At 34.5% G+C, this 115,183-nt stretch overlaps 10 protein-coding genes and 2 long non-coding RNA genes across 17 annotated transcripts; 6 read left to right on the forward strand and 6 right to left on the reverse strand.

The window, feature by feature from the left end:
- Positions 1-1,233: 1,233 nt before the first annotated feature.
- Positions 1,234-3,864, forward strand: LOC148927458 (uncharacterized). Its single transcript, XM_089056603.1, has one exon. The coding sequence runs from the start codon at positions 1,234-1,236 to the stop codon at positions 3,862-3,864; it is 2,631 nt and encodes an 876-aa protein (XP_088912729.1).
- Positions 3,865-20,902: 17,038 nt separating this feature from the next.
- RPB5E (RNA polymerase II fifth largest subunit, E) lies at positions 20,903-22,802 on the reverse strand. The gene is made up of 4 exons (XM_089069537.1): positions 22,505-22,802; positions 21,775-21,951; positions 21,551-21,664; positions 20,903-21,236 (listed from the first exon to the last, which is right to left on the reverse strand). Exons 1-4 carry the CDS (start codon positions 22,736-22,738, stop codon positions 21,111-21,113), a joined length of 651 nt encoding a protein of 216 aa, XP_088925663.1. The 5' UTR covers positions 22,739-22,802; the 3' UTR covers positions 20,903-21,110.
- A 1,599-nt stretch (positions 22,803-24,401) lies between these two features.
- Positions 24,402-30,664, reverse strand: LOC148927460 (uncharacterized). 2 transcript variants are annotated; one of them, XM_089069549.1, is made up of 10 exons: positions 30,472-30,664; positions 30,237-30,391; positions 28,826-29,113; positions 28,470-28,593; positions 27,220-27,327; positions 27,001-27,103; positions 26,798-26,923; positions 26,052-26,245; positions 25,690-25,817; positions 24,402-24,895 (listed from the first exon to the last, which is right to left on the reverse strand). In XM_089069549.1, the coding sequence occupies exons 1-9, from the start codon at positions 30,522-30,524 to the stop codon at positions 25,727-25,729; spliced, it is 1,242 nt and encodes a 413-aa protein (XP_088925675.1). In that variant the 5' UTR covers positions 30,525-30,664; the 3' UTR covers positions 24,402-24,895; positions 25,690-25,726. The 2 variants fall into 2 exon arrangements, with proteins under 2 accessions (XP_088925675.1, XP_088925674.1); XM_089069548.1 differs by lacking the exon at positions 24,402-24,895 and adding an exon at positions 25,097-25,561 and having other exon boundaries at positions 30,472-30,662.
- Positions 30,665-31,960: 1,296 nt separating this feature from the next.
- LOC148927461 (uncharacterized) lies at positions 31,961-36,181 on the forward strand. Its single transcript, XM_089056604.1, has 3 exons — positions 31,961-32,260; positions 33,750-34,202; positions 36,167-36,181. Exons 1-3 carry the CDS (start codon positions 31,961-31,963, stop codon positions 36,179-36,181), a joined length of 768 nt encoding a protein of 255 aa, XP_088912730.1.
- Positions 36,182-43,412: 7,231 nt separating this feature from the next.
- On the forward strand, positions 43,413-47,312 carry LOC148927462 (protein FAR1-RELATED SEQUENCE 5-like). The gene is made up of 4 exons (XM_089056606.1): positions 43,413-44,996; positions 45,651-46,458; positions 46,555-46,666; positions 46,763-47,312. Exons 1-4 carry the CDS (start codon positions 44,236-44,238, stop codon positions 47,149-47,151), a joined length of 2,070 nt encoding a protein of 689 aa, XP_088912732.1. The 5' UTR covers positions 43,413-44,235; the 3' UTR covers positions 47,152-47,312.
- A 13,258-nt stretch (positions 47,313-60,570) lies between these two features.
- LOC148927463 (uncharacterized) lies at positions 60,571-62,499 on the reverse strand. Its single transcript, XR_016137690.1, has 2 exons — positions 61,753-62,499; positions 60,571-60,846 (listed from the first exon to the last, which is right to left on the reverse strand). It is a non-coding gene; the product is annotated as an uncharacterized LOC148927463 (long non-coding RNA).
- A 509-nt stretch (positions 62,500-63,008) lies between these two features.
- On the forward strand, positions 63,009-63,854 carry LOC148927464 (uncharacterized). Its single transcript, XR_016137541.1, has 2 exons — positions 63,009-63,072; positions 63,596-63,854. It is a non-coding gene; the product is annotated as an uncharacterized LOC148927464 (long non-coding RNA).
- Positions 63,855-70,983: 7,129 nt separating this feature from the next.
- On the forward strand, positions 70,984-74,399 carry LOC125194329 (Calcium-dependent ARF-type GTPase activating protein family). 4 transcript variants are annotated; one of them, XM_048092495.2, is made up of 10 exons: positions 70,984-71,237; positions 71,306-71,415; positions 71,781-71,861; positions 72,483-72,567; positions 72,745-72,820; positions 72,914-73,077; positions 73,165-73,393; positions 73,513-73,629; positions 73,724-73,819; positions 73,904-74,399. In XM_048092495.2, the coding sequence occupies exons 2-10, from the start codon at positions 71,367-71,369 to the stop codon at positions 74,186-74,188; spliced, it is 1,182 nt and encodes a 393-aa protein (XP_047948452.1). In that variant the 5' UTR covers positions 70,984-71,237; positions 71,306-71,366; the 3' UTR covers positions 74,189-74,399. The 4 variants fall into 4 exon arrangements, with proteins under 4 accessions (XP_047948452.1, XP_047948454.1, XP_047948453.1 ...); XM_048092497.2 differs by having other exon boundaries at positions 71,787-71,861; XM_048092496.2 differs by having other exon boundaries at positions 70,984-71,194.
- A 91-nt stretch (positions 74,400-74,490) lies between these two features.
- On the reverse strand, positions 74,491-75,590 carry LOC125194330 (uncharacterized protein At5g39865-like). The gene has a single exon (XM_048092498.2). The coding sequence runs from the start codon at positions 75,458-75,460 to the stop codon at positions 74,651-74,653; it is 810 nt and encodes a 269-aa protein (XP_047948455.2). The 5' UTR covers positions 75,461-75,590; the 3' UTR covers positions 74,491-74,650.
- A 9,166-nt stretch (positions 75,591-84,756) lies between these two features.
- On the forward strand, positions 84,757-95,293 carry FY (Transducin/WD40 repeat-like superfamily protein). 2 transcript variants are annotated; one of them, XM_048093985.2, is made up of 18 exons: positions 84,757-85,219; positions 86,091-86,164; positions 86,637-86,705; positions 86,873-86,977; positions 87,885-87,980; positions 88,057-88,139; positions 88,223-88,294; positions 88,610-88,707; positions 90,390-90,449; positions 90,537-90,597; positions 90,690-90,777; positions 90,955-91,018; positions 91,858-91,936; positions 92,561-92,650; positions 93,698-93,786; positions 94,107-94,582; positions 94,664-94,861; positions 95,022-95,293. In XM_048093985.2, the coding sequence occupies exons 1-18, from the start codon at positions 84,886-84,888 to the stop codon at positions 95,127-95,129; spliced, it is 2,244 nt and encodes a 747-aa protein (XP_047949942.1). In that variant the 5' UTR covers positions 84,757-84,885; the 3' UTR covers positions 95,130-95,293. The 2 variants fall into 2 exon arrangements, with proteins under 2 accessions (XP_047949942.1, XP_047949941.1); XM_048093984.2 differs by having other exon boundaries at positions 84,758-85,219; positions 86,073-86,164.
- Positions 95,294-96,569: 1,276 nt separating this feature from the next.
- LOC125196295 (two-component response regulator ORR9-like) lies at positions 96,570-97,534 on the reverse strand. Its single transcript, XM_048094750.2, has 2 exons — positions 97,225-97,534; positions 96,570-97,134 (listed from the first exon to the last, which is right to left on the reverse strand). Exons 1-2 carry the CDS (start codon positions 97,328-97,330, stop codon positions 96,704-96,706), a joined length of 537 nt encoding a protein of 178 aa, XP_047950707.1. The 5' UTR covers positions 97,331-97,534; the 3' UTR covers positions 96,570-96,703.
- Positions 97,535-103,064: 5,530 nt separating this feature from the next.
- On the reverse strand, positions 103,065-110,216 carry LOC125195693 (SNF2 domain-containing protein / helicase domain-containing protein / F-box family protein). Its single transcript, XM_048093853.2, has 8 exons — positions 109,673-110,216; positions 105,728-108,337; positions 105,426-105,639; positions 104,593-104,877; positions 104,457-104,516; positions 104,239-104,369; positions 103,887-104,001; positions 103,065-103,379 (listed from the first exon to the last, which is right to left on the reverse strand). Exons 1-8 carry the CDS (start codon positions 110,122-110,124, stop codon positions 103,215-103,217), a joined length of 4,032 nt encoding a protein of 1,343 aa, XP_047949810.1. The 5' UTR covers positions 110,125-110,216; the 3' UTR covers positions 103,065-103,214.
- Between the last annotated feature and the right edge of the window lie 4,967 nt (positions 110,217-115,183).

Raw genomic sequence — 115,183 nt, forward strand, 5'->3', positions numbered from 1 at the left:
AACCGGGCATATCCACTGTGGCCGGGAATTTTCCTATGGAAAAACGCCCGGGTCGGGCATTTTGTGCAAAGCCGTTGTTAAGAAGAACGCCCGGTCGGGCGTTTCTTTACTTAAAAAACGCCCGGCCGGGCGTATTGCTCGTAATTGCTGGTTTCCTTCTATTTTCGCCCCGGATATAAATAGGACCTAGGGTTCGACTCCAGGACACTTTCCACACGCCCTAGAAGCAGTTTCCACGTTTGTGAGCAGATTGAAGCGACAAAGAGTCCGATTCGTCAACAAGTTTGAAGACGAAGACAATTTGCCCATTCAATTCACCTTTGGGAGTATCTCTATTAGTTTTCCTATGTTCAATTCACTTTCTATGGATTTCTCTTGTGAATTTGCTTTGAATATGAGTAGCTAAATCATTTGTAGAGTTTTGGTGAAGACTACAATGAATACTTTTGATTAATTCAAGGACTTTTGATTACCTTTGCTCTTGTGATTTCTTTGTTTCGTTCTTGTGCCTTTTCAATTAAATTGCTTAGCTACCAATTGGGTTTGTTGACCTAGTTTTGAGTAATCGAGAGATACCTAATTAGGATTGATAAAAGAATGAACAACACCTAGATAATTTTCATTCGAGAGAAGGAATTCTAGAGTGAGGGCTTGAGCCTTTTGTTTTAAGGAGTTAATTGTGACGTATTAGAAGGAGACTTCAATATTAATGATTAATCAACTGTTTAAGTGCACTCGAGAGAGGACTTAGTCTAGACTAGCGGCTTTCCTAGTAATCCTAGAGACTTCAAATGGGTAATCGAAGTTGTTGAGTTGTTCACATCGTGTTCGTTGTAGTTGGATCCAAGACTCTACCTCGTTCTCTTACTTGAAACTCGTCTTTTGTTGCGTGCTTTTGTCTTGTTTATGTTTAATTGTTTTTCAAAATCAAAACCAACTTTTCCGGATTTTCTAGATAGTAGTCAAAATCGGTTCGTGGTACTTGAGTTGAACAATTTGTCTTCGTGGATACGATACTCGTACTTTTTTATTGCTACACTAGCCCCGTACACTTGCGGGTAATTCTCCTGTTTAAAATAATTCGAGTCAAGTTTTTGGTGCCGTTGTCGGGGACAATTTGTGTTTTTAGCTTAATATCGTGGTAAAGATAGAGATTACTACTCTAGATTTTATTGCTTTAATTTTTATTTTTATTTTTGAGCTCTCAGATTTGTGTTGTCTTTTTCAGGTTGTATGCAAACACGCTCTAAGGGTTTACCTTTAGAGCCTATTGATCTTGAGATCGAAGCATCCAACAGAAGGAGAAACGCTTTGAAGAGGCTAAACCAGCGGATCCGAGTTTCTTCTCCGGTCCAGAGACGGTCACCTTCACCAGTTCAAGAACCACCGTCACCTACTCTAACACCAGTTCACTCTCCTGTTCAGTTTGAGCCACATCCTCCTTTTCTGATGGACGGAGGGAACGGGGGGAACAACAGGAATAACAATCCACCACCTCCCCTAACGAATGCTCAACTTCAAGAGCAACTCGCAGCATTGCAGAGGCGGTTAGATCAAGGGCAGAATGGGATACCAGTGCAGAATATGTTTGCCTATAATGGGGTGTCCAATCCAGCAATCGTTAGCAACAACGTGGATGCTAACAACTTTGAGCTCAGGAGGGGGCTCCTTCAGATGGTAGAGAACAATGTTTTTAGAGGCCGATCCACGGAGGATCCTAACAAACACATCACCAAGTTCATCCAGATCTGCAACACGACGAAAATCAATGGAGTACCGGATGAACAGATCAGATTAAGAGCATTTCCTTTCTCTCTAGAGGATGATGCCCGAGATTGGCTAGACAATTTGGAGCCCAACTCCATCCGTACGTGGGATGCATTGGTGGCCAAATTCTTAGCAAAATACTACCCTCCGAGTGAAGCTTTGAATAGGCAATCAGCGATTCTAGCATTTGAGATGACTCCTCAAGAGAGTATCCGAGGAGCTTGGGAAATGTTCAAGAGCCTTTTGAAGCGGTGTCCTAATCATGGTTTGAATCCAACCCATCAAGTCCTCGCATTCTACAAGGGGTGTTTGCCTGATGCAAAGAGCGAGCTAAACTGGAGCGCAGGAGGATCACTGATAAAGATTGGTGAGGCGGCAGCAATGGAGGTGATCGAGAGAGTTGCCTTGAATGATGGAACTTGGACTAATGAGAGGATCAAGGTGCACAGAATAGCTTCTGCCTCAGAAGTCAGTCCCGACAGCAGCTTGGCGAATCAATTGGATCTCATCCACAGGAAGCTGGATCTCATGGGAGTGGGATCATCGGTGCAAGAGAATCTAGAGTGTGTAGAAGATGTCAACTACATGCACCAAGGGGGCAACAGATACTATAACAACTCCCGCCCCAATCAAGGGAGTGGAGGTTTCAACCACTTCGGGAATAAGCCACACCCCAACCTCTCCTATGGGAACCCCAACAACGCCTTGCAGCCACCTCCGGGGTTTACAGTGTCTCAAGGAATGATCACTGAGCCGCAGAAGAGGAGCTTAGTACTGAATGCCTTCATGACACAGTCGCAGAAGAATATGGAGCATTCAAACAAGAGGCTCGAGAAGGTAGAGAATGATGTGCACAGCATGACGACACATATGAAGAACTTAGAGGTGCAGATGAGTCAGATCGCTCAGTCTGTGAGCGGCCAGCATAAGCCGGGGCAATTCCTAGGGCAGCCTACCATAAATCCCAAGGATTGCAAGGCGATTCACTTGAGGAGTGGGACAAGTTATGAGGGCCCATCTATGCCAGAGACACCGCCCAAGCCTGTAGCTGAGCCAGAGAAAGAAGCAGATGTTGAGGTAGAAAAGGAGGAACTTGAGACATCATCTCCTCCAGTCAAGCCAACAGAGGTCAGAGTGTCATTTCCCCAAATGCTGCAAAGGAAGAAGAAGAATGATCAGTTCGCTAAATTTTGGGAGATCTTCAAGAAGGTGCAGATTAACATTCCGCTGATTGAGGCACTGCAGCAGATGCACGGATATGTCAAGTTTCTCAAGGAAGCTGTCGCCAAAAAGAAGAAGTGGGGGCATCATGAGACCGTCAACTTGACGGAAAACTGTAGTGCAATTTTGCAAAGGAAGCTTCCGGCCAAGATGCAAGATCCGGGAAGCTTTACTATTGAATGCACTATTGGAGATCATTTTGTGAAGAATGCCTTATGTGACCTTGGAGCTAGCATTAACCTCATGCCATTGTCCTTGTATAAAAAGATGAAGATTGGTCCGTTGAAGCCCACCTCTATCACGTTACAGATGGCTGATAGATCAGTATCCTATCCAGTGGGGATTGTGGAGGATATTTTAGTGACGGTAAATGAGTTCGTCTTCCCAGGTGACTTTGTGATATTAGATATGGAGGAAGACAGAAAAGTACCTCTGATTCTAGGAAGACCTTTCCTAGCCACAGGGAAGGCCTTAATCGATGTTGATAATGGAGAGCTCACATTTCGCTTCAATGGTGAAAGTACAACCTTTTCCATCTATGAGGCCTTGAAGAGGCATGACGTGGAACCCGGAGGAAGCTTGCAGCATTGCAATGTGGTGACCACGGTGGATGAGTATGTATTCCTTGGGGAAGAAGGTGACACTCTATCAGATGTGGTGAGGAAGGAGGTAATAAAGTGGTTAGATGCCAACATCAGATATGCCATTTCAGATAGTGAGTTTGTGAATCTCACTCAAGTGGTGGCCAAAAAATCGCGGGGAATCGGCGTCAGGCCGGGCCATCCTCGTGTATTTAAAGGTCAGCGCACCGCCAAAAAGGAGCAGGATTTCATTGCTAGCTTGGTGCGGCCGCCTAATCACCTGCCAGATCAGTAGAGGTCAGCCCCCAATTCCACGCTCTTTCAAACTTATCCTTGTTTTGGCTTGGAATAAGTTTTGGGGGATGTCTAGTGGAATTGGGTCTCTTTCCCCTCCCTTCTCCCTATTTTTATTTTTTATTTTTTATTTTTTGTTTTCCTTTTGTGTGTTCTTGTTGTTTGCGTGCTCCCTTGGGTGATATTGAATGGGAATTATATGGAAAGATGAACTAAGTTTGTTTGTTGGATGAGTTGCCTATGATGAAATGTGGTTAAAAATGTTTGCGAAAACTTGTTGATTTAGCTAAGTAACTTGTGTTTCCTATTTGTTTTTGTCTAAAGTGAATTGCTCGTTGCCTTGTCTATTGCCAAAAATTACCTTGTGAGGTTTGAGACCATCTCCTTTTCTAAAAAAATATGTGTGATTTTTCATCAACTATGTTATATGTTTCTAGAACTTGCTCGCGGCCTGTTTGAATCTGCAAAGTGGTTATAGTGATAGGAGAGGACGTTAGGCCATCCTTTGGAGCCTTATCTTAACCTTGAACCAAATTGCAAATCATAATTCTTTGCTAGCCAATTTTGAGCTTAAGCATTTTTCTTTGATAGCCAAAAATATGGGTTGAATCTTTGTTGGGTCATAGGAAAAGCAATTTTTTTTTTGGGAAAGGATATTGTTGTAGCAAGAAGGTTTCAAAATAGAAAAGAAAAAAAATAAATGACATGCAAAGCATGCAAAAATTCGAAATAAAAAAGGGAAAGAAAGAAAGAAAATAAGGGAAAGTCTGGGTTCGATTAGATAAGAGAGTTGAGTTGAGATTGAATAAGAGTTGTTAAAGAAAAAATTTGAGGATTGGGAAGTTGAGAAGAGTTTAAGCAAGGCCTAAGTCTACTGAGATTTGTAATACACATGGGCGGAGTAGTTGTAGTTTAATTTTGGGATTACAAGTCACTTTGGCCAAATGTTCCTCACCTAACCAAAAAGCCTTACATTACAAACTTAAGAAAAGACCTTTCGGATCCTAAATCTATAGTCACAACGTAGCAGAGGAGAGTCTAGACTTCGAGCAAGCCTATGGTAAACTATACATTTTTTATTGACTTGAGAGTTACAATGCTTTTATGTTGTGTGTAGTAGGGGGATAAATATTTTTAATTATGTAAATTAGATTTGTACCTTGGTTCCATTATCTCTATGAAATCTCACATTGGATCTATGCTGATCAACACATGGTGTATTCAAATTCTGGTAGTGGTTCAGAAAATGATCCATTTCAGGGACAAGATACTTCATTATTTAAGATGTATACTTCTCAAATTGTTATTTTACCTTCTCCGTTAGATTAACTCTTAAGTTTTCCATAAGTCCAGCATCAACACTGAACTTTGATGGTTGTGTAACATCTACCATTTGTATACTAAGATCCTGAAAGTAGAATTACATAACAAAATACTTCATTAAATAAGATAGTTAATTCATAATGAACTGGATCTTCTACATAATGAACCAAATTATAAATATAATGAAGTAAAAAGTATTCAGTGCTTGTTAGGTTTGACATTTGTTGTGTGTAGTAGGGTGATAAAGATTTTTAATCATGTAATTTAGATTTATACCTTGGTTCCATCATCCTTTGGCTCATCATCTATATGCAATCTCACATTTGATCCATGTTGAACAACACATAATGTATTTAAATCCTGGTATTGATTTAGAAAATTATTCATTCCAAGGACAAGTTATTTCATTGTTTTAGGTGTATACTTCTGAAAATTCAGATTTTACCTTTTCCATTATATTAGCTTTTAAGTTATCCATAAGGCATGCGTCAACACTGAAGTTTGATGGCGATGTAACACCTTTCATTTGTACATTAATACCCTGTCAGTAGTATTATATAAAAAATAGTTCATACAGTATGACAGTTACTTCATCATACTGAAATATTACTTCAAATAGAGTTAATAAAATGCAAGGTAAAAAATAGTTCATTCAGCACGACAGTTACTTCATTATATTGAAAAATTACTTCAAACAGAGTTAATAAAAGGTAAGGTAAAAAAATAGTTCATTCAGTACGACAATTACTTCATAATACTGAAATATTACTTCAAATAGAGTTAATAAAAGGCAAGGTAACACTGAACTTTGATGGCTGTGTAACATATGCCATTTGTGTACTAAGATCCTGGAAGTAGAATAACATAACAAAATACTTCATTAAATAAGATAGTTAATTCATAATGAACTGGATCTTCTACATAATGAACCAAATTATTAATATAATGAAGTAAAAAGTATTCAGTGCTTGTTAGGTTTGACATTTGTAAACATGGATCAAACAAGTAAAGGGATCATGTCACATGGTTGTATGTTGTGTGTAGTAGGGTGATAAAGATTTTTAATCATGTAATTTAGATTTATACCTTGGTTCCATCATCCTTTGGCTCATCATCTATATGCAATCTCACATTTGATCCATGTTGAACAACACATAATGTATTCAAATCCTAGTATTGATTTAGAAAATTATTTACTCCAAAGACAAACTATTTCATTGTTTGAGATGTATACTTCTGAAAATTCAGATTTTACCTTCTCCATTATATTAGCTTTTAAGTTATCCATAAGGCCTGCGTCAACACTGAAGTTTGATGGCGATGTAACATCTGCCATTTGTACATTAAGACCCTGCCAGTAGTATTATATAAAAAATAGTTCATTCAGTATGACAGTTACTTCATCATACTGAAATATTACTTCAAACAGAGTTAATAAAGGGCAAGGTAAAAAATAGTTCATTCAGTACGATAGTTACTTCATTATACTGAAATATTACTTCAAACAGATTTAATAAAAAGCAAGGTAATATTTTACCTTATTCACATCATCTACGGGCATGAATTGTGCAGCCTCGAAGATATAGTTCCCGGGATATATGTCCCTTGACGGTGTATTATCAACCTGTCAATTATAAACAGCAATACAAGTAAAACCCAATGAACAACTGTTCTCCATTGCCTAAATAGAACATGTTAGTTACAAAAACCATTTCATATTTTACAACAAAATAAGTTTAGTTCATCCCCAAATACAAAACAAAATAAGTTTAGTTCATCCCCAAATACAAAATAAAATAAGTCAGTTAGTTACATCTCATTGTTTATATGAATTACAACACAACAAAGTTCTCATACTACAACATCCAAGTTTTCAACCAAGAAGCCATTCATCCACTTACGTGTTAGAGTTTGTATACTAGAAATCACGTTTCGAGTGATTGAATACTATAAAACTCTTATTTTATTTTCCAATGAATAAAACAGATTATTTTTGTCATAATGTTGTTATGTTTTACATTTAATGGATGTTAATGCATGTTTAAATGTATAAGTTAACTTAACAAAGTCTAAGTCTTTGTTTTAGTAGACCGGTTGTGGGCGTCGTCCACTTTAAGGTAACACGGTCAGTTCTAAACAAAGAAAAAGATGAATTTCACAACCTATATGGAATTTGACTATCCATCGAGAAAGGTTGCAATGTCAATCCGCATTATTCTAAGCCTTACTGAAATAAGATGACATTGATGTGGTATAGCACTGAACGGATCTAACGACAAGACTTGTCCTTGGGCTATCTACTGAAAGGCGAGGTCTTGATAATATTTGTTTCTTAATCAATGTAGGTTAGCATTGAGCATACGGTATTGATTATGCATTACTTTGACTTATCAAATGGTGCGGATTTCGTAACCCAATTATCCTGATATATTGGGTAGTGGTGATCAATATCTAGCGGTGCTAGGATTGCTATTATATTGAATCATGCGCAAGGTGAGTCTCGTTTGATAATGTCCACAAGAGGAGCGCGAAACAAGGTTTTATTATTCGGAACCTAGCTAGTTGGAGTTTGATTACTCTATGAATAATAAATAAGCGTTTCATGCTAAGTCCACTCTTGGAATTAATAAGAAGTTAATTAATTAAGTCCATAGCAGACATTAATTAATTAACGGACATTTTTATCTTAAGCGCGGAAATGAAAGTTAAACGGAAACCCGGATTACTTATAATTTCGGATTTGGATGGGGAGAGTTCAATATTACTTCTGTAGTGGTTGCTCGTAATATTCCAATTATAACTTATATTAAATTGTGGGTTCAATTTAATTAGTAAAAAGTAAATTGGATGAGACCATATCCAAAACCTTCCATAGATCCCTGTCTGGGCCCAAAAGGAACTTAATATAAATAGGAGAATAAAGGAGACAGAATTATCACAATTTCAGCATTGAAATTTTTGAAAATTTCGTTCCCTTCCCCAGCTGAGGAGATTTTCGAATTCCTCTCCTTTTCACAAAAGGATTTCTTCTGTCTTCTTTATTTAAGTCCTAGTATTCTGGTGAGATCAGCCCACACTGATATCGGAGTACAGTTCGGGAACCAGAGAGAAGATTTGTGGTCTAGTATTCAAAGCGTCACGTGGAGAAGCTGCTAGCCACCTTCAATTCTTTGGAAAATTAATTAGGTATTTTTCTGCTCCGTAGAAAAGCATGTTTTAGGTTTCAATATTCTTAAAGCATTATTAATTCAAGTTATGAGCATGATACATGTAAGAATTACGCGAATAGATTTTGTCTAAATAATCTTCCAAATAGATCTGATTATTATGTGATTTATTGGTGTGATTAATGATTGCTAAATTATGTTAATTCATGCAAATTAATTAAGCCACCAGCGCTTCCGCTGCCAGTTCCTTCAATTGGTATCAGAGCCAGTCTTTGGCTCTGATTATTTGGATTTAAATTTCGCGAAATTCATGTATGCATGTCTTATTTGATTACGAAGCATGTTCTTGTGTTTTTGTTATTTATGTTTATGCATGATGAACTCAAGAACATTCCAATCACAGAACTTGAATTCTAGTATGACATGAATAAGAATTAAATTCTAGAATAAATAAATTCCTAAACTAAAATACTAAAGATAATAAAGTATTTAATTATCCAGTCAATTAAATACCACCAGAATTTAATTAGTCTTAATCTGCCTTGAGGCTAAAGGATAATTAATGAAAATCCATAACTCAAATATCTAAGCGATAATTATGAACTAAAAGTTTATATATGGTCTCCATCGATTGGACTGCCAAATTTTGTGAAGCTGATTTTCTAATATTATCGCCACCCACAAGTAGGGACAATAATCCTACGAAAACAGTAAGTTCATAAGGGCGGACTTCTCACATAATAAATAGAATGAACTAGAAAGTGGTTCCCAATATTATTGCCACCTGTAAAGTTGGGACAATAATCCTAAGGAACTGCGAGTTTCAGGGTTCAATCAGAATTTATGAGATAGCTTGGTTTTGTTATCAGCACATGAACATTGTTATGGGAGTGTGTTGTAGAAATAAAATTCTGTAATGCTAAATCTGATGGTCGTGCTTAGGCAACATTAGGCGTGTTGACCTCCAAAGGAGGAAGATATTGATGCGTCGGTGTTGTGACCAGTAAAATTGTCAAAGTTTTAATGCGTATTAACCTCCAAAGGAGGATACAATTTATTAATTTTGTTGTTGTAAGATACATAATTGTAATGTGGTTATTTGTGATTATGTATTGAGCATGAGTATGTGATAATAAGTTTCTTTGCCAAATCTTCATTGGCAAAACACATTCTTAGGTCCTTATACTTTATTCAAAATGTTCATTAGGTCCTCGTACAATTTTTTCGTTTTAATAGGTCCTTATAACTTTCTCATAAATTTCATCACATCCTCGTACAATTTTTTCGTTTTAATAGGTGCTTATACTTTGATTATAAATTTTATTATGTCCTTATACAATTTTTTATTTTAAGATATTTTTTTACTTTTATATTAGATAATAGTTTATATTTAATTAATTAATTTTAATGAACCTTTTAATTTTATTATTTAACTTATCTTATGATTATAAATATTCAGGGAAACGTATCTTTCAATATAAATATAAATAATCAATTGAAAATTCGGATAGTTATTCAAAAAAAAACTTCGGTTTTAATCTTCAATCATCACGGTTAATCTTTTTATTATTCTCTACAACTTACTGAGATTATTGGATAACAAGATGATATTATCTTCTAGACTATGCTAAGTTAAATAATGGAATATTAAAAAGTTCATTAAGTTTAATTAAATTTAGATTATTATCCAAGATAAATGAAAAAAAGTCCCTAAAATAAAATATTGTACAAGGACCTAATGAAAGTTATGATAAAAGTATAAGGACCTACTAAAATGAAAAATCGTACGAGGACCTGATAAAAATATTGTGAAAAGTATAAAGACCTATTAAAACGAAAAAATTGTACAAGGACCTAATTAACATTTTGACTAAAGTATAAGGACCTAAGAATGTGTTTTGCCAATCTTCATTATGTCATTTAATATTTGTCTGCGATCCTTAAAGAAAGAAAACTCGAATGCCTAAATTATGTAGACAGGAAACGAAAATGGATAAAATTCTCATCGCTGAAAGCTTGGAGTTTATACTCAATGATTCATGTCTTCCATTTCCTCGACATAATTCCAGGAAGAAAGTTCGAGAATGCATTATGCATGTACTTGACAAGCTCTTTGAGGAATAAGGTCAAGCTATTTTCCTCTAAGTAGCTCGACAAGTCTTGGTTAATGACGATGAAAGATGGATATCAATAGAATCTGTCAAGATGATTCGATTGGAATATCCTAGAGTGACAGAATGTTTTGAGGATCTTTTGATCACTCAAATAGTTTCTGACACAAGTCATCGCCTAAAGTAACAAGAAATGACTATAAGAAGGTTTAACTGAAAAGTAGAAAATCTTCAGAATAATAGGCGTTGTGTTACTATTAGAGGAAAGTAACATGATAGATGACGAATTCATAAAGGCTGCATTTTTCTTAAGTCCTAGTTCATTTGAACAAAAGACTAGATATGGAAATGGGAGAGCCTGGATTGTCATCGAAGTTTGTTTAAAGCGAGAAAAGATGCTTTGTGAGTTGGATTGACCTATTTTATAGAAGGACAATGACTTGCATGACAATGCAACTTCGAAGTAAGAGATCTTGATCCAGTTAGGTTTTTGTTGCAGTGGGAGCTATTAATGCTCAACTATTGTTTTATGGTTGATACTTAAGGCATCATAGTTTTAAAATAATATAAGTGCGACAAGGTTGAGTATCCAACAACACGTCAACTTCTTAATCCTTGGATGATAAAGTATTTATGGCTCTTAGCCTTAAGGCCAAGAAAATACTTAGAGATTGTTCGAACTGATCTAGACTATCAAGATTTTAACATATCGTTAAATAGAAGTGCACTATGAGTTAGAATCATTTGATTTTTCAAGAGATTCAGAATACTTATAGAAGTGCAACATAGAAAGACTAGCAAGTCTCAATGGTTTATACCATAAGGAGAAGAGCAAAGGGTTATGATCAGTAGTGGGAGTCTAATCTCCATTAATGAATCCAAGCATTCATCTAATGAATGGGATAGTTATGTAAGAAGGAATCGAAGTCTTTCTAAGATAAGTTTGATTATGTGATGAGTTGTACTCATTAAAATCTTAACATTGATGGGATAAACATTAAAGAAACTACCAACATCAGTACCTTCTACAAAACACGAGTTGTGGACTAGAGCGTCTCTAGTCTAGCACATCTCAAGGTGTAATGTTGTTCCAACACGTGTTGGAAAAGTGTCCAAGAAATTGGAAATGAGTACTGATGCATGTTTTAAGGTTTGTCCCAAATGATGTAAGGTTATAAGTTCTGTAATCTTCAAAGATAAAATTCTTGTATGAAGATTAAGAGATGAACTACAAGCCTAACAGTGTGATAACTCTCAAAATAAAGAGAGAGATATCGGATTTTCCACATTACCAAGAAGTCATACCATTAGAAACTATTGCACTAATAAAATCAATTTCAGTACCTAAGATTGTAAGAACCATATCGTAGTGGGAGCGTTCCACTGGAACACAACAAGTTCATGGGTCTAAGAGTGTCGCAAGACTCAATCTTAGATCAACTTGAACATAATCCCTTTAACTACAATGTAGTATTGGTTCGATTGGATATTCATCCTTGAAAAAGTGATAGATTCCAAACTACAATCTAAGATAGACAACATGTTTTACAAGACTTGCAAAACTACCTATAGGCTGTGTCAGTCAGTGGGAGCTAGTATATTTGCAAGTGTAAATATGGATCTCAAAAGGCTAGACAATGACAATGGGTTATCCCCAAAGAGAATTATCTTCTCATTATCGTTGTGCCAGGATTTATTCGATCCTATTGTCTATTAGAACTTACATAAATTAGAATATATGTATTATGATTGTCAAAACAGCCTTCTAAGCCTTACTGAAATAAGATGACATTGGTGTGGTATAGCACTGAACGGATCTAACAGCAAGACTTGTCCTTGGGCTATCTACTGAAAGGCGAGGTCTTGATAATATTTGTTTCTTAATCAATGTAGGTTAGAATTGATCATACGGTATTGATTATGCATTACTTTGACTTATCAAATGGTGCGGATTTCGTAACCCAATTATCCTGATATATTGGGTAGTGGTGATCAATATCTAGCGGTGCTAGGATTGCTATTATATTGAATCATGCGCAAGGTGAGTCTCGTTTGATAATGTCCTCAAGAGGAGCGCGAAACAAGGTTTTATTATTCGGAACCTAGCTAGTTGGAGTTTGATTACTCTATGAATAATAAATAAGCGTTTCATGCTAAGTCCACTCTTGGAATTAATAAGAAGTTAATTAATTAAGTCCATAGCAGACATTAATTAATTAACGGATATTTTTATCTTAAGCGCGGAAATGAAAGTTAAACGGAAACCCGGATTACTTATAATTTCGGATTTGGATGGGGAGAGTTCAATATTACTTCTGTAGTGGTTGCTCGTAATATTCCAATTATAACTTATATTAAATTGTGGGTTCAATTTAATTAGTAAAAAGTAAATTGGATGAGACCATATCCAAAACCTTCCATAGATCCCTGTCTGGGCCCAAAAGGAACTTAATATAAATAGGAGAATAAAGGAGACAGAACTATCACAATTTCAGCATTGAAATTTTTGAAAATTTCGTTCCCTTCCCCAGCTGAGGAGATTTTCGAATTCCTCTCCTTTTCACAAAAGGATTTCTTCTGTCTTCTTTATTTAAGTCCTAGTATTCTGGTGAGATCAGCCCACACTAATATCGGAGTACAGTTCGGGAACCAGAGAGAAGATTTGTGGTCTAGTATTCAAAGCGTCACGTGGAGAAGCTGCTAGCCACCTTCAATTCTTTGGAGAATTAATTAGGTATTTTTCTGCTCCGTAGAAAAGCATGTTTTAGGTTTCAATATTCTTAAAGCATGATTAATTCAAGTTATGAGCATGATACATGTAAGAATTACGCGAATAGATTTTGTCTAAATAATCTTCTAAATAGATCTGATTATTATGTGATTTATTAGTGTGATTAATGATTGCTAAATTATGTTAATTCATGCAAATTAATTAAGCCACCAGCGCTTCCGCTGCCAGTTCCTTCATTACGTTCCTTCCACCAACCTCAAATCCTAAATCAAACGAAGGACCTTCAGTTTCCCATCTTTTTCTTAGCTCTGCCACCTTCATTACTTTCTCAACTGCAGCGATAAATTCTGGATAATCAACGTGGTCATCTTGCATTGCTTGAGACATTGCTTGAGACATGTTTTGGATTTCAATGCCATCTTCTTCTTGTCCCATCTGTTGCACACCCATCATTTTCAATGAGCATTTGGCTGCAAGTTTAGAGCAGGCATCTTTCCTGACATCTTCTGCATCTTCTTCTATATTCTTCATAAGTTCACTTAGTGCTTCAGCTGCAATTCCCATAACTTTGAAAAAGTGCTTTCTACGTTTTGTAGCAGCAGAGATATCACTTCCTTTTATGCAAAATAAGCTGGCAATGTCATGCTTTCCACCCAATTCAAACAGATTTCTTCTTTGGGGATTGAAAATACCCTCCTTAATGCCTCTTCCAAATGGCCCAGGCTCAAGCTCCATTTTCTATCTTTTGTTTAGCAGTTTGCTTGTCCAGCCCTTGATTGTTGGGAATGTTCTTGTGACAAGCCGTGATTGAAGAACAATCCTATCAACATAACATGGCTACAAAATGAAAGTTAGCATTAGTTCATCATTTCTAAATAATACTTAATATTTAAAACAGATTAATTCAAGGTTATATATTTTAGTTACTTACCACCAGAAATGAAACTGGCCCAGTGAATGGTTTGCTCTTGTCTTTAGCCCAAATCTTGTGGGCATGAAGGAGAGAATCAATCACATAACCGCACCAATTATAATCCTTGACATTAACAATGTCATCGATTACCTCTTCAATCTGTGTTGTCAAGTATCCGTCTCCAGAGCGGTTAATCAAGATTGTGTCGAATAAAATCAAGAATATCTTCCTGAACATTTCCCCACCTTCAACATCACTTAACATTTTTTCCATAAACATATCAGGACCCATATTTTTTCTAGCTCGGTTACAAGATTCAGCAATCTCGTTGATGAATTTGTCCAACTTTTGATGTCCATTCCTTTCAAATTTCAAATGACCACTTGGTAAACCAAGCGTGGCATGTACATCATCATCGCCGATATGTAGTATTCCTCGTTTGAACTTTACTCTGCATGTATCTTGATCAAAATGATCTAGTATCTCATATGCAAGCTTTGCTGGAATAAAGGTCAAATTGAAATGAAAAAGACTCCCAAAACCCATATCTTTACTGCCTTTCGTTGTTCCTCATTAAGTGATTTTATTGCTTCAACAAATTTTGTGGGACCTCTTTTAAGACACAGAACTCTCTCAGAAACTCCAGTGGCCTTATTTGCAGCACTTCAGCAACATTCTTACACGCTTTCTTAGCATTTGCAGATCTACAAATATTCTTTACCATTTTTCTGTTTTCATCTTCCCCAGTAGGTGAAGTATGTTCTGGTTCAGTTCCCCTTCCTCTCTTCATACCTAACATATGTTTATAATTAATAATGATAATGATATAAAATGTATTAAAGTTAACATCATATTTGAAAACACTTGTATAGTACCTCTGTTTTGAGGCCCTTCTGCTGGTTGTTTGTCATGTTTTTTCTTTGTTCTCATTTCATCAATAACTTCATTAAAACATGTCAGTTTATCTATGTTAGTCATCTATATTATTATTTTTTATTGAATAATTAAAACTTGTTTATATATGCTGGAAACCTGATGCTTGTAGTGTTTTATCTGCATTTTCAGTAGCAGGCTGTTTTGAAGCGCTATTACCACCAGATAATTGCTTCATATTCAACATTTCTGGAAAAAAAAAAGAGGACTATTTTAGTCAATAGATTAAATGACATGTTGTATTAAATCAAAATATAATGAGAGTTTAAGAATTAAACCTTGTAGTTTTTCCGTTGGTATAATACTCTTCTCTAGTGCCTTCAATTTATTGTCAGCTGCATATAGCAGTTCGTATGTTCATTGATGTGTGCATTAACATGAATGTAGTAATAAAGTGTATAAATGAAGTAACAGACAACATGAATGAAGTAATAAAGTGTATGAATGAGGTACTTGCATAAGTATTTAGAGAGGATTTGTAAAGAAATACTTGCGTACTTCTTCTTTTTTGAGGAACTTTCACCTATACACAAGATTACAGAATAAATTTACATATAATCCACAATTAAAGATAGTTCACAGTGAACACTATGTTACTTCATTAAATACACAATTAACTTCATTATATAGCTTAGATTTCACTTTTTACCTTCTGGCACAGAATTATTTCTAAGCCTTTTACATAGATAACTTCATTTAGTAGATAGATTACTTCATTATATCACTTTATTACTTCATCTTACCAATTTACTACTTCAACTAATAGAACATATAGGTCATTTAAATGTGCAAACAACACAGTAGTTGAGTTTAATCCTAAAACCCTAAACCTATGCAACACAGTAAATGGATAGTTCATATTTAATGTCTATTACTTCATTACAAGCAAGTTTGACCTCCTATATAATGAATACATAATCAATGTATAACATATATTCCCAATTACAGATAGTTCACAAAAAATACTATGTTACTTCATCAAATATACGATTAACTTCATTAAATAGCTTAGATTTCACTTTTTACCTACTGGCGCAGAATTATTTCTAATTACATACATCGAGTCAGTGTATATTACTTCATTTAGTAGATAGATAACTTCATTATATTAATTTATTACTTCATCTTACTAATTTATTAAATGACATGTTGTATTAAATCAAAATATAATGTGAGTTTATGAATTAAACCTTCTAGTTTCTCTGTGGTTATAATACTCGGCTCTAGAGGCTTCAATTTATTGCCGGCTGCATATAGCACAGTTTCTATGTTCATTAATGTGTGCATTAACATGAATTAAGTAATTAAGTGTATGAATGAAGTACTTGCATATGAACATTGAGAGGATGTCTAAAGAAATTCTTGCATTCTTCTTCTTTTGAGAGGAATTTTCACCTTTACATAAGAATACATAATAAATTTACAACATATAGTTCACTTAGAATACTATATTACTTCATTTAATGTGATTTTCACTTTATATTACTTCATTAAAGACACAACTAACTCCATTATATCAATTTACTACTTCATCAAAAAGAATATGTAGTTTATTTTAATGTTCAAATAACACATCAGTTAAAGATGTTACTTTTGTTACTTCATTTTTAGTGTCATTTACTTCATTATAATGTTTTATTACTTCATTTTAGTAATAGATCATTTTAGCAAGAGATGGGACATGCTACAGTTGGATGTTGGAGAAACTAGATGCATCTCAACATACCCAGCCACACATTCTAAACCAGAATAAATCATTATGTCCAATATTACATGAATTCATAAATTTGTGTGATAAGCTGGACATGAATCTATAACTACGTGTGACAACCTGATTGATCTCTAATCTCTGCTTGTGATGTAGTAGTTGTAGTAAACTTTACAGATCAATGTATGTAATTTTACTATAGTAGCCAACAATGTAACCAGCAAGTGTTTGTGTCATTGCATAGAAAGGCTAAGCATTACCGTCATTAGCCCTTGACCTCTAGCAAGTTTCATACAAGAGCATTATAAAATCGAGTAAACTAAACCAAATTAAGCATCTGACATGATGAAGAAACCAAACAAACAGATAGTTTTTATATTAGGGCTTTAACTTCATAGAAATTTAAAATTAAAAAAAAAACATTAAAAAAGTCGGCCCATTAAAATTGAAGAAATACTTAAATGGAGTACATAAAATTGAAATAAAGCTCAGTCCATTAAATATATTAAAAAATTTCTCCTTTCTCCTTTCTCTCTTCCCCATGCATCATCTTCTTCATTTCTCTTTTTCATTTTCATTCTCTACCTCCATTTCCATCATCTACTCCCCTCCTCAACTCCAAAATACAACAAATATGAAGGTATGTATGTGCAATAATTCAAAAAAATTCTTTTTTTTTCCAAAAAAAATATTTTGAATTGTGGTCCGACCCGGGAGTGTGCAACATCAGGGCGGACCGCACCCAGGCGCGGCCTCAGGCCTTTCCGGCGGCCCCAACCCCGTCCTAGCCCCGTCCCCATCGCCCTACAACGCGCCAGGCCAGAGCCGGATCCCAGTTGCAGCCTAGCCTGGCGGCATTAATCATGCTCTTAGAGCATTCCCAATGGAGGTGGCGAATTCTCGGCGATAAATCGCCGGTTATCGCCGAATTATCGCCGGCCATTGTGGCGAAGTCGGCGATAATTCGGCGATAATGTTGCCGTTGCTTCGCCGAGTGGCGTTCTAACGCCGGATTATCGCCGAGCGATCGCCGGCCACTGTGGCGACGCTCGGCGATAATCGGCGATAATTAAAATTTTTTTTTTTTTTTTTTGAACCCAACGGCTATTTTACATTCCACCCCTATAAATATTTCCTCCACTTCCTCCATTCATCACCCACAATCTTCATTCTCTCCATTTTCAATCTCTTCTCCCAATCTTCAATTTTCATCAAAATTATGAGCTTTTGGAAGAAAAGTTCCCGATCGGGTAAGGATAAGGGTAAGGGGAAAGAGTCGAGTTCACAAATTCCCAACACGGATGAAGCAAACGAGCAGTGGATGCAGTCGTTGTTGGCGATGGGTTCTCCTCCCGGCCAACTTCCATACGGGGGTCCGTCTCCTTTGCAGACTCCTCCGGCGCGGAGACTTTCTCCGTACTTCAACTCTGCCGGCAGAATGCCCTTTCCAGCCGACGATGTGTATCGGCCCCAGTTCGACACCCCCGGATCAACCCCAGGCGACCAAGAATCTCAGGCCGCGACACTGAGCGCGGAGGACTTCGAGGTGGAAGAAACGCCCACCGAGCCGCCTTCTAGGAGCGGGAGGGGGAAGGCGCCGGCGTCGTCGGCTGCGACTGATACGGGTTCCGATGAGAGGCCGAAGCGGGTAAGGACTACTTACACTCTGCAAGAGTCCGAGCTGATAGCCGACTGCTGGGCGGACACGTCACAGGACGCGGAGCGCAGCAACTACCAGACTGAGATCATATTCTGGGAGCGGATTGCCGCGAAGTACAGGAGCCACAAGACTGCCTCAATGAAGGACCATGGCAGCGAGGCGATCCGTCGGCATTGGGAGCGCCTCATGAGGGACTGCGGGCACTTCAACGGTATTTATTCTAACTTGATGACTCACATGACGAGTGGCCAGAACGAGCACATGGTCCGAGATGAGGCCATCCGGATGTATAGTAGCCAGTACTTGTCGACGAAGGGCTTCAAGTATTGGAACATCTACGATAAGCTGAAGGATCTCCCCAAATTCCGGACGGGAATGCACGACGCGCTGCACGGGAAATCGGTGCGCTCGCGACTTAGCGTTTCGGAGAGCGAGGGGAGCGCGGCCCACATCGACTTGAGTGGGGATGGTCCGCACGAGCGCCCGGAGGGAGTGAAGAAGGCGAAGGGGAGGCGGAAGGGGAAGGGCGCAACGTCGGAAGTCGCGTCGGAATCCGTCATCGACTTAGAAAAAGCCACTTATTCGAGCAATGTCGCCAATCTGACCCAGATGTACACGCTGTACTTCACCGGCGGCGGGACCCCTGAAGAAAAGGCGGCCCTCTGGAAATGCATCCAACACCTGCAGAGTACGCTGGGGCTCGATCCCGACGCCCCTCCGGCCCCTCCGTCTTAGATTTTTTTTTTTTAAATCTTTGTTTATTTGCGTTTTTTATTTGTAGTTTTTTTTTTCTCGTTGTATTATATTTTCCAATGATTAATACAACGATGAATTGTTCATTATTAGTCTATTTATTAAATACATTTGTAGGGAAAATTAAATAATATAAAAAATAATGATGTAAAAATGAAATGTTGAGTTAGGGAGAAATAAGGGAGAAATAAGGGAGAAACCAATGTAGCACTTGGCTAAAAACTGGGGATAAATTTTGGTGCTGATGTGGCGCTGATGTGGCAGGAGTTAGGGAGAAATAAGGGAGTTTTTAGGGAACTCCATTGGGAGTGCTCTTAGATAGGGATGAGCAATATTGGGTCTAAGTAATGTTTTTAGCATTATAAATTATACTTATAATCTATTATACATAGAATATTAATTCAATCCCTCGATTTTAGAAATTGATTTATGCTATCTTTTATTTTCTAAATTTCCCATCAGTGAGATCTATGATACTCAACTAAAAAATGACATCTCTAAAACTTCACTTCTTGAGTTGACTACTTTAGTCAAAATATTTAAGAGTTGATCCTTAGAATGAACATAATGAAACTCGATTATAGTGTCTCTTTCAATCTTTATCTTTATTTAATGAAGTGTCTATCTTCCTCTACATATTTGATTCTGTCATGTTAGACTAGATTTTTCAAGATGCTTATAGCAGCTTTACTTCGTTATCACAAATAACTGACATTTTTTAAAGGAAAAATCAATTTCAACCATTAGCCATAAGATTTCAATCAGACCACTTTTTATACCTTGAATTCGGTATTAGCATTAAATAAAGCGACTTCTTTGTGTTTCTTGCTCCTCCGTATAACAAAATTATCTCTAACAAAAGTCAAGTAGTAGTTGTGGATTTTCTATTAACTGGGTTATTTGTCCAATCTGCATTTGTGTACATATGTACTCCTAGGTGCCAATTTTTAAAAACAATACCTCATATCCAAATGTTTATATTAGATACTTCCTTCGTTCCTTGTTAATTGAGGCATTTTTTTTTCAGCACAGAGTTTAAGAATAGCATATTAAGTGGATGATGAATAAAGTAAAAGAAATAATAAGAGAATAAAGTAAGAAAGATGATCACTTTTTGCCAAAAATAGAAATGACTCAATTAACTAGGAACTTTTCAAAATAATAGAATGACTCTATTTATATAGAACGGAGAGAATATCAAACAATCCTTAGCGCGATTTCTAGATGGTCAACTCGTGGCTTATGCATGAATTGACTCAAGAAACCATTTGCTAGGTGATGTTGATAATTTTGATTTACCAATTCAGCTCCATGGTTAAGCATATAATAGGTGTATTTGCCGGTTTAAACTCTAGTTGGCCTATCGCTGCTTGGATATTCATGATGTATCTTTTATGTTTTAGAAAAATTCCTCTTAGTGGCCCAACCACTTCAATTAAATATAAGCCATTGAGATCACCTTTATATTTCACCTAGATTTTTATGAGAAGGTAGTTTAACTTTTTCTTGTATAAAGTTACACGGTCTCAATAATAAATTAGGATATCAACGTTACAGCTTATTAAAATATTAAATACTTTTCAAAGCTGTTATTTTAATGAGCTTATAAGCTTAGTCAACTGTCAAAAGCACTCACAGTCATTCGCGCCTTCGTATGCATGCACAATGCAGCATAAATGTGTTAATGTACATGGATATATAGTGACTACACAGCAACTACGAAATCATCAAGACCATAAATACTCCATAATTATCCAGGCTTAGTAATAACATAAATAAGAGCAGCGTGAACGTGTGGTGGAAGCCCAAAACAGAAAGTTGTCGATAATTACATATCAAAAGAGCCACAGCATCATCAAAAAACACCTACGTATAGACTTATACTATTTGTTTGCAGCTAGAATGTCTTAAGCAACTGCAGAATGCAATATTTTCTTCAAGGTTGAGATTAGACAACGCAACGATAAGACACGAGAGAATGAGGAATGCCACCAGAGTAGCACACCTTCACCACCTGCCCTTTCTCGAATCCATAGTACCTTGCAATTGCATCGCTTTCAAGCATCATAGGAAGCTGCCAATTTCAACTACATATTCAGTATCACATTCATCAAAACATTTATTCTTGTCAACTCATTATATAAACTCGCTATCGCTATGCAAATAAATATTGTAGCCATTTCTTTGTGTGCAAACTTGATGCATATGGAGATAATCCGAAACTCGCTTCAGCCAGCAGCGTAGATTTGTCACTATACTTTCAAAGCATGCCTCATCGCTCATAAATTTCAATGATAATCCAGCGCAAGAAAACAATTTGAACTCTATTGTCTTGTTTTGTTTTATATGTATGAAATAACCATAGAATTACCAAAATCCAAGATGTACCTTCTTGTCTTCAATCGCATGTTTCTTGAGAAGCGCATCCTTCTCCCCAGGAGACAGAATCTCATATTTCGGCTCCAGAAAATGCTTTGAAATGTTAACCAACAAATCAGCAATCTGCAAAAAAAGGCAAGGAAATGAATCACATGGCATCTGATGTTACCAGCCTTCCTATTTGTGCCTTAAATCATGCTCAAAACCACAGTATGTAGTTCCAGCTAACTAACCAGAAACGTCTCCACTTTCACCGAATACTCATCCAAAACCTTTTGAGCATGGGAATTCATCTTGCTTTGCACGACTAGTATCACCTTGTCCAGCATTTCTTTGTTCGCGATCTGACTCAGTATGCCAACGGCATTTTGTTTTCTCGTCTGAAAACCTTCACAGAATATGACCAGAATCTAGAGCAGGAAATAAAACCACAAGCAAAAAAGTTAATAACCAAAGCAATCTGCTACTCAAAGACCTTACTAATTAATTACTGGCAATTTGGTAAAGATCACTTGATTATGAAACCTAGTGTGAACGTATTAACTGCATTCATTCTGCAAATATTTCATTTCCTAAATGTGCTTTCACTGAGTGCTAAGAGATTATAACCATCCTAAACAATTTGTGATAGAAACTAACAATCTTGTGAAGCTTCAACTCCAGGCCCTGCTATCTTCTATTTCAGAGCAATACTACAATAGAGTTTAGATCACCTATTTCCTTCATTTTACCCTTTACTCTGTAAAAATCAAGTTATAAACGTGAAATACTATGGAAACCTTTTCCATTGGTAACTGAAAACAACTTCTCTTTCACGATTAAGCATTCGCATCACAATCGATTTCAACCAAAACATAAAGCATCGACTCTAGCTTCGTAAATGAAGGATTTCCCGCAGATAAATCTCAAACAAAAACACATTCATAACTCTTTTTCGTAAAATACAGTTAAAAATGAAAATACCTTCCGTGAAGGATTGGAGGCACGGTGAGCGATGATGCGAAGGCGGTCGGCCTCCGGATGGTCGCCGAACTCGGAGCGGAATTCGGCGAGAGAGCGGCGGAGCTGTGAGTCCATGTCGGGGACTAGGCAGCCTCTGTCGCTAAGCATTTCGATGACGGTCCGCCGCGCGAGGTAGTAGCGGCGGCTGTCGAGGCTGCCGTTTTCCACCAAGCTTTTGATGCACACTTTCTGCATTGTGGTTGATTTTTTGTTCTCTCACTTCTGAAACAAGTAAAAAGAGGAGGTACCGTACACTGATCACCATGCCCTTTCAGTTTTCCAAATTTAAATATGCTGCGTGTTTTTCTTTTTTTCTTTCTTGTTTTTTATAATACTTCTAAACATTTTCTGTGTGATTTTGTGCTTGCGGTGCAAATTAAGCGTATACTATATTCATTACATGATTTTATTCAGTTTTGTTTTATAAGTTGATAAAATAAAACACCTAGGATAGATAATAAAGTAGAGACAGTGGAGTAATATTTTCATTTTAGAAATTGTGTCAATTAGAACGTGAAATTCAAAAAAAGATGCGACACTTCAAATGAGAAGAGAGTATATATTTTGTAATCTAATTAAATACCTCTCAAATAATCGATAATACAATTTTATTAAAATTTAACAAAATTCTCATTCCGTCCTCGAACAAGAGTACATTGTTGATTTGATGCATGTGTTTAATAAATGTGAAGAGAAATGGTAAAAATAATTATTAAAATATGAGTTCCGCTTTTATATGCGTGTTGTTATGCAACTAAAATGAGTTAGTAAAATGTGAGACTTACTTCAATTTATCGTAGAATAAAAAGGAGCTCATTGTGTGACGAGTCAAAATAGTACTATTGTGAATGAAGAGAGACGGAGTACATAATTACGAAGAAATAAATCACATAATTGAAATAATATAACCAGTACTCCTTTAATGCATAGCGAGAAAACAAATACTCCCTTCATCCCAAAAGAATATGCATTTTGTGTTCGGCACGAATTTTAATGCAAAATTGGTAAAGTAAGATAAAGGTAGAGAGAGAAAGTATTTAATGTATTGTTAGTGAAGAATGGATCTCACCTCACTAAAAAAAGAGTTTTCAAAATTAGAAAGTGCATATTCTTGTGGAACGAACTAAAAAGGAAAGAATGCATATTCTTGTGGGACTGAGAGTGTATTAATTACTCTCTTCGTCCTAACCAGTCTCAACTATATTGAGTCATATTCCTTTTTTGGATATCCCAACTAAATTGAGTCACCTACATGGTTGGATGGGGGGCCACTGGAACTTCCACCATTGCATATAATCACTCTTACTTTATTCCATCACATATTTTACTTTATCTTTATCTTTTCTACTTTATTTCTCCCCTACTACTTTTCATCATAATTTCTCAATCTCCGTGCCCAAAAATTTTGACTCGACTTAGTTGAGACGGATGAAGTACTAGACTAAAAAAATGAGATTGAGTTTTAAAATATTCAAATTTTGTAAACACATGTCATGTTATAGGCTTTTAGTTCATTTTAGAATATTTATATTTAAAAGTTAAAACACAAGTCATTTAGAAATTACTGTACTACAAATATTATTTTTACACTGTTTTTAGATAGGGAGGAGATCCTCTATTTTCTCACAATTGAATAAAATAATACTCCCTCCGTTTCTTTATAGTTGAGTCATTTTTCCATTTCGAGAAATTTCTTCATAGTTGAATCATTTCTATATATGGTAATTTTTTCTCTTTCTTTCTTTTCTCTCTTACTTTATTCTCTCTACTTTTTTCTCTCTCTTACTTTTTTATCTATTTATTTAACACACTCAATATTCCTTTCTAAAACTCCGTACCGAAAGTTTCACTTCAACTATGGCGAAACGAAGGGAGTATATATTTATTTAATTATTTTAATTATTTGTGTGGAACGGCTGCTGTGCATTTGTGTACAGCAGAAGATCCCCATCCTTTCGTATAACATAGTTGTCTGTTGTCACTGCCAACTTCTCTTCTATCCATCATTCTATCACACATCCACCACTCTATCATAACACTATCTCTCTCTCTCTTTCGTCTTACACAACAACAACAACAACAACACGTCACCCACACAGACCTATAACTTTGATAGTCGCTTCCTACAACGTACTATTCTCCATTTGCAGCATGTGATGGTGAAACTCCCAAAATCGGCCTCTCTTCTTTTACTTGGATCCGCTCATCCGTTGCGTTGCCAACTCACATCACACACCAATGTGTCGCCAACTCTTCTTCTTTGCTCTAAGTCTGATGTGTCCCTAACTTCTTCGCATGTCGACTTCGTCGCCTACAGCCCAACACACACCCATTTTGCCTCCTTTGTGAATACTAGAAAAAAAAAATTTAGAGTTGTTTGAATATCTTAGTGCAATTTTAAATTTTATGGTGTATGAGATTTCATAATTAGACTTTTGAATTTTCGATTCGAATGCAACTAGAAATACGACAAATCTTAAAACAATGCAATCTAACCAACGACATGCCTCTAAGAAATCTCTAAACTAACCAATTTATATAAAAATCCGATACTTCTCAACCGCAATATCTGCATATTCCAAGTTTGAATTCTAATAATATCCGTAATATACAATTTTCCAAAAACATCATATCATGGATGTCACCAATATAAGTTTCAAAATGGAGGTAGTGATGAGTAAATATAAAACAAATCAGCTTCAACTCTAAAAACAAGTGGCCAAATGATATCTCAAAAGGCAAATAAACTCTCACTCGGTTACACAGTTAATTAGAAGTAAGAAGGCATGTTTTGCTCATCAAGGAATGAGCATACACATGCAAAACTTAGACGTGCCACTCAACCTTTGGCGATGCACTTCATCATGATCATTCATTTTCGACGTATTAATTCTAACCAGTATTTACTCCTCTCCCTATAAAATCAGTTGTTTCCATAAAAGAATCTACTACAGCAACCCTTTTCCCATCCCTGCTTGACTTCCATACTTTCCCCAATCTGCTAAGTTTTCGATTCCACTGACAAATAGAATACGATTGGTGAAAATGATGTAGAATGTACAGAACCAAATTTATGAAAATAACATTCTCTTTTTTTTATCACCATTTTAGCTACTAAATTAGTTGCTGTAGGATCTAAGACTTACCAACATGTTTAAGAGCATAGTTAGTAAAAGGCGATCTTCAAGAAGCTGATTTCTGTCGCACTACTAAGTCGTCAGGGGAGTAAAAATCAGCAATGAGCCGGTATATGTAGGAAGGATTGTGACCACCACTGTATATAAAAGAAGTTGTTAGTGAGAATGCCAAGCACAGTGTTACAATCTGACGAGAGCATATAGCTCATAAACACAAAACTTTTGTCAGTACAATACATGAATCCTAAGTAAAACCAGTTTGAATTGAAGCTTTGGCATTCATTTATATATTTTTCAAATTGACAAGTCAAATATTCCAGATCTGCAACCGTGTTATATTGAACTTTATCCAAATTCCAAGATGAACTTACGTGTCTGTAATAAACAGGCTAACAAGGTCCGGCGGCACGTAATCAAAAGCAGGATTCACGACATGAATAAGAGGTGACCCACTGCCACTCCCAAAATCCAAACAATCTGAGAATTCTCCAAAGTCCAACAGCTCAGATGGAGACTTCAGTTCATTCAGTAGGACCTCTGGGTTGTGAGGGTATAGAGGGCACAACTGTATAATGAGGCAAAACAATTAGCAAGGAAGTAAATGCAATTTAAACTGTTTCACTATGTAAAAAGCCAGGAAATAATAGTTAAGCAACATTACATGTTGACAACATTAAGTTGTTATAGAGCAGAAATGTCAATCATCAACCAGAATTTTATTATATTATTGACATTCAATTAGTCGATGTTGATTAAGGAACCATTGATCTAAACAAAAAACAAAATGAGGAAGCAAACAGGTATCTACTAAACAGTCCTTATGAGGATTTAAGCTTTAAGGAAGTAAATGGAGTGTGTAAATTTCCTCCCAGTGCTCACTTGATTTATCACAATTTAGGCCTCGCCCAAAATCCTATCCATCTACCAGAAAATTATCTTTTGCTGGCTACAGCAAAAGAGACTGGTAAGAAATTCTTATAAATCATTATGCAAGAGCCTTGCACAGCCTTGCACAGTCTGTTATCTCCTCTCGTTTTCTATTAATCATGTAATCTGACATTAAACCTTGCCTTATGGTCAAATACCACTCATAAGAAAGGGCCCTACAACAGAATACCTTATGAACTCCAGAGAGGACAACGAAAGGAACGGCATGCCTTTTAGCTGCTAAGGCAACCATATTCAACCCCACAGGAGCTATAACACCACCATTAGCCATGACGGCATGTGCTCCCACTATAACCTTTAAAAGGAAGATTTTTCCAATCAAATGCAAAATAATAACAACACATAAAAGTTCAATGTAACCATCATATGTACCATATTGACATGGGAAATCATGGCAAAAACTGCAGAATCAGTAATAACCGTAGTTTGAAGGCCCCTGGAAGCCAGTTCTTTTGCAAAAGCATGTCCCTGGTATCTGATTAGATAACAAACATCAATGAACATAAAAAATTATACTTCCAGAGACAATCTTCCTTTAATTGCCTAAGGTGAAAACTATTGCAAGGGCGCTCAATTATCCAATCATCCAACCTTGGAGCACCTTCAGCGACAAATACACGGAATGACCTATTTTTTTCCTTTGCAGCGAGTAGAAACTCTTTTACTGTCTGTGAGCTGCCAAGTGTCAAGATCACCTCACTGGAACATGGAAGGGGAAAAGAGATACTTGAGCAAAATAGTAGTTCAAGTTATCAAATGCAACAACAAAAATGTTGGAGAAAACAGGGTGCCTAGTATCTCCACACACAAACACCATTACAAGGTTAAAAGACTAGACATTCAGCACACACAGACCCCAATTTAGTATCGGGATTGCAATGTAAAACCATGTAGCACAAAACAGATAAGAGGTTATGACCTACAGCATTAGTTGCTTTACATAAAGAACAAGTGATCAACAATTACTATTTCAGTTATAACTTATAAGTGCAAACCAATTCATGCATAACCACTCATTATTACTCCATCTGTCCACCAAAAATAGTCATGGGTGGACGACATGGGTTTTAATGAGAAATTGGTAGGGAGAGAGTGGGTAAAGTATTTGAGAAAAAATTTCCATTTTTGGATATACTTGTGCGGACGGACCGAAATGGAAAGATGGGATTTTTCACGGACGGAGGGAGTATGATATTACAAGAGTTGTTGGGGTCATTGGTTTCTCTCTTAAAAAATTAGCTATCATTGTCAATATTAGCTTACTCTGATTCATAGCTTTCAATATTTTCACTTTTCCCTTTTGCTTAATAACTTCATACAGCAAATTATACGTAGTATCATATATTTGAGACTGCACTTGTTTGCATAAAGAGATGGCACTTGAACTGCCATAAGCAAGACTAAAGAAACACTGATCTAATGACTTCTCTAGTCCAGGATTTATTTCAGGACTTCAGATTCATAACCATGATTAGTTACAAAAGACTCTGTCTCTATGTGTAGAATCAAGTACTTGATCTTTACCCAGTATTAGTAATGATGCCAAAGCATTTTTTTCAAAACCAGTGAATGAAGAAGAAGCAATTTCATCTACATGAAATGGGCAACAAGACGAGATGACTAGTTAATGAAAGATAAGCTGAGTCCAATTCTTGTTCATGATAGCACACAGAAAATACTTCCTTGGAAATTTCAAGTTCATACCAGATCTAATTTTTTATCACGAACAAGCTGAAGCATTAAATGCAAATAACTACTCCCAAGTCCCCAACTAATATAATGGAATATAGTGACGTGCAAATATATGCGGGTAGTGGTTGTATAGGGATATGAATGCATACTTATGATGTATATGTTCCACTGCTTGTTCAGCAATCTGTTCGTGGCAAGTGGAAATTTCTTGAATTAGTTCGTTAACCGCCTCAATGACATCGTGTTTCAGTTTCCGCCTCAATGAATCAGCAGCTGAAGGAAGAAACAATAAAAAAGAACTTAGAAGACAATACACTTTAAACATATTCAGATTATTCACTGATTCGAAACTTGCGACATAACTGAAACTGCCTATTTTACCTATATACTAGATATACTAGATATGCATATAAAGAATATAACATATATAGTATAGCTTTAGAAAGAAGCGTGTTTCTTGCATATTAATTTTAGATTCTTGTGCGATCAGAGTGGAAGAATATACATTTGCTTTTGCTTTCAGAATCACCCCCAGAAGAAGAGGTATGAGGAGCGGCTGCTGCATGAGGTATATCATCAAGTAGAGTCTGTAATGAAGGTGGCCTTAAAGCATTTCTTGCAGCGGCAGCTACAGCAGAAGCTGAAAGGACTGGATGATCATATTCGTCGTTGCCGTCGTCATCATCGCTTTCAGATGCTAAATTCAGCCCACCAACAGCAGCATTAGTAATAGAAAGATCTTCTTCGCGTATTATATGTAGAACACGGCGTACAACATTTCCAACAGCCAATTCTGCAACCAAAATTGCTCATCACCATCAAGCTAGAAAAACTGGAAGTATTCAACAGAGATAAGAATTGCTTGATGTTCGAATAACCAAATATAGGTTTTCATGTTATCCACAGGGAACAAGCTGCTTGGAGCTCAAAATGGCCAAATAGAGATTATTATCTAGGGAAACAATAAGAACTGATTGATGTTTGTTATGCAATCCACAAGAAGTGCTTGAATAGCCCAACAGTGCTCTCTGCCTCTCCATTCTCCACGAAAGTTGCAAGCACCAGCAAACATTTGTGTCAACGAAAGAGAAGCTCCTACAACAGGATTTTTCTCTGAATGATACTATGTTACTACCTTAATACCTTATAGATCAATCAATGCAGCATACTACTTATCAACTCCTACAATCTTCAAAGATTTAAACTAACATAACAAACGTTTATCGGACAAGAGTAATTATGAAGTTCTAAAGGGGACCAATTCTGGTATTATTGTTGACAGACGGTAGGTTAGGAAGATAACAAAAGAATATTCAACCACCATGAATATGCATTAGGCAGCTAACTCAAAGAAACCAACAACAATCGAATCAACTAGGGTCACCTTGTACCTCCATATCCCAGTTGATCCTATCATCCAAATAGGATTTTATTTACACCACTGGAAACACTGGAAATATACAATATTAATATATCACAGCCCTAATCTGATGGAAAACAACACTTCCTGTAGTTGACTGAATTTATCGATCAGAAACCTAAATTTTTCCCATAGTACTAAAATCTAACAAAATTGAGGAGCCAAGAAATCCTACTAAATGTGCCTAGCTATTGCTAGCAATTAATCAACATACTTACAACCATTGTTATTTGATATCATGCTCATTCAGAAGTTAACAAACACTTAGAGAATCTCTATACAACTCCTTTTATTCCTCAAATCATCCGAACTTATTCCTTTTCGTTCAAGTTTACAATTGATAGAACAAAGCTGTATTACAAGGAGACAGGCACAATTAACGGAAATAACAAAATTAAGAAGTCCAAAGAAAATACAAAATTACAATAAATTGGGGGTGGGGGCGCAACTAGGAAAATCAATTAGACTATATAAATCGAACAGAGAGTTAACATACCAACAGGTTTAGCTGTGATGAGCTTCTCGCCAACTTCCTTCACGGCGTCAATGAGAGCCCCAGCTTGGTTACTGTGCGGCAGCCTCAATTGAGATATGAACGAACGGAGCAATTCCGCAGTGAGCTTTGCCGTCGTCTTGGACCCCTCAATTTGGCTGCAATTATCAAATTGAACAACAAATTAAACATAAAAGCGGCGTGAAATCGTTCCAATTTTATTTATTTTTATAAATACCGTTTTTTGAGCTTGATTACGAACTCATTCACGAGGGAATGCACGTCCGGCATGATTCCGTCGGGTAAGATAACGCCAGTAAAAAAGAAAAAATATGATGTAGTTGCTGAATCAAGGGATAATTTGGGTTTAAGGAATTGAATCAAAAACTTGCGTCGGATGTGAGGGCTTAGCTCCGCGGAGGAGGTGGAATTGGGATTGTTAAAGGCGTTGCAAAAGGTTTATCGGTTGGGTCGGGTCGGGTCGGGTCAGGTCACCGTGGTTCGAACCCGATAATATCCGTCCGCGAACCCTAATCGGATCAAATTTATTTGATTCTATCGTTTGAATTTAAATTCACATATTTAGATGTTTTTTTATAAAAAATAAAATAAAAATTAATGCCATTTTCCAATATTCATATTTTTAGTTTTATGTTATTTTGTTTTAATTTCAAAATTCTTTTTTTTTTTTTTCCAAAATTCTTACTTGGCTACATATGTGATGCCGTTTTTATAAATATTCAAACTAAATTGGTTATGCAATTTTTGTTATTTTGGACTCTATTGAGATCAGGGCGGATCCATTCAAAGAGAGGGTAAGGCTTAAGCCCTTATCCAAAATGATATTTTTATTTTTTTTTTACTTTATTCTTTTTTAAATAAATAAAAAATTGTGTTAAGCCCTTACTATGTGAGTTCTTTTGAAGGTTAAATTACTAAAAATTAAACGAATAGAGGGGCTGAACTTAATTTGAAATTAAAAGTTGCAGAGCAAAATAAAAAGCCATGGTTGTCGAGCTGCTTAGGAAGAAGAAGACTAACATTAAAAACGTACTATTATAATATTATTATATTATAAATACTCATGTTAAAAAGTTCTGAGTACTTAAACTTTAAAAAGTGTGCCGAGTATTTTAAGAACATCCACAATGGTGGCGAGCGGGCCGGCTAGCCGATTCCCGGCGCTTGCCGGTCCGCTCGCCGAACCATTGCGGCCGGCTAGCGCCAAATCGGCGAGATTTTCGGCGAGCGCAGGCTGATTTTTGAGCGCTCGCCGATCGGCTGGCCGCCATTGCAGGCGGGCAATCGGCGAGCGATCGACCAACACTTTTTTATTATTATTAAATTTTCGAAACACTATATATACGCGATTTTCACGTCATTTTCATTCGCACCACTTGTTTTAACAAGTTTTCTCTCTCTCTTTTATTTCTGTACAATAGCAACAAAGCGAAATGAGTAACGCGGGTGGTAGTAGTGGTGGTAGTGGTAGGGATGCTGAGGAGTACGAGCGGCAAATGAACGAAGCATTGGAGGCCTATACGTCCGGTGAGATAAACCGAATGATACAAAGGGCCTTGCATCCGGCGGTACCTCAACCTCGACCCGTTGTCCACCGTCGAGCAGTGATTGATCGGGATCACGTAGCTGCACATCAGTGGCTATATGATGACTACTTCGCAGAGCAACCGCGGTTTGGGGCCAACCTGTTCAGGCGGCGTTTTAGGATGCGCGTACCTCAACCTCGACCCGTTGTCCACCGTCGAGCAGTGATTGATCGGGATCACGTAACTGCACATCAGCGGCTATATGATGACTACTTCGCAGAGCAACCGCGGTTTGGGGCCAACCTGTTCAGGCGGCGTTTTAGGATGCGCAGGGAGCTGTTTATGCGTATCGTTGACGCTTTGGAGCGTCGATATATGTGTTCCCGCTTCAGGCACGATGCGGCTGGCAGACCTGGCCACACCCCTATTCAAAAGTGCACTGCGGCAATCAGGCAGTTGGCTTACGGAGGCGCGGCAGACATGTGAAGGAGCTGGCAGCGGAAGCGTGCGATTTATGAATTTTCATAATTAACGAACAAATAAATCACATAACAATCAGATCTATTTAGCAGATTATTTAGAAAAAATCTATTCGCGTAATTCTCACATGTATCATGCTCATAACTTGAATTAATCATGCTTTAAGTATATTGAAACCTAAAACATGTTTTTCTACGGAGCAGAAATAATACCTAATTAATTCTCCAAAGAATTGACGATGGCTAGCGACTTCTCCACGTGACGCTTTGAATACTAGACCACAGATCTTCTCTCTGGTTCCCGAATTGTACTCCAATATCAGTGTGGGCTGATCTCACCGAAATACTAAAACTTAAATAAAGAAGACAGAAATTCTACTCCACGGATGAGAGGAAAAATTCGACCAACACTATATGGGGGGGCGAAAATTTTGAGAAAAAAATTGTTATTTTTTGTCTCCATTATTCTCCTATTTATATTAAGTTCCTTTTGGGCCCAGACAGGGATCTATGGAAGGTTTTGGATATGGGCTCATCCAATTTACTTTTTACTAATTAAATTGAACCAACAATTTAATATAAGCTTTAATTGGAATATTACGAGCAACCACTACAGAAGTAACATTGAACTCTCCCCATCCAAATCCGAAATTATAAGTAATCTAGGTTTCCGTTTTAACTTTCATTTCCCACGCTTAAGATAAAAATGTCCATTAATTAATTAATGTCTGCTATGGACTTAATTAATTAATTTTTTATTAATTCCAAGAGTGGACTTAGCATGAAACGCTTATTTATTATTCATAGAGTGATCAAACTCCAACTAGCTAGGTTCCGATTAATAAAACCTTATTTCGCGCTCCTCTTGGGGTCATTATCAAACGAGACTCACCTCGCGCACGATTCAATATAATAGCAATCCTAGCACCGCTAGATATTAATCACCACTACCAAATATATCAGGATTATTGGGTTACCAAAAACCCGCACCATTTGATAAGTAAAGTAATGCATAATCAATACCGTATGCTCAATGCTAACCTACATTGATTAAGAAACAAATATTTATCAAGACCTCGCCTTTCAGTAGATAGCATAAAGACAAGTCTTGTTGTTAGATCCGTTCAGTGCTTTACCACACCAATGTGATCTTATTTCAGTAAGGCTTAGAAATATGCCTTGACTGACATTGCAACCTTCCATGATGGATAGTCTAATTCCATCTAGATCGTGAAATTCTTCTTTTTCTTTGTTTAGGACTGGCCGTGTTACCTTAAAGTGGACGCCGCCCACAACCGGTCTACTAAAACAAAGACTTGGACTTTGTTAAGTTAACTTATACATTTAAACGTGCAATTAACATCCATTAAATGTAAAACATAACAACATTATGAAAAAATTAATCTGTATTATTCCTTGGAAAATAAAATAAGAGTTTTACAGTTTTCAATCACTCGAAACGTGATTTCTAGTATACAAACTCTAACAACATGTGGGACGAGTACCTCCACATCGGTGAGACGACTGCCCTGAAGTGTCTGAAGTATTTCTGTGAGTGCGTCATTGAAATATTCCAAGACCAGTATCTTAGAAGCCCTACCCCCGAAGACTGTCAGGATCTAATGCAGATGCACGGGGAGAAGCATGGGTTCCCGGGGATGTTAGGCAGCATAGATTGTATGCATTGGGAGTGGAAGAACTGTCCCGCTGCCTGGAAGGGGTTCTTCACCACCGGCTACAAAGGAAAGAATCCCACGATGATCCTCGAGGCCGTAGCTGATTACCGGCTGTGGATTTGGCATGTGTATTTTGGGGTAGCCGGGTCGAACAATGACCTAAACGTCCTCAACTCATCGCCCCTTTTCAACGAGCAGTGCCAGGACATCGGTCCGGCCATCAGTTTTGTCGCCAATGGCAACCGACATGATATGGGCTACTACTTGGCAGATGGGATATACCCTAGGTGGTCCGTCTTTGTGAAGATGATCATATGCGCAAATGAGGACAGGAAGGCCTACTTTGCGGAACGACAGGAGTCGGCGCGCAAGGACATGAAGCGCGCATTTGGTGTGCTCCAGGCTCGATGGGCGGCAGTTAAGGGTCCAACGCGTTTGTGGTATGTCGACTGCATTGCTTCTATAATGTACGCATGTATTATCATGCACAACATGATAGTCGAAGATGAAGGTGTAAAACTGACTAGTTGGGCCAATGATGATGAAGCCGGTCCAAGCCACGACATGGCCACCCCCAACGTACGAAGGGGGGTACCTCACGATGAAATCGGCCGCATCCAGGCACATGCCGACATGCGCCAAGTGGATGCCCATCAACTCCAAAAGGATTTAATTGAAGAGTTGTGGGCGCGTAGAACTGCAAGGCGATAGTTTTTTTGTTTTATGTATTTTTTTTAATTATGTACTCCCTCCGTCTGCCATTAGGAGTCCCAGTCACTTTTGCACACTCGTTTTGTAAAAATGATAATAAATAGTTAAAGCGTAGAAATGGTAAAGTAAGAGAAAGAATAATGTTAAGAAGAGTCTTATCTAAGTTATTCTCTCTCTTACTTTACCATTTCTCCACTGTAACTATTTATTATCATTTTTACAAAATGAGTGCGCAAAAGTGACCGGGACTCCTAATGGCGGACGGAGGGAGTAATTTTTTTTAGGACGCACTTTTTTTAATTTAAATGAAATTATTGTATTTTCCCGTATATGTGTCGTAAATTTAATTCTGTATTTTGTCTTTAATTCCATATATTTAGTTATTTTTTTTAATTTTGTTTGTTGTGGCTAGGCTATGGCTAGCCTATTGTTTGTCCTGATGATGTGACAGGAGGAATTTTAGTGCTGATGATATAACAGGAGGAATTTTAGTGCTGATGATATAGCAGGAGGAGTTTGTGGCTAGCCTATAGCCATCTTAAAGCCATTGCGAATGCTCTAAACGGCCAAATTGATATCATGTATAAATGTTAAAATGCCTTGATTAAATTAAAAGTGCTGAGTTAAAACTTAAAAGACCCTGTAATTTGCGTAAGCAAATTTAAATTCATAACTTACCTAAACAAATTCTATGGGTTTATTTGCAAAGCAACTTTCTTAGCATAAAATACTATTTAAAAAATATTTCCCATTAAATTTCACACAAACTCAATTAATAGCTTGGACTATTTGGTAATATTAATGGCGTAAGATGGGTTTTTCTCTCTTTATTATTCACTAGTATCTCCCCCGTGCTATGCACGGCCCAACTAATTTTCTATTTGCACTTATTCAAAATTGTGAATTCATATTTAAGATGTGAGAAACAAAATCGTTACATCAAGTTCTAAGCCCAAAAATAAATACAATAACAATTCATTATAGCAATAAAAACTATATAATCAAATAATGCGTGGGTGGCTAAGATCTACTCTACTTCAGCAACATATAACAGAAAAATGTATCAAATGCTTTCTCTGCATATCAAACAAAATCGATATAAAGATTTGGTCTTATATATCACCCTAATGGATGCATATAAATCACTATACGTCATAACATTACATTATCTTCTACTCCTTTTTTCAGAGCATACTTAAAATGCATATCCACTTAGAGTAAGATCTGAAGCATGTGTAATACTGCATCTTCAATTTAATTACCAAAATATAAATTAGATTACATATATTGATACTAAAAAGTCAATTGATTGTAGGAAAAGTTATTGTATTTAATTGGGTTTCTATTTTTGTTTACAGTAAAAACAGTTCTGGGAATATTAGTGTACTACTTAATAAGGTCTTTCACTTTTTGCATACAGAATTAATTTCACATAATTTCGAAATTATGTACTCCATGACTCTTAACATTCTCATGAATTACAGTACACTTCTTATACTAATACATATTTACATTTTCAGATTCCTTCTGCATAGGAAAGAGAAGACTACAAATGTCAGCTTTTGAAAAAAGGCAAAATACTTACATATTTTGAAGACAGCCCTATTTATAGTTAACCAAACAATCTAGTGAACAACAAATGAATACTTGCCAATTAGGACTATTTGTCAATTTGGAGCTAGTTTATCATCATGAGATCAAAATTTCAGCAATCATATAAAGAGTATTCCGAACCATTTTTCTTTGGTTGTGACATTGGCAAAAAATTCACGTATGTTTATACAAAACATGAAAACTCTCCTACAAATGCCTTCAAATTGTGCTTCAAATTTTGTCTTCTTTTTTAGCTATTCATTATCCAAGTCTAGCCCACCTCGTCGCCAGTTTCCATGACGGAGGATTTCTTCATGTAGCCGACCTTGAACTCGTACTCATCGTGTTTCATTGTACTCGTCTGGTTTTCCTTTTCCTACCTTTTCTTATCTGCTTTTCTCATCTTTGTATTTAGCATCCCTTCCTCCATAGAGCTTTTCATTCTCCTCTACAGATACATTAGTAGTGTCTTCTCCTGATTCCATGGACTGATCACCACCATCATTGCCTCGATTATCCTGGGTATCATCATCGATTATGGTAAGCAAATCGAATGTTATTTACATAAATGAAAAATCATAACGAACTTGAGAGAAAACCAACCTCAGGCATCATCATATCGAAATTCAGAGGGCATGTTGGAGCAACTTCAACAGGAATGAACTCATTCACGGATTTCAAACTGTCATTGACATTACAAAACTAATTAAAACAATCATAAATTTAAAAACATTAATTACACTCTCAATCTACTATATAAATTTTGGATTTGAAAGATCACATAGAAATTGTAAGGTTGGCCAATTTTAAGAATATTTTTCTTATATATTTATTTAATTATATATACCGTATATTATTTGATCATATTTTGAATATGTATTTTAAATTTGTGAATAATTTATTGTATATGTCTAGACATGTTTATGGTTTTGCAACAAACACCAAGAAGTTAATGGTTTCCGACCATCATAGACTTAATTCAACTAAGGCCACATCCCAAACTTGTATGAGTAGGTTGGGATCAGCATGGTATCAAACTTAATATCCAATATACTACTCCGTATCGCTTATTAAAGTTGTGTACCTATTAAAGTACATATATTATTCGTAGTCTTCCTATTTCCTAAATAATATTATTACAATGGCTAGTAATAGGAATATATTAGCAGCATTAAGATTGAATATCACAAAAGAAACCATCAAGCTAGATAAAAAGGAACTCGATTAATTTGTAATCTCTAAAACGGAAGAACCATGAAGAAATTCGACATGAATCCCAGATTAATTATGTATGAATTGGTTACATTCATTACTACACTGAATCATAGAATATTCATAATCAACTGAAGAAAGCGGCATGTTTCTCCAAAAGTTGGTCATGTCGTTGAGGCACATGCAATTGAACTCATTTGATTTAAAATCATTCGAGCTTAACATTTGCTAACCTCCCACTCACTCTTTTAATCAAATATTTAAATGGCCTTTCATATTTATATTTAAATAATAATATCTATTTTAAAAAAGCATTTTCTTAAATACCCTCAAAATTCCCCTTATTTTCTTAAATACCTCCAAAACTAACCTTTTATATATTGTATAGATTTCTTTTTAGTTCGAAAATGCAAATACAGTATTTATTGTGTTTACTATTCATTGTATTGAGAAATTGAAACTATGCGAACAAAATATACAGTTTGTATTGTTAAATATATATGGGATTTTGTGATAAAATGATTGAGTTTTATCCGTTCTATTTGAGTTTAAGATATTTGGAGTGGTGAATATTTTTTTGCTAAACTATGAGTTTGAATTTTGAGTATAATAGTTCGAATTTGTTTTCAATTCTATATTTATCTACATCTATACCTATCGCATGATAATATTTTAATTTATGCATTGATTTAGTTTTACATATAAAATATGTATGCTTTTTATAGTCGTTATGTTTTGAATTTTTTGCATAATTACTGTTTTGCATATATAATATAATATAATATAATATACTGAAAAAATTTATTACAGTAGAGCCTTTACTGAAAAAAATTTATGCATCCATCCTTGATTGAGACTATATGATATTTATATTAAATTTGATTCATGAATCATATAATTTAATTTTATATATTTAAGTTTATATGAATAATGAGCGCTAGACACATTGATATATAAATCATAAATGTATTGATTAACATATGATATGATAAATTTCGTTTGGATCTCAGCTTCCTTCCCCCATGATCAATAGGCAGAGGTAGATTAGTCATTAGACAATAATATTTTATATTACTACATTCATTGCCCTAAATATATAGTTGTTTTACAATTTTGATTAAAAATATTTATTTATTTTTTATTTTCAAATCTCAGCCAAATAAATATGGTCCTGTTTTGTCTTTTTTCCATATGAGTGTCTAAAATAATAAGTAGGTCTCACATTCTACTAATAATAAGTAGGTCTCACATTCTACTAACTCAATTCACTAACATTTTATTATAAAACCAATATAAAAAAAATGGGTATCACATTTCACTAACTTTTTCAACCACATTTTCTTTACATTTCTTTAAAACTCGTGTCCGGTCAAAATGTGACTCTTAATCGGGGACGGAGAGAGTAAAAAGAGTAATTCAAAACAGATTTTAAATTTAATAAATAACTAAAATAAAAAAATTTAAAAATACAAAACTCATCTAACTCTCTCTCCGCGGCCCCCAAATCCTTCCACATAAAAACTCTCAAATTGTTCCATCCCGCCGCCCTTCATCGCTACCATCACATCCGCTGCTTGATTTCAAAAACTGCCCCAAAACCGATGATGGCCTAATCTCCGCCGCTGAGGATTATAGGAACCTTGACATTTACTTTATTTCGGAAGTGAGCTGATAATCACTCTGTGTAATCAATCTGTCACCGTCATTCGCAGATCCATCGGCGGCAATATCCAGAGTTTCGAGACACACGCTGTCAAGAGGCTTGCCACAAAGAGAAGTACCGAGAAATGAATCCTTCGATTTCTCACAATGTCTTTCGGAATGGAGCCGTTTAAATTGTTGAAAGATATATTGAATTGGTCAAGATTTGGGAGTTGAATCTTCGGGATATTGCCACTGAAGTGATTATTGTAAAAAAAACAAAATAGAAATCGAAACCACACATTCAATCTAATTTTGACTGAATTTGAACAAATTGAAAAATCGTCCATTCAATCGAAATCTATCTATACTAATATAAAGTGGCAGTTGTGTGAAATTCACAGCACTGCCACTATGACACAATTTGGGCGGGAAAATACAGTGTTGACTGCGTAATTATATTTTTTATTTTATTTTAAATGATATAGCAATTCCTGTTCTAAACATTGAGGCACTGTTTGGTATGTATGTTACAACTAGACAACGACGGATGTAGGTGGGGTCGGGTGGGGTCGACCGACCCCACCGCTGTCCATTGAGGCTGCCAAGAAACTTCAGTTTTTTGACCTCTGGCCCTATGCAGCAGCATCTCCGACCCTACACGGCAGAGCTCCATCCCATGGTTTGGCCTTCGTCGGAGTAACAGAGAGGACGAATCAGTTGGAGTAATAAGGAAGATTGGGGATTTGAGGAGAGAGACTGTAAAAAAGAATAGATATAATCTGTAATAAAGGAAACAATTCCACTTCTTTTATTTCCAATTATTTTAATAATTAAATTAAATGAAAGGGCATCACGCACGGCCTATTTTTAAAATACTAAAATTAGTCGATCCCTTTTAACATCAACATATAGATGGCTTATGTAGTTAAAATTATTTGGGTTATAGATTAAGTCACCATTATCATTACAGAAGAATATATATGATATTAACCATAATTTCAATCTATTTTTATTTCATTTATTGGATTTTTGAAGTTAATAATAAATTATCAAGCGATTATTACTTTTATAATATTGAAATATAGTAACTTTTAAGGGAGTTTATAATATTCGACCGAAAATGTATTTTCTGAATTCTTTTGAATAAGCTGCAAAAATATGTTGGGAGGTTGTCTTAATACATATCGAGCGAGAAACATTCAATTAATACTATTACAAAAGGATCAAAGAAATTTTTAAGTAGATTTTGTTAAATATAGATATTCCTAGGAAACATATATATCATTCATAACAAAAGATATGACTACACAATATGAAATATTTTTTTAAAACAATTATTTACTATATTTATTATTAATTAAATTAATTTTAAAATAATCATTTAAATATTATTATTATTATTAATTATGTATATTATCCGACCCCACGAGCTTTATTTTCTGCGCCCGTCATTGCAACTAGATAATGGGAGTTATCTGAGTTTAGTTGTGTGTTTGGTAGCCAAGTTACAAATCTGCATGATCGTGTTTTGTATCCGGCCCAGACAAAGCCCACCTAAAAACCTACTCCCTCCGTCCCACAAAAGATGTCACACTTTTCTTAAAAGTTACATATCTAGTCTACCTAGTTAGTTTTAGGAAAATACAATTTTACCCATCAATTTTATCTACAGCCATATATATATATATATGTATACACACTATATTTTATACACATACATACTTTAATTATATGTTAATATAATAAATAATAATTAATGTAATTAATAATGTGCAATAATATAATAAAATAAAGAATTAAACTATATAATTATTCATATAATTAATGTATGATGAGAAATGCTAAGTTATGATATGCTTGAGTATTTTTAATATACATAAAATATATAAGAAAAATAAAAGTAACAAATATAGTTATGATCATATTTATTTAATTTCTCATTTTTATCATTTTTCTTATAATATGAAATGGCATGCTTGGATATTTTTCATATAAATAAAATTACTCCCTCCATTCTCTTATAGTTAAAGTGAAACTTTTCGGCACGCAGTTTAAAAAATGGATGTTGAGTGTTTTAAATAAATAGATAAAAAAAAGCAGGAGAGAGAATAAAGTAGAAAGTGAATAAAGTTAGAAAGTGAATAAAGTAAGTAAAGTAAGAAAGAAAAAAAATATTACTATATATGGAAAATGACTCAACTATGAGGGAACGGGGAGTATATAATAAAAAATAAAATTAACAAATTTAAGTTATGATCATATTTATTATGTACTCCATTTTTAGTATTTTATATAATAAGAAATGGTATGTTTTGATATTTTTCAACGTCAATAAATTGTCAAAATGATCTAAAATTAAGACAACATGAGGATAGTTTAATCATTAAGTAAAATTATTGAGGATAATTTTGACAATTCCAATTTTTATCTTTAGTTGTAACAAACATCTAAATAAGATAACTCACATTTATCCTTTAGCTATCAAACACCCAATCAAGATAAATTAATAATCAAAATTATGATAACTAGTACTATTTGTATTATGTCTAGTCGAAACATAACATAGCTATGAAACGATACATGTGAGAATAGATACAATGCCTCTTAAATGTAGAATGGAGTGTGCGTGTGACGTGTGTATACACAACAAACAAGAAGATTTCAATGTTTCCAATGCTGCATCTCTTATTACTCAATCCGTCCCTGAAAGTTTGTCATATTTTTATTTTCGTTCGTCCTATAAAATTTGTCAAATTTCACTTTTCAACATTTTTTGTAGTAATCACATATTCCACTAACTCATTCTCCCTCACATTTTATTATCAAGCTAATATATAAAAAGTAGAACCCAACTTTTTTAACTCACTTTCTATTACATTTTTGAAAACTCGTGCCCGATCAAAATGTGACAATATTTATGGGACGGGGGGAGTATTTTATTTGTACCTGAACATAAAATTAACTTTGGTTAGTGCTATCATTCTATAAACAAAGAAACTAACTATAATCAAACCATGTAACTTTTTTATTAGTTCGAATAATAAAGGCTATTCCAAAAAGTGTAATATCAAAGTTTAAATGTTATACTCCCTTTGTCCCGCTTTTAACAGTCCCAGTTACTTTTATGCACTCGTTTTATAAAAATGATAATAAATAGTTAAGGTGAAAAAATAGTAACAATGTAGAAAAGTCAACGAGACTGCTAAAGGGGACGGAGGGAGTATCAAAGTTTATTAACTCTAATCTTCATCATTTCTTATATCTTGTAAGTAAAAAAAAAAAATTAGTAAGACCAAATTATGCCCTATTTAATCATATTCATATGTAATTACTGATTTTAGTATAGATTTGAAAACCCATCAAATATCCTTTTGCTTAGCTATTACCTGCCCGACTAAGAAGCAGTTAATATAAATGTTATTGAGTTGATTACCTTTGTTTGTTTAGATAAATCACATCTTTGACATAACGTTTTTTCTTACCATAGGTTCATTAATGAACTAATGGTTATCTTTGTTACCTTAATATATAATCTGAGTAAGCCAATTACTAACTCTACCATTAAAGTCCGGTGTATTTGTGTCTATGAAGGTAGTCCTGAAATTAAAAATGATAACAGATTAACAGTTTAGGGTGTGTTTTGCATGATTCTAGGTAAGTTGTGTGAACTGCCAAAATTTTAAGCTAATATTGCACACACAAGTTTTGTAATATATCAAAATAAACAATGAAAAATACACTTGAGCATGAATATGGAATTGGTGACTAATATATGGTCTGTCTTTGCTTTATAGGAGACAAATAACTTAATTTAGAATATATGATCTCTCAACTTAGGAGGGGGTCTTGTAAGTATTATGTGTAACATATGTGACATGTGATAGAATACTAAATAGAATTGGATTTTTGATGTAATACATTAACTTGGTATAAGACACATTTTTCCCTAATTAATTAGCTATCAATTAGCTATTAATATATATTTGAATGGGACGTTTCTTATTACGTGATTAATTAGCCATTTAATTGGCAAAATCAATTAGTTGTGGATCACCATAAATAGAATATTTGATTTCTATTAATAAGGAAAATATACGTGTATATATATATATATAGAGATGCGATCATATCATAACTCTCAAATCACATGATAACTCTATAACTAAATCTGGACCACACATATTTTATAATCTTGTGGTTGAGATTCAAACTTAGATTTACTTAATAAAAATAGGCGCAGAGGGTAAATATGTCATTTCGCTAATTTAATTTTTGAATTTCGCTCCAGATTCACTCCAGATTTCACGCTCTTCTCATCGGTTTCTTCTCAGCGATTTTCGATTCTCTCATCTTCTCTGTGATTTTGTTTCCATTTTGATCCAGATCACTCAATTTGATTCTCTCCTCTTCTCTGCGATTTTGTTTCCATACTTTTCGCTTATTTTGTTTCCATAGGCTCCAGATTTGATTCATTTTCCATAGTCTTCAGATTTTGTTTCCATAATTGTGATCGGGAAGATGTTTTCAATTTTGCGTTCTTATTTTCATTGATTACCTCTTCAATTGCTGTGAAAATTTGCTTCGATGGAATCTGTAGCAAATAACGAAGGTAACAATCATTATCTATTATTTAGCTTATTGATTGTGTTCATATTCATGTATTGAATTTGATTTTAGATTAATATTAGTTGTTGATTGGTTTATGTTTCTGATGTACTGAAATTCTTATTTGATTATATTATGTATTGTCGATTATGTGTTAAAATGATACTTTTGGCTTATAAATGTTAGGTTTACTGCATAACATGATAGTTTTGTCGGATAAAATGATATTATGATAAAATGATACTATGATAAAATGATACTATTACTGATTTGTAGGTATGTACATTCCTGTTTGTGATGATAGGTTTACTGCATAACATGATAGTTTTGTCGGATAAAATGATACTATGATAAAATGATACTATGATAAAATGATTCTATTACTGATTTGTAGGTATTTACATTCCTGTTTGTGATGATAGGTTTATTGCATAACATGATATTTTTACTGCATAAAATGATACTTTTAGTGCATAAAATGATATTATGATAAAATGATACTATGATAAAATGACACTTTTACTGATTTGTAGGTATGTACATTCCTGTTTGTGATGATGCTTTGAAGCCAATGATTGGTATGAAATTCAATACATTAGTAGAAGCAGTTGGTTTCTATGAACATTATGCTCGTTCAGTTGGTTTTGGCATTCGTAAAATGGGTAACAAATCAGTTCAAGGTATTACTAAGTGGCAGTATTTGGCTTGCAACAGACAAGGCTCTAAGAATTTTATACCTGGTCATGCATCCCAATCAACTGAAGTGTCTTTTAAGAAGCGTAGGTGTCGGTCATTTAGGTGTGAATGTCTTGCTAAGCTCAATTTGAGATATTATTCAGATGGCAAGAGCAGAGGATATGAGGTTTATCAGTTTGTTGAGTATCATAATCACTTAATGGTTGCGGATGAGCATAGGCATTTTATGATGGCCAATCGCAATCTGGATCCTATTCATCGGAGGTTTATGGAGGATTGTGGCAGGTGTAATATTGGTCCCACTCTCACATTCAAACTTTTGAAGGAGATAATGGGTGGACCTGAAAATGTTGGATGTGATATTATTGATATTAGAAATGGTTATCGTGATATTATGTCCAATATTGATGGTTCAGATGCTCAAATGATTTTTGATTATATGCGTTCTCAAAAGGAATCATCTGATGCCTTCTATTATGAAATTGAGATAGGATCTCATGGAAAGTTAACTAGACTCTTTTGGGCTGATGCTATTTCAAGACGAAATTATCATATGTTTGGAGATGTAATTTCATTTGATTCAACATACAACACTAACAGGTATATTACTTTTGTTGCTAATAGACATAAAATGATACTTTTTGCTGATAAAATGATACTCATATCTGATAAAATGATACTCATATCTGATAATATGATACTCATTGCTGATAAAATGATACTTGCAGTAGATAAAATGATAGTTCTTACTAATAAAATGATACTTTTGCATGATAAAATGATAGAAATTGTGCTTTTGCATAATAAAATGATAAAATGATACTTTTGCATCATAAAATAGTATCCCTTCTGTCAATAGCTGATAAAATGATACTCATTGCTGATAAAATGATACTTTTGGCTGATAAAATGATACTCATTGCAGATAAAATGATACTTTTGGCTGATAAAATGATACTCATTGCTGATAAAATGATACTTCTTACTAATAAAATGATACTTTTGGCTGATAAAATGATACTCATTGCAGATAAAATGATACTTTTGGCTGATAAAATGATACTCATTGCTGATAAAATGATACTTCTTACTAATAAAATGATACTTTTGGCTGATAAAATGATACTCATTGCTGATAAAATGATACTTTTGGCTGATAAAATGATACTCATTGCTGATAAAATGATACTTCTGGCTGATAAAATGATACTCATAGCTGATAAATATAATTCATTTTTATGTTATATTCTGAAGGTATTGCATGATTTTTGCTCCATTCACTGGAAAAGATAACCATTCTAGACCAGTTACATTTGGAGCTGGCTTGTTATCAAGTGAAGGTAGAGAATCCTATTCTTGGTTGTTTGGCTGTTTTGTTCGATGCATGGGGGTAGCACCCAAATTGATTATCACTGATCAAGATTGGGGGATCAAACTTGCTGTTCAACAAGTACTTTTACAAACAAGGCACCGATGGTGTATGTGGCATATCATGGTTAAGGTGTCAGATAAGTTGCCCAAATCTTTACTTGGTAATGAAGATTTCAAAAAAGAGTTGAATGCATGTGTTTGGTCTGATTTGTTAGAGCCTGATGAGTTTGATATAATATGGAATGATATAATGGAACGGTATGGATTAGAAGACGTGCACTGGTTTGGATCAATGTTTGAAGATAGAGAATTCTGGGTTCCTGCTTATTTTCGAGATTTTCCCATGGGGTCGCTTCTTAGGACTACATCGATGTCTGAATCGGAGAATAGCTTTTTTAAAAACTACACAAAGCCACGTGCAAATCTTGTACAGTTCATCAATTTCTTTAATTATGTTGTGGGAGATCAAAGGAATGCCAATTCACGATTGAACTACTTGGATTACTCAACTATTCCTGATTTGTCAACCCAATTGCCTATTGAGAAGCATGCATCTACAATCTACACTGATTCTATTTTCAAACATGTACAACAGGAAATAAGTATTGTGTGTGAGATTGTTTCTATAACTATTGTTGAGGATAACATCAAGAAGCATCAGGTCAAGGACCAATATGGTAGAACATTGGATGTTATGTATGATTGTAAGCAAGACACATTCGACTGTAGTTGCAAGAAGTTTTCCAGAATTGGTTTGTTATGTTGTCATATATTTTGTTTGTTGAAGAATAAGTCTGCTAATCTCATTCCTGAGAAATATTTTGGTCGAAGGTGGTTGAAGAGTTCTTTACTAAAGGCAGCACATGGTCTACCATCTGAGGAACAACAACCATTTGAACGTGTGTTCCATTTTTAACCTTTATTTGTAAAAATTCTATTTTTCAGTCAGAGAAATGATAGTACTTATTGTAATAATGTTATCTTTTATCTTGCAGATTTGGATGAAAAGCAGGAAGTTAAGAAAAAGTTGTTCTCCAACTTTTATCGATTAGTCCAAAAGTCTGAAGGAAGTATGGATCATTTGTCTTTGTTAAGTGCTGGTCTTGATGATTTGGAACAGCATATGTTTGGAAATTGTGCAGCACCTTCAGTCATTGAAAAGAAGAAGATGGTTGAGGATTTTTATGGAATGGCAGTACCTGATGTAATTGATGTACATCCTCCAGACGTTGTTAGTACTAAAGGATCAGCTAGTGGCAAAGTAGCAAAGAGGCAGAGTGCAATAAGGAAAGCAAATAAGCCTCTACGACGGTGTGGTAAATGTCATGAGATGGGTCGTCATGATTCAAGAAATTGTGGTAGAGTCAATGAGAAGTCAGATTGAAGCCATTTGATATAGTTTAGGTATTTTAGGTGTATAAAATGACATTTTGGCTGATAAACTCATTCTTTTGTTTATAAACTGATAAAATGATACTTTAACCTGAAAAAATGACATCAAAAATGATATATAAGCTGATAAAATGATACTCGCAGTTGATAAAATGATACTCGCAGTTGATAAAATGATACTTCTGACTGATAAAATGATACTTTAGCTGATAACATCATTCTTTTGTTTATAAACTGATAAAATGATACTTTAACCTGAAAAAATGACATAAAAAATGATATATAAGCTGATAAAATGATACTTTTGGCTTATAAAATTATAAAATGATACTCGCAGTTGATAAAATGATACTTTCAGCAGATAAAATGATAAAATGATACTTCTGACTGATAAAATGATACTTTGGCTGATAACATCATTCTTTTGTTTATAAACTGATAAAATGATACTTTAACCTGAAAAAATGATACTCGCAGCAAATAAAATGACAATAACCTTATAAAATGATGTATAAGCTGGAAAAAATGACATATAAGCTGATAAAATGATACTATCAACGGATAAAATGATGTTTTAATCTCACAAAATGATATATAAGCTGATAAAATGATACTTCTGACTTATAAAATTATAAAATGATACTCGCAGTTGATAAAATGATACTTTCAGCAGATAAAATGATAAAATGATACTTCTGACTGATAAAACGATATAATGACAAAATCATAGTTGTAGCAGATAAAATGATAATTTGGGTGATTATATTCGAAACCACTATTACAAAACGCTATTATCAAGTCATAGAAGTTAGTATACAGGGGGTTTAAATTCTCTAATCATCTTTTCAACATCAATATCTTCTTTTTTGCTGTCATTCTCAAACTTCTTCTTTATCATTGTAAGTGTCTCAAAAGCCTTCTTGTTAGTATCTCCAATAAGCAATGCTTCAGTATATCTGGCACGGAGTTTTATGAAAGACCCTGTTCCCTTCTTCGTTAAACCCGAATTCCAGTTACGAACAGGACCACCCATGTAAGTCTCCAAATGGCGCATCACATAAATTCCACAGTCAACTTTATTTGTATCGTTCTGCCATGGCATATTCATGTATCTGGTTTTTGACAGTTTGACAGTTCTTCCCATTGATGGATTGAGTCCATTTCCAAGATAAGTTCGGAAGAAATTTCTCTATTCAAATAACACAAAACATACATGAGGTTGATTAAAAATTATATTATGTTCCCTGCTGAATTATAGTCAATGCATTTTAACTAATAAATACTGAATGCATTTAACTAAACATACCAGAGTACTTGGTGCATCTTCATATTTCTTCTCAAGTAAAAATCTTGACTAACCAGAGAATTGTCAATCACATCCATCATTTGCATTTTGAGATTGAAGCAGATGATATAATAATGTTCGTACGCCCAGATTGGAAAGAATATCTAATTTTCAAAACTTTATATATAAATGTCATTTTCAAAAATATAGGTATGTTGTTCTGTAAGGGATGTGATCATATCATAACCCATATTTATTGTGATAACCTAATAACCCTCATTTTATGGATGAAAAGTATCATTTTGTAGAACAGAATATCATTTTATGGACGAAAAATATCATTTTTAGTAAAAATGATACTTTTGACCCATAAAATGATAGGGTTATTAGCTTATCACATAAATATGGGTTACCATTATAACGCACCCTTGTTCTGTAATGTATATCTAATTATGACTTACCAGGTCATAATTTTCCCATTTGAAATTTTCAATCTGTGACACAAATTCGTTCAAGTTTGAGCAAAATCTTTCTCGACTCTCTGCTTCAGTCCAACCAGATCTCCTTGCAGTAATGTTGTAAATCTGTCATGTTTACATTTTTGTAAAAAATATATTTTAATTTTTAATGTAATACTATTATTTATTTACTCGTTTACTGTACCGTAGGTGTTGTGTTGATGAAAAGACGACTCGGTGATGCCTTTGATTTGAATTTTTCATTGTAGTTGAGGAACACAGCCCATGCATCTATGATGTTGATCCTGACGTATGAACGTGGAGCAAGGCTGTGGAAGTCAATCTTGAACAATGTGATCTTGTCGTTCTCATAAACTACCTCATAACTGATTTCAAATTCATATTTAATGTTAGTTAAAAGAACTGAATAAGAATATAATTATGTAATTCAAAACTTACTGTTCACTTTCTTCATCTTTCATCAACCAGTACATTATTTCTCTCTCTTCTTTATTCAGCTTTCCTTTCAGATTTACTGCTCTGACATTGTAGGGAGAGCACATTGCTTCAACAATTTTGTTTGTTGTTCTGACCACTTTCTCCTTCTCCTTTTCGACTGGAGGATCTTGATCTTGAGAAACCATCTTCTTCCCTTTGTCCTTATTCAAATTTTCTTCTCTCTATTTTAAAACTTCATCATCTCCTTTTTCAACATTTATATCCTTGATGACAGTGGATATTATGTTATCAACTCTGTCATGCTTTCATTTAAAAAAAATATAAATTGTTATTGACAGAAGGGATACTATTTTATGATGCAAAAGTATCATTTTATGATGCAAAAGTATCATTTTATCATTTTATTATGCAAAAGCACAATTTCTATTATTTTTTTCAGGCAAAAGTATCATTTTATCATTTTATCATGCAAAAGCACAATTTCTATCATTTTATCAGGCAAAAGTATCATTTTATCATTTTATCAGGCAAAAGTATCATTTTATCCGCTTAAACTATCATTTTATGATTCAAAAGTATCAGTTTTCAAATAAAACAGAACTACCAAAAAGCATCATCAAACATATATCATTTTAAACATATAAACAATCATTTTATGTACTTAAACTATCATTTTTAAAAGTTACCTCATATTCTTCATTCTGAACTTCTTTCTCTGAAACTTTTTCCTTTTCTTTTACAGCTGCTTTATTAGCCTTTTCCTTTTCGCTTTCATTCTGTTTCTCTTGCTCGTTTTCCACCTCATCATCTTTTTCCTTCTCCACATCCTTTTCCCGATTAAATTCTTGATTCTCATTAGGACTGTCATCACATTCAGGTATCAGAGTGAGTAGGGAACTCATTCTTATTTTTCAATATATATGTCCTCTCAGCAGCTTTAGTTAACTCAATCATGATATCAATCCATTCAGGATCATCAGTTTCATCATTGTTTATAGCCTGTGTCATTGTATCCTGACTTTCTATAACATGCTTCACACCTTCCTCTCTCAATCCCATTGCATTTCTCGTTGTATCACAGATTATCTTAAAGCTATTGAGATTCCTGAGTTTATCCGGCGCTGCTTCAAGGACATCAACCATCTTCAACATTGAGGCTTTAACATCCTTTGCAGCTCCCTTCCATTCATTTATGAAATTCTCCCATTCATTGGTTGTCCCCACTTCATCATGATCATGATGATCATTTGTCTTCAAAACTTCTACATCTTGAGATTCATCTTCTTCGTCATCTTTATCATTTTCTTCATGTGGCTGCTTTTTATATCGGTCATACATATGACCCAGACCAAATGTTGAATTCTCCATTTCTGCTCTTTGTCTATCTTTCAACAGTTCTGCAGTCCATCCTTTCACTGTTGGGTAACATCTTGGCACCATTTTTTTTTCAAAGAGAATCCTGTCCACGTAACAAGCCTACATTAAACAAAAACTAAATATTAGTTTTTCTGTAAATAGATTCATAGACAATGGAAAACAAATATATTCTTACCACTACAAAGATAACTGGCCCGGTAAATATCTTTGCTGTGTCTTTTTTCCACCTCTTTTGTGTTTCATGCAATCTGGATATGACATAGCCACACCAATTGTATTCTTTGATCTTCTCAACATCAGCTATGTAATCTAAAATTTTTGGCCTCAAATTTCCATCAGCAGGAGTGTTAATCAAGGCATACTCCATGAGAACCATAAAAGTCCATTTAAAGAACTCACCACCTTCTTTGTCTCTCTCCATCTGCTCTACAACATACTTTGGCACCATTTTTTTCTCTCCACCTTTACAGAATTTAGCAATTTCAGTTTTGATGTGGGTATTTTTCTGAAATTTGCTTTTATTGATAGGTAAAGATCCAATCGGGAACCCAAGAGTTATGTGAACATCTTCATCATCTAAAAACAGTGATTCCCCACTGTTCAACTCAATTGATAAAGTTTTACTGTTAAAGTTGTTGATTAGATAATACGCTAATGCTCTTGGGAAACTTCTTATATTGAAGTTTAGGAGTGCGCCAAACCCAATCTCTCTAACAGCTCTTCTTTGATTCTCATTTAGAGATTCAAGCATGTCAACGAAGAAGTCAGTATTCCTTCTTCCTGCCAAAGTTGCTATCCTAATGACTGCAATATCTTGAACAACTTTTTTCTTGCTCTTCTTTGATGCTGTCTTACCATCAGTTGTATCGTCATTCTTTCTTTTCTTCTTATTTCTTATATGTTCTACTTCTTCTGCTAATGTTCTACGTTGATCATCATCATCATCACGAATGTTCTTTCCTAATAAACAAAAGATTTCAGTGTGTTAAACAGTTTATGTCATTATATAAAGTCAAAGTATCATTTTATAATCTGAAACTATCATTTTTTCTTCTGAAACTATCATTTTCTATATTTCAATGAGTTTAAAAAAGCAGAGAGGGAATAACTTGTCACTTAAGTAGAACAAAACACTACTTACAAAGTATCATTTTATCATTTTCAGAAACTATCATTTTATGCACCCAAAGTATCATTTTATCAAGCAAAGGCACAATTTCTACATACAAAAACACAGAGATACACACAACAACACACACAAAAACACAGCAGCAGTAGCATCAGGACACACACACAAACAAACATAAAGTATCATTTTATCACATGAAACTATCATTTTTTCATTCAGAAACTATCATTTTATCCCATGAAACTATCATTTTATTCCATATCCCATGAAACTATCATTTTATAATCTGAAACTATCATTTTATCAAGGGCAATTATCATTTTTTCTTCTGAAACTATCATTTTCTATATTTCAATGAGTTTAAAAAAGCAGAGAGGGAATAACTTGTCACTTAAGTAGAACAAAACACTATTTACAAAGTATCATTTTATCATTTTCAGAAACTATCATTTTATGCACCCAAAGTATCATTTTATCAAGCAAAGGCACAATTTCTACATACAAAAACACAGAGATACACACAACAACACACACAAAAACACAGCAGCAGTAGCATCAGGACACACACACAAACAAACATAAAGTATCATTTTATCACATGAAACTATCATTTTTTCATTCAGAAACTATCATTTTATCCCATGAAACTATCATTTTATTCCATATCCCATGAAACTATCATTTTATAATCTGAAACTATCATTTTATCAAGGGCAATTATCATTTTTTCTTCTGAAACTATCATTTTCTATATTTCAATGAGTTTAAAAAAGCAGAGAGGGAATAACTTGTCACTTAAGTAGAACAAAACACTATTTACAAAGTATCATTTTATCATTTTCAGAAACTATCATTTTATGCACCCAAAGTATCATTTTATCAAGCAAAGGCACAATTTCTACATACAAAAACACAGAGACACACACAACAACACACACAAAAACACAGCAGCAGTAGCATCAGGACACACACACAAACAAACATAAAGTATCATTTTATCCCATGAAACTATCATTTTTTCATTCAGAAACTATCATTTTATCTCATGAAACTATCATTTTATTCCATATCCCATGAAACTATCATTTTATAATCTGAAACTATCATTTTATCAAGGGCAATTATCATTTTTTCTTCTGAAACTATCATTTTCTATATTTCAATGAGTTTAAAAAAGCAGAGAGGGAATAACTTGTCACTTAAGTAGAACAAAACACTATTTACAAAGTATCATTTTATCATTTTCAGAAACTATCATTTTATGCACCCAAAGTATCATTTTATCAAGCAAAGGCACAATTTCTACATACAAAAACACAGAGACACACACAACAACACACACAAAAACACAGCAGCAGTAGCATCAGGACACACACACAAACAAACATAAAGTATCATTTTATCCCATGAAACTATCATTTTTTCATTCAGAAACTATCATTTTATTCCATATATCCCATGAAACTATCATTTTATAATCTGAAACTATCATTTTATCAGAAAGTATCATTTTATCTACATTTAAACAGATCATGCAAACACATAGCAACACACAAAGCAAAACACACATAAACAAAGCAAAACACACACCAGCAGCATATATTGTTATGCATGAACGATATTGTATAAATATAAGAAATATCTACACTAAAAAACTACAGAATCTAAAAATAATCGAGAAAATCATCAGCAAAATGATAAATCGATCAAAATCAAAAGTGAAATAAGTAATAAACTTCATCCAACCTTTCTTCGATGAAAAAACTATGATTTCCTTCGACATATTCCAGAATTGTGATGATTTTTCCTTCGATTCGTAGGGTTTCAAATGCGATTCAGAGTGTTTGAGTGTTTCCTTCGATTCGTAGGGTTTGAAATTCGATTCAGAGTGTTTGAGTCTGAGATGAATTCAGATCGTTTTCTTTTTTCCCACCAATTTTAAAATTGAAATGACAATTTTGCCCTTAATATATTCGAAAATGATAGTTTTATTTGATAAAATGATAGTTTTGTTAGATTAAATCTAGACCACATATTTTAAAAATGTGTGGTGGAGATTTAGTTATAGGGTTATCACACAAATTGGGGTTATCATTATAATGCACCCCTATATATATATATATAACTATTTGATTAGCATTATGTAGGCAATCAAATGAGAATATATATATGGGTGTGACTACAAAGATTGATTCATATTATTGAGCAATTAGTCATTACAGATTTGACTATATATTTCATATGATTTGGATCAAATTATTAAGTTAAATTAATGCAAAAGAATCGTTCATATAATTATATAGCCACTTTGATGGAAAGGGCTTTAATATTTTAGAATTAGGGTTTGTCCTCTCTCTGCCTATAAATACAAGTGTGAGATCCCATCAAATCACACACATTAAGAGAACACATAAACGAGGGAAAGAGAGAGAAACAAATCCTTGGAGTTGGAGTTGCACCACTACGCCAAAGAAAGTCCGAGGAAGTTCGTCTCCTCCTTCCTCAATCGCTTCCGCTATGGATCGCCAAGGTATGTCTCGATCCTATTATGATTATGGTTTACGTGAAATACATAATGTTCGAAGATCTTGCTTTATTTATATTCAATTATGCAATCTTGAATATATGATGATAAATAATGTCTTACATGTGGTATCAGAGCCATGGTTGAGAACTCATGTATTTTCGTATAATTGAAAACCATATTTTTTGAATTTAATTTGATAAATTATTGTGAATTGAATCGATTGTTTTAATATGGTCAGCATGTTGCAAATTCAAATTAGTAAATTGAATTGGGTACTGTATTACGTATTTTGTACCTATTTGTGAATTCAACATATGCATTTGACTAATTGAACAATTATGTTTTGATTGACTATCTTTATGGAAAATTGTTTTTCATGAATCGAGACAGTGGGATTGAATTAGTAATTTAGTTTGCTTAAATTTTGTTCGCATTATTTCATTGTGAATTGCATTTGTTTAATTGCTTTATAAATTAAAGGCTGTTCATTTTATGCGATTATACTTGAAATATATTGTTTCCATATTGATTCTATTTATGTATATGGAATTGATTTGGTATTTTGACTGTGTATATATTGTATGTAAATTGCGTTTGAATATATGCATCAGTGAATTGAGATTTCAATTAAATGTTTTATGATTATGAATCTACCGAGACGGTGGAATGAATGATTACATAATTCAATTCTCGTTTTAACATGTATTTTTATTATATTATGTTTATTTTGCAATCACTAAAGTGGGGCAAAATAAGAAGAGTCTATAATCAAACTCATATTAAAATTTGTTTAAGAAATTAATCTCTATACATTCTTGATTATATTATGTTTATTTTACAATCACCAAAGTGAGGTAAAATAATAGTTTATAATCAAATTAAGTGGAAATCTACTTAAGCAATTAATCGCTATACATTCTTGATTATATTATGTTTATTTTGCAATCACCAAAGTGAGGTAAAATGAGAAGAGTTTATAATCAAGTTAATATGAAAATCTATGTATGCAATTAATCATCATGCTTGTTGTGGCTATTCATTATCTAAATAGTTTGTTTGTTATAAGGTCTAGATTCCCAAAGGAAATAGTCTTTGTGACATAATAAACACTAATGGAGTTAATAATTTAAATTGGTGTCGATTACCCAAAGGTAACGCCAATTTATTATTACTCAATTATTGAACTAAGATGTGGATATTAAAAGCATGATTTTTGTTATTGTATGAAGACTACCCAAAGGAGTTTTCATAATTGTCTCATGATATTGGTTTTCAAATTAATGTTCGTGTTATTATTCAAAGCTTTTATATGTGAGCATTCATTTCTTAATTGCTCTTATAATGTAAAAACATATATTTTTTGCTACTAGTATGTTTATCTCAAATTTTCCCGCACTTAATGGAACTAACTTCTCTGAATGGAAAGAGAAACTTAAGTTCACTCTTGAAGTAATGGACTAGGACCTAACACTGTTGAATGATAGACCAATTATTTTATGATCAAAGTAGTTGGTTGATTACCCATAATACTAGGGAAAAATCTAATAGGACTAAGTTTACAGTTCATTAGAATATTCGTTGCAGATAAAGTCTCTCAACGACTGACATTGCAAAAGAATGTTTGCAGAATGTTGAGGATCGCTTCACAACTGCATATAAAGTCTATTGCAGGAAAACTTATGAAGGATCTCATGAGCATGCAATATAATGGTTCTCGGACTATGTACGAGCATGTGATGGACATAAATAACATCTCTTCTAAGCTGAAATTAGGATTATAGGTGAATGAGGATTTCATTGTCCAATTGACCCTAATTTCCTTACCTCCTCAATCTGGACCATACCAAATTGATTCACTATAAAAGATTAGTGGACTCTTAGAATTGGGAAACGTATTGGTCTAGGAGGAGCATAAGATGAAGAAGTATGGAATGGGTGCATCTCATGCTCACACTGCAACCGAAGGAGCATCTAAAGGATAATATTCATTCGAATTTATCATTCTTATGGCATAAAGGAACTGGATCATATTTCTAGTGAAAAAACTTAAGAGGCTTATAAAGGATAATATTCATTCGAATCTATACTTTACAAGCATTACAGTTTGTGTGGATTGTATTAAATGTAAATAAACCAAACACAATACTAAAAATGCCATAAGAAGCAATGAGCTCCTTAAATTATATATACAAATATTTGTGGACCATTGATGTCTCGGCTTTTGGTGGATAAAAATATTTTATCACCTTTATTGATGATTTTTTTTTCACGTTATGGATTTATTTATTGCAAGAAAAATCTCAGGCACAGTTATTTTATGACTGAGGTTGAAAGACAATTAAATAGAAAGGTGAAAATTATTCGATCTGATAGAGGTGGTGAATGTTATGGTCGTACCACTAAAATAAGTCAATTACTTGGACTTTTTGCCAAATTCTTAGAAAAGCGTGGCATTTATGCTTAATATACTATGCCAAGTACGCCTCAGCAGAATGATGTTGCTAAGAGACGAAACTGAATTCTCATTGAAATGATTACAAGTATGATAATTCTACCTTACCCATATTGTTGTGTGAATTTATGCTCTTAGAACCGCTATTTATGTATTAAACCGAGTTTCTAGTAAGGTTGTACCAAAGACTCTCTTATGAACTTTGGACAGGTAGAAAACCCAGTTTGCAGCACCTTCATATTTGGGGCTGTTCAGCAGAAACTAGAGTATACTCTTCGCAAGAAAAGAAATTAAATTTTAGACAGTTAGTGGTTACTTTATAGGTTACCAGATAAATCCAAAGGGTAAAGGTTTTATTATCCTAATGATAACATGAGAATTATGGAAACTGGAAATATATGATTCTTTGAGAATGGTGAGATCAGTGGGAGTTTTAACACTCATAATGCGGTCATTAGTGAAATAAGGGTAGATTTCCTCTTCCCTCATTTCCTTAAGAATTAAGTGTGCCAAATATTGTTGAATAGCCTAACAATATTGAACATTTGAATGACTAATGATGATGCCAAGTTCATCGAACATAGGTGTGGAAGAAGCATCTCTAGAAGTGTCATTAATGTTTTCTTAATGAGAACGAATGTGGTCATTTCTGATGACTATGTGGCATATCTCCAAGAATCCGAATGTGATATATGAATACGTAATGATCCAGTTTCATATTCACTAGCCATTAAGTGTAATAATTCTAATAAATGGATTGATGCATGATGAAAGAGTTAAAATCTATGGATTGTAATAGAGTCTGGGACCTTGTCGAATTACTTGATAGACAAAAGTATATTGAGTGTAAATGGGTCTTCAAGACCAAATTCGACATAAATGGTTTAATCAAACGATTTAAAGCCAGACTTGTTGCCAAAGGTTATACTCATAAAAGATAGCATTGATTATAAAGAGACTTTCTCTCAAGTATTAAAGAAGGACTCACTTAGAATCATTTTGGCACTTGTAGCCCATTTCGACTTGGAACTACATCAAATGGATGTGAAAAACTGCTTTTCTAAATGGCGATTTGTAAGAAGACGTCTACATGAAACAACCTGAAGACTTCATTAAGAAATGGAATGAAAATTTTTAGTCTGCAAACTTAAGACATCAATTTATGGACTGAAACAAGCTTCTCGACAATGGTATTTTAAATTCCATGACACTATTACTGCTTTTGGTTTTAAAGAAAACACTGTTGATCGGTGTATGTACCTCAAGGTTAGTGGGAGCAAGTTCATATTTTTGGTTTTGTATGTTGATGATATATTGCTTGCTAATAGTGACATTGGATTACTACATGCACTAAAATTATCTCTCTAAAAATTTCAACTTAAAATATATGTGTGAGACATCCTATGTCATATGATAGAAATATCTTATGATCAATCACGTGGACTCTTGGATTGTCTCATAAAAGCTACATAGATCGAATCTTTTAGAGAGATATGGCATGAGTGCTTGTTCCCCAAGTGTTGTTCAAATTCATAAAGGTGACAAATTCAGTTTGGATCAATGTCCAAAAACTGAATTGGAACGTAAGGATATGGAAATTATTCCTTATGCATCTATTGTGGGAAGTTTGATGTATGCTCAAGTCTGTACTAGACCAGACATCAGCTCAAGTCTGTACTAGGCCGTTACCAAAGTAACCCTGGTGTTGAACATTGGAGAACTGCAAAAATAATAATGAGATACTTAAAGTGAACAAAAGATTTTATGCTCACATTATGGAAATCTGATCAACTAGGAATTATTGGATTTCCATTAAAGCTAAATTTATGGTTTGCTTTGAAGCATTAATGATTGCAAAATTTTATTTCAGGCCTTGGTATTGTCTCCTCAATATCCAAGCCGTTGAAATTATATTGTGATGATAGTGCAATCGTATCTTTCTATAAGTATGACAAGTATTCAAGGAGCTAAACACATGGAATTAAAGTTTCTTGTCGTGAAAGATGAAGTTTGGGAACAAAGAATATCTATGAAATATATAAGCACACAGCTTATAGTAGCTGAACCATTGACTAAGGCGTTACCGCCTAAGACGTTTATGGAATAAGTTAACATAATGGGTCTTAGGTATGGAAACGTCTAATCTTTATGTTTCCATGTTGGTTCAGACACTAAAGTTATAGATATTTTGAATTCAATAAAGTTGTTTCTACATTTCCTGCATATACTTATTACAGTATTTCATATGCATATGTAAGTTTTTAGTATTAATGCAGGAGGTCTTGAAATAAGACGATTACGGACGCGGTGTCACTTATAGATTATATTAAAGTGGATATTGGTGATGTGGTACATGGAAGGAACTATATCGATTGAATGATATACGCCCGCCATGACCCGCATTAGTAGTCTCTCTAATATAATACTTATGTTTGCCAATGATGAAAGTATTTATAAAGTCCAATATTATGCGCGCCTTATGTTTATTATGTCTATTTTATTGTGGCTCGGTCAAGTGTGACAAGTGGGAGAATCGAAAACTTTGTGTCCCACATGTTCGCCAAGTGGGAGAATGTAAGTTTTATGTGTCACATATGTGACATGTGATAGAATACTAAATAGAATTGGATTTTTGATGTAATACATTAACTTGGTATAAGACACACTTTTCCCTAATTAATTAGCTATCAATTAGCTATTAATATATATTTGAATGAGACGTTTCTTATTACGTGATTAATTAGCCATTTAATTGGCAAAATCAATTAGTTGTGGATCACCATAAATAGAATATTTGATTTCTATTAATAAGGAAAATATACGTGTATATATATATATAACTATTTGATTAGCATTATGTAGGCAATCAAATGAGAATATATATATGGGTGTGACTACAAAGATTGATTCATATTATTGAGCAATTAGTCATTACAGATTTGACTATATATTTCATATGATTTGGATCAAATTATTAAGTTAAATTAATGCAAAAGAATCGTTCATATAATTATATAGCCACTTTGATGGAAAGGGCTTTAATATTTTAGAATTAGGGTTTGTCCTCTCTCTGCCTATAAATACAAGTGTGAGTTCCCATCAAATCACACACATTAAGAGAACACATAAACGAGGGAAAGAGAGAGAAAAAAATCCTTGGAGTTGGAGTTGCACCACTACGCCAAAGAAAGTCCAAGGAAGTTCGTCTCCTCCTTCCTCAATCGCTTCCGCTATGGATCGCCAAGGTATGTCTCGATCCTATTATGATTATGGTTTACGTGAAATACATGATGTTCGAAGATCTTGCTTTATTTATATTCAATTATGCAATCTTGAATATATGATGATAAATAATGTCTTACAGGTCTCTTTATAAATAAAATTCTTTTATAAAAATATGTTCCCAAAAAAAATTAACAGCATAATTTTCAGATCTACACGAATTATATGTTAATAGCAAAATATTTTGTGTAAAGTCTGTAAAAAAAACTGTAACAAAAATTGAATGGATATAATTATCACTTCCCCAAGCAATTTCTGTAAAATGAAGATGTGACGCCCCGGAATTTCGTTCCCTTTTTCGAGATAAATCGGATTTAGTAGCTTGATTAATTTCCTTTAAGAAGCTATGTAATCGTAGTGGTCGTTGTAATTCTCGACTTTGGAGTAATTTAAGTATTTTCGTTGGAAGAAATAAAGTGCAAGGAAATTATGTGTTCAAGGATAAAGGTAAAGCTATGCTTTTATTAGATAAATATTTGAGGAATAAGATACACAAGAATGTTGGAGATACATCTAGCACATGTTTACATATGTGAGAGTGACAACACACACATCTATTCTACACCATTTATCCTACTACACTAGTCAACAAGTTTGGAAGCTAGCTATTTTGGTGATGGAGCCAAATGATCTCTAGAGGAGCATCTTCTTTCTTTCTCCCTCACTCTCTTTCTCAATTAGGGAGCAGCCACAAGACTCCAAAGCTCCAGCCATGTACCTGCAAATTAACACAAGAATAGGGGTTAGAAGATGACTCACAAATAAAAAGGAAGGGAGGCACAAGCTCATTTAAGAAAGGGAAATAGCAGAGCTTGAGATCAGCCCCTTTTTGGCACATTCTCAACTAGCATCAATGAGGAATCAAGACAAATGAGCATGGTAGAATGAGCCTCTACACAAGCCCAATATAGACATGAGTCAAATCCTCTTCTTCCCATCGTTCAAGGCTGAGGAAACAGCCAAGAGAGACAGCCACACATACACCAAAGTAGTAAGAATAACATGAACATGAAGCTCAAAAGAGGTAGAGCTGGCAGCCCCAAAATAAGAGCCTTTGCCTCCAAGTCTCAAGCACAAATAGCCAAGAGTAGAGCTCTATATAAGCTGCCTCATCTCTCTTCTCCTCCCCACAAAATGACACCCCAAACTCACATAAAGTCAAGGAATATAGCAAGGAAGGGAGGAGGAGCAAGGAGGAGATTTTGAGGCTGGACATCAGTCCCATCCGAGAGGATTCATCAAAGTGAGGTAACAACCTCAACACCCAATAACCTTTGCATCATGAAGAACAAGAAATAGATAGCACAAGAACTTAGAAATTTCCATAGGATTCTCACAACCAAGTATGAAACAATAGCAGAACCCTCAAGTTCTCCCACAGTAAGCATGTGTAAGAATAGAGACTCAATGCAGTAAGCTAAATGCCCCATTTGAAAAATCAGAACTTTAATACCATAGCCAAAGACCAATTCCAGTAGCTACATTCCTTCTCATATCACAAACCCCTCTCAATGCAATTAAGACCACCTCACATCAAGTGATAAAGCAGTAATAACAATCTGCCAAGAACATAAAGCTTTAAAGAACCATGCTTTGAAAGGGGAAGGGGAAAGGAGGACTTAGCTTTAGTTGGGCGGAGCTGCCCGGCGACGGACGGGCAGCGACGAGCTCCGGGAGGCCCGGCTGAACGGAGACGCTGCCGGGGCAGCAGAGTAAGGCGTCGGCTGGTGTCAGCGCCGTCGAGGGAAGGTCGAGAGAGGGCTGGAGTCGCTGCCTCTTGGAGGGCTCGACGGCGAGAACCGATGCAGAGCACTAGCAGCAGCGACGGAGAGCCGGCGACGCAGAGGAGCGGCGGACGGCGAGTGACGTCGGCGGCGGCGGTGCTGTGAGCTCGCCGAGTGAGAGAGAGAGAGAGCTCGACGGAGATACTGCTGCCTCAATAAGGATTCTTCGTTTTTTTTTTCAGATAGGGGAGAGAGGAGAGACACCTGCGGTGATAGCCGGTGGAGGACGAGACGTCGACGGCGATTTCGCCGAAGGAGGCGTGAGAGAGAAGGAGAGATGCGCAGCTCCTCAGTTCTAATTAGGGATTTCTTTTGGAAAGAGAATTGGGGGAAATTCACAATGGAGAAGGGAGTAGTATAAGTGGGTACTTCCTTTTCTTTATTGGGCCTCAATGCTTGGAGAAATTAAAACAATGGGCTGATGTGTTAATAAAGGAAGTTGGGTTGGAAATTGTTTGTTGGGCTAAGTCCAACTTAATTGGAGTAGTAGAATATCTCATTTAATTAAAGCTTGGGCCTACATGAATTATATGGAGTATTGCTACTTAGTTATTGGGACTAGTCTCATTTAATTGAGTGCAGTGGGCTTTGGGCCAAGATTTAAATTATGAGAAGTTGGAATTATTGAAGAATTGAGATGGAGCTCAATTAATTAATTTTCGAATAATTTACTAAGTTTTCGAAGATGCAAAATTTTGAGTTGAAGCCCGAAAAGTCGATGAATAAATTCCGAATAATTTATTTTCGGGAAAATAAAGTAGTAAAGTGGGAGACGCGAAAGCCGGTCGGCGTCGCCCCGCGACACCATAAGTGGCCTTAAGAAAAATCCGAAGAAAAGGATTTTAGAAGAGACTTTCCAAGAATTCCTATTCTTGTAAATAAGGGCCGAGTATTTGTTTAGAGAAAATAGATTTTCTCCAAAGTTAATAAAGAGAATAAATAAACTCTGCAGAGTAGTGAAGTCGAGGTAGGATTAAGAAAAAAATCCTATAAGACGAGACTGAGATATAGGTGCTATCCAATAGGATGCATGCATTCTTTCTAAAGAAAAATAGTTCAAGTATTAATTAGCGTGCTACGCTATTTATTTTCAAGGGATAAGTTGCTCAAGGGCGAGTGAGGCCAAAGCGAGTAATTGAGTTGAGACATAAGCATATCAGGTGGGTTTTCTTTCAATAGTCAGCACTATAGTGTCGATATAAAGCAAATACTTTTGAAGTTATGAAAAATCATCTTTTCTCAAAATGAAGCAGTGATTATTTCAAAGTGTTGTCATGCCATAAAATGTTTGTTTTGAGGCCTATCTGTTGGGGTTGTAGCTTGCGGGGTTTTGGCAATGCCAAACCTAGTTTAACGAATTCGGTTCCCAATAGGACCGCAAATCCTTTTCGGAATAATGTGCACGAGAGCCGTGAGCCATCAGCGGTTGGCCGGCGATGTGTCCGCTGAAGGTGGCCACCTTCACGGTACACGATTCACAGATATGGTAGAAATTTTGAAAGAACTTAGTCTGATCAGACGAACTTTTAGCTCACAAAAGAATTTAGTATGCTCGGGCCTTTTAAGAAAAACTCTCGTGCGATACTGTAGATGGGTGACAACTATATATTGTATGTTTTGTTTTCGGCATGTGTCCACTGAGTACTCCTGTACTCAGCCCTGCATGTATTTATAAATGTGCAGGTTGAACGTCAAGAGGATGGAGAAACGATCGGAGTCGATGCTACTAAATAATCCAGTGGATCTTTTCACTATTCGTGTCTTCATACACGAAGTCGTCTAGTATGGACTTATTCCGCTGCTCTTTTGTGGAGTGAGACATCTTAGAATCTCACCTTCGAACTATGATTTATTGATGTAATATTTATTCTAGTTCTAAGACCATGAAATGGTACATTTGGTTTCTATTCTATAATATGAATCGACTTGGCCTTTGGGCATATTCTCAAGTTCTTTCCCCTTTTCTTTCCCCTTTTCTTTCCCCGTTTCTTTAATCCCTCTCATTAGTCGCGGTTTACCCGCTTTCGCTATCCTTAGCAAAGTGCGGTCGTGACAGAAGAATTGTACCTAAATAAAGAAGATCAACAACAGAATCAAAACGTCTTGCTTCGCCAAATCACAACAAAACTTACCATGGCAGTCAAAGCCAAGCCCCACTCGGCGATGGCAAGGCAGAACTGAGACGACAATCTATTCCGGCAGCAGCTGAAATTTTGAACGAGGACGACCGAGCTGGAGTAGGAGAGGGAACAAGATACTGCATGCACAGAAAAAAATACTTTGTTCCATAAAAATATGTGCACTTTACATTTTCGTCCGTCCCATAAAAATATAGGCATTCCATTAATGAAAATTTTCTCAATTTATTAACCTTATACATCAAATTATTTACAACTTATAATACCACTAAAACAATAATAATACTAATAATAATAATAATAATAATAATAATAATAATTAAAAATAAAAAAAAATAACAACAACAACGGGATCTCGCCATCGGCGGACCCAGGTGGGGTCGAGCGGGGTCGGCCGACCCCACCGTTGGTCCATGATTGCTGCCGGAAAATACCACTACTCGGCCCGCCGATCCTCAAAAGCCCTGCCTCCGACTCCATGGCAGCCTTCTCCAAGGAAGAGAAGCAGAGAAACAGTGAAACTAAAAATTGGAGAAATAAAGAAGAGAATAAATATACTCTCAATTTGGTAATTTGATGAAGAAGATAAGCGGATAAGATTTCGATAGAAGAGAAGTTTGGGAAGAAGATGCATATTTTAACTTCTGGGATTCTATTCGCCCTTCATTCTATTTGAGATTTGGGCTAAAAAATTGGGATTTGGCATATGAATAATGATTTTTTTTTTTTTTGTTAATACTTCTAAACGAATTTTTTCTTTTATTTGAAAATCATCACAGATTCATTACTTTTAGGAAAACTATTTAATGTTGCAAATTTTAAAATTTGGTGTCACAGAAATCCAGTCTATCCTACTATTACATATTGACTCATCAAAAAATGTATATAGAATGTTTTATTAGGATTAGTCTTTTCGATATGGATACTACTTATTACTACTAATTTGACACAAATTAGACTTAGTATCACAAATTAAAAACAAAATACTTTAAAATTCAAACATTACGAACTCACTATCAAACAATTAAATTCTACTATAAATTTGTGAGATGAATATTAATAAGAATGCACAAAAGATAATATATCCTCTTTCAAAAAATTACTCTATTTAAATATTATATTTTTAAATAATAATTATTTAAATATTTTATATATAATTTATTTTTATTATATCCGACCCCACGAGTTTTAAATCATGGATCCGCCATTGGATCTCGCTATCCCACTGACATTACTTTAACTATCTATCTCTTCATATCTCTTACTTTATTAATTTTGTCTTAATTCTCCTAACACAAAAGTATTACGGACCCAAAGCTAGCTATTAAACACAATGTTCTTATCATAATCACAAAGTCACTAAAATGTTCATATTTTATTAATTATTGCTATGAATTTGTAATCCGTCTTGACATTAGGTGAGGAGGATTTCCATCCTAAGACGGCTACTGATTAATTGGTTCAAGGTCGTCGAAGAATTGCACAAAGTCGATAATGATGAAGAGTTTTTTAAAACATTGAAGAATTTATACCTGTAGCCTCAATACCGTAGTTTTTAATATTTTGGTTTAATTTAGAACCAATGCATTGTATTGATTCAATTTTGAAACAACGTGATTGAGTTTTATAGGTAGAAATAATTTTTTAACATGTCATGTTCTTGTTTATTTTCAAATAAAAATTAACTAAGCTAATTGTTAGAATACAAAAATTGATAATTAGAAAATAAAGTCGAAATAGTCTTTCATTATTTGCTTACTAGTCTCTCTATAAGGATGCGATGAATGTAATTGAAATGCTAATCAAGAAACTAATACAATATACTATAGTCCATAAGCTCATATGATTTTTGATAGAAATCCATGAGTTCCATCCTAAAACCAATTGGTGATAAGAGGAGGGCCCATGAGATTTATATACTAGTTTCAGTTTTCTCTTGGCACCGATGTGGGACAGTCATATGTTATATTTTTAGTTTCAATTGCCAACACCCTCCCTCAAACCCTTCAAGGTGAATCTTAGGTGAATCTTGGAGGGGTTGGACTTTTTCTAATCGATTGGACAATCGGTCCAATTTTTTTTCGATCGGTTGGACCATTTGGCCCAAATTTTTAAGTCCAGATATACTGCTGGATCAGTCATTTTTTTGGTTTCGGCCCAGATATACTGCTGGGTCAGTTAAATTTGACCCACAGTCGGCGACCCGCTCTGATACCATGATAGAAATCCATAGGTTCCATCCTAAAACCAATTGGTGATAGGAGGAGGGCCCATGAGATTTATATACTAGTTTCAGTTTTCTCTTGGCATCGATGTGGGACAGTCATATGTTATATTTTTAGTTTCAATTGCCAACAATTTTAATTAGTAGGAGTATTTATTTATTCACATTTTATTTCTATTTTCTAACTAACAAATCATATTTAACATGTAGGAGTATTTAAATACAACTAGTGTAGAGAAGAAAAATACGTTATGCAATAATAATTTTCAATGATAAAAAGCATAGTCTCCATCACTTAAAGACCAATTTAATATAACACAGGTTTTTAAAAAATTATCTATGTGAAAAAATACTCCCTTCATCCCTATGTAGTAGAGACGTTTTCTTTCGGCACGAGATTTTAAAGTATTGCGTTAAAAATTAGCTAAGTGAATGGAGAATTAAGTATGAATAAGAAAAATGAAGAGAGATGAAGAGAGAATAAAATAAGAGATAGTAAAGTAAGAGAGAAGAAAAGTTTGTGTTTTTTGTCAAAATAGGAAATGACTCAGCTAAAGTGAGATAATCATAAAAAGAAATACGACTCAGCTACAGAGGGACCGAAGGAGTAAAAAATAGAAGTTAGTAAAATACGGATTCTACGTAGATCCTATTTTGATACTATAATGGATCGTGAGATAATATTATAATGGATCGTGAGATATTAAGATATTTGAAAGTGACACAATAAATTAAAGATCTATTAAAATATTTAAAAGTATCACAATTATTATAGGCCACATAAAATGTTGGTAAAACACCTATTGTGGCATTATTAAGGTTTACAATAGATCGTGCACATAAAATCTTTGAATCATTAGTTGTGAGCCTTTGATCGATGTGATTTGTGAGACGGCGGTGAGTTCTGACAATTGAAAGAACAGAAACTTTCACGGCATTCGTCGTCAGTTAAACCAGTGTCCGAACACCCAAATAAACATTCTTTACAACCATTGTCGTCATCGTCAGCGGACACCGCTGCATAATTAGCAGCAAATATAAGGACAATGAAAATTGTAACCACATCTCCCCATCTTGACGATTTCATGTTAGCTAACTATTATACTACTTTTTCTATGGAAAAAGATAAATATTTGAAAGTGAATTTTATCCAAACAGTTTACGTTTATATATACTTTTCATACACCTCTCATTTATTTGCATTAACACAATTAATTAAGATTCAGTGGGAGGGGGTTATCAAATTTAGTGGCTAAATTTAAATGAACGTTACAGTGGGAGGCTCATTTAGTTGCGTAAACACAATTAATTAAGATTCAGTGGGAGGGGGTTGTCAAATTTAATGACTAAATTTAAATGAACGTTACAGTGGGAGGGATTGTCGATGTATATATGAGTTGGGGTGTGATCAATTGTTCACTCACTCATTAGTTGTTAACTACAACTAATTTAAGATCATAAGAATTAAGAGATCTAATAGTCTATAATTTTCTATATGTAATTTCGTTTTTCATATTTTAATATTGAAAAAATAAGATTAACTATCACATTTAGGATTTTGAGTCGCAATATCAATATAGTGTCTTAAAGATATATCAACATAATGCATTGAATATGTGAACACAATTTAATATTGGTATTGTACACATATTATGTTATCTATGTTGATGTTAGCTGTTTGTCAAAAAATATGAAAATTTAGGATTTTTTTTTATTTTGACATCGAAACATATGCATGTAAGATCTCGTTGGAATTCTTATAAAATTATCTTTAATCTGATATATGTTGTTTAAAAAAATAATTTTAATTGGGATAGTTATAATCATTTAAAGTTTTGAGATATTTTTTAAAAGATAGTTATAACTAACTTTTTGTTAATTGACAATAATACCCCCAATTGACATTTTTTGTACATTGTGTTGATACTCATGGTTGTATGATCTTGTACCTGGATTTAATGATCCAAAAACTATTATTTAGTTGTAGTTAGCAAATTAAGAATGAGTTAACAATATAACACACTCATATATGAGCTTAACGTTGGCCCCATGCATATTAGCCTAACATGAGTCTAATAGACATACACATAACATATCTGAGAAGGATCTAATTAGATTATGATTCATTAACCCAAGATTTATACTCTTTGTTGATGTTGATTTTGCAATTGAACACAAAAGCACACACAAAAAAACAATAAAAGGATAGAGTGGATCTAACCCTTCAAAAACTAGACCCAAAATGATTTGATGGGAGACAAGAGATGAAGAATATGAAAAGGAAGATAAATGTCATTGATGGAATAAGCAAAAGACACTTATAACATACTAACAAGTATCAATGGCTAAACCTTCAAGGAATCCACAAGCCTCAAATATATCTTTACTTGATCCATGCTTGAACTAGCAATTGATGGAAATTTCATACTTGACTAGCAATTGATGGGAAAAGCAACCCAGAAAACTAGGAATTTGAAACAAACCCTCAAAGGGAAGAACAAAGCTCACAAGCTACAAATTCAATGTTCAACCAAGAAATAAAATGGAAAAAGTGCTATTTATAGTTTAGGTCCAAAATTAAAGGAAATGACCCACAAAATATAAGTCCGCGTGATTCGCCCGGTCGGGTGAATTGTAAGGCACAAAATGTCCGCCCGGGCGAACTTTCTGCCCCAAATGTGCAAAAATGTGCAAAACGTTTCCATGGCTAATTTCGCCTGGCCGCGCGTTTGAAGTCGAAGATATTGGTGGCATTTTCAGAACATAAACAACAAAAATAAATATTAATTAAAACCTGAACATAGAAATACATAGTTGATTGCGGATTTTTTAGCCTTTTCATATCATTATCGTTGGAAACTAAACACCACTTTAAATCGTACTGGTGGAATTGGTCTGGTTCATCATTAATTCTTGGATTTCAATTAAAAAAAAACAATCTTGAAAAAATTAGTGTAGTGTCCGAAAATTTGAAAGAATCGAAAATTAGTGTAGAATTGGCACTTACAAGCGCATTTAGAGATGTGACTATGTTTGTCATACGGGAAAGGGAAAATGCTAACTCTAATTTATTCCTATGATTTACTAGTATTTATATGGACTGTATATTTTGTTATTTATCAACATTTGTTTGATGAAATTGCATATTTCACTGACTATACCGGATATCAATGTTTATGCAACTGAGCCGTTTTAGATTTTACAAACAAGTTTTGCATGAAAACTTTCCACACTTTCAATTGTTTGGTTGAATATTATGCTCCTTGAATGAAATTTTTTAATTGCTAAAATATTCAACCTGCTCAATTTATGTATTTATTCCAGTTTCCGAAAACTCTCACCAATAAGCAAGGGGAGAAATTGTCAAGACATTATTATTGTTGAGTAATTTATTAAACACAACAACAACAACAAAAAAATCCTATTAAAAATATTTTTAATGCAATTAAGGACGTTATTTTGTATTTCTAAATATACTACAAACGCTTCAAAAACGTTTTTATTATTAATGTCCCAACTAAATTAGAGGGTGCAAATGAAATCGTCCTAAAAAAGCAAAAGATTAAGCTAATTTTATACGAAATATATATATTTTGCGTATCGCGAGCATTGAGGTTCATATTTATCAAATGTAGTGAATCTTGTGATTGCGTTTTCAATCTAATATTATCCCCACCCCATGTTAGAAGTTGAGGAGTTTGAAATGAAAATGTAGCAGGAGGAGAATAGGAATCAGCTGATTAAAGAGTTACTAATGGCTGTGCTCTTACAAATTACAATAGTAATGAGATCTTTTATGGAAACAAGTAAGAGTAAGACTTTTGAATCAATTATTGATAGGGCCAAGCGTTTTGAAGGCGGATCCCCATCCACATGCATTTGAATGTCGGCATACGAGTTTTTTGCGTTTCAAAATGTAAGTGCAATAGTGTTGATTTGACTATACTTGAGGAAACATAAAATTTTTACTTTATGTTCATATCAGAGTAATGCATTTTCTAATTACTAACGCAACAAAATTTTCGGTTGTAGTTATTCATCACTAATTTGTAGTGAGTTATAGTATTAATTTTTGGATCGTACTAGGCTAATTGAGTCAATTTTTTATTTTTCCGAAAAAAGTTACACTACTATTTACTTTTCTTTTTATTTTTTTAATTCGGTTTGCTGGTGTTAGTATGCCTTGAATCTGTATGGTTACTGCTAGCCGAACGTTATGTAGAAGTAGGACACAAAACTCTGTAATCTGAAAACAATCTGAATAATATTTGTTCTCCGTTTCCGCCTGTGGACGTAGTCAATGCAACGTGATCTGTCTTCTTTACATTTCTGTTTACTTCGATTACACAATTGTTCTATTATGTCACAACGGCCGGAGTACTTTATTCTATCAATTTAACCTTTAAATACTAATTTCTTAAAATAAATGCCCTAACTATAAAATGTGACAGAGCAGTCGGAGGTAGTATTAATAATGAAACATAGATTTGAAGCATTAGTAACGTCCATAATATTTTACAAATAACATCCACTACATATTTTTTTTGAGAAATCTGAGAATATTATGTCAATACAAAATTCAAAGACACGTATTTGAGAAATTATGTGTAATGAATAACAAAACACGCTTCAAAATCACGTGCATACCACGCGCTTATATTTTGCGATGGAAAGAAAAAGGTTGAAGCTCTGGTTGATGTCAACCATCATCAATAAAACATTATCCACCACCCTTCACTTTCTGCCTGCGATTTTCTGCTCTCACAATTCACAATAATCCAAACCCAATTTTGATTATTCCTCTCTCCGATTTTATTTTTAAAAAAAAATCCTGAATATCTGTTGTTCATCGGCACAAATCATTTGGCCCCTACCAACTTGGCTGTATTTAATTCCATGCAACTACTTCTGCTGGTGAACGTGTGTCCAATGATTTGATCATCACCAACGACCTCAATTAACTGTATGAATTTTCTTAATTATTGCATTGTTATGTGATATTGATTTTTTTTTTCTGTATTGCCAATGCAGAAGAAAAGCAGCAAAATGGTTTATTCGTTGTGATTTCGTGATTTGGGTTTCAAATCCCCAAATGTCTGTTGAACTAGAGAATGAAGAATCTGAAACTGAAACCGTTTCAGGTAATCGATGGATTTTGTCCTTTCTAATTATGCTTCATTATGGAGTAGTATATATTGGAATTTCAATCAGAAAATGTAATATTTTCATAGGCTATATTTATTCATTTTGGTGTTTCTGGGCCTTAATTTTTTACCAGTCTAGAGCTCATTTCTGGGGATGGATTTTTTTTTAATACAAGTCTAGAGATCATTTGGAGCATTAATTTACATGATTAGTGGCCTTTAATTTGTCTCTACTACATTAACTAATCTAATTGTGGAACTTTTCTACTCTTATGTAAAACATATTGAAACTCCACATAACACATTCAGTCTGATTCTTGTACAAATTATTATGTTGGCAATATGAGTTTTCTGAAAATCAGTTGCAGGTTCTTGTCTTTATGACCTTCTTAAGTTGGAAACCTGGGAGGACAGCCCGAGGAAATCACAACAACCTTCTACCTGTAAGTGAATTGTAGTCTTAATGAGGTCCTGTAATGATTTGTATATTTGATTTGTGTTGCTATTGCACTTGTGATGAGCGCTCCAAATGTGCAGTCGAGTTAAAAACGGGAAATAGTATTGTTTCACGATTGATAAAACTAAGATTTGAACGTTCTGAGCTACCTATTACCTCAAATATGCAAAACTGATTATTTGAACATTGAACTGAGAAATCAAGTTTGCTGCCACATTGGACCAAATCATATGCTTGTAAAATTTCAAGGGTCCTCGATCCTGTCCATGATAGATAATTTTGCCTATAAACGAACACGTTCCAATCATTTGTAACAATCATCTTTATCTTAAAGCAACATTACTATTTCCAGTATATTGATCATACAGTTTTGATGTTAGAATTCTTACTTGGTAAAAATTCTCCCAACAGTAGTGCAAATTAGACTAAGATAATGGATTACTCCATTTCTGCTGTCGAGGTCTCTTAACACGGATTCTTATACTCTAATATCCTTACCTTTCGACAGACTCTGTTGATTCAAATTGATATTTTACGCGCAAGAAAGCTGTAATAGTACTTTAAAGGCCGCCTGCAACTTGATTTTACTTTTTTTTGGTGCGAACAGGTGCGAGAAAGAGGCTGCAGAATATATTAACTGAAGCTGGCAATGATTTTTGTGCCGATTGTGGAACTGCAGATCCAAAATGGGTGTAAGTCTCAGTGTTATCTCTTTTATCGCTTCTCAATCACATTTAGGCGGAAAATCCCATTATGTTGAGCTAGTTTGAAGATGGTATAGATAGGTCTATCAAACTTCGCATCTATAGACTTTTTATGACATCTCTCTACAATATATTGCGACTTATAGTTCCGTTTGTTACAAGCAGATCTTTGACCATTGGAGCATTCATATGTATAAAGTGCTCTGGTGTACATAGAAGCCTTGGAGTGCATATAACAAAGGTCAGGAGCTCATCTATCAGCCCAACAGCTATACGTATAGTTGTATTTCTCAAGTCGAGAATCGATGAGTGATCTTTCATGTCTACCTTATAGGTTTTGTCTGTGAAGCTTGATGAGTGGACGGATGAGCAAGTTGATGCCCTAATTGAGATGGGAGGAAACAATGCTGTAAACTTTAAATACGAAACCAACATCCCTGAAGATTACAGCAAACCAAAACCAGATGCATCTGCAGAGGAACGCACTGATTTCATAAGGTAGTACAGCACCTTGTTTGAGATATTTTTTCTTCTCCAAACTGTGTTTACATCCATTTTCTGAACCTAGATGTTTCTTATGCTCAGGAGAAAATATGAGCTTCAACAGTTTGTTAACAGTGAATTGCCGATGTGTTGCCCTTTTCCATCATCAACTCCAGCAACCCATAGCCGTTCTTCGAGTTGTTCTTCTCAATCAGGAGCCGACAAGAAACACTACAAGAAACAAACCACCACACGTATGCAGGGTCTGGGGAATGCATTTCGTTATAGCTGGAGACGAGAGCACAAGCCAGCCAAAAAAAACAACTCAATGGTATTAACTAGTAATTCATGTCCATAGAGTTTTAGTTGTTATTATCTTATAAGTATTTACGTCAAAGTCTTTGTTCTGCGAGATGCATAATCTTTACCTTGTTCTCTTACTTTCGATAGGCTGGCATGGTTGAATTCGTAGGATTGATTAATGTTAACATCGTCAGAGGCACTGACCTTGCTGTCCGAGATATGGTTTCTAGTGACCCATATGTCATCCTCAATCTTGGAAATCAAGTAAACCATTCTTCTCCTCTCCTTGCATGATCCTCAACTGAAGTTAAATTGATTATTCTGCTTCTAACAACTACAAGGCTTCTCCGGGTTGCAGTCTATGAAGACACGAGTCATAAAGAATAACCTCAACCCTGTATGGAATGAAAAACTAATGTTGTCAATCCCAGAAGATATTCCTCCCCTTAAATTGGTAAAATTTGCATCAAACAGTATCATACTCCTTGTTTCACAAAACCATTTGTCGTTGTCGATGTATTGAATGATTTATTTGCAGCTAGTCTACGACAAGGATACCTTCTCAACAGACGACTTCATGGGAAGCGCGGAGATTGATATTCAACCACTTCTCTCTGCTGCAAAAGCTACAGAGTATTCGTCCATTAATGAGCCAATGCAGCTAGGGAATTGGAAAGCAAGCAAGGAGGAGAACACCCTTGTAAGAGACGGGGCCATCGTCTTAGAAGACGGTAAGGTGAAACAGGAAATCGCTATTAGGTTGCAGAACGTTGAGAGGGGATTCTTGGAGATTGAGCTTGAATGCATGCCTCTCACACAATAGCTGGTGGCTGCATATCAAGAAGAGACAATGTAGCTTATTAGCAAGTTTGTCAACTTAGGTAACATTGTGTGTTCCTATATATTTTGCTTCATCTGTTAATATAGAATTAATCTCAGAAATTTTGTGTATGTTACTGTGTTATAGAAACTTGGAACAATGTACAGCTGCAAATGAGTTGCATCCAATATTTATATTCCAGTTGTTATAAACATTTCATGACTAGATTTGCCAAGAAGGCTATAAATTTTGGTTAAAAAGCTGCAACAATCATAAAAGAGGATATGAATATAGAGCAGGAAATGTTGAAAGAAAAGGCAAAGAGAGATCCTCCTGATTATTGATGAATACAAGTATATAGTTACATTATATAGCTACTACTAACCTAATCTGTATATACAGAGCTACCAAATCTAATCTCATAAGCAATGAGTTATGCATGATTCATCACAATCACAAAAAACCTCAGCAGCAGCAGAGCGGGCAACGGACCAAGCCATTCTCGTTGCACTCGGTGCACCTCTTCCGCTCCTCCTCCTCCTCATCGAACACCTTCCGGCTACCGTTGCACCTTCCGCACGGTGCGAACCTCATGTCGTCGCAGCCCTCGCACGGATTCGCCGGCCGCAGCGGCAGCCCCTTGATCAGCCGGACGAGCTCCCCCGCCTCCAGCAGCTGCCGTATCACGTCGGCGCCGCCGACGTACTTGCCCTTGATGAACACCTGCGGCAGGCTGATGTGCTTCTCCCCCAAAACCCTCTGCAATTCCTTCCTGTACGCCACGTCCATCGATATATCCCGCTCGTCGATGCTCACGCGAAACCCTCGGAAAATCATGCGTATGCTGTGGCAATCCTGGAACGTTTTGCGGACGCCTCGGAGGCTGGTGTGGTAGATCACCACCCGCTCCTCCGTGCCGGGGAGCCGGAACGGGGAATCATCGGCGACGGATTTGGGGGAATCCGGCAATTTTGACGGTTTTGGAGGGGTTGAGGCCTGTTTGGGGGATTCGAAAATCGAGCACAATTTCCTGACTTTGCCCTTGAGTGAGTTCCCGGCGGAGACCATCGAACCGAACGGGGAGCTGTAGAGGCTCTTGATCGAGCTGCCCCGCTGCAGAGTGGGGGCGGGGTAGAGGTTGTAGAGCGGCTTTGTGGTGGTGGCGGCTAGGTCTGAAGATGAATTGAGCGTCAGCGAGCGATTGAAGTAGGAAGAAAAACCGGATTTCGGTGTTGTATCGGGCGAGTCCATTTCCTGATTCTTCCAATCGAACATCAACGGAGAGAATTTTGAATCGGTGGGGAAGGAGGCGACAATTCTACACACACAGCTTTTTTATCAGCAGAGAGATGGAAGAGCATCGGCTCGCGCTCGACTCTGTTTTATGGTTTTTCGGTTAGGATTTCTTTTTCTATTAATTAAATTTGGGGTGACTAATTAATTTAACACTAACCAAAATTGTTGTACTCCTACTAATTGATGGGCTGCCTTAACGGTTGAGAGGTGACACTTAATTTTCAACCAAGCATAATAATAAGCAAAAATAACGTTCCATCTTTTCTAGTTGGGGATTCCGAGCTTGTAATGCTAGTAAATAAAGAATTGTATTTTTGCATACAATGACAGCAATGATAAAATCAGAACCATAAATGTGGGTGGTGAGTTTTGGAATGTGGTTATTATTATTTTTTTAACTTATGTGAAGCGAAATCATTGCGTATCGACTATGAGATTGGGATCTTGTAGCTATGCCAAACTCGCAACATTTGTGAAAATTTACTTTTTTAGAAAATTCAGCATGATAAAAACATTAAGGAGTGGAGTACTAACTAGACTACTACACAATGTATGTTATGAATATTTAGGATTTACTACTATAATTTATGGCTATATAGACAGCTGAGCTGGCCAGCTGCTAACTTTTTTAGGATAAGCAAAAAACCATTAACGATTTTAATAGGTATTTAATAAAATAAATACAAAAATAATTGGCTCTGTTATGTAGGAGTATAAAATAAATGAACGATAGGTGAAATACACTTGTGACTTAACATTACCATTTTGTGAATTCTATAAGCACAATACACCAATTTTGACTTGCGCGTAAGATCTTGTTTACTAACGCGTTTTGTAAACAAAAATTATTCTTTTTAAGGAGTTACACGATAAACAATAATTAAAGCATAGTACTATTTCATAAGTATATTCTTCTTTCGAGAGAACGCAGAATGAACATGTTAAAGCATTGAAGTACGCCATAGTTAAAGGTTAAACTAATCGGATGGGATGCCTCAACTCGGTTTTGCCACATAAGCTAATTCTAATACCTGTATATTATTAATTTTATCTATTAAGAAAACTAAAAAACTGAAACTTATATAATTTGGGTGCATTAAATATTTTTCCTGGTGTGCCCATAAATTAGAGGATTCTTCATGCCCTTTCGGGAAATAGCCAATTGTCTTTTTCGTATACATCCGAAGATAAAATATCATCTCTTTTATTCATATATATATATATATATATATATATATATATATATATATATGTTTATGTAACATAGGGGAGTGTTATATTGCTAACTCAATACTTAATTGCTAACTATAACTCAATAATAGCCATTAGATATTCAAATTAAAGGCCTAGATCATTAAACACAAAATGTCAATACAATCAACAAAAAACGTCAATAAGGCTATAGGATTAATTCCAATAAAAATCAATAGGGGTATTAATGTCAAGTTAGTTATAATTAACTTTTAAAAGAAATCCCAAAACTTTAAATTCATATAACATATATCAAATTAAAGATAATTTTATAAGGATTCCAACGATATACCTCATGCATATGTTCCGACGTCAAAATTTGAAAAAATAAAAATCTAGAATTTTCGTATTTTTCGTACACAGGCTAATGTCAATACAGCTAAGATAATATGTCAATATAAAGCATATACAATGTCAATCCTAAATTTGTATTGACATTCTCAAAGCATTGTGTTGATATTTTCAAAACACTATATTGACATTTTCATCCAAAACCCTAATTTGACGTTTTTTTTTTAATTTTTTCGATTTAATTAATAAAAATGAAAATTACACGTGGCAAATTGTAGACCACACGTTTTTTAAAATCATGTGGCCTTAAATTAGTTGTAGTTAGCAATTAAATGATGAGTTAGCAATTTCACTCCCCATGTAACATAATATATTTATAGTTATTTTTTTTAATTTCCTTATCTATCCCCGTATATAAACACATGGAAGAATAATTAATGTAATGTTGGATTTATTGAAGTTTATCAAATGCAGTGTCCATTTCAACCGTTATATTAGGTGGCTATCGACTACTTTAAGTAACTATTAACCGTTATCATTTATATACAGGCATCTAATAGTTAAGAGGAATTGATTGAAAGTTTAATGTTTTGGATCCAACTATCTTTTAATTAATTGATTTGCTTCTCTCCGAAGACAGCTAAAAATATGAAGAGTAGTGATAATTTAACAAAAATTGTGTATACAAAATTGGACATTTTAGGGATTTTACATTCACCATAGTTTATACATTACACATTTACCCTTTTATTATTATTTAGGAAAGATTAAGTTTCTAAGTTTAATAATTGCACATTTAGGAAAGATAATTCATTCTATCATAAAGCTACATAATTATAGCTAAATCAAAATTAAAAATATATCTTTATCACATTCTTCACCATACATTTTAAAAAATATTGGGTACGTATTTGAAGAATATTAAATTTCTTTTATTGTCCAACACTCAAATACCTTATGCAATAATGTCACACAATGTATTTAAATTTTTAGTATTGACATCCAACTAATTAAATATTATTATTTTAATTTTTAGTATTACCATCCAACTAATTGAAAATTATTATTTTGATTAACCAGTAATAAAAATAAACTAAAACATTAATAGTTATTCAAAACAAACTATTTGACTGTGTAATAAAAATTACCTAAATTATAAAAATAACTATGTGTAAATATACTTAATTAATTAGTATTGTCATTCAACTAATGAAAATTTAATTAACGCAATTTAATCAAGTATTATCTTAACTCAAAAATTATGAAATGATTTTGAAATAGTAAAAAATAAATTAAAATTAAATAACGACCATTTGTAGCCAACTGTTTTAATATTCTTATTAGTAAATTTTAAAATTATAAATTATAAAACAACTATATGTATTGTTACTTAATTTCTTATTATTATCATCAAACTAACTGATGATGATTGCATCAATTTTTTTTGTGTATTCAATATCTTGACTCAAAACCATGAAATAAAAATAAATTTGATATAAAATGATAAAATAAATTAAAATAATAACAATAATCATTCACACCCAACTATTTTATTGTTCAACAATTTTAAATTTATTAATTATAAAAATGACTATATATATAATATATATATACTTAATTTCTTAGTACTCTCGTCCAACTAATTGACTATTATTATGTTGATATGTTTGCATATATATACTTTACATCTTGGCTAAAAAATCATGAAATATAGATAATTTTGATATGTCATAGTAACAAAAAAGTTAAAAATGATAAAATCATTCAAATAGAATGATTCTTAAATTATAAATTATAAAATAACTACAGTATATATACTTAACTTCTTAGTACTATCATCCAACTAATTAATACTAATAATTAAGTCGATTTATCATCCAACTAATTAATACTAATAATTAAGTCGATTTACTTATGTAGTATGTACTCTTCTTGACTGAAAAAACATGAAACAAAATTAATAGTCATTCACGTACTAATTTACTAGTATTAAATGATTCTAAAAAGTGACTACATGTATATATATTTAATTTTTTATCGTCACCCAACTAATCGGTAATTATTAGATCAATTTTCTCGTGACTCTACATTATTTAAAAACCATGAAACATAAATAAATTCAATATATACTACTAAAAAAATACATTAAAGTGATATTATAGTATTCACATCAAAAAATTGTACTTACATTATAAAATGACTAAAGTAAAAATTGTAATATAAAAATGATAGTATTAGAATATGTACTTTATTCATGAGTATCTTCATTCAACAAATTAATTATCATTAAGTTAATTTCATTTTATTCTCTACATCAAGAATAAAAAATCGTGAATGAAATTAAAATTGATATAATATTAAATTAGTAAAAATAAATTATTTGCATCGAACTATTTCATGATTGAATAATTCTAAAATTATAAATATAAATGCAACTACCTCTATATGTACTTAATTTCTACTATAAACACCCTTTATGTTAATGAAGAAAGAAATAATAATTAATATTTTCTTAATATAAAAATACCCATCACTAAAAGTAAATTAAAATAAAACGTATTCATATATCTGCTTTTGGATATAATGAAATAGGAAAAACAGTATTAAAAGAAAATAGCACAAAATAAAAAGATAATGCAAGAAATGTTAAATCATTATGGCTATAATATTTTCTCATGCATTCCACATATCAAATATAGAAATGCTTTATTATTTTAATTTATTTGTTCATATATTAAATTATTTTATTGTCAAAATATTGATGATCTATATCGTATGATAATTTAAAATAAAAAATTAACAAAAAAAAAAAAAAAATCAAACAAGTTAGTATGAAAAAGTAATACGAATGACAAAAAAGAAAAAAGAAAAAACTAGATACTAAAGTACAAAATGATCAAACATAATTTTCTTTTAAAAAATGTATGTAACTTACATTTAATAAATTAGATAGTACTAGTAGTTATTTTGTAATTAAATATAGGAGTACTTTGATAATGTGGTGTGTTAATTCGTGGAGTATTACCTTAAATAATTAATAATCTAAATTAATGCTGTCAATATTAAATAAGGATAAATTAGTCATAAAATTACATCCTAAAAATAGAACTAAACTAAAATACCGATAAATTAGTCATAAAATTATATCCTAAAAATAGAACTAAATTAAAGGGTATTTTGTATATACAATTTTTGTTAGTTTATCTTTCCCCAAATATGAATGGTTAGAGCATTCCCAATGGTCCGGCGATAACATTCGGCGTTTTTTTTTTTTTTTTCCCAAAATAAGGGAGAAACCATTTGAGCAGTTGACTAAAAGTTGGCTAAAAACTGGGGATAAATTTTGGTGCTAATGTGGCGCTGATGTGGCAGGAATTAGAGAGAAATAAGGGAGTTTTTAGGGAGAGCATTGGGAATACCATCACAATATTACATATGTGACTATGTAGCTATGTTGTCGTACTAGTGTTTTGTCCACTCCAATCCAAGAATATATGTGTGTGCATAAATTTGCCAATAAAAAATATTGCATCTGAAATTTGAAATGAAAATATATGGGGTAAGTATTCGGGTTTCGATTCGGTTTTTTGCCAAAATCGAACTAAACCCGAAAAACCGAATTTAGTTCAAAATCCAAACCGAACTGAACCGAAAAACTGAAAAACCGAAAACCGAACCTCAAAAACCGAACAAAAACTGAAAAAATCGAAATTTTCCATAAAACCAAAAAAAATATGGAGTATATATTAATAAGTTTGTGTTAAAATGACAACATCTCTTAAAGTGACACCGTGACACCACATATTCAACAATATTATAAACGTTACACAACAATATTCAATACGCTAAACAACAATCTATAGATTGCTGTCTAGCGTGTTGGATATTATTGTCCGAGAAAAATTGTTGTATAGTGTATAAAATATTACTGGCCGTTTTTTTAATCCTTGAACATTTTTTTTATTGCCACATGGCAGCTGATTATTCGTCCACGTGTACAAATGATTGGTTAGGAATTGTGGTATCCTAACACTCCCCTATATTAATATATATAATTTATTTTATTTTATATATACTAATATAATATAAATATATAATATAAAATTAATAGAATATATATAATACATATTATATAAAATATATTAAAAGAATATATATTATATATGATATAATATATTTAAATTAATAGAATAAATATATATAATATTATATTTAAAATAAAATTTGGTTTTTCGGTTTTTCATTTTTTTTTCTCGAACAGAACCAAACCGAAAAATCGAATTTTTTTTTTATTTTAAAACCGAACCGAACCGAAAATTAAAAAAAACGGAACCGAATTTCAAAATTTCGGTTTGATTCGGTTCGGATATTCGGTTTTTAGTTTTTTTGCTCACCCCTAAAAATATATATGACCAGTCCAACTCTGCCCCAACTTGAAATAGGTCATGAACTCTAAACTCGTCAACAACCTTGTATATACACATCATTGCATTGACAATGGATTCAGGAAACAATCTTTAATGAGACAGGAAAAAAAATAACAATAAAAAATGAACGAAATGAAGAGGAACGAGTTTTTAACACTAATAGGTAAAATTGTAATTTTATATATCAAAACTTTAAAAACTCACCAAACAATTTCATTTAATACATTATTCTTTTCTGAAAAACATTCCGCAGATCGGTATAGCAACTGTAGCTTTTCCCGGTGAATCCTACGTAAAAATTAAGTTATCCTTGCTATTTAGAGCAACTATATATATTGATTATATTACGCTTCATATAAACTGTATAGATTATGCTAGGCCCGAAGATGTGGGAGACCCCTCTTCGGACTGGTCTCTCACCCCTCTCCTGACCTCCACCCCCCCTCCCCCAATTCCATAATCACTCACCAATGTTATTCGGGAATAAGACTTATACTCCCTCCATCCGCAAAATGTTGTTCATGTTTGACTGAGCACAAGTTTTAAGAAATGAGAAGAAAAGTGAGTAGAAAAAAGTAATGGACTGTAGGATGTAAGTGTAATGAGTTAGTGGAAAGTGGGAACCATTTACCAAAAATGGGAAAAAAGCAAAGTGGACACCATTTTGTGGACGGATCGAAATGGAAAAACTGGACAACATTTCACGGATAGAGGGAGTATTATATAGTGAAGGGTAGGTTCGCTCACTCACAATTTCCAAATTCCAAAGTAGGTGCTAAGACAGATCAATCAACATATGCACGTAGGCAAGTATAACCAACCAAGTATAACCAATCAAGCACTTGAAAGTAAGATTCAAGGCCCAAGGGAACAAACGCACAAACATAGTTGAGCTTAAAATTTACTAATTTTAGCTGATCTTTAGGAATTTTTTTATATAGCTACCATACCCCAAAATTGATGAAAATTGGTAGTTTTTGGTTGTACAAAATTTGGTCACATAGATTTATTGAATGGGAAAATATCTCAATGTAGCAGGTTTTCGAATTGACCTCCAATTTCAAGTTTCGACCAAATCTATTGAGACTGGGGCACAAACATGGATGCAACTTCACATATTAATTTGATTATTTAATTGATGGATATTTTTGGCTAAAATTCTGCAAGCAATTAGTTCACATATTATAGATCATACATACCAAAAATCAGCTAAATCTGATCAACATAGGTTAAAACAAGAAAATAACAACGATAATGAAAATTCAAAGAGGCATATGATCAAACACATACAAGAATGGCTCTAGATACCAAATAATATGGATCTTCATAAATGAATCAATGGATATCCTCAAGATAATCCCAAATTTGTTTGATCTTCAAATAACACAAAAGATATGGTGAAACTAGCTACGAAAACTATATTTTAAAGGGAATGGATGAGTGAAGAGAAAAGGAAGAAGGTGAATTGAGGGAGGAACCATCCTTGAGATCTAAGACCTCCCACAAAAAGATGAGGGCAACCTTTGGCTATTTTCACCAAGGCAAGCACTCAATTGGCTCCACTTCTCTATGGACACGAAATCATAGGTGCATACATTTACTTGACTTAATCAAAAAGAGAAAATCAAGCAACTTATTTAGATAAATTCTCACAAAGGAGAAAGCTCACATAGGAGGCTTACAAACTAGTATGGTTTATTCAAAGTTTGCCTCTTTAAAACCCAAAGACGTATATTTATATCAATCATAAAATAAGCATGGAGAATACTCCATCTGTCCCATTAGAAATGAAACGTTCTCCGTTTTGGATTGTCCCATTAAAAATAAAACGTTTCCTATACTAGAAACAATATCATCTCTTACTTTACTCATCGACGAGTATGATCTCCTGGACATGCAGTCGTCGAACTCCTTTGAGGAGGTGGCTCACACTCCCGCTCTCCAAGCACACAAAACAACTACACCCTCGATGAGTCGAAGATTCTGACGAAGTGTTGGGTCAACATTTCTAAGGACCCGATCTTCTTCAACAATTAGAAGGTGAATAGGTTATGGGGCGGATCATGGAGAAGTACAACGCCTTGAAGTCGGAGTGGGCAAAGAGACACAATGACGACCAACTCTGATAGGAATGAATGAAGGCATATATTGATAATTTTTCGTTCTTCTACCACAACGCCAAGAGGATGTGGAGCAGCGGCCAGAGTCAGGAAGACATCTGCAACATGGCCATGAAGTCTTACTCGCAAAACGGTTTACTTCCCGAGTTCAAGTACCAAATTCCAAGCGGGATTGGTCGGAGGAGGATGAAGCTCAACCTTAGCGACAGCTAAACTAGCAACATCGGAACGATGGGGTCGACTTGAACTCTTCTATGAATGAGAGTTTTGGCACTTGTGTGCCAACATAGAGTCGTCCCATTGGCGTTAAAAGCGGTCAAGAGGAAGGGAAGGCAAAGGCGAACAAGTCACAAGCCGCATCACCATCGCCTCAAGACCTGACCCTCACGACCTTATCTAGGGCGTCGATGTAGAAGACGATGTTTGACACCATCAGATCTATCTCCGTGTGCCAGGACAAGGAAACAAAAATCGATCTCCACCAACTCTTGAAGACATTAGGAGACAGTTGAGAATGGGTCCAATGTCTTGAACGAGACAATTCCTCCAACAACTACTTTATCTCTATGTTCTTTATGCGTTGTAGCTTTTTTCTTTTATAAATTAAGTATGTTTTTATTTTATTTGATATAACAACAGAAATAGTGTTGATGTGGAAAATGGGATGAGCGAATTTATAGGGCAGAATTTAGGGCGCTAATGCAGATGCTAGCGCTAAAAGATAAAATGCTGATGTGGCAAGAGAAAAACGGGGACAAAAGAATTTATAGTCGACTATTGTGAATGCTCTTAGGCCTATTCTTGTAGAAACCCGATTTTTTTACCATGGGAGAAGAAAATGATACTCTCTCCATCCCGTAAGAGCCTGTATTTTTTGTTAGATATGATTTTAATGCATATTTGGTAAAGTAAAAGAGAAGTAGAAAGAAAAAGTAATTAAAATACTATTAGTGTAGAATGAGTTCTACATAAAAGAGTTTCTAAAATTAGAAAATGTATAGTAAGAATTAAAAATGAAAGAATGTACAGATTGAGTAATTTGTAGTGCCTGAATAAAATGTTTGTAATTAGAATTTGTGAATAATGGTAAAAATGAAAAAATAGGAATTAGACTGGAGTAAGAAAATAGGGGCAAAATTGTAAGCAGCTAGAAGAATTCACTTGGCAGAGCGAAATTAGTCATTCATTTTCACTGTAAAAAAGAATCGGGATCACATATTGCTGCTCCCCACCCCCAAAACCTTAAAACCCTAGACCCAGATCCCAACCTCCATTTCCCGCTCCCATTCGCCATTGTTATTGTTATCAAATAATAATGTATGGCGGTGATCCTCAGCACCACCACCAGCAGCACCAACGCCCCCCGCCGGGGCCTCCATTGCCACCGCCGATGCAGCAGCAGCAGCAGCACCCAAATCCCCACCAATTCATGCACCAACAGCCGCCGCATGAGTTTCAGAGGGGCCCACACCCCCCGCAGGGTCCACCGCCGCCGCAAATTATGCGCCAGCCCTCTGCTTCATCCACCACTCTCAACCCTCCCCCGCCTGAATTTCATCAACAGCAGCACCAGCATCAGCAGCAGCAGCAGCACCACCACCACCCAAACACTCAGCCTCCTTTCTCCGGGATGCAGCAGCCTTACGATGGTTAGAGCCTCTACCTTTTCTTCTTGCTTTTTCTGCAGTGCCCATACGTTTGATTTTCAACCAATGTATATTCGTCAACAAGTAGCCCTTAAAATCAATGTTTCGTAGAACGCATTTATCTTTATAGAAGCTTGCAAAGCTAGCTAAATTTTGCCTAGGCTTTGCCAAGTTAGCAAGTTTTTTTAACTCATTTTTCTGTTTAGGAGTTATTGTCGGGAAAACCTGTTTCTTATGAATGATAGTGAAATTCTCATAACTGGTTTATCTAAGGACTTAGACGTACATGTAAATTTTTAGCTGAATTCGCCATGGAGGAATGTTTCACAAGCTATTGTTATTTTCTTGGCTTACATATTTGCAATACTGTTTCTTTTTCTGACTTTGCATAATTGACACAATAGATGTGCTAATGATTTATGGGTTAGCAATTACCTATGACTGAATGGAAAATCTAAAAATCTGTACATCACATCACCTCCCCTCTCCTTGCATAATGCATGACCAGGATTATGAATTAAACGAGGCCTCAACTTTGTCTAACATATCCCCTTAGCCCTTTGCCGTGTAAATTGTTTCAATTGCAGTGAAACAACCTTCTACTTGAATTGGATGGAACAAAACAGAAAAAAAATTCTGAAAATTCTTGTTTGTTGCAATAACTCCTACATTGCCAAATCACTTTTTGTGATTTTCACTCGTGAACTTAATTTTAATTTAAATTGAATGAATAAAAAATCTTTCGAGCTGGTTTACCTACTTGATTGCATGAGAAGATCTATTATATGGATAAAATTTGTGGTTTCAAGTTTGCTTATTGAGATTGTAGAACTTAACTTGTTTTAACATGTTGTAGCTCATGCTGACTTTTTAGCTGCAAAAAGAATGCGGAAAATTGGACAGCGACGAGCAGTTGACTATACGAGCACTGTCGTACGTTATATGCAGGTGAAATAAGTTCTTAGTATTATTCTTTCATATCCTTGAAATACATTGATATGCATGTTTCGCCATCTGTAACTTAGTCCATATAGTTTAGGTTGTTAAACAATGAAGTGAGTTAATCAAGTCATCTTTTTTCATACTCCTTTTTTAGCAGTTGACTCTTCTATTGATGGCTAATAATTTTCTAAGTTATCCATTCAAGTTCTTTATATAAATAAATCAAGAATGCTTTCTCACCATAGGCTTATAGCGATACCTATTCCTCTGTTGAATTAGTATGAAACATAAGCATTGAGGACTACTCATAAGGCTGCTGGTGCCTTTGGCTAATACCTGTATGGCACCATGGCTAGATTTTTTGCCCCTTAGTTTGCCATCTTTCAATTCTTGTTCAGTTGAATCTCACATGTCAGTTGCCCATTTCAAATAAACTTTGATGTCATTATATATGCTCATTTGTCCCATTCTTTGGCAGATTCGCATGTTCCAGCGGGATTCAAAGGACAGGACAGTATTGCAACCCACCCCCGCAGCGGCTATTGATGTTTGTACTTCCCTCAGGACTAACTTCACATATTTTTATATCATCAAATAGAAATTTTTCTTTCATTTATAGGGATATAGTCATCTATTCTTGCACAAAGTACACACCACTAATTGCTGATGCTACTCTTTTTTCTTTCTTGGGGTGCCAAACTTTACATCTTGCAGATGTTGCCTACTGTTGCCTACTTAGATAATCCATCCACTAGTTTTGCAGCAAAGTTTGTACATACATCATTGAACAAAAACAGATGTTCAATCAATAGAGTTTTGGTGAGTTGAGGAAATCGATCTTCTTTTATTACTCTTCTGTATGCTTTACATGTACCGTATGTTTACCACCCTCTGTCTTTGTGTTTATGTATTTGGGATTTTAGGTTTTTTTACAAAACCAAGTAACCAACTATTTTTTCATTTCCTCTTTACTGCTTTTTGGAAGTTAACTTCTTGGAGGACAGCTGATTCCTCCATGCTGAATGTCTTTAATTTCACTACAGGAAGAGAAGATTACTCTGATTATGTGATTGATTTTACTCCGTACAATCAAATCATACGTAAGTACTAGTAGACATGTGTTTTTAAACCTAGGATTAGAATTTAGGAGAAAATATTGAGCGACCTAAACATCTTGCACATGCTATTCCAATAAACCTGGCAATTTGATATGATATGGAAAGTATAACGTGGCACATTCAGTAATTCAGTAATTCTAATAATGAGATAGTTATTGGGGAATGAAAATTTGATATAGGAGCCAGGTGCAAAAGAAGTGAAGGATATGAGCCTATGGCAGTTGTAAGCATATAGGATTATTTTGGGGCATAGTGTTAAAATTGGGTATTCAAATGTGGTAATATTATGTTAGTGAGCTGCTACAAGTACAACAGGATAGTGTGAGAAAAGTTAGTTGCTAGTAGTTTCAGTTCTTGCAAACTTCCTCTTCCAGATATTCTCTGTTACAATGATAAAAAGTGCTTTTGCTGGGTTGTATCTATGGTAATGATTAGTGCTTGTACTCATACAGAACTACTCCATTAATCTATTTTTTTGTCTGTTTTCTCGGTTCCTTTTTTCTGTTTCTTTCTACTGGGAGCCTTCATTATAATATCCCACAATTCTAGCTGCTGATATAAGTTTTTCACTTCTGTTGTGGTGATTTTGAATCCAAATTTGTTTGCAGTGGACTCCTAGTGGGAGGCGTCTTATTACTGGATCTCAAAGCGGGGAGTTCACTCTGTGGAATGGCCAATCCTTCAATTTTGAAATGATACTGCAGGTATTATAAATTATATAACTGTTCCATGACAAAAACTTGGTGAAAAGAGACACATAACAAATTTCTTGAGTTTCAGGCTCATGAACAAGCAGTCAGATCTATGATATGGAGTTATAATGAGAACTGGATGGTCACCGGTGATGATGGTGGTGCTATAAAGTAAATCTGGTTTGGCTAATGAAATCAAGATTGCGTCGTTATAATAGTATACAAATTTACCAATCTATCGTACCTGGTGGCAGGTACTGGCAAAATAACATGAATAATGTGAAAGCTAATAAATCTGCCCATAAAGAATCAGTCCGTGGCTTAAGGTAAAATAATTTGCCTCTTGCCATCTTGTACATGGACACAGTTCTTCTCGAACAATGATGTTTTTAATTCTTTTCAATATCGTACAATCTATTTTTTGAGGCGAATATCCTGCAATTTTGGTTGTTCACATATCTTCCTTTTGTCATAATGATTGTGGACTAATATTGAGAAGATCTAAGGGTGACACTTAGTATTTGGCAATCCCTCAACATCCTTTTTCTTGTTTCTGCACTAGTGTATCTTCCTATCACAGCATTGTTCTTTTTATTTTTATGCGATATCATTCTGACTCTGTTCTGTGACAATCTGATCAGTTTCTGTAGGACAGATTTAAAGTTTTGTTCCTGTTCAGACGACACTACAGTTAAAGTTTGGGACTTCGCTAGGTGCCAAGAGGAACGCTCGTTGACCGGTAATGTTATCAAATTATTTTATTTATACAGTCCACACTCTACAGATAATTAATGCTCTTCATTAGTTCTTACATTAACTGTACTGCCAATATTGTATGCTTACATTTAAATGAGAAGAGAGGAAAATGGAGTTTGTACATCTCTTTGTTCGATTCTGTAACAACCTGCTTGTGCCGATTCTGTAAGATGGCTATACTATAATAAGCATTTTATTAGTTTAAACAACTAGCATTTTTGCTCAGACTGGTATCTCATCTTTTCACCAAACAGGGTCATCATTCTATCAGTTCTCTAACGATCATGTTACCAGTTATGCTGCTTGTTCACTATATGTTATCCAGTACTGAATGACATACTTTGAATTGTTTCAGAGTCGGAATAGAAATCCTTCATAAATTTACCCGGCTATTGTATTTTGCTGTATTTGTCTTGTGTTATCTTTTATTGAGGTACCTCAACTTTTTTGGTCATGTCAAAAGAAAAGACCATTCCATAGTTTTCATTTGTTTTTATATTATGCAAGAACATTCTTGGGTGGGGCCGTGGGGAGCTGTAAGACTAATTGATGTCAATTGGCCTGCAAGAATGAAAGAATGACTGAACAATACAAGAATTCAAAGAAACCTAGTTTCCTGAAAACCAAAGTATATAAAAAAACTTAGTGCAGAAACAATTTCCCCACTATTTATTTGAGGCCCAAACCCTAAAAAGAAAATGAAATAATAAAACAGAAATAGGAAATAAAAATCCAAAAATAACAAAAAACTGGAAAACAGTAAAATGACGTTTTCCCCCTCAAATGGTCTCTGATGGCCAAAACCCATATCAGCACTTCTTCAATGTAGTCCTGAGTTTGATTTCTCAGCCTGTTTCACAAGTCCTGTCCAAATTTCAGGTCATTCCGAGATAAACTTTTTTCTACTTTGTCGGCTAGAACTGCATCACTTATGTTTAATAGATCACTTACAGCAAGACTCTATTTAGTAGTACCTTTTAAGATTATTATCTATTCAATGTGTAAAGTTGAGGTTTATGGAGTATATTTTTTCTTATTTGGAATAAAATCTATCGAACTAGATATGTCTGCATGAGGATATCATGTGGCTAACATCTCAAGTTGATATTCCATTCCATCAGTTCAGCAAGAAAGCAATGCAAACATTAAATATGTCCAAGGACCCTGGTTACTTATTTGTTGTTATTTGTTGAGTTTTTGTTTGTCTTATTAGGAAATAGTTCTAACACTATAACGATATCATTTTGTGGAGAATCCTCTTGGCCTTTGTCCAAGGAAACTAACATTTGCTTTCATCTAAAATGTCATTGCATTTTTCTTTTCTAGAAAAACTTCAATGCACACACATTGCTTTCATCTATGTCATTACATCTCAGCTGGAGTGAAGTCCAAGATTTTGTGGTATTAAAACATGCTTTAATCTAGAAACCCCCCTTATGGTTCTCAACCTATATAAAATTAGATGACTCTCCAGTTGCTGTGGTTGTGTTATAATCAGGATTAAGTAGATTGTACATGTCCAAATACATACTTTGGTTCCTTTTTGGAAACCTCTATGGTAATTTGCATTCTATTCGTCTTATGTGCTAGTCAAATAACAACCACTGTTAATGCGGATAGTGCATGGTATAACCTAAGATTTCTTGTTCTTTTGAACTCAGGCAGGCCATGGCTGGGATGTAAAGTGTGTTGACTGGCATCCTACTAAGTCGTTATTGGTTTCTGGTGCGTGCTTTATATTTTCTAAAATAGTTGAAGGTTCTTTACACGTGGGATCAAGTGTATTTATTTTCTATTATGGGCTTCTTACAGGTGGGAAAGACAACCTTGTCAAACTCTGGGATGCTAAGTCCGGAAAAGAGCTCTCGTCATTGTAATGCTACTGTTCTTCTTTACACGTGAAATGATAACTCTTGCTGAATCTTATATCTGATTCTAATTGCAATAAACATTATTGTATTGCAGTCATGGGCACAAAAATACTGTACTTTGTTGTAAATGGAATCAAAATGGTAACTGGGTTTTAACGGCTTCAAAGGATCAAATTATTAAGGTAGGCTCATTATCTTAATATCTTTTCAATTATTCTGGTTGCCTTGAACTAAGGTTTTACTTGTTATTTTCCTCTGCCAAATATTGATGAAGGGTCCGCGGTGATAATAGATTATTGTATAGTTAGTTACATAATTGGTTTCGTCTCCTTGACACTAGATATTTACTTTGTTCGCAGCTTTATGATATACGGGCTATGAAGGAGCTTGAAGCATTTCGTGGGCATCGTAAGGATGTCACTGGTATGGAAATTCTTTTTACACCAAAGGTCTCTTAATTACGTGGAACGTGCAGTCATGCATACAAACTCTGTCCTATTTTTATCTGAACCAAAAGCCGTTATGCATTTTGACATGGAACCTTGAGATCTTGAATGACTTTTGATGTACGGTTAATTATCTTGAAGTAGAGGACATTATAGAATATTGTAAAAGTTGGAAAGTAAGAGTGACTTATATGAGTTACTCTCTCCGTCCACTAAAAATAGTCCCATGGGTGGATGGCATAGGTTTTAATGAGAAATTGATAAAGTAAGAAAGGGAAGGAGAAAAAATGGGTAAAGTAGGAGTTGAGGAGAGAAAGAGAAAAGGTAGATAAAGTATGAGAGAGAGAGAGAGAGAGAAAGAAAGTGGGTAAAGTATTTGAGAGAAACTTTCCCATTTTTGGATGAGACTATTTTTTGTGGACGAACCGAAATGGAATGATGGGACTATTTTTCGTGGATGGAGAGAGTATATCTTGGAGCATGGAATGGTTATTATCTTGCGATGTGAAACATTTTGAGATTGTTTCTAAGTTCACTGTGCTTTTGGCAGTTGCCTGCCTATGGATTGAAAAATTAGCTGCAGCTTGTTAACAGAATTCTAATAAGATACTAATGCTATATTCATGGCTGCTCATTGCTTCTCATGTAGTTTTTTTTGTCAACATACAGAAATTTCAAATCATTTCACCATTTATGTTACTTAGAGCTACTTTGGCTCTTGATTATATTTTATATGAAATGGAGTATCTGTTTTAAAATACAATTCTTTTCCCATATTATGTTAACCTTATATTTATGATACTTTCACTATTGCAGCATTAGCTTGGCATCCATTTCATGAGGAATATTTTGTTAGTGGTAGTTTTGACGGATCAATATTCCATTGGCTTGTTGGGTAATGTCTTTACCTTCTTCTTTGTAATATATTTGAGTTAGGTTCTTGCTAAAACATTCCAAGTTATATTCATGGTCTATGAATAATTCTTCATGCACTTAATATTAATTGGTTCATTTGAGGAATGATGTTATTAGCTCACGTGATTATAAACTGTATTGCTTTTTGCCAACCTCGTTCTCCGTTATTATAAGCAGTATCAGTAAATCTGATGTTTGTTGAGGAATAATCAAGGTCTTTTTATGTCCAATTTTACCACAATTTGGACTGACTACATTGAGAAGAGAAACATGAAACCCATGATTAGTATTAAAAAATGTTTTCAGATTTTTCATTCTTCCCTGTTCATTTGTCTAATTCTTGAATTTGTTGCCTTTCTATTCTTAAAAATGGCAACGAAAATGAATCAGATGGTGATGTTTTCTATATCTTGTTCTTTGCCCCCCGTTTATTTAAATCATAGGAAAATGAGGGAGAACAATTCATTCTATTCTATGATTGTGTTCCTGTTATAGGGTGTAGTACTTTAGCCAATACTAGAGTCACATGTTTTCATTCTTTTGCAGTGTTCATATTGGCTGAATATCTAATAATGTTCATGCACGACTTATTTTTGTGCTGCAGGCATGATACTCCCCAGGTTGAGATACAGAATGCTCATGATAACAGTGTTTGGGACCTTGCTTGGCATCCTATAGGATACCTTCTTTGCAGGTATTGGTGCATCTATAAAGAACTATATTGACTGTTCACTTAATATTGTTGCTTGCGCAAGATTATCTTGATGTGACCATATAGTCTGTGTATAAGGTTGATTTGATGTGCACTAATTGAATGCAATTATGTAGGCTCTGAAATTCTTGAACAGAATGATTATTTATTACTGTGTCTTTTTAATATATCTGTGTTTTGATTTTTATGCATTTGATGTTGTACATGAGAGGAGTAGCAGTTGCTATTACTTTTATTTATTTCAGTACACCCTTTTCTATTTGTTCATCTTCTTTATATGGATTTTACAACTAATGAGACTGTCTCGTGTTCTTAGCAATTTGACAAACCCTAGTTCATAGTGGAACAATATGTCATGGGGAAAGATAATGCGAAAAACACTTTCTCATCTACATAACATCACCTCTAAACCTTGCAACTGTTTTAATGTTTTAACATTGATCTGCAGAAATGTGTGCCAGCTTCTTTTGTAAATCCCAGTTTGCTACTGCATTTTTTTCTGTAATAGGTATTCCTTTATATTCAATTACTTTGGTATAGGCCATATTATAATTTGCACCAAGTATGTGTTCGCTAAAACTACTCTTGTTTCGTCAATTTGGTTTCCTTGGAGGAGATAATGAAATATCTTATGTTTCTCTATTTCATCTCTGATAAAAGGCAATGCGGTAAGCAAGGATAAGAAAAAGACAAGCAATTGCAAAAATCAAGTTACTTACATACTCCTAATTTTTTAGAGTGGTTGTGTTATTAGGATCTGTAGATCTTTGTTTGGATGGGCCTCCAGAACTTCAACTTCATATGTCTTACTTTATTTTATTGAGTCTTGGAGCTTAAGTTATTTCTGTTATCTATATTTCAAACAGCTACAGGGGAAAACCTATTTCCTTGCTAGTTAGTAGGTCTGTTAATATGGAAGGTCAATATGATTATGATTGCAGCTCTTTGTATTGCTTTAAATGCACTGACTAAGCTATTTGGCAATGGATCCAAGGCAATGTGTCATTGATGAGATTGGTTTTGGTGCAGTGGTGGCAATGATCACGCAACAAAATTTTGGTGCAGAAATAGACCTGGGGATACAGCTCGTGACAAGTTTAACACAGGACAAAATCAAGGTTTTTTACCCAATCTATTTGTATCTGGTGATTGCAAAGTTTTTTAAAAAATTAGTTCTAGGAACTATTTTCATCTATTATATCGTACCAGAAATGCTTTTAAGATGAACCTTTGATTCATTAGCATATGCAGTGTTAGTATGAATCTCTTGTTTTTTGATATATATTTCCACTTGAATTTGCTTTGACTGTGATTATGTATCTCGATCAGATATGTGATCTTTCATTTTCTCCACTCTTTTTAAGTGCTAACCTCTATGAAATGCTGTCTTATTTTCATACACGTGTTTTGATGAATTTCTCTTCCATCTTGTCGGCAGGCTTTGCTGAGCAGAACAATATTATGGGCGGCCGTGTGCCTGTCCCGTTTCAGGTGGCTGAACCCCCTACTACACCTGGACCATTTGGGTCTGGGTTGGCTCGGAATGAAGGAACGATTCCAGGGATTGGAGCTGCTATGCCTCTACTAGATTCATCTGCTCAAGGAGATCAGCAGCCACCTATGTCAGCACCACCTCTTCCACCTGGTCCACATCCATCTCTTCTGGCAGGCAAACAACAACCGCCTTATCAACAAAATGCTCCATCAGTCCAACAGCACCAACCCCAGCACATGTCCCCCATGTCAATGCCACCACAAAATATGTCTCAGATGCAACCTCCTTCGCATCTGCCTTTGTTGCCACATCCTCATTTATCTCGTCCTCCACCCCAGCTACAACCGCTTAATACATCTGCCGGAGCACCTTCTTCAATGCCAGGATCTATGCCTATCCCTTCAATGCCTGGTCCAATGGTAATTAAACAAAGCTTCATTTCTACTACTATTATATAGTACTACTATATAGTTGATAAACTGACACTGCTTGTATTTCAGGGGATGCATGGTGGTATGAATCAAATGGTTCCTCAAATGCCCCAAGGACACTTTATGCAAATGAATCCCATGCCTTCTGGATCTGGTCCTCCTGGAAATATGCCTCCAGGTGGTAACCAAATGTTCCAACCAGGGGGACCCTTTAACAGGCCCCAAGCTGGGCAGATGCCGATGATGCCGGGAATTAACCCTTACCAGGTACGGATATTAATTAGTTCAGCTATAGTTACCATTGAAAAACGGAAGTTGACAAATGCATTTGATTTTGAAATTTTTTGTGCCATTTTTGTTTGATGATTTACTTGACTGTTGTAATAATCTTGTCTTATGTTGATTAACCGTAACTGTGCTCGTGCAGTCTGGAAATCCAAATGGCCCTGGAATGACATCAAATTACAATCTTCCGTCTGGGATGCCTCCACCACTACCTCCCGGCCCGCCTCCACACGGCCAAGCGCATCAATAGATGGATTGATTTTGTATATCCATCTTCATTCCTTCCTTTTTTTGTAGACTTGTTGTATTGTAAATTATTGCACCGTCTTCCATCTTTCATGACTATGTAGTGCCCATTTTAATTCTGCGAGTTGGATTTTGGTTTTGATAACAAGGTTTGAGTTGGCACACTAATGGTTGAGATTCTACATAATTTCCATCTCATCTCCAAATGCAACTAATCTTTCCAAAACTAATGTGAGCTATTTATCTGTTTATCTCAAACATTACCCTATAATCTCGTACTGATGAATTGTATTTCCTATGTTCCAATTTTGTTTCAGAATAAAGCATAATGAATGAATAATTCTACATAGAAAATAAGGGAAACCCTATAATTCTAAATTCTAACGCAGAGCCCACCTCTTTGTGCAATTCACAGTTTTGAGGCCGTTTAATGCAATTAGCTGTAAGAATGTTAGCAACAGAATTCATACTTTATTTAAATCGTCAAATTCCATAGATAGTCAACAACGGCGGGGCTTAAAATTATACAATAATAGTGTATTAGTTGCTAGAGGTACTGTTACATGGTCAACAAATTAAACCATACTCCATGGGAGTATGATATTTGAATTTGACCTAAATGACTTAAATATCTTTGCATCCTCAAATCTAAACTATGGATAAGGTGATTTAGTTTGATTTCATGTCAGCAACTAATAGACACAATAGGACTTGAATATATAATAATACAAAGCCATTCTAATGTTCATTCATATAAACTTGAAAATAGTATTTTCTTTTTTGCCTCGACATAGAAATAATCATACTTAATATTTAGGCAATGGAAGATTCTTTTCCTTTAATAATATGTATTCCACATAGACTGGCAAAGACAACCCTTAGTCCATCAATTAAAAAAGGCTAATTAATAAAATTTGTGACATGTTGGTGCAGTGCAGTGCAGTCACCGACCCACAAGTTGAGGGGAAGGAAGCCATAGTTAAGTAGTTGATCTTGATTCTTCAAATCTATTATAAATAATCACCAAATCAATCATTGAGATTTTGTTGAAGATTTGTTTCACTTTATTTATAACATGAAGTTCTGTTCTCTATTAGTTGAAGTACAACCAACTACATCTGTAAAAAAAAAACAAGGAATAATATGTAGGTTAATTATATGTATGTAATAAAAAAAACATTTATAGGTTGTTCGAAATAGTCGTGTTGCCTTAAAATTTTAAAATCGGATGTCGCCTTAAAAAAATTTATTCCAAAGGATTCTCGTAAGAGTTAAAATTCAACGAATCAGATTAAACAAGATTTTCGAATTGGATATTGCCTTACAAAAATTATTTCTAATGGTTTCTCAAACTTAAAATCCATCGAATCTTCCCCACAAATTTATTCTACTCTTAATCAAATTATGCGTACCAAATAAAGTCAAGAAACGAAAGCGCAAAGCATAAGCAATTCCTTTTCGATATATATTTACACACAAATTAAACAAATAGTAGTTTCTACCTTTGTGAGTAAATCAATTAACCCAAAATTTTGATACTACTAAGAATTCTAAAAAAAAAGAAAAAGAAAAAAAAAATCATTCCAAATCATGATTCAATTTTGCTCTTATCCGATCAGGCGAGAGGCATTCTTCAACAGGCTTTCTCTTGTTTAGATTTGGGATATTTTTTTGGCCTCTCATCAAATGTGGCCTCAGCTTGTTCACATCAGATTGCCTGACTGGTTTGAGGAAGAATTCATCAGCCCCATGTTCCAAGCAGCTGTTGATTCTTGACGGAACATTTTCCGATGACATAATCACCACCGGAATGTCTCTCAACGACGTCGATTTCTTGATTTTCCTAAGGAGATCGTAGCCGGTTATTGCTGGCATGCTGTAGTCTGTGATGATCAAATTCACTTCAACTCTTTGGCACTTTGAATTTGAATCTGAATTTGAAAATTCGTCTTCGTCCCCAGCCAATCCTAGGAATTCAAGAGCCTTAACTCCGGATTCCACTGCAGTAACTGCATATGATAAATACAAATATCAGCATACAATTCTTCTAAAAAATTGAAAAGAAAGAAAAAATAAGTAGACAAATTAATTTAACTGACCTTGATAAGACGAGGTCTTGAGAAGCCTCTCAATCAATTTTCTATCAATGATGCTATCATCAACAGCAAGCACATGAAACTGCGTTTCTGCTCCTAATCCATTCATTGTTAATTGAGATGGAGAGAAAATTGGAGGAGAAGGATGCCAATGGTGATGAATTGAGGAGAGGAAGGAATGATGCACAATATATATATGAATTAGGAAGAGAGATATTGGAAGATATGAAGAAGATCAGGATATGATTCAGAATCTTTATGATTTCCTATGTTGATTTTTGAATTTGTTTAGTATTTTCGTCCCTCGCTTTTGCTTGGATTTGATTTTTTTAAATAATGGAAAGGATCTTGAATTGGTATAAATTAATGGAACTATTTGGCCCTTTGACGATTCTAGGGCTACATACGAGTATTTGTCTCTTCACCATTACATTATTATTATAATATACACTTCCGACGTGATCTTCATAATTATTTTTTGAATTTTCATTTACATTATCGTATATATTATTATTTTTTTATTTATACGTACGATCTTAGTCATGTTCGTTTCAATATCTTCTTTGATTAATGTATAGGAGTATATCATTATTTTTTCCTAAAATAATTATGAATGCTAGTACGATTTAAGGAAATATTTGGGGTGATTTTTTTATAGTCTTTCTTAAGTTGTTTAATGGGTTTCCTTAAAATATAATTTGCTGAGATTTTTTTTAGAGACAGAATATTGTACCTTTGTGCAGAAGGAAGATTAAAAAATAAATGAAAAATATTTGTATGTATAGCTATTAGCAAGTGGGTAAAGTTAAATATTTTGTGAAGGAAATCCAGAATCTGACGTGCTTTTTGAGGTGAATCACAAAATCAGGATTTATTTCTATTTTGGGATCATTGTATTGGAGATAGAGATATGCACTCCTATAGATTATTCGTGAAACATGGTTTTAAACGATTATTACATGGTACTATAATTTATCTTGATCTTAATTTATTACTCCATATTTTTATCTTTAGGGTTGTAAATACATTATATTCGATCTTATGGTTTGTTTTTCATTAATTTGCATAGCACGTCATTTGTTAATACTCACTGGTCGATTGAAATTAGGACTAAATATACCGAAAATAACGTACTTATTGTACCGAAAAAATACCGGAAATACCGAATTTGCGGTATACCGCAAGTTGCGGTACGGTATGATACCTTACCGATAGATTTCGGTACGGTAAAGGCATAAATTTTCCTATATCGCGGTATACCGCATTTACAATATTTGCCAAAAATTCGATATATATGTTGTATTTAAAATTCATATAAAAAATAGTTAATATGTTAAAATTCCTAACCCTACTTCCATATTTTAGCTCAGCCACCCCCAACCCCAAACACACGCACGCAGAGATGCAAGTCCACTGTATAGATTTGATTGTGGTGTAGTTTTAATCTTTTGGACATTATTTAAACAGGTGAAATTTTATTTTAAATATTTGGCTATAATATAATTTTTTCGTGAAACACAGGCATAATTGTATGTCATACCTTATTTTGGTATACCGTACTCGGTATGTCATACCTTATTTCGGTATAACGTAAAAGTACGGTATACCGCATAAACGGTATGGTAGTGGTATCAGAAATAATTATACCGAATTTTCGGTAAGGTATAGGTATGACATTTTCTCATACCGCAATTTGCGGTACGGTATGACATTCTCGATGCGGTATACCGTATTGTGCCACCCCTAATTGAAATTCCATAACATATTCTAGTTATTCAAAACTTGATATAATTATAATTAACTTGAAGATTATTCTCTTTCCATTGTTCATAAGCTATTCAATAAAAATAGTTAACATTCTTAGAGGGTCAACTATAGGGGAGCTGCAACTCGCGGCTCGCGTGTGGCTCGGGCGCTCGGCCGCGGCACCCTGTTACGAGCGCCACAACATTCCGCGGCGAGGGGTGGTGCCTAGGAGAGAGCCACACCGGCGGCTCGGCCGCGGCTCTCCTATTGTAGCAGCCGAGAGCCGCAGCGCCCGCCCAAGTTCGATTTCTTTTTTTTAAAAATTTATTTTTTTAGTTTTTGTGCTAATTTTTGGAGAAGATGAAGTGTAGAGAGAGAGAGAGAAATTAAAAAAGGGACGGTTGTTTTTAAAAAAATTAAATTAACATTAATTTAGGAAATGAATCACTTTAAAACTAAATCCCAATTAAAATTGGTCAACTTTTTAATTAAGGACTGTGATTTCAATTCACACCCTAATTACAGAAATAGTTAAAATTTGAATTTTCAATAAATATATTTACTTGTAATTGTCAACTTTTTTATAATTAATTTATGTTTTTTTATAATTATTATAGTCTGATAATTTTTATTCTAGTTAAATTAAAATATATAAAAAATGAAAAAAAAAACAATTAATTTGGTGGCTTGGGCTTGTCCACTATAGTGTGAACAAGTATTTTTGGTAGCCCGACCAAGTTTTGTGGCCTAGGCCAAATTTTGTGGCTTGGCTCAGGGCCACGGGCTTAACTATTATGGAGACCCTTAAAGACTTACTTCAGTGAAGAAGTCTATGTCGACCGTTGGAGCACGACTGAAGTTTTGGCAACTTCCACAAAGTCCTCAATCAATCAGAGGTAGGGAAGGACAAGGTGGACGCGGTACATAGCAAAAAGTCCTTGACAATGACAGGAAAGGACATGACAGACGCGACATACAAGGAATGTGAGTCTTTGTTTAGTTTAAGGATAATAAGTAGGACCTCGTAAGATGAGTGACCTAGAAAGAGGATTATCATTTGTTCTATATCAATTTATATTTCAATTATGTTCTTATTGTTCATTTCCATCCTTTCAGGCCTCATTTCTTCAACAATTTTTTGAAATGTGAACTAAAATGAACACTGATAATCCTCTAACAAGTCCCTATGGTAAAATTGTCATCTTTAAACTAAACTCAATACTTCAAACATCTATCAAATTTTAAGGACCTAATATAATATACTGCTAATGAAATAAAGATAAGAATTACAATTAACTAATTCCAACAATTTATGTACCACCCTAGCTAAGATTATGCCCCTCTTTTGGTGCCTCTGCCATCTCTACCCCAGTTTGCTGCAGCACCTAAGGTATCAGCCAACCCATGTCCATACTGTTGTACTCCATCCGTCCGCCATTAGGAGTTTCGATCACTTTTTCGCACTCGTTTTATAAAAATGATGCTAATAAATAGTTAAAGTGGAGAAATGGTAAAGTAAGAGAGAGAATAACTTAGATAAGACTTTTGTCAACATTATTCTCTATCTTGTTTTACCATTTCTCCACTTTAACTATTTATTATCATTTTTACAACACGAGTGCGCAAAAGTGACCGCCTGACCTGAACTCCTAATGGCGGACGGAGGGAGTAGCATTTTGTTCTAGAGTTATTTTTTCCATTGGTATGCACCCATAATTTCTCTTTTGGGGGTTTCGCTTTGCCATTTATGGTACCATCTGTCCTGCATCGGTACATGATTCTAACTTCTAAACGCTGCCTCATGTTACCAAGCATGAGCATGCGCCCCGTTGGATTATTTCAAAGTGGTGCAATTGATTCACGTATATTAAATATTAGTGCAACAATTACTTATCATAATTTTATTATTTGTCTAATGATGGAGTAGGAGGAGTTATTACAAGAAGAGGCTACGAGATGATAGAGGTTACTAATAATTGTACTATTTTCATCATTATTGTTATAATTATTTCCTTTGTCTTTTCATTTGTTTTTTAGAGCCGTAGATATAGATCCCTTGAGGATTGAGATGTATGTTGAGTCATTGTTTAGTTTAACAATCTCGAAAGAGAATTATCATTTATTTTGTTTCAATTTATATATCAACTGTATTTTTTGTTCTTATTGTTCGTTTCCAGCCTTTCTCGCCTCTTTTCTCTAAGACATCTTGTATAATTGAAACCGTTATATTATTAAAACTAGTTTTAACCCACGTGCGATGCACGACTAAATATTTTTTCATCATACAATTTTAAATTGTTAATTGATTAATTAAAATAAAAAATAATATAACTATATAAGATTTAAAATAGAAAATATACTACATATAATAACAATTCAATAAATATATACTCAATTCATTTTAAATTTTTACACCTAAAGACATTAAATTAAACATACTATTTAAAATGGAATCAAGACGAACACAATTATTTCGACAATGATGAAGAAACTATATCAAGTGTTGACATTTTTGAAAAATATGTTTAAAACAATCCTTCATAGTTCTCTAAATCACACTTTTTAATAAAATAATGAATCGTAACTTATAATATTAAAAACGATAAAATTATGATCATACAAAAAAATTTTACATTAATTGGTTGAATTAATATTATTACATTAATGAATAGTGATAGCCGTTTTGAATGTTGGAGCGTTATGTTTAATTGCGTTGTTAAACGTGACTTGTTGGAATTGGTTTCAATAATATGGTTAATTGGTTTGGAATTCTTTGCGCTTGAGAATATTGATTGATCTCATTAACATAGAAGTTGATATAGGAATAAGAAGGGTGAAGAGTTTTGATTCAAAGAGACACTTGGTACACCAAAATCAGTGATGAATGATCTTGATTTTTGTGAAAATACAATTCTTCCATCTTTAAGAATGATAAGATTGGGATAAAATTCTCGAACCATATACACTCGGTAATCTAACTATTGTAATCAAAGAAAAGAAACAACAATAAATGAATTGGAAATTACAATGAAAATTAGTAAAAAAAAACCCTCTTTCCACAAGATAAATTACATCACGGTTAGTGCTCTCGGATTGACATAATATCCTCAAAGATGAAACGACTTCATCCTAATGTATATAACATTTCAAACCTGCCATACACCTATGAACTTGACGGGCTCCAAAAATCGAGCAATACAATGTTCCTAAAATGTGCAATAAAATGTTGAGAACTTGAGAGAGAATGGAAAATGCTTTTGTTGGTATGTAATTCATCCACAACTCTATATTTTGTTATAGGCACAAAATTAGGTTTAGGGTTTAGGACAATAGAGGTTACAATACCTATTGGCAAAGTGGAATACTATAACGTGTTATGTTAATTATTTTCAATGGACACTATGTTGAAGGAGTAACGGCATCATATACATAATAAATTCCAATGTCAAATATTAAAATATTTTTGTTTGAGTTTAAAGAATTTAATCAGCCATATAAATTTCAAATATTTCACTTTTCTAATAGAAATTTACAAAATATGTATAGAAGGAGTAACGGCAATGCAATATAGCCATATTAAATAGTTATGGCATATTGTTTAATTAATTAGGTAACTGCAATTTGTAGCCTAATTTTAAATTTGAAATATTGATGACATTTACTACACATAAATATTTATAGCAGTGACTACAAATATACAGATTTATTAAAAATCACCCAAAATTTATACAAATTTAAATTTTTACCTAAAACTTAAAAATATTTACAATTTAGGCCAAAACTCGATATAGATAGATTGTATAATTAAAACAAATTAAAGCGTCAAGGTTTATAATCCAAAACTATGTAGCGTGCTATATGTGATTTGTTTGCGCATGCAATTATTAAGTAAACATAATAATATCTTATGAAGATCTTGACGCAAGGCAATTCTTCTACGTTCTCTCTTCTATACAAACTAAAGATGGATGAGCAGAGTGTGTTTATGTACAACTTTAGACAAACTTCTTGAAGGGGCAACTTTACCACGAGACTCTACAATCTTCACCAAAAATGCATAATTCTATATGGTAGTATATACCCAGAATCAAGCAATATGCCAAAAAATTGAATCAAGCATTCAAATATGAGATTCAATTCACTACAATAACTGCAGAAGTTCAAAAAATATGCTAATTGTAGAGGGAGCACATTGACATCATACTACTAATTACATTCTAACATCAAACTAATCCAGAAATTATAAATTAATCACATGCCTTTGTCCTGGAATTTGTACGGACAAAACTGAGGTGAGCCAGATAATTGCTTTCAGCAAAATCGTGCAATGTTTTAAGTGTTCGTTCCCCATCAAGATAGCGGTCACTTGTACCAGACTCTTCCTTCAACAACTTTCCACCTTCGTTGCCATCCTAATCAAGTGCGCACTATTAGTAGGCATTGTGTTACAGAAATGGTGGTTTTCAAATGATTATCATGCATAATAAACCAAGCATCATTTTCAGATCAAAGAGTGTCATTCTTATTAATTTTGCATGTTAGTAGACACTACTAATTATATCTGGAAGACCTAATCCAGTACACCAAATGCATGGATGCGCTGTGTAAACAATCAGTACCACTGCAGATTGATTTGAGTATTCACGTGAAATACTTCAACTGCCTAGTAATGGGCCGAATATACAACACTTGCCGGGGGGGGGGGGGAGTAAAGGGAATATTCTAGACAGGTTGGATTAGAAGATAAAAGGCGCTTGTTTTATTTCCAATGTTGTGACATTAAGTAGACTTCCCTGACTAATTAATTGATATAGGTAATTTACGTTACTTCAAATGCATGCCCGTCTCCTAACACTAAAATAGTAGTACCCCATAGCACCCAATCATTCAGGAGACAAAACAGAGCGGAATGCATTTACCTGCAAAAATCTCAGCATTTGCTCTTCAATTGTGCCCCTCATTGCCAGTGTTTCGACATGAATGGGACGTGTTGCACCCATTCGATGAGCCCGACTAATAACCTGCTCCTCCATACTGATCAATTTCCACAGCAACAAAATCCAGTCAACATAAACACAATGTAGAGATGCACTAGGTCTTATTATCTTATAAACCATCATCACCCATGTTAGTGGAGACAGCATGAAATAACAAGAGGTTTATGCATTTTACAGGAAGCAAACACAATTAATCTGGAAGAGCTGTTTCAAAGAACAACGAAAATATCAACAAATATTTGCCAAGAATCAAAACATGACTTTGATTTCTTACCTTCTATCCCAAATAGGTTCCATTAGATAGACATGAGTCACAAAGCTTAAATCAAGACCTAATGCTGCACTTCCATCCATCAAGAGAGCCATACAGTTTTGATCATGCTGGAAAGTTGCCAAAGATTTCATCTGAAATGAAAACAGTGATTAAGAAAGTGCACAAAACCAGAAGTATGCAGTCCTAGATTAATAGACACCTAAAGCAATCAAATATACCTTGTTGCCAGAGTGCATAGGACTGTACATTCCAACAAATTGGACTCCCGCAATGCTCAGCTGCGATTTGTAAAGTTTACCTCATTAACTGAAGAAACTAAAAGAAAGAAACATGTCCATGTCTGATCAAATTTACCTGTTGCTCAATTATATGGATATGCTCGAGGAACTGTGAGAAAACAATAACTTTCTCCAAGCCATTTAGGCACCATCCATTTCTAGAGTTTTGGGAAGCCTCCTGATCTGGGGATGTGTTGTAATAGCTCGACGTAGAGGATAAATTAAAGTTATTAGGCATAACCTCTCCCTTTTCGGTAGGGCACACAATCATCATATTATGTTCTTGTAATTGCTTTAACTGATGAACTAAGTATGTAACTTTGCTGCTAGATGTTGACTGCCAATCAGGATTCCAGTCATCCTGCATTAAACAGTGGCTACTGTCAGTGTATAGCAACCAGTGGTTTATAAGCATAATACATATACAGACACTTAGGTGATTAACTTTTGCCACACATGGGCTCTTTGACAAGGGAATTCCCTCATATTTGCTTACGGGACGAATAAACTTTTGAAAGGTTTCTCAATCTTACTCTATTCCATACAGGAATTTCGACTTAAAATTTCAATTAATGTAGCCTCCTCCTCCCCCCAAAAAAATTGAAAAAATAATACTAATAATAATCAATTGACTTGCACTGTTTCCAGATAAAAGAGAAAAGAAGTGCTTCATCTTGTGGACCAAACAAATAAGGCACACAAAAGAAGATTACTTGAAGCTACAGAGGGGACAACGAGAAGCCTAGAAGATTTGCTTGTAGTTGTCTGGCGTAAAAACAACATAATGATTTGCAGCCTATTTCCCTTTCTTAGTCTTAGCTGTTGAAAAATATACATATTATAGTGGTGTTTCTGCCAATGAATTCAAATATTGGCCTTGTAGATATAAAAAAACACGCATAAACTGACCTGTTTATATGAGGGTTGCAACTCAATAAGATCTTTTGGCACAGGCCATTTAGGATCAGGATTCTCTGGACGAGCCAATTCCTCTGGAGTTTGCATCTCATATGAGTAACCACAGCCAGGAAATGTACACATTTCACTGTCCAAAGCAACACAATCAAGGCATAAAAGGTGCCTACAGGGTGTAATGACAGGTAAACGACACCATTCTTTGCACCTGAAAAAATAAGTACGTTTAATAGTATCAATATGATCTCTAAATCATGTGAACTGTAGCAAGAATCGAAATCAAAGGCATACCCTACCTCACACAATCGCCACCATATAAGAGATAGTACTTTATCAAACCATACTCTTGTGACATAGGGTCCAAGCCATTCTCCACTAAGACATCCATAGTTTCTTGAATATCTTGGCCAGCATCTGATACTCTGACATGCCCAGCCACAGAGCAGGACAACCTTACATTTTTAATTGTAGCAGCCCGAAATTTCCATTGTTTTGGGTTCAATAAACTCTCAACATGAGATGAATCATTCCAATCCGCCATCAAAATATTACGCCGAACTGTTTCTACCAACTCATTGTAACTTTTTGCATGTTCGTCAGAAAAGTCCACAAAAGTCACTTTTCTAATACAAGGTGGTATAGCCTTCAAATCTTTTTTTCTTGCACTAATCATGCATCTCTTAAGTAACTGCAGCAAACGTGACCTTCCATCTTCCATCTCTGCCTCGAACGGCATTATTATACCCGCTTCCCATGATCTTTGATTCTGCCCGTATGGCTCTTCTTTGAGAAATCTTAGCAATGGTTGAAGATAAGAAAGCTGACTGCTAGGAGTATTGGGGGTTGGAGTGCCTGTCAACAGCCAGCGGTTTGTGGCAGTCAGTGAAATTGCCATTTGCAACTTGTTTGTCAAGTTGAGACTTGAGCCAAGAGTATGCCCCTCATCCAACATAACTCTGAGCCAATGAACTTGCATTAATACACTTCTTTTACGGGGAGACCACTCAGCACTCAAACGGTTGAAGGTAGTTATCACAACATCATAGTCCCAAGCCAAGTTGTGAACGGAAGGCTTTTTCTTTTGATCACCCCATACATACACTCTTAATTGACCAGGTCGCACATGTCTTTCAATTTGAGTTTTCCAATGTTCAACAAGGTTGGATGGGACAACAATCAAAGTTGCACTTGACAAATAAAACCTCAGTGAGTCTAATGGCTCACAAAGAGCAACCCTAAGGGCATCCAAATCAAAGGTCAAGTTTCGAAGATGTCCAGGATAGTACCACTTCAGTGCTTTTTTTTCCACTCTTTGTACTAGGCCAAATGCTTTAAATATTTTGTGATAATTACGAGCAACTCTAGTATCAAATAGTGAGGTTCCTACGATAGGACTGACCAATCCAGCTGTTTCCATCTCAACTAACTTATGTGGTGGAAGTTTAGCTAGCCAAGTCAGGGCTTTTTTTGTCTCGGAATTGATTAATGTGTAGTGCTCCTTTAGCACGCTGGTGAAAAACATAATATTTTCCTGCTCTCCCCCCAAGCATCCTTTGGCATGGAACCCTGGTAAGTATGTGATGGATTGCTTGTAATCCCAGGACTCTTCAGGTACATTACAATTTTGGTACGAGGGGTCACTATTCATACTACAAAACCAAGCTGCAGAAGTATTTGCTTCACGCTGATTTGCTGTCCTACGCCACTTGCTACAGGCATCACACTGGACCCAAGTTTCATTGCATTCAATGTCACCTATCAGTGTCTCCTCCACCTTCCTGGTGCCCATTCTACAAGAGAAACCATTTTTATTTGCTGAAATCTTTTTCTTGTTCCCCTTGTTGGCATGCTTCCCGACTTTTGAGTATTTCTTGGATTTAGAGGATGGTTCCTCATATGCCTCCAATAGATTTCTCTTAACAGTACTCCAGCTCCTGCTATGCTCTATAGTGCTACTTGCAGGTGCTGAGAAAGTCGGTGTAGACAACTTCATTCGTTTATTAACACTCATATCAGTGGGTTCCAGCATTGGCTCACCAGATCTAAGACGCCTAGGAGAATGTGATGCATTGCTGATATAATTGTTCATTGGGTTGAGTTCATCAAGAGATAATTGGCCCCTACGAACTTTTTTGCCCACAATTTTATTGATATCTGATGCATATCCCTTGGTCGCATTGTCCGCACTAACTTCATAATAGCCACACCTCTGACTGCCATTATGTAAACACCAAGTCAACTGTGCTGCCTCTGGGGCTTCTGCCAAGGTTCCTTGTGTCTTCAGGAGAAGAGAAAGAGCAGTTATAGTCTTACCCAGTCCAGGTTCATCGCAGAACATTCCCCCACGAAAATCCTTGATTGTAGGAACTGAACCGGTGACAATTTCACCAGAGACTGTATTGATATTAAATTCAAAACCATCTTCGGTTGTGAAACTCATATATAAAGGGTGTTGTAAGACTTTAGGATCTCTCTCACGCTCTAACATCCACTCAACTGCCGCTTGCTGATGTGGATAAAGTTTAAGTTTCATACATGGCATGATAGATGCTGCCAGATAATTTAAATGGTGGCATGTCAAAGAAATCTTAACAAGGTCATTTGGGCTTAACGCTGTTAAAATTTTAATCATAATATCATCCCATAGCACCCAGATTCCGCATTCATTGGACGAATCTGCTGGCAGTATTCTTGAACAAGGAGAGTCTACCTTCATTGTCACGCTGGGTAAACTCTTAAATATTTCCTGGAGTTCAAACCCCTTTTTCTTCTTAGGATTGTTAGGTGCACTACAATGTCGTTCACAACCAAGAACATGACAGTCTTTTACATTCCAAATGCTACATGAAGCATGGCTATTCAATCTAACTGAGTTGAGTATCAAGCTTCTAGCTTCCCAGTCACAGCTGCCAGCAATATCCATAAACTACATTAGAAAGCAAGACAAAGCACTCTACTCCAAGAATATACTATTCTGGAGTTTCAAGAGTACATACTTTAGCATTGATTTCGAAAGAAAAACATTAGCACTGTCTTAAAACCTAACACACATTCAAGCTATGAAAAAGGCATCAATAGAACTGCAATCGTATATTCATGAAATAGAGCCCAAGCAACTGAGTAGTGATATGACATTGTTTTATCCACCCAAAAAAAGAACTTACTGACATGACATTGACCTAGATTATAATGATAAAGTGACACAAGAAACTCAACAACCAGTTCCAAGTTAGCCAATCTGAAAAAAAAGAAGGATAAGGAAAGCAAGAATATGGATGCATGACAGACATTATCGAATAGCGCCTTTTGATGAGAGATATGAACAAGAAGCTTCCAGAAAACTAGTGTTTTATGAATTATATGAAGCCAGTAAGCAATCAGCGAATCCATATGTATTTGAACCCGAATATCCAGGAAAAAGCAGAATATTTGATGGAAGGACGGGGAGCTAACATATATATTTATATCCTTATTCTGGCATGTAAGCAGGCAGGCCTAAAAAATTGAAAAGGAAAAAATTGCATTCCCAAGACCAGCCAAATGTTGGTTGCGCCAAAATATGTGAAACTTCCAGTTTTTATGTATTACTCCACATCCATAATGGATACTATTATTGATTCTTACTAATTATACCAAAAACTACTTTTGTCTTTATGGCAAAACATTGATAAGAAAGAAATAAGTAAACTATAAGAATTTCAATTCGCAGAAGCAATAACAGAGATCTACTTTTGTTCAAAAGACATCCTGAGCACACAATTAGCATCTTGGATCGTAATGGCTTCATCCATACAGCTGGAGCAGGTTCAACAAGAAGTGAAGAGCAAAGACTCTGCCTAATCTGACCCAAGTAAGGTGATCAGAAAATCTAGTTTAATACTCCTCAGTCTCACTATAACATCTCACTATAAGTGATTGGTATTCCTTTTTTGGTCGTCCCATTATAAGTGATCAATTTCCTTTTTCAGCAATAAAAACAACAAACTCTTACTTTATTCTTTTTCCTATTTTATGATCTTCTAATTCTCTACTTTATTCTCTTTCACATAACTCATTAAATATCATTTTTAAAAATTTGTGCCGGAAAAAATTTGATCACTTGAGGGAGTACCATTATTTCCTTTTAGAATCCAACCAATCCGCAAAGAAAAAGAAAGAAAATAGTAGTAGGAAAACTTAATCTACCATAACAATAGGTATAGCTTAGATTATACGACGAGAAAAGGAAATCAAAAACGCACCTCAAGTGTTTGAAAAGCGCAGCGGCGACGGAGGTCGACCGCGGGAACTGCCATCCAGACCACAATTCCGCCGGCAGGTACACATCCACCAACACCACAGCCCTAATTTCCGTACTGCCGCTCTCGACGTGCACGATTCGAGCCAAAATCCACAAGCACTTGTGCGCAACGAGGGCGTGCAATTGGTGCACCACGCTGATTGATCCGTGCACCATCCCTATCCTGCCCCACCGCTTCCTCGTGGACGGCGTACCTTTGGAATCAGGAGCTTCCGAATCGCCAATGAGGGTCAATCGGGCGCCGTTCTGAGCGGCGAAGTAAACTTGGGCGTTCTCGCCGGCGAGGCTGCAAATCGAGTTGAGGGGAACGGTGGCGTCGTCGGGAACTGCGAGAACCGCACAGAGGTAACCGCAGAGCTTGAAATCAGGCGGCGGCTCGACCTCGTTTTCCATGTGGAAGTAGGAATTTGGTTGCAAGGGGATGAATGATAATGGTGATTGATTATTGGATCACTGGAGAAGGGGAATCGATATATTTTCATTACTTCCAAGTATACTAATTACCTTATTCTCTCAGAAAAAGAATTACTAATTACCTTAAATTATTATAAATCCAACAGAAGATACTAATAAGCATTGTTTTTTTTGGTATAACTAGATTTGCTATGTACGGAAATCATTTTAAATTAAATTAATGATGAATAAGTATGCCGAATTCAAAAGTATTCTATATTTTTCAAATATAGAGTAATATTTTTTAATGGAAAAAGTACTAAATATTACAACTACGTCTTAATAATTATCTCTTTTTTAAAAGTGGGCATAATGACTTAGGAAATTTCGAAAATATAAGTAAAATAGTTTGATTTAGTTATTAATATACACATGTAGGTTGGGTCTTAGAATTCTAACACTCTATTATGCTAACTCCTAGTACTAGACAGTAAATTGTATATTATGAACGCAACTTCAACTATAGCACAAACATTAATCAGGAGAGTATTGATGTTTACTATTAACCCATTAGTAATAGTAATTAATTCTCTTCTCTCTTACACACATGAGTATTCTCTAAACTTGGAATTCGTATAACTATAATGATTTAAATTATTTTTTAGTAAAGTTAATTTTATAAGAATTTCAACAATATTATAAATGCATTTGTTCGGATAAAATTTTATACTACTATTTTCATGATATTTTATATAGTTTGATAATTAGTTGAATATCAACATATTAATCATGATAAGTCAATATAATATATCCACAATGTTAATATTAAATTATATTGACATACTCGTGTCATTGAGTTGATATTTTTAATTACTGTTATATCATATTTGATAGGAGTGATAACTTATCTAGGGATGGAAATTCATAAACAAATAATTCATCTAGGGATGGAAATCCATGAAACATTATCATACTATGACCCAAGTTTGGTAGTTGTTATTATCATTTTAGGGTGTGTTTAAATTGGTAGATATGAATATTTAGAGTGTATTTAATGGGTCAATCTGGTGTTTGGTTTGTTGGTTAAATTTTCTGTATGGCCCGCTCAATAGGCAAGGGCCCATTGACTCAGGGATGAAAAGTGTTGTTTTATTATTGTGAAAAATTCACCGATAATAATCTGAGTAACACTTTTTTCAGTCTTAAATTGCTTGAACTTACTGATGTATCTCTCATACTCTCCTTCTCAAAATTGGAATGCACCTCTTACCCACCGACCTGCGATTGACGAAATCTCCATAGCCGCCCGCTGCTCTTTCTCCAAGGCGACGACAATTGTAAAAAAGAACCACATCAGGTTAGAAGTTATGTGTTTGAATTGCAAATGACTGAAATTTTATATTGTTCAATTTCAAGATCTTTTGTAGAGATGCATTTATGCTCCTGGATAGTTTAATTTAACTCAATTGCTCTTCCGCTGCAAATTAATTCATTCTTTAAATCATGTAAAGCCGTCACAAAATCACCTTCTTGAATCGCTGAAGAAGTAGAGTCGCCGCTTGCAAAATGAAAGGGCTTTATCAAATTAGCGGGATTTACATTGATTTTGTTGCTAGGGTTCATAGGGACAGTCTTGGAAATATAGAAAAAACCAGAGGCTACTTTTGGAATTTCCTACAAAAATGTGGCTATAAATAAAAAACAAAACATGTGTTATTAAGGACTATAGACAACATACCATTAATTCAAACATCACAAATAGAAATGGAAAACCAAGAAAAGCATTGAATGGTTGTGTTCTTATCTAAGTGAAAGATAAACTCCAATTCAAATAATGTTAAGTAATACGGAGTATAAAATAAAACTAGATATGACAGGTTACCTGAATACTCCCTCCGTCCCATAAAAATAGGCCATATTTCATTTTTCGTCGGTACCATAAAAATAGTCTATATCCATATATGGTAACCTTTTTTCTTCTTCTCTTTTACTTTATCATTTATGGTCCCACCACCCACTACACAATTTCAACAACTTTTCTCATTCTTTCTTACTTTATTAATTACACATTAAAACCCGTGTAAATCCTAAATGGTCTATTTCTATGGGACAGATGAGGTATGATTTTTTTGAAAAAATAATAATATTATTATTTAAGAGGTTACCTGAACCCAATACAAAAATTATTGTGTTCATAAGGATCAATCCGATAAGGTTTGACCTAAACCTATTAATTTGTGCATGTTCATGTTGAATTTTCGTTTCGTGTAAAAAATTGTCAGTCCATGTTTACCACATATACTTAGTTAAAAAGTCATTTCAACAATTCAAAGCATTTATCTCTCATGTTCACATAGTTAGATTGTCAGTCCCCGTTTCCCGCACTTTAGATCTGTAGTTCTCTTCTTATTTATTGTTTTAAAATCATTTTTTCGTCGCCGGAGCGTAAGTCATAATTTTTCATCCAGGTGTGTAGTTAACTTACATACTAAGAAAAAAAAAAGACAACATGGTACCATCTGCTTTCTTGCCAAACCACTAATTTCATTTGAATGTCAGGACATGTTGCTGAGTCGTTTTGCTATATTTGTTTTTCAGTAATATGCCTCGTACCATTCGATAATTGGTTTTTACTTTTCAATTGTTGCCTACTAATGCACTTGCACTCGCAACCCCAATTCTAAAGAAATTTATTTTTTTCTTTAAGTTTGAATGCTCGTTTTATTATTTTGGTAGACAGATTCTAACTTGACCATTCATTGTTTTCTTAGATTAGTTGTACCTTGTTTGAGCAATTAACAACGGCTTGACCAAGTGACAAGTTTCATTACTATTTTAAACTTTTGAATGTTATAATTATAAATGAAAAAATATTTTAATTTATTATTGCAAAATTATATGCATTTTTATTTAAAATTATTTTATTTTTATTCTAAATTATATATGTACAAATTAATCCCTTAGGTTAAGATGACTTGCATATTTTGTATCAAAATATCAATAACTTGTATGTATATTAATTTTTATAAATGTAAAATTATTAATAAAAAATATACTATTAGTTATAGGTAATAATAAAAAATTTGAGCGCGGTTGACTTGACAAGTTGGCTCGAATCCAAATATTTAGGATTAAGGTTGCCAATTTATAACCCAAAATTTCATAGCTCGAATGACCTGTATTAGAATAGATCAATAACCCGAGTAAGTTAACCCGATTGACACCCCTAGATTTGACATCAAATTTTAATTCAAAAATTAGAATTGAGAAATATCAACTTAGACAGTGAAGAATTAGCAAGGTTTTCATGATTCAATTCGTTGTCAATCTACTTTTGCAATTTTTTAAAGAATTTTCTGTATAATTCATTGTTGCATTGTTTCTTGTCTACATGTTGTTGTAAAATAGTACTCCATAAGAAAGCCAACATGAATGGAAATAGATTTTTTTTTGGGAAATTATACATTGGATTATATTTTACACTCCACTTTTAGTTACTCCCTCCATCCCATAAAAAAATATGTACTCCCTACGTCCGACATTAGGAGTTCCGGTTGACCATTTTCATCCGTCTGACATTAGGAGTCCCGGTTAGACATTTCCATAAAAAGTGAAATAAAAATATTACTATAAAATAAAACACTAAAAAGCACAAGTAAAACACACATCCAAAAAATAAAATAAACAATAATGCAAATGGGTCCCATATTCCATAATCACACACTCCAATTATTACACACTCAAACGTTTCTTAAAACCCGCACCTAACTCAACCAGGAGTCCTATTGCCGGACGGAGGGACTATACTTTTCATTTTCGTCCGTCCCATAAAAATATGGGCATTTCAATTTATGAAAAATTATCCCAATATTTATCTCTATACATCAAATTATGTACTATAACTTTTACCATTATAACACTGCTAACAATATAATTTTCACTATCCACTAACACAACTACTCTTCTCATTTTCTCTGTTACTTTATCAAATTTGTCTTATTTTTCGTATCATATTATATGTTTATATTTTTATGGAACGGAGGTAGCTTTTTTTTTTATTATAAATGATGATGTCTTCTCACTCTTTATAATGCAATTGCAATGCCTACATGAAGGCGCTAGTTAGAATGGCCAGTTGAGATATCGAGTTAGATGAGTTCTAACTTCTTGACAGGTCCTCTACATTGCTAGTTAATTGATTTGTTTTTGTTTGATTTATAACTTTTCTTTTTGGGATTGATCACTTTTTGGCCACTCATATGTATGTTGTGCTAGGTCGAGAGCTGCTCATTTTGATTCTGTCCCCCTTCTAGATCATTGTTTTGACCACGATCCTTTTAGATTTTAGATTTGATTTTTCGATGGATGGTTATGTGTGGGATCATATCCCAATGTTGTTCATAGGTCTTACTCCCCCTCGGCTCCCATTAAATGTCCCATATTTTCTTATTTGGACGGGTCCCCAAAAATTGTCATATTTCACTTTTATCCACTCCGTTCGCCATTTATAGTTCCATTTTGACTCAGCACGAATTTTAAGAAATTGTTTGACTTTGTAAAGAAATATATAGAAATAAGTTAGGGGAATGGATCCCCTGGTGTGCTCCCACCACAGCAGGGTGTGCTGTGCACTCACAGCATAATATTAAATTGAACTTTACTTAATATTTTAATGTTTGATTTTATAAGTATAATATTGTGCTGTGAGTGCACAGCACACCCTGCTGTGGTGGGAGCACAACAGGGGATCCATTCCCATAAGTTAGTGGAATGCGGACCCCACTTTTATATATTGATTTTATAATAGAATGTGAGTGTAATAAGTGAGGTGAATGTCGAGGTTCATTTACTTAGAATGGAAAAAGGTAAATGAGGCTATAAATCGCGGACACTCCGAAATGGCAAAATGAGACATATTTCACGGACGGAGGGAGTACTACTTTTAGTAAATGAATCTCACATTCCACTAACTCATTCCATTTACATTTTATTATAAAACTAATGATAAGAAATTATTATTTTTTCATCTATTTTCCTTCACAAAATCAAATAATTTTAA

The sequence above is a fragment of the Salvia hispanica genome, chromosome 4, assembly GCF_029641045.1.
Source record: "Salvia hispanica isolate PSC_SH4W2 chromosome 4, Shi_PSC_v1, whole genome shotgun sequence".
Classification (NCBI taxonomy): Eukaryota; Viridiplantae; Streptophyta; class Magnoliopsida; order Lamiales; family Lamiaceae; genus Salvia; species Salvia hispanica.

Coding starts and splice junctions, on each gene's coding strand:
- FY (XM_048093984.2), top strand. CDS start 84,886: ATGTATGGCGGTGATCCTCAGCACCACCACCAGCAGCACCAACGCCCC. Junction 88,295..88,609: donor GAATCAGTCCGTGGCTTAAG/GTAAAATAATTT, acceptor CAATCTGATCAG/TTTCTGTAGGACAGATTTAA. Junction 90,778..90,954: donor CAAAGGATCAAATTATTAAG/GTAGGCTCATTA, acceptor CTTTGTTCGCAG/CTTTATGATATACGGGCTAT.
- LOC148927460 (XM_089069549.1), bottom strand. CDS start 30,524: ATGCCGGACGTGCATTCCCTCGTGAATGAGTTCGTAATCAAGCTCAAA. Junction 30,392..30,471: donor GTAATCAAGCTCAAAAAACG/GTATTTATAAAA, acceptor TGATAATTGCAG/CCAAATTGAGGGGTCCAAGA. Junction 27,328..28,469: donor GTGGAACATATACATCATAA/GTATGCATTCAT, acceptor TCCATGTTCCAG/TGAGGTGATCTTGACACTTG.
- RPB5E (XM_089069537.1), bottom strand. CDS start 22,738: ATGCAGAAAGTGTGCATCAAAAGCTTGGTGGAAAACGGCAGCCTCGAC. Junction 21,952..22,504: donor CCTCCAATCCTTCACGGAAG/GTATTTTCATTT, acceptor TTCCTGCTCTAG/ATTCTGGTCATATTCTGTGA. Junction 21,665..21,774: donor TGAAAGTGGAGACGTTTCTG/GTTAGTTAGCTG, acceptor CTTTTTTTGCAG/ATTGCTGATTTGTTGGTTAA.
- LOC125194329 (XM_048092495.2), top strand. CDS start 71,367: ATGTCTGTTGAACTAGAGAATGAAGAATCTGAAACTGAAACCGTTTCA. Junction 73,630..73,723: donor TCCTCAATCTTGGAAATCAA/GTAAACCATTCT, acceptor TCCGGGTTGCAG/TCTATGAAGACACGAGTCAT. Junction 73,820..73,903: donor ATATTCCTCCCCTTAAATTG/GTAAAATTTGCA, acceptor ATTTATTTGCAG/CTAGTCTACGACAAGGATAC.
- LOC148927462 (XM_089056606.1), top strand. CDS start 44,236: ATGTACATTCCTGTTTGTGATGATGCTTTGAAGCCAATGATTGGTATG. Junction 44,997..45,650: donor TCAACATACAACACTAACAG/GTATATTACTTT, acceptor TATATTCTGAAG/GTATTGCATGATTTTTGCTC. Junction 46,667..46,762: donor GGAACAACAACCATTTGAAC/GTGTGTTCCATT, acceptor TTTATCTTGCAG/ATTTGGATGAAAAGCAGGAA.
- LOC125196295 (XM_048094750.2), bottom strand. CDS start 97,330: ATGAATGGATTAGGAGCAGAAACGCAGTTTCATGTGCTTGCTGTTGAT. Junction 97,135..97,224: donor CAAGACCTCGTCTTATCAAG/GTCAGTTAAATT, acceptor TATCATATGCAG/TTACTGCAGTGGAATCCGGA.
- LOC148927461 (XM_089056604.1), top strand. CDS start 31,961: ATGCGCGTACCTCAACCTCGACCCGTTGTCCACCGTCGAGCAGTGATT. Junction 32,261..33,749: donor CTTACGGAGGCGCGGCAGAC/ATGTGAAGGAGC, acceptor AACTCTAACAAC/ATGTGGGACGAGTACCTCCA.
- LOC148927458 (XM_089056603.1), top strand. CDS start 1,234: ATGCAAACACGCTCTAAGGGTTTACCTTTAGAGCCTATTGATCTTGAG.
- LOC125194330 (XM_048092498.2), bottom strand. CDS start 75,460: ATGTTCGATTGGAAGAATCAGGAAATGGACTCGCCCGATACAACACCG.
- LOC125195693 (XM_048093853.2), bottom strand. CDS start 110,124: ATGGAAAACGAGGTCGAGCCGCCGCCTGATTTCAAGCTCTGCGGTTAC. Junction 105,640..105,727: donor TATGGTGGCGATTGTGTGAG/GTAGGGTATGCC, acceptor TTATTTTTTCAG/GTGCAAAGAATGGTGTCGTT. Junction 104,517..104,592: donor TCCATATAATTGAGCAACAG/GTAAATTTGATC, acceptor TACAAATCGCAG/CTGAGCATTGCGGGAGTCCA.